We start from the raw sequence: 116,133 nt of genomic DNA, 5'->3' as shown, positions 1-116,133 counted from the left end.
AGTAGTAGTATTAGTATTATTATAAATATTATTATTATTATTATCATGTGAACAAGGAACTAAGGCATTGTTCAACCACCTCCATCTCCAAAAGGCTCCTGTAGCTGCTGACAGAACTGGGGAATGTACAACACATGGCCAACACCTAAGTGGGTTGTGCTCCCCTTTGGCTAGAGGAGCTTGGAGCTGGCCATGGAGCCATGAAGTGTGCTCTGAAATGCACTTCAGTTTTGTGCTCGGTGCTGTGACTGCAGGCACTGCCTCCCTGGGGAGTTGCCTCATGATGGGGCTCAGGAAGCAGCAATTACCTTGGCTGGTCAGGAGAGGAGCAACAGCGTGAACCAAAGTAGCAGGAAACAAAAATGAAAGTGCACCAGGTTGTCCCTGGGGCATATTTGACCAAGGAGGAGTGTATACATTCAGTATTGTCAGCTTTCTCTTTGCAGGGATGCAGGTGCCCTGCAGGCACTCTGGATGTGACCCTGACAGCTCTTGCAGATGCCAGGCCAATACATCAACTCCAAGAGTTAAAATTCATTTCTCAGTCCAAGCCACCTAGGTGGCAACCCATCCCACTTGGATACAACAGATGCAAAAACCTACGTTGTATTTTGGGGCATACCCCAGAGAGTTCTGTGACTTGCTCCTGTGAGGCTACAGAGTGCCAATACGCTTGCCAAAAGGCACCCACCTCTGCTGTTGCAGCAGAAATACAAATCCACTTCTGAGCTAGAGTTTGCCAGAGCAGAGAACTGGAAAAACAAACCAACAGGAAAAGTGCCTTTGACTCACTGCATTCCCGTTTCCTGGCTTCAGCCTGGCCCAGGCTGCCAGCAGGTCTCACTGGCAGAGCAGCAGGGTGAAAGGCATGGCCCAGGCAGCTCAGAGTCTTCTCCCTTCATGGGGGATGTTTGGGGGATGTTTCAATGAGTCCTGGAATGATGCATCCCCCAAAGCTGCTCCATGGCTCTGCACCAGAGCTGTTTCACCTGGAACCCCCAGCAGTGCACAGGGGGCTGTGACTCCTTCCTGCTCAGCAACCTGCCTGCAGCATGGCCATGGTGTGGAGTTACTGCACAGCTGGACACAGAGCAAGGCAGATGGACAGGCAGCCAAAAGCACACACACACAGTCCACACTCCTCCAGCATGGAGAGGGGGCTGTGCTCTAAGGCCTAAGGCAGGAAACCCCCAAGGCACAGGTACCATCATGAAGCAGACCCCAAACTCCCTGGTCTCTCCTAATATTTGACTGAAGAAAGACAAAGACAGGCCCAGATGTGTTTAGTTTATTTTCCCTGGATTTAGACACAGCTCTGGCTAACCACCACAGCAACAAACAAACCATGACCTGTGCCAGCCCCTGCACCTCCTTGCAGAACCGGCTGGTGGGAGCCCTGGGAGGGCTGGGGCTGCACAGAGGCTCTGCAGGATGCACCTGGGCAATGGCTCTTGGGGGATGGCAGCACAGACCACATGGAAGGTGCAGCATTCAGAGTCAAGCCTTGGATGCAGCAGCGTGGTACACGTGGAGGGGCAATGAAATGGGGGTCAGCTCTCCAAACTGAACAGCTGCCCTCCCCTTCTTCTCTCCAGCTTTTCCTTTCAAAAGAGGGATTGAATTATTTACAGAAGAGGCACTTAAGCAGGGAAGGCTCCTCAAAGGCAGAGACCTGTGGGCAGTTCTTTGGGGAGCCAACTTGATGAATCTTTTCAACAATCTACGAGGAAGGGACATAACAAAGGAATAAGAAATGCTGGTAGCTTAAAAATGCCCAGAGCCTTTTCCTCTGGAGATGCAGCATTGGAGAAGGTGCAGAAATGACTCTTCCAGCATTTTCTTGGTGGTAATAGTTCCCTCTTCACAGTCTGGGCATTTGTTTTTCCAAATGCACAGAGTTCCCCTTATCTTGCCCAGGACCAGCTTTTGAGGAGGTCTCTACAAAAGGACAGTCCTTGTTCACAGCCTTTGCAGCCAGTGTCTGGATGGGAAGAGGGGGCTTCTGAGCCTGGGAGGTTTGAACAGGCACAAGCTACAGGAGCAAAGAGAAAAGACAATTCTCTATTTCAGTCCTGGGAATGCCAAAACTGGCAGAGGGGAGCAGAAAAGGACTGACAAAAGGGCCAATGCAGCAGGGAGCTGAGCAAAGCAGCTCAAGGATGTGAATTCCAGCAAAGGTCCCGGCAGTGTTTTCTGGAGAGATGACAGCTTTGCAGTAATTTCAACAGTGAAGATTACTAAAACCTGCCTTTTAGGAGCTGAGTTCCAGCAGCAGAAGCAGCTGTTGGGTCAAAATAAAAGTTGTACTTAGATCTGGGACAGCAGTTCTGTGACTCAGTGCCTGTTCTGATTGAGATAGGGGCTGCTCTGATTCACACACAGGACTAAATTTAATGGTTGGGGAGGAATGATTTACTGGCTTAAGAACCAACTCAGCCAAGAGTTATTTGACTACTTGCTTTCACTTCAACATGCTCAGGCTGGGTCAGAACTACTCTGAGCAAACAGATACTACCACACCATGAACATCTGCTGCTTCTGCAGTGCCAGGATGGGAGGATGCAGCCAGGACATCCAGAGTACAGAGCTGCACCATGACCATCCAACACCATGGCACTGTAACTTCCTAAGCTGCTTTCCAACAGGGACATGGAAATGACTACAAACATGACTACAAACTTTGGGTTCTACCAGCAGCAGACTGGGCTGGAAGCTCAAAGGATGCAGTGTGAAGCAGCATCCTTCATGTTCCCAGGCCATCAGCAAGAGAAGGGACTGAACATGAGTGACAGACCCTGTTTCACCAGAGTCAGCTGCGTATCACATCCCTTCATGCCTGTGCACAGCTCATACCCCTGCTCAGCAGCTGATTTCCAGAAGCTCTGCTCAGAATTAATGCCCAAACACCAGTTTTGCATGGCTACAGAGGTATCTCCATTTTGCTAGAACTTGGGTTTTTATTTGTTTTTCCCTTAAAAGGCATACTTCAAATGGTAAGGGCTGTCAGAACTCCAGTTTTTGTGATCCAGCTTCCCCTAGCAGGAAGCAGGAGCAGGAAGGCTGGTGCATTAGGACACCTGAGACTTCTCTCCAGCAGATGCTAAAGAGAAGCAGCTGGTTTTGGTTGAGAAAGAAAAAAAGTAGGTTCTCCAAGGGGGTAGAATGGGCCTGAATGAGTCCTGAGAAGTGCTAGAGAAAAACAGGGAATGCTGGAAGCAGAGTCAGCCCCAGCAGGAGATGTTGGCACAGGGATAAGGGTTCCAGCAAAAGCTGTGCTAAACACAGAAGAGGCACTCCTGAAACTCCACAATCATATTAACCTGTTAATTTATACAGCATCTCTGTACAAAAATAGAAGGGTTCTAATAAGATTAACAATATTAAATAAATATTTAATAGAAAAAGTCTTTGGCCTAGTTCATAGCTCATCCTTTGGGTTGATGTTCATTTCACTGGGTCCTAGATGCTCCTGGTCCAACATTGCAATCACTTCATCTGCCTGGATTCGTTCCTGCAAGAGGGGAAGGGAAGAAATGGTAACAGCAGAGCTTCAGTGCCTGCTCCAGCTAATTCAGTGAGGCTCAGGCTGCTGGGAGAACACACAGCAAGGATTTCACCCCAGAACCAGCAGGTGAGAGGATGGGGGAGAGCCTGGGACTCGAGCTGGGGATTTGCTGGGCAAAATTCATCAAATCCCTTTCCACCTCAATACCTGATTCCCTCCTCCCTGCAGGGCTGCAGTGGTTGGGGCAGAGCTGATGATCTGTAGCTCCCTTATCACACTCCACTAGCAGCCACTGCCACAGCACACTCTCCTCCTGTCCCCTCTCTGCTTGTTGCTGCTTTCCAGCTCCCTGGGCAGGGCTGATCTCCTATCACACAGGCACCAAGCCTGGAGGAATTTCTGCTAGTGCAAAAAAACTGAGAGATGTTGAAGTACATGTCTGAAAAAAAGCTTTTCCCCAAACCTTGCAGCCCACCTCCATCACAAGGCAAAGGAATGAGGGTTTTGCATTCTCCCTGCATTTAGTTTTGCTCAATCTTATATCTTTTATTTTTACAGACCAGAACTGCTACCAAAAAGAGGCAGGGGCTGGTACAGCAGCTTTTTAAAACAGAATGTGGAGGGTGCCTGGTGAAAGGCATCACAACCCAGATCTTCCAAGGCATCTTGTGTGCCCAGAGCCATGGAGTTCAAGTTGCCTATGGGAGGACTCGGCAGCAGGACTCAGCACAGCACTCTGAGCTGCAGATGGCTCTGCAGGAGCTCCCCATCCATCAGGCTACCCCATCCATCTGCCACTAGGTGTCAGAAATGGCCAGCCCAGCCCTGCACAGAGCCCTTCCACACCCCACTCAGCACCCCAGCCTGGCACTGCACCCCAGGGGCCAAGGGCAGTGGGTGCCCAGGACCAGGACTGGCAGCCAAAACCTGTCCTAGGGCCACCAGCTGAGTGGGAGTGCTGCTGTGGGGGGTGCAATGGGAGGAAAACAGATGTACTGGGACTGGAGAAAATCAGATGGTTCTGGTTCCTGTGGGATGCTGGACATGCCCCAACTCTCCTCACATGATGATGGAGGGACTCACCAGCTCTCTGTACAGTGGGTCCAAGGTGAACCAGAGAGCCACAGCGCACCGCTGGCCTTTGGTGACCGCCTTCACCCCATGGGGGTTCTCACCACCCGATGAGAAGCTGATCATCCTCCCACACTTGGGCTTGATGGAGGCCTGCAGAGAAACAGCACAACCAGGCTGGCAGGGAGCACCATGGCTGCACACACTGGCTGTGGCTGGGCTCAGGACCTCACTGGGCATCCCTCTGCATCACCCCAGGGCCTGGTGAGCTGCAATGGGGGACACCTCTGGCATGGCTGGCAGAAGGTGTGGGGTAAATAGGGAGGTGTGAAGCTTGCTCCTGCTGTGCAGACATCATGCAGAAAGGACTCAATGGCATGGAGTCTCTGCAAAGCCTGCAGGTGACCACCTAGAGCAAAATGGGGCCATGGCATAACTCCAGGGAGGTCCAGGGTAAGCCTGGCATGGCTCTGAAACACCTTTCTTTCTTCTCTTGGGAGTCCGCAAGAGTCCTGCAGGACCTTGGGAGGAGAAGTGCCAGCCAAATCAACCCTCAAGCACTTTAGTAGACACAATCTACCCTCCAGCTTCTCCAGAGACCCCAGCATGGTGCCCAGACCTCTGTCCAACCACAGAGTGGGTGCCCAGCTTCCTTAACGGCCCCAAACAGAGGTGAGGGCTCATGTCTGAGCCACGTCCCTCTCAGGGTCTGATGTCCACCACTGTGACCCACTCTGGAACAAGAGACCTGGATCAGGCACTGTGTCTGTATGGAGACACCAGTTCATGTTTGACCATGAGATGGGGTGGCAGCTCAGCAGGGACAACTACCAGCCATCCATCTGCCCACACTGGGGGTGGGGAGAACCCCTATTCTGCAGGTTTACTGCTCAGCACGGGCTCTAGGGAGGGAGCAGATGGTCTGTGCACCTCTGCAGCAGGATTTTGTGTGGGCTGTTTCCAAGGTAGGAGCCACAGGCTGCCTGGGGAAGCCCAGAGCCCTGAGCATGGACTGCTGAGGAACAGCTTTTGGCCCACAGCACCAACTCACTGTCACAGTTTTGGCATCCATCTCGGTGAAAATGAACTCGCCACCTTCAAAATCTGCGTTCATGTACAGGAGGGCACTGGGAAAGGAAGGGGGAAACCCCAGTTAGGGGAGCACTGGGCAAGTCTCAAGGCTGACCCCCACCTCCTGGACAGATCCCACACTGCCCCACTAAGACATGGGTGGGGAACAGCCAGGAGGGACAGAAGTCCCTTGGGAGGTTTCTTCCCTTCCTCCCTACCTGTAATCCCGAAAGGTGTAGGCAGGAGGTTCCTTCCAGCACTCATTGGCCTCGGGGTCCAAGAGGCAGTTGTCAGCATGGATGGGATGGCTCAGATCGTTCCTTCGCTCCTGCTGGCCTAGGCAGGACCGTGTGGAGGAAGGGGGAAGGAGAAGGGGAGGATGAGATGGAAATGCCACGCTCTGTGGGGTCTCATCATGGGGTGGGAGCCTACCCTGACCCCACTCCAGGTGGTGTTCACAGGTGAGAGGAGGAAAGGAATGGCTGGGGAGAAAAGGCAACATCTGAGGACTCAGATCTGCATAGCTCTGCCTGTTCCTGACTGCAGGGAAGCGAGATGGAGAACTGGGGCTGGGATGGAAAGGAGAAGGGATAGACAAGAGGAGGCAAGAGAAAAGGGAGAAAACAGGAAGAGCTGCAGATATGAAAACCAAGAGTCATCCCAGAAATTATTATTTTGGGGACAGCAGTGCCCACTTTTTGCTGCTGTGGGATGCTGACTTTGCCCAGCCCTCGGCCACCAATTTAAGCATCAAACAAAAAAGGGCTACTCTGAGTTTGGGACCCTCACTCATAACCCCCCACGGAGGGCTGAGTCCCTCCCACCCTCCCTGCTCCACCACCAGCCCCACTCCTCACCGGAGAGGGCGGTGCGGCACACCAGGTGTGTGTAGGAGAAGTAGAGCGTGGAGTTGAGCAGGAAGTAGGACTCGACGATCCTGCGAGCCTTCTCACTGATGTCGTAGAACAGCCGGGCACTCTTCAGCGGGACACGGCCCTCGTAGCCATACTGGGCAAGGAGAGGGCAAAGAGAGGTCAGTGTCATGTGCAGACTGGGAGGGAGGGCACGGGGGAGGAGAAGGAGGAGGAAGCTGTACCTTGAGGGCTTTGAGGACAGTGGCTCCTTCAAATCTCTCATTTGGGGTGTGGGGGGAGGTTTTGCCTCTGTAACCATCTCCAGCTAACATGATCCCCTGGAGGACACGAATACAGGTGAGGGGTGAACTGGTTTGTCAGGAGAGAGGGATCTGCAATGGAAGTACACACACTCTCTTCCCCAAATCCCCCAGGGCTGCATTCACTGGGCCAGGTGAGTTGGGGTGGAAAGGTGTCACAGCTCTCTGTGAACACATGCCGGGAATCAACCACACACCTCCTCACTGGGGATGTTCAGGCACCCTCAGGACCTTCCCAAGCTCAGTTAATGGTGAATGAAGGAGGCTCAACCAGATTTGTGGATGAGCATCCTTTGGGGTTGTTATAGCAAGGGGAAAGAGCTCTTTCTGCACAGGCTCTGTCCTGCAGGGTGTTCACAAGAACAGCCCAGGATGGAGCAGCAGCTCCACGCTGAAGTTATGGGCGTGCATCGGGTACAGGCATCCACCTGCTCTCCACAGGCATCCTGCCATCAGCTGTAGCACTCAGCAAGGCACGAACCCAGCTCTCCAGAGGCTGATGACACATTCAGCTGTCACACTCAGCCCAGGGCCATTGCCCACTCACACTGGCCACCCTGTGCAGCTCCCGGCACTGCTCCTCTGAGATGACGTTATCCAGCAGCACTCGCTGGGTGCCGTTCAGCTGCTCAGAGTTGTAGACAAACTTCACGTCGCTGTAGAGAAGAGGGCCCCCTGAGGAGAGACATAAAACCATCCTGCTGAATATGCTCTGGCCTTGCTGACATCTTGTACAGTGGCTGGAGGCCAGCTGAAGTCCCCCAGGTGCGCTGACAGGCAAAGAGTTCCACAGCAGAGAGCAGAGTTTGGCCTCCCATCAGTAACAATCAAAACAGAAGCAATGGGAACACAAGGACATGAAATCAATTTGCTGCAGGAGCATCAGCATTTTCTACCTTCTCAACAGCTGCCTTGAAAATGCAGGGACCACAGCCTGGAAACACAGTGGGACACAGGGAGAGAACAGGGACAGTGGCTACCTTGGCTCTCCAGGCCAGCTGTCAACACCAATGTAGGTTCCTATTGCATTTGTGCTGTGTGGATGCTCCTGGCTTGGCATGCAAAGCCACTCTCTGCAACTGTCATCAGTGGTTTTTGTCTCCTATACACAGAGAAAACCTCAGATGGTGCTGAGCTTGCAGCAAGCATTGCTCTCCTCCAAGAAGGAGGGCAGGGAGCGGGTGAGCCAGAGGACTCTCAGGATAATCCTCCACCCCTGAGGCAAAGGAGCTGCCATAGCTGTCCCTGCCATCCCTCACATCCTGCCTCTGAGCTTCCTCCCTCTGCCTGCAAGCTTTTTACGAGAGGTTTCAATCCATCCTCAAGAAATGCGACCGATAAAAAAACAGAGCAAGGCCCCTACACCACCATATTTTGAAGCCTCTTCCACACATCTTCTCAAAGGAAAAAAAAGAAAATAAATGGTAACAATAAAAGCCTAAACCAGATGTTTCTCCAGGAGAAAAATGAAATACATCTAAACTGTGGAAAAAATTATTTCTTGTCACAGACAAGCAATGAAATAAACAGAGCCACAGAGTTCCTCTCACCATGTGGCACAAGGAAACTTCTCTGTGACAATGCTTTTGTAACTATTGCTTTTCCTGTCTATTGAGCCAGAACCGTGTTCTTGGCAGGTCCCCTTGAGGACAGAGGACGTGTAAGCCCCACAGAGCCCCATCATTACCCACAGCTTTATTTCTGAAGAGTTAGGTTTCTTGGAAATGGAAAAGATGCAACATTTCTGGTGTTCACTGTGCTGATTTTGTTGCTTGATAACCACACTTAATGCAAATGCAGCTAAATCAGAATCTGAATTCTCAAATCCAAACTCCTGGCATGCTCCAGATCAGGGCTGACTTTTCCAGCTCAGATACTGCTCTTGCCCAGCCACAGACACATGAGGGATGAACAAGGAAGGCATCACTCAACACTTCCAACATTTCCTTTTGCTCCTCCCTAGGGAACTAGTGGGGCAGCTCTGTGCCATGGACACTGAACCCTTGTCCCACACTGATAGTGTGCTCCCAGCTGCTTTCCTTGTCTCTGCCTGCTCCAAGCACCAGCAGAGAGACAGACCTGTTTCCTGTGTCTGTGCTCTGTGAAAAACACCCCAAAGAAACTGAGGAATTCTTTGGACTTTTGGGAGTGAAGGAATTGGCAGAAAGGAGGAAGTGGGGAAGGGTAGAAGTACAGAAGAGTACAAAATTAAAATAGACTTTTCTCTTTTGGCCTTTTCTTTTTCCAAGCAAAAAGAGAGAAAAAGACAACAGAGAAAAGGCAGCAGCTGGATGGACAAAAATAAAAGTTTCTTTTTGAATGGTTTCAGTTTTCTTTGTAAACAAAAACATTCTGCAAGTAAACCAGAATAAGAGCATAGAAAGAAATAAAACCAGAAAGAGGGACTCTGAAATTATTTGGTTATAAATGGCAAAGAGGCCAACAAATATAATTCAGCCAGCTCTTGGCTTAAGCAAGACCTTTGGGATCTTCCTGTGGTATTTGCCTATTTTATGTACCGCTAGAGAAGGGACAACAACAACACTGAACACAACACTGAGCAGCTGGACACAGCTTGGGCTGGGGAAAGCTGTGAAATTCCCCAAAAAGCGCTACCGCCCATTGCATTAGAGGGAGGTTTAATTGCCTGCTGCTGTGAACCTGGCTCACCAGAGACACAAGACACCTCCTGGCTCCAGACCCTGTTGTTTTGCAGCAAGGACTCTGCTTTGGTGCTTGGCTACAGTATTGTTTTTCAAAATTGTTAAGGGGAAAAATCCTGTCTTTTGTAGAAGATGTTACGGTATTTTCTGTGGTTGCCGAAAATGTGCTGAAATCAGTTGAAATGTCTGCTGACAGGCTTATAAACAAGTGATTTCATGTGAGCTAAGACACAAAATCATAACCCAGTCTGCAAAGAGAAGTGGTTGCTAGTATGGTGTGATCCAGCACATTTAGCAAGGCATCAGGACAGGATGCTTCCAGCATCCATCCTTCTCAGGCCTGGGCAGCAGGGAACATGCTGATCTTAAAAGCACCTGGAGGAAAGACTACTGTTTGCTGGTTTGCTTTCCCCATGGTGAGGAACACCCGGCCTCCCAGCTCCACATCTCAGGGCTCTGTACTGAGTAGCTCAGCAGGTGGGAAAAACAAGTCCAAGGGCACAGCAGTGCCCTGGAATCTACAGTCCCAGAAATGTTGTGGCAGCACTGAAGACTCCTCTGTCTCTCTTAAACAAAATTTGAACTCCCTTAAATAGGAATGGCCCTCATTGCTCAGTGGCCAGCCTTTGCAGTCTGCAGTCTCTAGCAATAGGAAAAAAAAATTTCCCTGTTTTTATTGAAATATCTTCATCATAAGCCTTACCCTCCTTCAGCTCTCGATCTGGCTTTGCCATGGGTTTCTTTGTCAGGGACAGCCGGGGCCCATCCTCTGGTTCACTGCTGATACTTGATGGGACACTGAGGAGCAAAAGAGAAGAGAACATCATGAGTTTGGCCACAAGCTCTTGGACTTGCATTTTTGCACCTTTTGGAAACTAATACACAAAACCCCCAAGGAAATCAGTACTTTGTACAAATGTCACAACCTTACAAGTTGAAGCCCTCACCCTGTCCTGTGGCAAACATTGCTTTTCTGGTAACAGGAGCAACAGTTTCCACCAACAAAGCACAGACACCAACAAATCTGACCAGCACTGCTTGCCTCGTTAATCAAATTCCCTCTCGACCACTGCTGGTTTTGAGGCACTCAGCTGAAGTTCTTGTGGGAATGTTTGCAATGGTCAGGGGCTGTAACTCAGCCAGGATGGTGTGCTGCGTGGATGGGCAGTACCCCTGTGTGGCAGGCTGGTAGCACACCCCCTTGATGCCACATGGGGAATGGTGAAGCTGCAGCTCTGCTGGGGTGACTGTGGCTCACCTGTGCTCATCCTGGCGGGCACCGTACCTGTTCCAGTAGTTCTGTGGGAAAAGAGAGGACAAACTTAATTTAATGCTCCAGCCAAAGCCAGGGCATTACCTGCTCTGCCTGACTCCCAGGGACATCAGCCAGCCTCTCTGGATCCATCCCACATTACTTTGGAAAATGGAATGAGGTCACCAGATTGAAAATGTGAACCCAAACTGGCACAGTATGACAAGTACCTTGGAAGCCCAGCTTGCCCAGGCACCTCTGTCTCACCCCATCACCATGGCAGTGGCTGAGGCTCAGACACCATGGCAAGAGAGCTGAATGAGGCTGTATGTGCCTCTCCTTCACCCCAGGAACGCCTTCTTTGCTTTGCCATCACTATTTTCCTATAGGGAACAAACCAGGCCGAGACCCAGCTCCTGAGTCACGTACACAGGACTGGATTTACAGGAGAGGGGCAGGGGGGAGCTGTTCCTACAGCTGTGAACTCCTAAAGGCCCTGGCACAGCACACCCAGGCGTTACCGGCTCTGTGTAGGCGTATCCCAGGCCGGCCGCAGCCACCTGCAAGAGGTGAGACTCCAGCTTGTGGCGCCGCAGCAGCGTTTTGGCTTCCTGAAAAGAGAAGGAAAACAGGAGCAGTTGCACGTGGCCAGCTTTTGCAAGACAGTGGCAATGCTCCTCTGCTTCAAGGGGTTTGGTTTTCATGCAGTGCTGCAGTGGGGTGGGGGATGCTTGGCACGAGCACAAGGCTGAGCCACTCAGTTCATGACAGAAGGTGTTCAGCAACTCATTTAGGAAGCCTGAATCCCCAAAACACGTCCATAGCTGGCAGAAATTCCTGAGCACCTTGGAGAGCCTCAAAATATCTGGGCAAAAGGCTGGCCAGAGAAACCCCAGCTGCAGAATGGGGGCAAGTTCAGGTTGTTGGAACAGGGACCCTGGTTGGGCTGTGCCTCAGTTCCCCACACAGAGCCCATGGCCTGGCCCTGGGATTCACTCAGAGTGCAGGGTGGGGGCTACAGAGCACAGCCAGCTGGAAATTGCCCATCAGAAAGCTTTATTTTGAATTTAAAAAATCTGAAAACAAAACACCGGTATTTCTCCTAGAAAACTACTGTGCAAAGCAAAAATCAATTAATTTCTTTACAGAAAACTTCAGAACACTGTAAACAATTAAATGTTTTTGTCAACTTCAGGTTTTATTCCTACATTCATTTTGTGAGGGAAAACAACAATTTTTCTTGTTTTCCTCTTTATTATTTTGCTTTTATTTTTTTTAGTACTTTACCAAATTCACCTTGATTTGCCTGGAAGTCAAGGAATTCCCAAAGGAATGGAAAAACCAGTTCCTGCCAACACTTTACTTACGGTGCAAGGGGAATGGGCAGGGCTGTGATGGGATGGGAGAAACTTCTGTAGGGTGAGGAAGGCAGCCCCAGGGCCACAAATAAAGGCTGCCCAGACTGGAGAGGAAGCCTGTCCTTCTGGGTGATGGAACACACACTTTTTGGTTGTCTGACCCCAGCCTAACCCTGTGATAGCAAAGCTACTCCATGCAGAATGGGCTGAGCCCTGAACTCCAAGCTAAAAGACTTTAGAGTAATGCTGAGATCCAGCTTCCCCTGGGAAAATATTTCTCAGCCCTCTCTGAAGAGATGCTGCCCTTTGCTCAGTGTTTCACTGCACTCCTCTGCGTGTCCGCTGGAGCATGGGGCAAGAGGAGAGTTTACACTCTCGGTCACTGCCCTCCCAGCCTTGCTCAGGCTTTACTAGGCTCAAGTCCCCATTTTAAGCAGATCCTGTCCATCAGCTTCTCCCACACACCACTGATTCTGAATTTGCACCCTGAAAACCACCACCTCAGCATCACCACCGAGCCCAGCACTTCCACTCCTCTTTTCAAAGTGGTCCCACTGGGGAAAAGCTGCCAAGATGCTTTTATTTCCAGCAGATCTTTCTGTTAAATGCTCCCAGCAAGAGCTCTCAGGTATCACTCTCACCTTTCTGGGTTTGATGGTGGCTGGATTCACTGTACCTTCCAAGAGACCCTCGTAATAACCTGCGTTCTCCAGGACATCTTCATCGTCCGGGTGGAAGAGCAGGTAGGACTTGGCACACTCCAGGGCTTTTACATAGTCACCAACTGGGGGGGAAAGACAACAGTGGTCAGGGGGGCATGGGGGGCTCACACAGAGCCCAGGAGGGGACTCTGCAGGGAGGGAAGCACATCATGCACAGTCCAGATGGTAGCCAAATTGGATCCAGCTGGATGGGCAAGATGTGGATACTGTCTGGCATCAAACTGCTTCTCATCTGTGCAGCATCTCTCAGGGCCCAGGGGGTTTACCCACCACACTAAACCTCTAACTGAGCAGAGGAATAAAGAAGCCTGTACACTATACATGAACTGACTCCTCCTGCTTTATTCTCGTTGTGTTGATGAATGAACAATCTTTATGTTTGAATAGAAATTTTGACCCCTGCACAGTCTGCCCTTTTCAGTAAAGAGTTATTAGCAAAAGCCTGAGAGAGCAGATTCCTGCAGATTTGTATTTTCTTTTACATAACAGAACATAATAAAATAGCACACAGAACCACACAACTGGCATTATTTTTTAGCACTGCCAACCCCTGACATTTTGCCATGCTGCCAACTCCTGCAACTTTACTGTGAATCTTAAAATATTTTTTAATTGGCAAAAATTGGCATCTTAGGGTAAGCTTGAGCTAATTCATATAACAGTTATATATTAATTTAGAAAATGTATCAGTTCATTTCAGAAAATGTGAAGCATATAAATCCCAAGAATTTTAATATCAAAAGGCAAATGAAAGGACCCTAAAAAAGCATGGTTTATTTAAAGAATAGTAATGTTTAAGCTAAACGTTGGACTTTTAAAACCTGACTGATGATCTAAAACACCTTCATGAAACTATTTAATTGTATTTCAGTCAACCTGACTTTTGAAGAGACAATTTCCAATGTCCTCTGCTTCACTTTCAGACCATACCTCTGCATCACTGTAATGTGGACATTTTGTGAAACAGCCTTACTCCCACATGGAACAACTGGAACTTGTAGAAAATGAACAGAGCTCAGCAGGTGCTCTGAGGAGCACTACCAGAGCCCTTACCTCTGTAATAGGCAAACTGCAAGTAGTCGTAATGGAGGGGAAGGAAGTTTTCGATGGGCGAGATCCTGCCCGAGCGCGTGGCGAGCTCTCGGACACAGTCGTGTTTGCAGGCCAGGACCTGCATGTAGTGATCTGCCAGGAGAAGAGGGAGAAAGTGGTCTGAGCTGAGAAGGATGCTGATGGTGCCGAGACAAGGACAGACAGAGGTTAAAACTCCTGAGCTGAAGGATGTACAACTCACACTGCTTTGGCCTAGCAGGTGAGTTCGGAGGCTCCACCCCAAAGCCAGTTTGACAGAGCTGCTATTACATTTTTTCCCCGTTGAAGAAACTCCTTCCTCCTTCTGTCAACTGCAGAGGGAGCTTGAGCATCTCTTTTGTGTGGCAGGAGCTGCTGCTCTGCCCGGGGAAGCCGGCGGTGTGCAGGGACTGCAGGTGGCAGGTGGCACTTCAAGCCCAAGAGACAAACCCACAAAGCAAGCAGAGATGTGAAGACAAGGTGGCCACGTGCTGCCACATGAAATCCAGCTCCAGACTCCCTTCCTTCAGCTCATCCTTAATCCTCTCCTTCCCTGCAGGAAGAAAGCTCCTGTGGGCAAGGGAGGTTTAGCTAAGAGGGGTTGGTGCAGATTCCCAGCACGGCCAAGCAAGACCAGTCTGAAAGGTCCGAGGTGCAAATCTATCTGAGCAGCAGAAATCCCCATGTTTGCTGCTTCTCAGAGATGATGTATCTCCCAGGGAATCACAAGCAAATGGTAAACATCGGCCATTAACAAAGTTTCTTAATTGCTGGGAGTCCACAGTACAGGCATTGTACCAGCTGTACAATTTCAAAGCCAACACTGACATCTGATTCCATTTTGGAGCCTTTGCTGCAATGTACTTATGAATCTACTTTGCTTGCTCTGTTTCTGCACACCATTAAAAACCTTAAGAAACAAACACAGGCTTGATAATTACCATGTGCTCAGCTAACAAAGCGTTTTTGAGACCTGCCATAAAAACCGCCTGAGGAATTTGCAATGGAATCAAGTGGAAACTCAGAACAGTGCCTATCTGCTCTTGACAGGTAGTCTGAGTAGTTATCTGACTTACCATACACATCCAGGGTATTACATTAAGAAAAGCAAGAAGGGAAAGAACATAAATCATACTGTTGTAATTTAAACCTGTTTAAGCATCCTAGATCTGAAATAATCAATCCATCACTGAGAAGCACTGCTTTTTCTTGGTACTGTCAGAGTGCCTTAGAAATAAGCCTTTTAGACTGGAATCCATTAACTGAAATGTATCTGTGCCTGGGGGAAAAGGTGAGAGTGTTTCAACCCCAAGCAGCAGCACAGCAAATCAGTTTGGGATTGAAAAGAGAAATGAGTTCTGTAGAAACGTAAACTCTCTTTTCTTGGTATATTACGTGTTCCCACTCCCTATTGAAACATCTGGGCCTGAGAGCCTTGGACCAGGGGTGAACTTTGGATTATGCTGTCCTGGAAGGAACCACCTAGTTTCCTACAGAAAAGCAGTTGCATCACAGATCTTATTTCCCTCCCTGAACTCCCTGTTTCTTTGGGTGCCTGAATGGCCCTGGTGTTTGGGTTGTTATGGCCAGGCACACCTGGCCAAGCCACAGCACTTGCAGGGATCATGTGGCTGTTGTCTCTCTCAGGGGATGTCCTGTCTCAAGATGGGCCAGCACAGAAACACCTCAGCTCACTGGGCCTGCACTCACACAGCACAGGAACAGTTTGTCCTGTTTGAAGAGCAGCAGCTTTCAGTGAGAAGGATGCTGGGTTTGCTTTGCACTGAAAGCTGCCCTTTTGATGTGGCCCCTGGTGTCCTGGTCAGGGCTCTAAAAGCAGGCCTGATCAGCTGACAGCCACACTGGTACCAAGTCAGCCCTTCCAACACTTCTGTTTTTTGCATGGATAAACAAACCCCACCAGGGCAGCTTCCCATCTGGTATGCTGGTGGTTTCTCCTCTTGGTTGTTTCAATTAGATTTCCTGTCTCAACACAAACAGAATTATGCAAACCCAAAAAGCAGTCTGCATCTGAGCAAAGTATTTTCCACAAAAGAAGCAAGATTTCAGGGCTTGATGCAACTCCAAGACCATAACCGAGTAAATAAGATTTCTGTCACCAAACAAACCTTAATTTATTGCTTTTCTTTCCCTTATGACTATGTAATCTCATTTCTATTGAGATTGAACTGTTTTAATCCTCTCTGGCTCAGAGCCACACATGCAAATCTGAAGATTACACAGCAACATTCAATTCTCTCCAGAGACTTCAGTCAAGATCATAATTAGGTGGGCCTCCACTAATGACAAATCCATCCTTTTGGATAGGGAGAAAATCCATGTTACGAGCCTTTTTGGCAACTTTCCTGGCCACTTGGAGCATGGCCAAGAGAACTCTGCTGCTCTCTTCACAGGCTCTCAGAAACAGAAAACATAAACAAAGGCCAGCAATGTCTAGATTCCAGGGAGGTATGCGAGACTGTGTACAGGGGAAATGGAAGCAGTTTATGATAAAGCACCTAAACTTCCAGCTCTAGGAAAGCTGCAAATGCTGCACACATCTGGAAATGCAATTCTTCTAGTCCAGCTTCTATTCAGGACCAAGCTCAGATGTTCTAGTTCACTGTCCTCTGAGTTTGCACTTTCTGGGCTTCCAGGTGCCTCCTGCAGCACCAGCAGCAGAGATGGAAGGGAAGACTATTCAACAAATCCAGCCAAAGGCCCAAACCCAATAATAGAAAACATTTCAGGGCCAAGGGTGAGAACTCTAAAAATGCAATAAGATCTCACCTGCAATAGCTTCGTAGAGACCACCTTTGTAATCCAGGTACTCATGCTCCTCAAACCTCTGTGGTCCCTCGCACATGATCTGGCAATCCTCATCCTCAGAGTAGTATCCTTTCAAGGCACGCTCCAAGAACTCAATGGCCAGCTCGTACTCCTCCTTGTCGTAGTGCCTCACTCCAGCACTGTAGTCCTCCTGCAAAGCAGGAAGGCAGAACACAAACCATGAGCAGGCTACGCTGCCTGGAGCACAGCATCCTGCCCTCACCACCTGCAGATGCTTCTCAAAATAAAGTACAATGGGACAGGGACAGGACAGTCTCCCCAGATATATCAGATATAACCAAACCATGTTTAAGACATTGATGGACTTTTGGACCAGTGGAACCTAATAAACCTGCCTAAATGCTCTTCTGAACTCCTCCATACTTAGGGAATCCTCAATGCCACTCCTAGATTATGTATTATATTTTTAAAAATCCTTTTTTTGATTGTTTTTACCCTCCCCCCAAATAACATTACTGAATAACAAGGGAACAGATTGGTCCCAACCTAGGAAGATCTCTCTTAGAATGGCCTCTAATGGGCACCTTCATTAATTACACCCAACAGCCACTCCTGCTCCCTTGAGTCTTGTGAAATTGGGAAGTTGGGGATGGCCCTGGCATTTGATTTGGGTTTTTGCTTTGTGGAGGTGAAAACAGCTGACACTCTCTTGCGTGCCACTCTGCACCCTCACCACCACAGCCACCAGTGTGCATGTACCCTATCCAGGTGGGAGAACTCAGGTCAAAAGAAACACACAGGAGCCAAAATCTGTCATGGAAGCTTCCATCAAAGCCTGTTGATGGTGTGCCATCAATCAAAGCCTGCTGGCATGTGTTCACGGCCATGGATGACCCCAGAGTTCCCTGAACAGAGGGGACCAGGTTGGGGATGTAGCAATCAAGCAAAGAGCAGAGTTCCTAGAGAAGGCAGAAGCAGGCTTGCCTTAAGTGAAAATGCTGAAAGGGAGAGTTTGTTGTGCTGTATTGGTAAGAATTTCCGCATTCATAGATTAATCTCTGTAAGATTCTAATCTCTCCTCTCCAGACTTCCTGACACTTTAGCTGGGCACCTCTTCAGCTCAGACTCACCATGTGCTGCCTGGCCTCCCGGTCAATCAAGCTGACCTTCCCTGACGTGGTCTTGTAGTTCTCGAGGTCCTGCTGTATCTCCATGTGCTCAGGGTTTGCCATGAAGAAGGTGTGAGCTGCATTTGCTGCTTCCTCCAGCTTGTTCAGCTGTAACAAAGTGAGAAAGACCAAGTGAGATTGTTGATATAGGCAGATGAACACAGCAGTTTATGCAGCATCCTCTGACATCCTTTTGACACCACTGGATTGGGAAATGATGGGATAACCAAGGAAAACCTGAATGCAGAGGCTAAAGAAAAAGAAGAAAGCCCCATGTAAGTGAAATGGAAAGAGCTGGAGTTCCTGAGAGCCAGACAAGTCACTGCAACATGGTCTGTTGGTGATGGGATCCAGCCTGTTTTCCAGCAGCACATCCTCTTAACTCAGCTACTCCAACCCCCTGCACAGTCCCAGGTGGAAAGATGCTCTCATGAGATACGAGATGGAGAGAGGAGGGGAAAGCAACTGCAAAGACTGCTCTCTCTGACTCAGAGGCTGAACTATGTCTAGGCTGAGGGCTTCTGCTTGGAGATGGGGACTGAGGACCATTTATTAAGCTCAGCTGTGTATAGCTGCAAAAGGCCAGACTCTGCTGATGGTGGTAGAGGTATAAAGAGAAGTTTATTTTGATACACCAAGTTATTTTGGGTTTAGAGATTCAGAACTGAGACCAGACATCAGATTCACCCTGGAGAAAGCCTCATAAACAAACAGAACTGTTAGTGCTAAACACATCCATGGCAGCTGCTGGGAGCATCAGGAGCAGAACAGATGTTCAGGTAAAACCTCTGCACGAGCTAGCAAGAGAGAAGTCACTAAAACACTTGCTTCTGAAAGAAAGCCAACACCACTTAGTACCAGCAAGCTGCAGTCAGGTCCCTGGGATACATCAGCAATCTGACCCAAACCTGTCAGCCAGGGCCAGGCTAATGCTAATCCAGGCTAGGCTGTGTCCAAACAGGTTGTTTTTGACAGCAAAACCCACACCAAGCCCTGTGCCACTGCTGCAAGGCTGCTTGTGAGGCACCAGAGCCAGCAAGCTCAGGCACATCCATGTGACATGGTACAGCAGCTCACCTGCACAGGCACCCACAGACAGACCCCACCAGCAGAATGAGAACCTGCAGGGAGGCATGAGCTGCACATCCTGTCATCCTGCAGCAGGGCAGATGGGCTCCAGGGCAGAGCTAGCCCAAGAAGCACACAGGAATATCCCCAAAAGGAAGGTGATAGCCATGGCATCCCAGCCCCGCTCCCCAGGTCTGCACACCAAAGCACAGCTGTGCTGCAGTGCCCACAGAAATGCAAAAAATTTGCCTTGTGTAAACTTCAGAAGTTTTTAAGGATTATCTCTGTACTGACAACATGTGAGGGGAAGCCAGATTTTACTGCAAAAACAACATCTATTCCAGTCCTTCATTTGGAGTTTTCCAAAGGACACCACTCTCCATAATAATCCCTTGGCTTTCCAGCAGGCATGAAAAATGACTGTAAGAAATTTTTAACCGGGACAGCACATAAAAAAAACAAAACCCCTTCAGAATAGAAGTTTTTGGTATTTTTAAAAAAGAAACAGTCCTATTCAGAAACATACGTTCCCTTTTGAAATAGATCATTTCAACATAGTCCCAGTCTGGAAAAGTTCACTGCAGCTGGACACCATCGGATGTGGGATAAAGGACTGACCAGAGCATCTCACAAAGGGAATTTTCAGGTCCTGCTGAGTGTCTGTGGGAATGCCACTGCAGCTGGTAATTAGAGACAGTCAAGATGGAACAAGAAGTTTGTTGGAGACATGAGATGCTGACCTGATCCAGAGGACTGCTAAGCCATTATTTGAGATGCCTGGGGGAATTGCATTCTTCCACGCCACAGGTTTCTATTCACAAACAGCACCCTGCCTGTGCAGATTTAAAAGGGACTGAAGACCTCTCAGAAGGAAAGTGATCCCTCAAGACACAACCTGCAATAGTCTGTTGTAGGATGTTAATTTTCCCTTTAGTTCTAGATCTGTTTCAGAAAGCTGTCAAAAACTGTCAGAGATCCCAGGATGGACTTAGCTCTTCTGGATAACATCCACCCCTGTGAAACAGGATGAGCCTGATTTCTAGACAACAGAAAGTCCCTTTCAAATGAGGCTCACACTGTGTCTAGTCCTGCTGGCTCTACACAGCAGAGATGACCTTTGGAGTTTGCTAAGTGGACTCGAAGCAGAACATTGCAACTCAATGCTTTTCAATTTATCATGTTCCATATTTGCCTTAGAAACATTCAAGTAACACAAAGAAGCCAACAGCTGCTAAGTTTGGGGGAGCTTTTAAGGGGGTGAGTGTATATAAAAGCAAAATTCCTAACTGGTAAGACACATTCAGAGCCTAGCTCTGACATTAGTTATGAAACACTCTGGGGAAACTTTTGCCAAAACACTGAATTCACAAAGAGCAGGATATTTTGGTGCTTAAAGGTCTGGGCTGGGACTCCGGACACCTGGACTCAGTTCCTGGCCTTGTCACAATCTCACTGTGCAGCCATTGGAAAAAAATAATTTTGTTTTCTTTGTGCCTGGTTTTCCACTGTTTTTTAACTAATAACAATAAAAATAATAGTATTTCTCCCACAGAATAGTAATTTTGTTTATTTGGATGGAAAGCAACTTGGGGGCCATAAGCATGTGCAAGCACGTAACACACGCAGATTTTGATCTTTGCACAACAACTGCTGAATGAAAATCAGCAAGGAAAAAATGACAAATGTAGACTCACAACCTCAGTATGTGCTCTAAAGTCTGCTTGCTCACCCCACTGGAATGAGATTGCTAGACCATTGCTGCAGCTTTGCACCAAACCCTATGTATTTCAGCCAGAGAAGACACAAGAAATCAGAGCATCAGCACTGAGAGAGCCCTGGGAACACCCTGCCCTGTCCATTTTGATCTTAACATGCCAACATCTAGAGCCAAGAAGGGGAAAACAACAACACGCAACTGCTGCTGGGTTCTGATGCTGAAAGATGTTTATTTTCCTCAATGAGATTCAGAAGTGGTGCATTTCACAGAAAAATAGGAAAAATTCTTGTAAGCAGCACAACCTCAGATGAAAGATATTGGCATTCCATGTCAAACTGTCCTGATCCAACCTGCTTCTATATTAAAGTTTCTTCATCACACAAAACATAGTTGCAATTAAAATTTCTTCTTTTGAGGAGAACAGAAGTAAGGTTTATGTACTGGAAAGTATGTCAGATTCCTCAGCATTTTTTGCCATGCCAGGACAGGACCTACCTGCACATAACCTCAGTTATTTGCAGAGCATGGAGCTTGTGATGAAAAATTTCAAACCATTCAGCTAACCTAGAAACCAAAGTCTCCAACCTCCCAGACAATCCCTGGTTTGCTGAACAGATGATGTTTTTCTAAACTTTTCCATAGCTCCACTGCTGCTGTGTTGTATTGAAGGCTTAGTGCACTGGGCTCTGCAGAGGAAGGAGGCTCTGGAGCCTGCAAGCACAAGGGAAATAAAAGGTTCAGTGTCACGAAGGATTAATCTCATTGTGTCTGTGCAGAGCTTACTGCCCAGGAGCCCAGGAGCAAGGAGATGGCTATAAATAGCATGTGACCTTGTCTCAACTATTTTATTATTGCAAATAAGAAGGAAGAAATTCTCCAGAGAAGTTAAACAGGAAATCTTCCCTCTGTTGATGGGTTACACATTTGCAGAATGATGCCTGAGCTGTTTGCAGCCCACTGGTACCAATTGGCTCCACAGAACCACCAAAATCGGATAGCAAGGCAAGCACACAGCAGAAAAGGACTTTAATCAAATGCAGGAAATAGGTACCCAGAGTCAAAGGTGTGAGGCCATCTCTAAGTTCAGTACCACACCATCTCCTGCTTTCCAAACCTTTTACCAGTTTGTCTTCCAACTCAAGATAAACAAGGCTGCCTCCTATCCCTACTACTGCTGTGACGGAGGGCAATAATGATACATTCCTGGAGGCTCAACATGTATCCTTTGAGAGGTTTTTTAATTTTCAAAATAAAGACAACCTCCAGCCTGCTTTGGACAGTTCCCCTTAGACCACCCCAGCTTCTGTGCTGCTGCCTACCAATCACTCTGGTAGACCCAAACCCAAAACAAAACAAATTTGCAGAATCAGCACAGGGAAAATCTCTCATGAGAACGGAAACTGAGAAACAACTTGGGTTTTTTTGGTATTCTAACAAGCAATTTTCAGGACACAAACATGTGTGGATACCGATATGTGGATTGGTAGGTACATGGTAAAATGAGCTGATGAACAGATGATGAATTAGTCTCCACAAAGTGGGAAATACTTGGAAGTCTAAAATCAAACACCAATATTCTTCATGGAAAAAAAAATCTTTCAATTAATAAAGACAGAAATCATATTTCTTAATGAATCTCTCACTTGAGTCATGCTGGCATTATTTTATGTGAGCATGAATCCATGCTGAGCAGACTGACTGGATAGCCCTGTCTGAAAGGGCCATCTAGCATTGAGAAAGCAAAATAGATTGACCCTTACATCCTCCCTGATATGCTCTTCTTGACCTGTTCCCAGGCATGTAAGAATGAAGATTTCCACACGTTTCTGGCTGTGAATTATACGCTTCAGTGCACACTTGTGTAATAAATCCTGCAGAAGGAGCAGGGCATTGACTCACAGCAAAACCACTTCCCAGCAGGAAGGACCCTTCCCATATAAATCTCCAACACACTGAAGCATTGCAGGATTCATCTGCAGAGCAAGCAGTGGGAAATGTGTTTGTATTTACTGAACCTTTGATCTGACTGATTGTGAAATACACTCTCAGACACATTTTGTCCTGTGTAGACACTCACTTCTGCCTAACAAACTCTGAGAGCAGTGAAGTTGTGTGTGTGAAACAGTGTTTTCAATGAGGAAAAGGTGGGATATATTCAGCCCTCAGGAATCTGTGCAGATGGTTACCCATGAAATTCCTACACCCCAGAGTTGTCCTTGGTGAGATAATTAACCAGCGCCCTTGGAGATGAGTACCATGGGAGAAGCAATACACACACTAATGGCAACAAGCAGTGCTTGATTCTAAAAGATGGACAGTATAAAACCAGCCAGGCTTTCCACAGCAGAATTTTTTCTTGCATGTTCTTCCTCCTGCTGTTCTAACATCCCTGTGGCGGCCTGAGCTGTTGCTCACCTGGAAAAGTATCAAAGGTTAGCCCAGGCTTTTTCAGCTAATGAAATTGAGCAGCTGGGAACAAGCAGGATGTGACTATCCCCTCCCCAGGGACCACCAGCACTCCTGTAGGCCACTGCCTGTTAGACAAATAATGAGCTTTCATCTGATATAATGACTGATAACTGAGAGGCAGGCAGTCCTCAGAGTCATGGAAATACCTGGGAGAGGAAAGGTGAATCTCACTGAATCTTACTCCTGGCAAGGAGTGAGGGAGGCCTTTGCTATCAAGGGAGGAGGGTCTCATGATTTTAGGGGAAAACCAGAAAAAAATAAACTTGGCAGGCAGTTAAAAGCATCTTTGCAGTTTAGATGTGAATTTTCTCCAGCTTCCTGCCTCCCTGGACACTGCAACTAATCAAGCTGCACTGATTGATAACTGGGTCAGACTCCTTACCCAGCTGTCTCCACACCGGTATCTCTATGGAAGTAATTACTGAAACACTTAAGAAAAACACAACAGAAAAATGTGAGACAAGCAGAAAAAAATCTTACAGCAGAAACTTTCCTCCCTTTCTTCAGTTTAGCAATGGCTCAGCACCTCTTAGAAGAGTCAGACATGATGAGCTGTTGAATGCCCTTTGGGAGCCAAAGTTTCCTGTGCAGATGCATATGCTTGTCTGCTGCTACTTAACAACATCCAAACAGCTACGTGTGTCCCTAGAATATGCCTTTCTCAGATCACACATGGTTTTCCATCACCATCCCAGAGCCAGGAAGACACAGTAACCTGGAGATAAATGATACTTGTTTTTTGCAGCCCTTTTATGCTGTAAATAGAATTCTGTCAACAGGCTTAAGGCCTGTGCCAGCCTGAGGACTGCCTCCCTACCTTTCCCTTGAGTAATGGAAAGGTCTTCTCCTGAAGAAGGTGCTGACTGACTCAGACACTGACCATGGTCAGTTTATGGTATTAACACCAGGGCTTCAGTTTGAAAAGCACAGTGCAGAGCCCTGAGGGTGGGCTGCAAACAGGACTGTGCTATCAGAGGAAGAGGTTATCTCTCCCTGCCCTGATCTGTGATGGGGCAGGAAAGGGAGAAGCAAAGAAACCATAAATTTCAACAAGAAAACAGACTCACAGCATATCTATGCATCATCCCCTCACCCAAAACCCTTGACAGTCTTCAAGGAAATGGTTTAAATTCACATTTTTTCCAGACACAATATTTCTTGAATACCTCTTCCAGGGCTCAAGTCATAAACCAGAAAATAATGACTGACAGCTGCTGAATTCATGGAAACCATCATGATGGTGATGGATATTAGGGAGCTGCAGATCTGATTAAATAAACCATTAGATTCCAATTCAAGCATTTTGGAATGTCTGTAGAAGATCTACAGATTGGGGGTGGGCTTTGCTCACCACAAGGGGAACCAACTGACACCAAGGGGAAGCAAACTCAGGTTATGCCTTAGGTTGGTTTGAAGAAAACTGCCATATTTGGAAAGAAATTTCTGTGCTGATTCACCACTACTGGACCAGCATGAAGGCACTGCACTGGAAACAGAGTTTGCAGAGAAAGGGAGGGAGTACAAGGAAGACGTGAAAATATATCCATAGCTCTGCAATTTAATCTTGGTTGGTCTGAAAAGCAAAGGAGAGGTCTTGCCAGGAACACTATCTGTATGGGCTGCCAAGTTCAGTCTAAAGGTTTCAAGTATCCCAGGAATCTTCCCCCAGCAGTGGCCAGGGGTGGACACTTGTGGGCAAGGCATGGGGACATGGCAGGCACACAGTGACCCTCACACACAAGGCATTGTCAGCAATGCCCAGCAGCTTCAGGCTTCCTGAACCAGGATTTGCCTCTGGACCACTGTGCTTAAAAGCCACCGATGGACCTGTCCTCCTGGGAGTTGTGTAATCCTTTCTGGAACTCATTTATACAGCCTGTAATAAAGAAGGGATTTGGGAGCTTTTAAGACATCAGTGTATTATTTTCACCAGAGTACACAAGTGTCTAAGGAAGACCTACCAGTAGGCTATGTCAGAGTTTTCAGAAAACGTGGAACTGCAAAGTACATGTTGACTCATTTGGAAGGCAAGAGGCATTGCAGCAGTGCTGCAAAACTCCTCAGGTTTCTCCAATGCTCAATGTTCATAAAACTCAAACACATCTGAATAAAACAGGGACAGGATTTCCCACCAGAATGCATCTTCTGAAATGAAGGGAGAAGAAACAGGGCAGGGGAAGGGCTCCACAAGCCACCTTCTCATCCAGAACACTGAGAGCACATCAGGTCTCAAGCACTGTTGGCAGGATGAGCATGCTGGCATGGGATGGACTGTGTTGACTTCACAACAGAGCAACCTCCAGAGACGTTCTCTGAAAAATCTGACCCTGAAATTTCTGGGGCAGAGGTTCCCTTTCATAAGGGTTGACACATAGAACAAGAGCATGCTGAAGAATCCATCTTCATGCATTGCCACATTCAGTTTATCCAACACCACTGAAGAAAAGTGTATTTCATTTGGAGAGGATGTAATTCTACCCTTGCAAATGTGCCTCTTACCCTCCTCCAGCTCCCCCAGCTTTGATGAGCACTGTTACTAATTTGAGAGAGGAATTGCTGGCTTTGAGAGCAGAGTAACACCAGTCCCCAGACTGACACCCCTGACAGCCCAGGGGCACTGTAAGAAGATGTGTGCTCTGCTGCTCAGGCTCTTGGTGCAGCTCCAGAGGCTCCTGTGGAGTTACACCAGGGCAAGTCTGGCTCCTGCTCCAGCCAGCAAGGCCACATACCACTTGGACAACTGCCTCCATACATGACACACACCACAAGTCTCAGCTGGATTTGCTGCTTCTGAAATGAAAACACTTTGCTTGCTTTCCCCAGCCATGGCTTGGTAATCATTACTAAACACTTATCAGCTAGACAGCCTTCATTTCCTGAGAGCCTGGACCTAATTACACCAGGAAACGTGCCACTTTTTCTTCAGACGCTGAGAAATGCTGGTTTCTGGGCACTTCTACTACAAAGTTTAACTTTGTTCTGATTAGTAGAGGGTAGGGGAGGGAAAAAACACAGCCAGATCTCAAGAGGAAAATGCAGTGATCATTCATAGAGATGCCCTGGCTTCACTCTACATCATTAATAGTAACAACAAAATGCCACAGATATTTAATCTCCCCTCCCTCCCTTATTAATCTTAGCTGAACCCTGCGAGGCCCCTCTAAGAGGTATCATTTTCCCTGAATTGCAGGTAAGGAGTCTGATGTCTCACAGCAAATCAGAACCAGACCTCGGGGCTGCTGGCTCTTAATGCCATTCCTCGAAGGAGTGAAGCAAGCCCTGCAGCTCCATCCCGTTATCAGGACATTCCATCCAGCGGCAGGACAAAAGGAGCCTTTGCCAAGTGTGCTGCACATGGACCAGCGCTTTCAAACCCCTCCTTTGTGCCATGGAGCCCACTGGGATGTTGAGTTACAATTGCCCACTTGTAATAGAGCCCAGAGTATCGCCATCAAATCAAACGGTTGGTTAATGAGTGTATAAACCCCCCCCTGTAAATGCACAGTAATGGAGTTATAGAGCCATTAGCACCAAATCACAAGATCTGCTGCTGCAGCAGCATCACTTTTACTCTGGGAGCTGCCCAGGAGCTGCTGCCCATCCTGGAGGGCTGCCAAACATCCACATCCAACGGGAGAGATCTGTGGCAAACCTGCTTGGAGTACAAAGGCAAGGAGACTTGAGCTAAGGGATTGTGCTTCCACTGACTGAGGTTTCCAGGCATTCTCATTAATCCTATAATCCTGGGTTGGTAAAGAACCTACAGAAATGCAGGGTGGTCCTACCAGTGCAGCAATTTTCCCTTCACAGGAATTAGCAGAATGCCATGGATGGGATACATCAACTCCCAGTTTAACCAGTCCACATGTGGCCAGAGGAATGAGCGACCCAAGGGAAGTGGGCACGTGTCTGTCCTTGAGAGCAGCCAAGAGATGTGCCCTCTGCAAAGGGCTGATCAGTGGCACATCCCACATTTCTGACTCTGGGTGCTCTCTTACAGGTATGTACCTTCACCTTGTTCCTCACAGCCACAAGTTGGAAATAAGACACAGACCACTACCCTGGGCAAGAGCAGTCCACAGACTGGGCACTTGGTCTGCACACATTCCTGTACTGGGGCAGACAGAGCTAGGTGGGATGCCAGCCACAGCCTGGATGAAGTTAATCACACACAGTGTTAGGCTCCATCTCCTGACACCCCTGTGGCTGGAAACCCTGTACAGACACACCCCTGCACAACCTTCTTCACATCAAGGGCTGAAAAGCATCCATGTTGATAGATGACCTTCACTGGTCACCTACCCAAGCACCAGCTCCTCAGTTTCTCAATTCTCAACAGACAACGGAAGCAGCATCCTAAAGGATGCACGTGTCACTTGAGGCACAACACAGGTGTTTATTCCATCACTGCTTGCACTGCTCTGCCTGCCTGAGATGGAGAAAGCAGCTGCTTGGTGCCACTCCAGGGAAGGATGGCAGCCCTCTGCAGAGGGAGCCCTGCCAGCTGCTGCAGGATGATCCACAGCCCAGAGCCCACGGGGAGCTGGACAGGAATGCAGCAGCATATCCAGGGTGTGGTGTGTCCCACAGGGATGCTGTGGGACCCCCCTGAGCACAGGCTGTTATCACTCACAGCACTGGCACGCTGTGTAACCCTGCTGCAGCCCAGCACTGATGTCACCCTGGCACCTGAGAGACAGTACCTGCTGTCTGGGGCAGAGCTGTGCTCAACTATGCAAAAAATGAGGAGCTGTCTGCCCTTGCTGAGGACACAGCTGAAGTCATACTCCTGTGAGAAGCCAGCGTTTTCCAAGCACTGGGGTTTTGCTTTCAATTCCTGGCTCTGATTCTGATTTACTGGTAATTCTTCTGCCAGGCACTAAGCACCCCCATGACTCAGTTTCCCTGTTAAACAGGAGCGCAAACCTTCTGGCCCTGACTGCTGGGAGGCTGAATGACAGCATTTAAATACTTCAGATGACATGTCAGGGCTTAAGACATTGCAAGATTTTTCTGTTGATCTGAAAATTATGCAGTGGACTCCTGTAAGAGCTCACTCCATCCTTATAAGTGGCTCTTTGTCACTGTTCCCATCCACACCCTGGTTCCTCTTTAAAAGGCAAATACCATAAAAAGCTGTTTATAGAGACCGAGATCTAGAAAAGAGAAGTCAAATAGGGTCAGGCTCTCCATGGCTTTGCTGCCCTGAGCTGTGGCCAGGGGCTGTCTTCCTGCTCCCCCCGTGACTGCAGGGAACACTGACCCATTTGTCTGAGGAGCCTCCGAAGTGGGTGGGTGGGTCCCTCCTGCCCCTCCGCAAAGAAACATTTCCTCTCCAGTGGAAATAGCTAAGACGGAAAACGTGGATGATGCCAAGATTAAGAAAGAGAATTAGGGAAACAGTAAGCATCCCTAATCAATCATGCTTGGACACTGAGGGTTTTATGTGCACAAAGACTTCACTTAAATCCTTTTTTGCATTTATCCACAAGAAAGAACAAAAAATATAGTGGCTGAGGAAGTTGCCAGATATTGATTCGTCATTTTGCTTTCTGCAAATGTTTCCATTTTGTTGAAAACCCAATCAGCAAACTCAGGAATCCTTAAAAAATTATTTATTTAGAAAATAAACCCTGCAAGCAGCTCCAATGGCAGCACATGACATGGGTGAGGGTAGAGGAACTCTGCCATCTAGCAGACTTCATACCACTAACTTTTTCCTGGCCTAGAGCAGCAGAACCTAACCAGTTTCTCTCTCACTGTTATCAAGGCTGGTTTTCCTTGCCACAGAAAAGAGTAAACTTAGAGAAACAGATATGTCAGTGCAGGGATTTTTAAAAGAAAGGGCTTCCCACCATGCTCAGATGCTCAAACCAGGGCTGCAAAGCAACTGCTGTTTCTCAAGTACCATATCACACTTTTTTGTCTCATGCTCAGCGGGTCAGCTGTCCTGCTGGCATTTCTGATCCCAGGTTGTTCAGGCAAAGAAGTCAGACTTAGGTACTCACTAACTGCACAGAATAGTCCTCGGTCAGCAGATGACAGCAGTCCAAAGAGATGGCTCAGAGCAGGGCCAGTGCAGCCTCAAACATGCACAAGAAGTGGGTAACTCCTCCTCTCACCTCACCCAAGAGAGTTCATGAGCGAGGTTCAGGAAAGACACCAGAGGCCACGTCTGGAAGAGGAGGACAATGAGGGGCAAGAGAGATACAATAAAGTTTCTCTTTGGAAAAACAGATGGGACCAAACTACGCAAAAAGGCTTTATGATCCCTCAAGCAGGAAATAAGCGATGACATTCTGTCATGTTGCTGTGTCAACAGCTGACACATCGCAGCAGAGTAATTTCACAGACTCCCACGTTAGTTTAAAAGCTCTCTTTGAAACCACAGAGCTAGGGCAGCGGCACTTCAAGTCTTGCACAGCAATGGTTCTGCAGCAGACCCACTGTTGAGGATTCAGTGCCTGAGGAACCAGCCCTGCAGAGGGAAGCCACAGCCAGCCCTGCCATCCACTAAAATCATGTGCGGCTCACCACAGACGGCTGCTGATACAAGACCAAAGTACCAGCCTCCCTTCCCTCTCTGCCTCCAAGGGAATGGTACTCTGGCCCAAAGTGTGTTCAAAGGGTTCATTGTTGTCTGGCCAACACACGAGATGCTTGAAGTTGGCCCAGAAGTCCTCAAGGTTGTGGACAAAGTTCTGCAGGTCTCAAGCAGGCTACAGCACTTCTGAGAGTCTCCTTTATCCCCAAGAGGGCTTCTTGTTTGCTTTGAACATTATACACCAGAAACAAAATATTGCTCCCTCCCTGTCTTTCTTATTAGAAGCTGGCACTGGCATTTTCACCAACAAAATTGCCAGGCAGTTTTTCTAAGGGTCTGCATATTCACTTTCTCTGGTTTTTTTTAGCAGTGGGGTGCAGAAGATGAATCCTTGAGGACTGGCCCACATGGTCCTGCCATTATGGAAACAAGGAGGGACATGTCCAGGAAACTCTGTATTTCATTTTGCTGACAACTGGAACAGCATTTCTTCTTCCAGCAATGGGTCCAGCACACGTCACACAGTCAGATACCAGTGGAGAAAACAAAACCCGTGTTCCCTACAATCCTGATGGAAAACCTACCCCTATTCAGCACAAATTCTGCAAAGCCCATTCAATCTCCAAGGAATATCTCCTTTTAGAATCCAGTTTCATTTCCCAGCCCGTGATATTAGAGCATATCTACACACACAGCCCGTGTGTAGATGCATCTCCCACTGACTTTTTCTTTTGAGAGTGATCCTGCCTTTGGGAGAAGTTTACTGAAGTTACCAAGTGAGTGCACACAACCCGTTCCTTGGAAAGCAACACATTAGGAAACTGGCTGGGCTCAGACATCAAGATAAGAGCTTTTGCTCATTAGCCAACTGATTGACCCTCTCCCCTGCTCCAGGTTAGTGCCTCCATGCCCTGCAGCAAGCAGGCACATGGAGCATCAGCAGCAGATGTGCTCTGCCCCAGCTGCAGTGCTGCTGGCCAAAGCAGGAGGCAGGATCCTGGGCCATGGCCGTGACTCACGCTCCCAGCCCTGCCAAAAAAGTAGTTTTGGAGCAAGGAAGTGACAGGCAGAGTCAAATTAGAAGGCTGGTGAAACAAAAATCTCTCCACGCTTAGATCCAGCGGGGAAACAGGGTGTACAAAGTGTGAGAGGTGTCAGGGCACAGTGGTGCTGCACTGACACACAGATGGGCTCTGGCCCTTCTTCTGCCAGAGGGAAACAGCCTTTCCAGCACTTCACCACCTGCTCCAGTGAAGTGATGGCCATGTCCACGTTTGGCACAGCAGGCAAGCCAGTGCCCTGCATGGGTGAGCCACCATGCTTCATAGGGTGCTGCCAACCACACTGGTGCTGAGAGGCTTTCCCTGCCTACCCTCTGCTGCAGAACATCAGCACAGGAAGCACATGCCCCAAGTATTTCCCCAACTACTGCATATCAGGCTGGGTGGTTCTGAGCTCACATACAGGTGCAGGAAAACATCAAAACTTAGAGCCAGGACAGTCAGTGGCAAATCTCCTAATGCTAATGGGAGTCCAAAATACAACCCCAGGTAAATTGGGCCAAAAAACAACTTAACTCACAGCTTTCTTGGATAGTAATATTAAATCTGCAGATGAGGTGAGGGGCACTTTTGAAATTAACCAGGGAGAAATCCATATTTCTATGACTGTATTTTGACCACTGTAATGAATGACCCTAACAAGACTCAATCATGTGTTTAGCTGACAAGGAGTCAGAGGCACAGCAGATCAGCATGAACCACAGCCCATAAATACCAGTAAAAGAAATCTGAACTAGGATGGGTGCCCTTCCCATAAATCACATTGCTGTGAAGAAATCTGAAGGCGTGGTGATGTAGACCCCTCTTGTTTATGTCCCTGACCAGGTGACTTCCTACAGGAAAATTCACTATATCCTGTCCCAAAACTTTTGCCAAGTTTCAGCCCACAGCTGAGATTTGATAGCCAAGTTAATGACTTCAGTATGTGTCAGTTCAGAGTGAGGAGGATGACAAAGTCAGGCTGACTCTTTCCCACAGCCCTCTGTGCCTGGTAAATAGGAAAAAAACATCAAGAAAGGGAGGAGGATGCTGTGCCACAGCCCTTGGGAAATCCTGCTGCATGACTGGCTGAGCAGGGTGGATCAGCTCTCAGGCAGGAAGGGTAGATATTGTCAAGGAAAGAAAAGGGCTGATTAGGCTTTCTACCACTAATAATATCAAAATAGCATATTGCTTTCATTGGCAGTGAAGCAGAAAATGAAATGGTGCAAAAAGGAGAAGCCTCAGGTGAAGTGGACTGGAATAATTTCAGGTCTGCAGGAATGACAGCCCTCAAGTGACCTTAATAACTTGAGTTTTTCTTTTGCACATCGGGAGGTCTGCGAGGTACAAGCTATCAACTCCTACTCACCATCCCATGGGAATCCTCCCACACTCCTGCCTCTGCACTGCTGGTAAATTGGCAAGTGTCTGCAGGCTAAAGCAAGCCCCTGGGAAACACGAGCCAGATGGTCCCATTGCCCACTCTGATGGCTGGGGGAAGAACATCCTCACTTGCTACCTCGGAGAACAATTCAAGTTCACTTTCTCCAGGGCAAAGGGGAGCAAAGATGCTTTTGCTGGCATTTAACTCCAATAATGAATTTTGGTTCATGAGTCTGACCCACAGGCTCTCATCTCTTAAATCAAAACCTGCAGAGGACATCTCCTTGCTGCTACACAGAAAGATAGCTTAGACCTTGCCAGGCTTTGGTGCCATGGCTCTCCCATGCTGCGTCCCTCACACTCCACCACCCCACAGCCGAGACAGAGTCTGGGCTCTCTGAGGCAGGAAGGTTTTGCTAACATGCCTGTACACTGATTAATAAACTAAAGCACTGACTTTTTGTGACTACCTACTGCTATAGCATTATAAAAAAAAGAAAGAAAATAAAAAGCAGGAATATCAAAGAATAATTGAAGCAGCTTACTGAAATTCTCCAGAAGTGTTCGTAAATTATCTAATAAACTTCTTATTTAGTTTTTTTTCTGTGCAGATCCTGTGCAAAATCTAGAGCACATGATGGGAGGGAAGCAGAATGTATATGAGAGCACATACCTACCCAGCAGGTACACCCACCCCACTGTGGGGCATAAAGGCACTGTAAATCTCCAGGATGTTCCCAGGCCAAAGCCTCCTTAAGCATTACAGCTCTTATCATCTAAACACACAGGCATGCCCACACACAGCAGCAGCATGTTGTGACAGTGTGCCAACTGCCTGCAGACCTGCATGCACTCATATATAATGCATATATTGTAACAAGGGCAAACTGTATGCCTGGAGTCAAAGCTAGGTGGAAAGGATCAGTTTAGATGTGGTACGATGCACCTCAGCCCCAGAATTCAAGCTGGACAAAGTTCAAAGGTATTTTTCCTTTTTTTTTTTCCTGTGTGCTGAGTGTCTTCTCCCCGACCACCGCTACCCCGAGAAAAAGCTGCATGCAGATTGTCTGTTAATTGACAAAAATAACCAAACAAGCTGGGCTGCAGCAGGGCTTAGCACACTTCCAGCTCAGCCGTCCTTTGACCCAAACTGGCACAGCAGAGCTCAAGAAAATGACTGGAGACAGCAGGGTGAGAGGCTCAAGCCTCGCCCAGCCCAGTGACTGACACAGGGCCCGGCAGGGGCACAGAGCCATGGGAACCTGTCAGCCTTGGCACAAAGGGCCCACAAAGGGTCAAAGGTAGGGACACTGGTGGCTGCATGTAAGCAGGGCATGGAGCTGGAAAACCCCTGCGCCCTCCCTTCTCTGGGAAGCTCAGACACAAGCTTTTGCTGCTCCCAATAGTCTGTGCGGAGAATAGATGCGTTTTCCATACACAAAATGAATTATTTCCTTGCTCTCAAGGGGGAGACACTTCCCTCCCACACATCCATCAGGTTAATGCACATTTACAGCTCTTCCAGGGGAGGGGAAGACCAGGGATCCCCACTGCACCTCAGATGTTCAGCACTTTGCTCCCAATAAGCAAGAAACCCCTTTGCTGCTGGAGGGCAGCCTGGCAGAACAGGGTCCCTGAGAGTGGCACTGCTGAGGGCCAGGATTTGGGTCTTTCTGGCTGCTGGAAGCACTTCAGCTGGCTGTGCCAGAGAGAGAAATATAAATTAAATCAGTTAAAAAAAAAAATAAATAGGAGGCTGGGGAGTTAATGTCATTAAGCATCTGACAGCTGGAGTATGCGAGCAGCCATTGTCTGCAACCCCCCACAGATCCTTTGGCCAAACCAGTTTGCTGAAAGCAGCAGCAATAAAGTATAAAAGCCAAGACTGGAAACACTGACTCCCCTCCCTGCCCTGCTGCCCTCACTGAGGGAACAGGACAGCTCAGAGGTCACTCTGCCCCAGTTCGTGGGTCCTTCCCTGCACCCCCTCCCCGACCTTGTGTCCCCTCACAGCTCTGAGGCAGCAGCTCTGGGATCGGCGCCAAGAGGCCTGAGGAGACCGTGGCAGGAGCTCTGTCATCTGTCACCCGCTCCAGGCAGCTGTGCTCCATCTCCACACACAGCACTGATGCTGCTGCTGGCACCGTGGGGGTGAGCAGACAGCTTCCAGCACAGCTCCTGTCCCCACTGAGCTGCCATGGGGAGGGAAGGAGCAGGCAGCTACACCCCACACCAACAAAACCTCAAAATCATTGCTGCTGCCCCTTCTCCTAGCTCCACTGATGGGACATGCTACACACCTTAGGACCTTGCAGCTGAAACAAAACTGGTCCTCTGCAGCCTGAGACATTATCTTTGCACTGTTTCCTCAGTGTGCATGAATGTCTTAGCATTGACTGCATGAAAAGAGAAAGAAATCCAGAGCTTCAGACACATGCAGCATCTTCCACCAGCCAGCAGTGGCCAACAACTGTAGGCTATCAACAGCTTCAGTATCCCTTAACCTTCAGGCTACCTTCCCTTCCAGCAGCTGACCCCAAGCCAATGCCACCTTCCCCAGGCACAGGCTGGCCACTGATCTGCTCCCAGCAGCACCCTGAGCCTCCCACAGCATCAAATGATCTGGTGTCAGCATGAGTGGGAGCATTCTGAGAACACCGCTGGGAGGAACCTTGTCCTGGGGAGAAGATTTGATAGTAAACTGTGGATTTTTCCTTTTAAAGCTTGCAGAGGATTTTCATCAAAAAAATCTTCATAGTTCTGAAAGTACTGAACTCAGGCACTGAAGCTACATCCCACTTCACCTCCCAGAACAATGGGCAAACAAAACCAAAGATTCAGTTCCAGGAGGTCCTTTTAAGAAACTCCAACTTATGGATAGATTTGTGGGACTCCTTTTCCTCAGTGCATGTAGCAAGCTTCAGGTTTTATCTGACCACAGGCAGGCATTGAGCTCTGCTGTCCCACCAGTCAAAGCACTTAAGGTAATTTCCACAGGTCCAGGTCAATCTACTCCACACTTCAACAAGAAATGAAGAATTGTTTTCATAGCAGTGTGAGAATTAAATCTGACCTGTGTTCATACCCAGATGCTCCCTTTCACATACACACACACTCTGAGGTCTCTCATAAGTTACTCTGGTGCACCAAATCCTGTGAAACACTGAAAGACACCAGTACCCCTTGGCCTGAAGAGCTCTTTTCTCAGCACCTCATCAGATGACACAGCTGCAACAGATCTACAGCAACAGCACAGCATGTTCACACTCCTACAGAGCAATAACTGAGATCCCAAAGACATTAATTTCCTCACCACTTCCCCTGATGAGTCCCACACACTTCTGCAACAAACAGGAGGATTCTGATCAAGGCAATTCACATGGGTATAAGCCACGTTTTCCCTGGCATCTCCCTCACTGGATGCTCATGAACTCCAAAAACCACATAAGAGCACCTCACAGCACCTTGTTCCAAAGGCTTTGTGCTCCCTTCCAGGCCATCTGCCTTCCTCTACCTTGCCTTCGTCCAACTGGGAAACACACATTTAATTGCATTCATTTATGCTCAAAAAGGCCTATTGAAAAGTAAGTGGATTAAAAGCTGGTCTGGAAAAACTATTGCATCACAGCACAGGCTGTGTATTTGGGCTGCCATGTAATGCAGGCAATGGGAATTCTCCTCTGCAAGAGGCATTGGGATTTTAATGTTGCAGCCCTGCCAATTGCAATGCACTTAGCAGATGTCAGAGACCCACAGCCTCATCCAGCTACCTTTGATCTTATGTTCCACTCCTTCCTTCCAAGTCTGAACAGCCATTTAACCACAGCAGAGGCTCAGGGCATTTCTGCCCTGATGGATCTAAACCCCTCTCTGAACTCCAAGGGCAGGAGCTGCACATATTCATCTGCAGGCAGCAAAAGATCACCCACTCATTCATACCTTCACCCATGTCACTGTCATCCAAGACCCACAGAGGAATATTCTGCTTGAACGTGGCCTTTCCATTGCAGCAGACAGTCAATGCTAAAAACAGGCTGGCTGGGAGCTGGTGACTGAGTCTGAACATCAACACCCTCCTGTTTGCACTTGCCACCACTGAGGGCAGCCAGGCCAGTGCTGCTCAGCCTCCAGCCCCCCAGGAGAGGACCCCTGCACAGGCAATGAAGAGGAGAAGATTATGCAAGCCTTTCCTACCTCTGTAAGTCCAAGTCCAGTAGTGCAAGGTAGTAAAATAGTACAAAAAACATATATAATAATCATGTGACATTAGAGCCAAAACGTCAGATGGGTGAAGCACCAGACTTGTCCACCCCATGGGGTGCAGAGACACATGAGTGCACAGCAGTAAGCAAACACAACCACTCTGCTTCCAGCCCCTCCTGGTAACTGTGCTGGTGATGCACTGCCCCACACTGACTGGCTGCCCCAGATGCCAGCAACCACAGGATACCCACTCTCCACACACTTGAAGCAAGCGTGGGGATAGCCAGAAACAAACCTCCAGGACAGGCCATTCACATAAGAGTTGGACTCAATGATCCTTGTGAGTCCCTTCCAACTCAGAATATTCTGTGATTCTGTGACATGTTAAGCCTAACACCTTCCCTTCCAATCTATACCGTACCAAGCTGCTGGATCTCAGAGCTGGCTCCATGTGGGGAAGAAGGGACAGGAGCGAGAAAAATCTGTAAAAGTTGTTTGCAGCCCAGTGAAAAAGTTCAGCAGCATTTGGCAGATCATTCAGACCTGCACAAACCCACTGCGCTCCAGGCTTCCTCTGAGCTCCCCCCTCCCAGTTTTTCTTGCCTCCCTTCCCTGGCACAGCCAGGACTCAGAGCTGGCATGCTCCTACCGTTAATTAAGCAACAGCAATTAGGCAACACATTTTTAAGCGGTTCCCTCACAGCCGAGCTTGGGAAAAGGCTGGCTTCAGCATTAAACCGGCAGCTGTGTACAAAGTGCCAAATCAGTGCATCACAACGAGGGAACTTGATATGTAAACAGCCTTGTCAGTAATTACCCCAATGCTTTCCAGTGAATTGCTGCCGCTTCGCTCCATTAGAGCCTCCACTTCCTCCCCTGAGCAAGCAGACAGGGATGCTGCACGAAGCAGGGGTTAGTCTGATGCTTAAACCAAAGCCCAGGACACTTAACAGGAACAAGCTTGCTGAATATTCCGTGTTGTACTAACAGAGCCATGGTGACGTGGAGTGCTCCCTCCCAGCACGGCCTTGGAGGATTTATCACTCTCTCCCATGGGCTCTGGCCTGATGTTCGTAACAGCAGAGTGCTTTGGAGAGAGGCTGGTTTTCCACAGCCCTTGGAGCTGAATTCAGATATTGCTGCTCCCTTCTCAGAAACTCCTTGGGAGAGGCCGAGCAGACAACAGGGATGGGCAGGTTTCCATCACACAGACAGGGAACTGGACCTAGCTTCCCTCTTCGCTCCAGCAGGAACCAGGGGCTTCATGTGATCCGCGTGGTGCCGCAATCCCGTTCCAAGATCCCTGAGAAAAACGCCGAGCGGCTCTCCCACAGCCAGCAGCAGCTGCAGGGTAAGCAGTGCCTGGAGGATGGTCCGAGGGGCCAGGCTCTGGCTGTGATCACCGGGAAGCAGCCACATGGAACAGCACTGCACAGCTCTGCTCTGCGCCTCCTTCGCCTCCTCTCCATGCCTTCGGCTTTCACTGGGACATAGGATCAAGGCCATCTTATCCATGTGTTCAGAGAAGCCTCGAGCAAAATTTAAAAATATTTCCTGGTGGTCTCTTTGGTGGTTTTTTTTTTTGTTTTGTTTTCGTTTTTGGGGTTTTGTGAGGGGTTTTTTTTGTTTGTTGTTTTTTAATAAGGGCTATTTCTGCTCTGCTGCAAAAAACAGGCGAAGGTTGCCAAGGACACCCAGTAAATCATACACATGCTCCGCCCCTCACAGCTGAATATTTACAAATTTCCGAAGTGCTGAACCTCTTCAAGCCATTCAGCTTCTGCTTTCATCTGTAATAGCCATCTCAGTGCTTCTGAGATTTTCCTGCAGCTCTCCCAAATTAACAAGGATCGGAAACCAGGCTTGATCTGTAACCCTAAAGGTCAATCACATCATTTTGCTTCAACATGCTGAACAGACAAGATGAAAACAAACATGAAGTTTCTCAAAGGAATATGAGTGAAGAGCCCTCTCCCAAAGGAAAGCAAAAGCTCTAAAGTAAGAAGAGTGATTTAAAGTAATTATTTCTATGTGTCTAGATAGTTGTGACACATGCAATACCTGGGTGCAAGACACTCCAAGCTATGTGGTTTTTCCTTCTATTCCCAAGAGATGATAAAAACATTCCTTGCTACTTTACAAGAGTGACACCACAAAAATGCTGCATTTAAATTTAAGTGTAGTTTCACACATCTGAGGGGAGTTTAGCAGCCCCAGGTCAGGCACAAGCAGTTTGTCCCTACTCAAGCTCACAGCACCCATGCTATGCTGCAAGTATGCAGGAATACCACTCCAGAAAAGGGAGCTCTTTACAGCCTGAAACCCCTGGGAACACCAAATTGCAAGTTCCAAATTAAAAGCCACCACACAGGATTGCCCTGATTTCACCAACATGGGCAACAGCGTCTCCTGAGCTCCACGGGTTGCTCCACCTGGTACCACTGCTTGGGCTCAGTTCCCAAGGAGTCAGTGGGCACTGGGAGCATGCCTTAGCTCTGAGAAGATGGCACACAGACTCCTAGCTATACAGGGATGGTGGGGTGTGCCCCACAACCTGCATTTCAAGGATCCAGAACCAGAAAGGTGAAAGCAATGCCATATCTCCAGCCAATGAGAGTGGCTGGTTCTGCCCCTGCTACTTGTGCTGCCCAACAGGCTTTCACATTCCAAGGTCTAAAGGTCAGGTGAAGAGAAAAATACTGTCACTAGCAGTTCTGAGCTATGGGGCTGGAGGTCCAAGCACGTCAAAATGATTCCTTCCAAGTCTGAACAGCCATTTAACCATGGCTGAAGGGACTGCACACAGCTGGAAGTTTGAGTTTTCTTGCTCCTGCCAAGGCAGAAGAAAATCCAGCATCCCCGAAGTAGCTTCAAAAATAGCCTCTTTCCCTAATGCCCCCATTTCCACCTCCATGAGACTGGTGGGGAGACGTGGCTGTGTGTCACCACTCATGGCCCACTCCTGAGCTCCAGACCCTGCGCAGGGACTCAGACCACAACTCCCACCAGCCCTGCTCTGGCTCAGTGCAAGAGAGGAAATCATACTCCAGGTAAACATGGACTATGGATTAAAATTCCATGTTTGCAAGCTGTGTTTTCTCAGTAGTCAAAAATAACCAAATATGAAGTATCATTAAACCTTTTCCAGGGACCTCACTTTCTAGTCAGTATTCAACTCTCAAAGTAACATCCCTTGTTTCTAATTCATGTACTGCTTCATTGCCTTTAATAGCACTTTACCCCAAATCTGCACTTTCTCTTCTGCCTAAAGCACTAATTTCCATTACCTAAAGAGGTATCAAATTCCAAATTTCTGCTGCAGCTTCAGGTTTTCACACTCAGGTTACAGACACCTCATTAGCCTCCCCACATCTGGTTCAGGCTACAAGGTGTTCATTCTGCGACACGCCAGAATCAGTCAACACGACTGTCTGGTTACGTACAGGCTCCAAAATGTCTCATGTATAAGAAAAAAAAAAAAAAATTAAATTAAGCAGATGGCCCACAGAGCACTGAGATTTGCAATTTTCTTCCTGGAAAACTTCTGGTAACCCCAGTTCCAAAAATAATACTAGGAATAGCCCTCTGTGTGGGAAGGAAGAATTTTCTAAAAACCTTTGATCTCTGTGTTCCCGAGAAGGGAACTGACACATTAATCAGAATATATTGCTGAATGGGGTTACTCTCTCACACCACAGGGCAAAACCAAAGTGGGTATTTAAACATTGGAGTCCAGCTCGTGAAAGAAATTTACTGTGTTGGGTTTTTTTTCTCCCCGGGATATTTTTTCAATTAACAAAGCAGAAACATATCAGTTCAGCTCTTCCATAATCCCTACTATCATCTCTCCCCTAAACCACTGCTTATCTCCTACTAAAGTTTCTTTCTAACTGTTCTCACACAGAGTTTTATGCAGGTTTGTATCTGCCCTTTTTTATTATGTATGTATGATGAAAATTTCCAAATATAATCAATTTATCCATGGCTACATGCCTCATTTCACAGGTGTGTGCTTGGTGAGAACTTTGGTGGTTACACTGAAGCGATAAATCCAGGGAAGTCAACACTCCAGAATAACCTTGGAGCATCCCAAAACTCAAGGATAAATGTCACACTCTCCTCTCCCACCTAGGTTTCAATGCAATAGAGAATTTACAGGAAGAACATTTTCCAGATTGGGCACCCTGCACGCATCCTCCTTTCCATAACTTATCACCACTCACAGAGATCACCTGTGGAGGACACCCACCTGTCCATCTCCTCCTTCACCTGACCACTGTGAAGGGTTCTTGTCATCTAATTCCTCCTTTTGAGGAAGCTTTCTCATTTTGGAAACAGCAACTACAAGCTCTCACTGGCCCTCCTCCCCATCCTCCAGCAGCAGCAGAGCCTAGTCCCCTGACACATGAGTATGGTGCCGAGCTCACGTCCCCTTCCCAAACTGCCTCTGTCTGTAGAGGCCACAAGCTCTTGTTTGGATTCCGTTTCTGGACAAAACCTTGCTTGAAACATTTGATTCTTCCACTTCCCTTCTGTAACATGAAGCGATATTTTTTCCCCTTTAAAAACTGAAATTTGGAGCATGCAACCTAAGTTTCAAGGTATTTATGATTTTTGGTCCATGCACTCTCAGCATTACCCTGCCAAGTACTACTTGCTGCTGGGAAGGGTGACAAAATGTGATCAGCCATTAGCAAGTGAACTTTAACTTCACTATAGGATGGAAAATAGAAAAAGGAAAAGGGAAAAAACAAATGGCATCAAACACTTGCCACTTTTGCAGTGGTGTAGGATGATAACCCTGCTCAGTGACAGCTCACTCACAGACTGCTCCTGCTATTGCCTATCAGCAGTTTATGGCAAGTAAAAAGCCAGGAGGAAGGGAAGACAGGTTATCAGCTCTCTTTGGAGATAACAGAGTGAGGGGGAAGGGTAGAAAACGCATCTCCAGTTTTCCAGGGACAACTTTAGCCCGAGGAGCATGCATTCTGTGTGGCTTTATCCATTAACATGATTGCAAGAGACACACATGTTGAGCTGCTTATTGATGCTTACATCATAGAGGATATGAAGGGATATAGGAAAGCAGAAAGTCTGCTACCCAGTTTGGATAGCTGGGATTTGGCACAGCTGTCTGACCTATATTAACTTTCCATCCACTGGAGTACTACTTGGAGGAGATTCTTAACCACTGTTTTTGTATCCTGTGCTTCGAGTTTGTAAAACAAGTTAATTCACAAAGAATCTGAGTTACCTCAGAGGAAGAGAATTATGAGAGACTTCCTCTGTCTGGATCTGATAATTCATTATCCAGTGCAGGGGAATTTGCTTATAAGTAAAACACTAAGGAACTATTGTCTTCACCAGTAGCTACAGTTTCATGGAGCTATGGAGCTGCTGTGGAGCAGGCTCAGATCCCCTGCTATGACCTTATCCTGTCCACCAGCTCCCAGCAGGGCAGGAGGCTCCCTGAATGCCAGCTGCTTCCAGAGCAATACCCTGCAGTTCTGCCCCCGCCCTCTCGACCCCTCCTCATGAATCTGGCAGTGTTTTCCAGCCTGACAGGCAGCAGCACCCACCATCTCACACTGGTGTGAAGAGCATGTGTGGCCATTGCACTGCACACGGTTCTGCAAGGGCTCAGCACCATGAACTCTCCTGCCCTGGGAACTGGAGAATCCCAGTGAACAACAGGAAGTATTAAATCAGCATCTCCTCTGGAAAAACACCGCAAGAAAGCCCCCACGGGACTCTTCTGCTCTTGCTCTTTTGGTCCTGAAAACAACTTCCTCAGCAAATGAACCTTCTCTGACAGGAAATGCTGCCTTTGTCCATCCCATTGTCTCCAAAACATCTGCGCATGCTGTCAGTGTTCTCGGGCAGGCAGCATCCCCCCAGCCTGTGCCTGTGACAGAAGGAAGAGCCCTTTCACAAGCACTCTCCTCTTTCCCTGCACAGTGTTAACTCAGCCTGGGACCTACAAACACGAAGGCCACACCTGATCTCTGCAGTGATCTGATTTCTGCAGAGACCTAAGGGCTAGAGTAACTTGAAGAATGCGGGCTGCTCCTGCTAACAGCCTGTCCCTCTTCCATCAGTCCTGGCATTCCCACTTCAGGACACCAGCAGCAAGAAATGCCAAGTCTGTGCTTTGGGGACAGTGGAACCAAGTTAAACACACATCCAGCAGATTTGGGGCAGGGACAAGAGGCAAGAGAAAATTGCTCTGGTCCAGGAGAGAGGACTGAAAGCATTCGGCTTTCTTAAGCTGGAATCAAAAACACAGAGGGGAGCTGAAAACACACTTTGGGTGCAGACTATCATATAAAAAGAAAGGTGATGAGGAACCAGAGTATAGCCACTGGCCTAGTTTGTACCATGTAAAAATGTTTATCTAGGTATCAGGAAAAAGAATGCCCAACTTCAAGGTCATTTTCCTTTGGGAATTCAGGATTCTCTCCAGGACAATTTTAGAAACACATATAATAATCTGGCATGTACCTATCTCAAGCAGATAGATGTACTACATATGTTTTTTAAGTATCTTTCAATGCAGCATTCACATGAATTGATGATCTTTGAGAATTAATTACAATTTCTGAAAGATCTTGAGCACTTTTAATTCAGAAAATTTGCCAGGCCAGATCATTTGCCCCAGTCCTTAATGAACCACTGCAATTGCTATCTGCCTTTTATACTGAATACAAGCATCCTGTTTGTGCTCTGAACATGTTTTTCTGTCCTTCCTTGAGTGCCCAGTGCTGGCCACTCTTGGGGACCTTTATTGTAACTGGATACAGCTGCTCTCTGTGTCAGCTGCTTAAAAACAAAAACCGAAAAACATAAACCTCCTCCTCCCCCAGTACCATTAATCATGTGTTTTCTAGTGCACACAAATGTTACTAAGAGTAACATCAGCAATAACAAAAAGCCAGGGACAAATAGGTTTTCTCACTAGAAAATCCAAATGTAGTTTTTGCACTGCACTGCCATGCCCATAACCTGTTACTTCGAGGTGCTTCAAAGGAGCAGAATGGCAGGCAATAGTTTGGGACACATCTGGTATTGGGCTCAGGTTTATCTGAGAGGGATCTTAATTGAAACAGAAAATTCGTAATTAAGATTGGAATCCCTAACAACCTTCCCAGCACCCAAACAGGAAATTCTAGGAAACTGTTTCCCATCCAACTCTGGCTTCTCCTGAAACCAAAAGTCAAAGGAACCCTGTGTGTTGGCCAGGCACATCTGATTTTGTGTTGCCCCTCGGCACCCAGTTGAACACAATGGTATAGACGTGGGAAGAGATGAAAAAGAGCTGCTGGACTGATATAACTGACATATTTGAAAACAGAGGAGAAGAAAATCAATCTATAGAGCAAGATCAGTGTGTCAGGGGCAGGCAGGCAGCCACTGGTGCACCACTGCCTCCATCAGCCCTCTCCTCAGTTGGTACCTCCAGCTTCTGCCTAATTTACTGCTCCCACCCAGGGCACTCCTGAGCCTCTGGTTGTTTCCTCATGCTGGGAATATGCCTCATTTCAACTGAAGCATCTATTGCTTGAGAAACATCAACAAGTCACTTGATGAAATTTACATAAGCACTTGACACCTTTTAGGATATAAATAGCCAAATGAAACTGGGATTCATCCCAAAACACACTAGACAGTCCACATTATTAAGTGGGTGATACACCTGCCTCATTCCCAGTCCTTCATCTCCTCAAGCAAGATAAATGGCAAAGAAAAAACCCAACACCCTCTAAACTTTCCTTCTCTGCAAGGACTGAGTTTCCATGAGACTAGTCTGCCTTGGCTGTGAGCTGGAAAATAATAAACCAGATCTCTGTTCTTTCTCAAGGGCCAAGATGAAGAAGCTGTGCACAACCAAGAATGAAAAAGCCCATGACTCTCTATATTTTCCTGGCTCTGCTCCAGGCTAGCTGCTTATAACTGAAGATGTGAAAGAAGAACAGCAATTCTCTTCCCAGAAACAGTTTTAGTCACATGTCACAATATAGGTATCTTCCAGCATCTTCCCCATCTGCCTTCCTGAATCAGCACCACAGCAAATTCCCAGCCCAGGAAGGGTTCCCATCTCTAAGTGCCACAGAAGCTAGCACACAGTCCAAAATATGACAGTCAGAAAGTGTCCTGAGTCCCCAAGAATGAAGCAGGAAGCCAGTCATCTCTCCAAGAAGCCAGCACCAATGCTTGCCTTTGGAACTTCAATTCCTGCATAGAAAATACATGAAAATCCAGGTAATTCCTCTGCTCTTTCCCTGAAGGATGAATCAAGTCCCTCAATTCTATTTTTAGCTGAAACCACAACTGGGGGGCTGCAAGGGTGGGAAAACCTGGGAAGTCTGAGATGCATCCTACATCACGCCTGGCCTGCACCTGTGTGACTCAGCAAGCTGTGAGGGGGTAAGATCAGCATCTGTGGTAACCATGAGCCTCCCCCTCTCCTTGCAAAAACATGCAGTTGTGGCACAGCCAGACTCTGAGCAGTGTTTTGGAGGTGAAATAAAAATACTTTCCTTATCTAGCAGATTAGAGCAAGGCTTTCTCAGCAAGGAGTGTGAAATGTCAGCTGTCTCAAGGAAGCAGCTCTAGTACCACAGCTTTTATGGTAAAATGGTTTCCTGCATATCAGCCAGAGAGGGATCCAGGTCAGCATCCACTCAAAGACACTGCAAACCTCTGGCTTGGAAACACTAAGAAAAGACCAAGAGTGTGTCTCTCGCTCTCACCTGTTCACAAGTGTGTATGCACCAGGAGTTGCTTCCCCCTCACACCCCACCTGTGGGTTTGGTTAGGTCTAACCAGAATTACAGGGTGGCCAAGAGTGGCTTTATTGATGAGCCTGACAGCATCTGGCATGGAAAGGACATGAATTCCGGGTGTCAATTCACAACAAGTTTAGAGTAAACATTCACAGCTCGCTGATGAAGAGATAATTCTTGTCCTCCTGCCAACACACAGAGCTCAGCTCACCTTGTGGTATGGTGAAGCCTCTTTCCTTCTGCAGTTACCTCAAATGAAAACGTGCAGAGCAAACCCTCCCACCTGCACAGGAGTTGGAACACACTACTGAAATTAAATAAAATTAAATTAAATATAAATTAAGAAATTGATGGTTTGCACATCACTGGAGAGGCTCACACTCTCCAGAAGAAGCCCTGCTGGTCCATTTCCCACTGCCACCCTTCTGGCATACATTGCTTTTTTTGGTTTCTTTTTTTGTCATTTCCTATGGAAGGCAACTTACTGGCTCTTTTAGTCTTCTAAACTGAGTCATTCTAACAAGACATGGTGTGATCTGTGGCAAAGCACATGATCTCACTTCTAGTGCCTTCATATCTTTTCATCTTACCAGGGTGGTTAGTGCCTGATGCCCAGAAGATTCTGACCACGGGCACAAACCAAGGGCAGGGAACTCTCGTTCCTGCTTTCACCTTGCTGAACATGTACACTCTCAGTAATTTATTTACCACATCAGTGCAAGCACTGCAGGCTCTATGAGATGAAAGAACTCCAGAAGTTTGTACACCTGTTACTGGCTCTGAGCATCCCATTCTCTAGCACAGAGCACAATTGCACACTGGCTCTGTGCAGATTACACATGAAAAAATCATTAGTTAGAGGGGGAGGGAAAAAAAAAAAAAGCCATAACCACCATGAAAGAGGAAAGCTGTTAGATGGGGATTCTGTGCTTATTCGCTCAGCTAAGGTAAACTTCTTGCCTTGGACTTCCCACAGCACAGCCAGAATTAACAGCTTTTCTTTCTCAGGACAGAGAAGTCTTCTCATCTTCTCTCCTTGCTTCAGCAGCTTTGGATTGGATATGAGCAAGTAACATGTATCATTTCTGCCTGATTGCTACCTTATTGCTAAAGCAACAAATAATGTTTCAGTTTTTTAATTAATGAAATTGCTTAATGAAATTTTGAGAGAGAAAACAAAGGCTTTACTAAACACAAAACATCGGCTAAGCACTGTGAACTTTTCTTAAATTCCCTAGAAATGAAGAGCAGCTGCCTGGCACCGATTCCCCCAGCAGCAGTAACTCCAGTATTTGGAGCAGCTCTGGGTGCTTCTGAAAATAGACATGATCTTGTGCCAAAGAAAATAATCCCTTAATTTTATAGGTGTCTGAATATGAAAAAGGCTGAAAATGAGGATGTCTGGGGAGGAACATATAATGCATTGCCTGGTGTCTAAAAAGGTCTTTCCTTTTTCTCTTCAAGCGTCAGCAAGTGAAAATTGACTTGATTTAAACTGGTAACTTGTGGGGTTCAGATAAAAAACAGTTTTACTTGATGTTCAGTTTGCCACTGACTTCAGCTGTTTGGGCTTAGGCCACTCAAAAAACAAGCAAACAAACAAACAAAAATAACCAAACAGTCAAAAATTAAAATCTTTCCCAAATTCTAGCAGTATCCCACAGCAAGGAAAAGTCCTCAGCAGTTTCATGTAGTGGCTGCTGGCAGAGGTTTGCCTCAAATTTTTAACAGGATATTTTAGCCTCTCTACATAGCAACGGCATACATTGTTGTTCTCTCCTTGGGTGAAACCAGATGAGATAAAAAATTGGCAAAAAAATACATTTTTTTTAATGCTGAGTAACTCTTCTGATCTATGTTATAAGTAGCAGGAGGAGTCAGGCTAGAAGCAACCTGGAAGGGGCATGGTAGTGAATGTGGGAAGGAGATATTTGTGCTGAGGACTTGTATTCTGGGGAGGGCTGAAGTTCCTCTGCCAGGAATCCTGCCCCAAAGAGAAGGAGCAACAGAGAAATCTTCTGACTGCTCACACCACAGTGCCCTGCTAAACCAATGGTGAATCAATGACTCAATATACAAGGCTCTGGAACAAATTTTAGCAAGTAGGGAAAAGTCTCACCAGAGCACACCACGAAACTCCAGAGTTATTTAAAGCACAGAAAATACCAAGAATGGCCCATGAAATGGCAGCTGTTTGAGACTGGTCTGTTATAAACTACTCTAAAGAAAGCACTGAATATCCTAATTATGCTGAAAATTATACAGGTCACCTTCCATATTTAGTAAGAGTGGCACAAAGAGAGCCAGGGAACAGGACACATTCTTACTGCTTTAGCATGATGCCAGCCAGATCCATATGCAGTCTTGGCCTTCTCCCCTGTTATTTAAAATACAGTAAGCTGTGCTTTGCATTCAAGGAAAAAGGGGTGTTAGGGAATGAATCCAGACCTTTGTGGGGAAGGTTTCAGTGAAAAGGCTGGCTGCTTTTCTGTGGTTACTGAGGTAATGAAACTTCAACGGGGCTTACACAATGTCAGAGTGGAAGAAATTCAAAGCATCTATAAGAAGGGTTTTAAGTTACTCAAAAGCCTTACTGATAGGATTTCAGAGCCAGCTACTCTGTTTGGACACCAATGTGCAAGTGAACACATCTTTCCAAACCACACGCAGCCAGGCTACTCATACTCCCAGTCTTGTCTCAGCCATTCATAAGCAGGAGTGTGAAGCAGCAGGGAAAATCAAATAAATTACTTCATTCCTCTGGGGATATGACCAAATGAGAACAAAGAAGCAAACAGTTACAAATTCAGGGTGCCATATTTTTGACAAGTTTTCTTCTATTGGGGAACTAGGAAAGATTCAAGAAATAGAGCTGTTACACTTGTTCCTAAAGCTCTGCACTCACGAGTGCAGGCGAGTGTGTATGCACAAGAAAGCTCCAAGATCTCCCTAATTTACAAGCCTCCCTGCCCAGCTCTGTGGAGGACAGCACACAGCAGTTTAACACACTGACACTTGTGGCATTGGATACAAAGATGCACGTCTGGGGCAAAGCAGAGTTGGGGGTACTGCATCCCATGCCAGAGAAGTGTGTTCTTTTTGCTAAGGCAAAGGCCAAAAGCTCTTGGAAAGCCTCACTTTATAGTAGAAAAGGTGTTTATGGCTACGACACTCACAATTGCTAACCTGGGACCCATCAAAACACCAATCATTGTGAATTTTCTTCTGCAGCAATCCGTGTGTCTGTAGTGCAGAAAAGAAATGTGTCTTTGCTTGCTGCTGAAGACCAACATCCTACTGACAAATCAATATGGAATCTTCTACAATGAACTAGGAAAAAAGTAGTAACAGATTTTGGGCATGTTTCAGTGATGTGAAAACCCACATTACCTGAGAATAACTCCAGTTAAACCTCTCTGCCTACCTGGTCTGGAGGATGAGTCCCTCCTGAGGAAGAACCAAATCCCCTGTGAGACAGTGCTGGCTCTTCCACACACCTGGCACACAGGCTTTAGGGAGTGAAAGCAAAGCTATGTGGCCTTCAAAACCTTCAAAAGTGACAAGCTGAGAGACATGAACAGCAGCTGTTTGCTTTGTGCAGGGTTGAGACCCTGTGAGGTATTACCATCAGCTCCCTCTTTCCCAGCCACAGTGAGCCTGCCTGGCTGCTTCAGCCCCAGCATGAACTCTTGTTCCAATTTTCTGCAGGAAGAAATTAAAATCCAACCTTTTGGCAAGTTCCTCCTTTGGAAACAAACCAAACCCATCACTACTCATCCTCCTCAAACCCTGGTACAGGCAAGTGCCCCTCAATACAACAGCATCCCCATGACCTCCTCCTCTAGTTTGGCACAGGAATCTGCCAAACATATTTGATGCTGTGACTCCTTTCCCTTGATCCCTTTTCCATTTCTCTTCCCTGCCCCACTTTTCTTGCTTACATTTCTCTTTCGACTCTCCCATGGGTGAAAGACAAACCAAAATACGCTCCAGAGCTGAAATTTCAGTTCACCTCATGGATTTGAAATCAAGCAGAGTATCAACTTTCCAAAGCAAATCTCAGTGGATGTTGAAATAATTATTTTTCCAGCAATGATTTTTTTTTTGTTTGTTTGTTTAAAGTAAAGCAATATGAAAAATAGATAAAGTTTTGCTGGAAAGGAAGAATGCCTGTCTGCAGCTCTCCTCAAGCAGTGCAGCTGAGACAGGATGAGCAGTCACCCCTGCTCAGCCCCACAGCTGATGGGTCTGACCCTCCTTGCAGCAGCTCATGCTGATTTTAAGGGTCCTGCTGGCGAGGTTCACCAGAAAGAAATAGGGGTGTGTGTAGAAGAGATTCACAGTAATTTATAGTGAGCGATAGAATGGGATTTATGGCATTCAGCAGTGGTGTGATAGAGGGATGGGACTGGATTTAGGACATTAGGACATTTAGGACACTTCACCCTTCATCCTCAGACAGATGTGTCCTGTGAAATGAAAGCTGCTGCCCTTGGACAAGGCAGCTGGCTTTCCACATTCAGTCCAGGTCCCAACCAGAAAATTCTTGTAAGTCGGGAACCACTCCAAAGAAAACCCCTGAGTCGCATTCCTTACAATGATCCTATCAGGCCTTCAAAGGCCCAAAACAAGGAGAACCATTATTCTGCAGCCTGGCAATGATTTTGGACTCCCACTCATCTGAAATTCTCAATTTCTCCAGATCCCAGGGATATTATCAGGTTTTGAAGGCCCTTTAAACAGCAGCAGAAGCAGGAGCAGCAGCTCAAAGAGAAACATCTGGAATATACATGCCAAAGGTACTGAAGTAAATGAGATCTCTGCAAAGGTAGTAAGGAACACCTGACTGCAAATGTCTGCTGTATGGAACACAGACGCTGCTCTGCTGCCTGTGAAGGAGCTTTAACAAGGGGCTGGAAGCTGACCTGGCCTGGACCTGCACGGCTGACATCCAGGTCTCCTCTTCTGCATGCAGGACAGTTGTGACAGTGAATTGTCACAGCTGTATGACTGCTCTCCTCTGAGGGGACAGTTAGCTCATGCCCTGCTAATAAGCCAGGCAGCACTACTGACTCTGAGCAAACTGCTCCATAATTGGCCTTTTGCAGAACAGGACATCTTTAATTAATCTGTTACTGTTTATGTGTGCTATTCCTGCTGGAGCTCACTCACAGAGCATGGACACCACGCAGCGCATCTGACATTCCCCAAATATGTGATGTCTGTCATGCCTCACAACACCGAGTGCCTGGTGTGTAATTGCTGCACATCAAACCCACTCCACAGAGTGCTGGGCTGGAGCAAACCCAGCCACTCCTGTCCTGCCTCCCAGACTGTTCTGGTGTCTGGGTCACACGCTCCCAAATCAAACACAGTTGGGACTATCAGGCGGTTGCTACGTCTAAGCCCAAGCTCTGCCAGATCCCATCTGAGCAGTGTGCAGAATGAAAACCCAACAGGCTGCATTCAACACACATGCTTCAATGCACAATGCAGCTGTGCTTTAGTAAGTCATCAGGCAGCAACCTAAGTCATTAGAACAGATGTAAGCCCACAGCAAATAGAGGCAGCGCTTCAGCTCTTTTTCTTTGTGAATAAGCTGCAGCACACTCCCTTCAGTTTATCCTAACAACCTCCATCTCAGTGCTTTCAGATTAAAGGACAGATACACCTATACCATTAGACATTTTGCATAGTTTTATTGCTAATATCAGCAGGTCTCAAATCCAGACACCTGTGAGGACTCTGCTAAATCCATCACCAACTTACAGTGCAGTCCATCAGTCAGTGCAGTTGTCCTCAGCGTGGACTAAGATCAAAGTGTGCAGCTCAGAAGGCTTCAAACCCTGCTATTTTCAGCAGCCTTTGGTACATATCTCTGTCTGAAATTCCCTAGCACTGACATCCTTCTGTTGTCACCCGTCACTGGTTGGACCAAGTCTCTGCACTCAGCAGCACCCTGGCTCTGAAACAAGAGATAGCCAAGTGCTGCTTTTTGGCTAAGCAAAGGCAGATCTAGTTTTCTGTGCCCAGGACTGCTAAAGCACTAAATGTAGATAAGAGCAGAGAGCCAAGCTTGCTTGCACATAAAAGGGTGAATATAGCACAGCCAAAATTCTACTGCGGTTTTGCAGCAGGGGAATCTACAAGGATAACTTCCAAAACGCCTGATGATCCTCCTGACACAGAATAAACACTATGAAAAGAAAAGCAGATTCTCCCTTGTCTTCCTAGAATCTTTATCCTTCCAACCCTAGGACTCTAGAGCAAACAGCAAAATTAAATATAGTTGAACTTTCAGCTGTCTGGGCTTAGCTCTCCTCCCTCAACAGCAGAGAATAACTTCCCAAACTGTCATTAAGTGGCTTAAATAAGATGGACAGTAAAGCGGTTCATATATATTGACCCACCTGTACCATTGACCAACTGGCACTTAAAAGCACTGATAGCAACGTCAGCACTCTGTTTCATTTGGCACAGTAACCCTGATCACTTCCCAAACACAATCCTTTCTAGGCTTGAGTACATTCTTACCCCAATAAAATAATCCCTCACTCAGGGGCTAAGCACTGCTGGCTCTTATACCTGAGTACTCCCTCCCGTCTCAGGTCAGGCAAACACCAGGAGGGTTTTCCTGTTCACCTCCCCAGCTCCACACCCATCTGTGCACACAGGAAGAGCCAGTGACACATATGTAGATCATGTAAGAGCTCAGCTGGGAATCCTACTTTGTTATTCAGCACAGGTTGGCTGCAACACCAAAACAACCCCAGAGAGCAGCACAGAAGATCCCGAAGGACCTGGAGCCCTTTCTGAGCTGGGCTCCACCACTTAGGAGCTGAGCTGTAACATCCACCATGTAAAACAGCAGCAAAGGGACAGGAATGTAAACAAAAAGCCTGAAACATGCAAACCTTCACTATCTAATACTTCTCAAAAGCATCAAGAAGGACACTATGGCTTCTACACTGTGCTTTTCAAGATAGCTGAGTGTAGTGATTGCTGGCAACTCAGTGACAGCTTTTAGTGCTGTAACTTTCAAAGAGGAAGTCCAGATGAATGGCTATTCAGGTCTGTCTACCTGGTTTGGTTGGATTCAAAAAGGATTAGCAGCTAAAAATAGTTTATTTAGGAATCTATCATCCAGTCAGATTTCACAGCAAGGATCCAAAAATATATTTGGAAAACAGAAGCACAGTGATTAAAGAAACAGTGATTTGGAGTTAAAAATGCCACTGTGCAAAGCCTTGTGCTACAGTGCAAAAGTCATTTTCTCGACTGTTTTGCTGAACTACCCAAACAGTAATCAGGTTGGAATGAGTCTCCCAAGATGGGAAAATCTCTTTTGTTAAGCTCAGATGTGAGTCTGGCAACATTCAAAGTACCGTAACCTACTCCAACTTCCAGAGCTTCAGCTATCACAGGGAAGAGTGCAGCTGCCAAAACTGAAACTGTCCTGCACATCCCAGGCCATCAGGGAGCTGTCTCCTCTCACAGCATCCAGGCCTGAACTGTGCCTGGGCACAGGGGAACAACCAGGCACTGATGTTGTGCTTTTGTTACACCAAAATCCTGAGGGTACAGGAATGAGACCTAAATCCAGCATTAAAGCACTGAGTGTGGGTAGGATCTGCCCCTTTAGAGCGTGTGAGTCTTGTCAAGGAATGCTCGGGTTACAGAGAGAAAAATTCAGCCAGTTTGGGTGGTGGAGAGCAAACTCCAGAAGCAGGAAGGGTGGCTGGGGAGCACACAAAGGTCATGCTGATGGCAGGCAGGAGTGCAGCTTCAGTTTCCCCTTGCAGGCAGAATTGCTGCATGAAGCCAGTCCAAGCCAGGCTTCAGCTGGAACTCAGCTGGAGACTACAACCCAGACATGGACATTACCTGGGGAAACAGCTCTGGGGCAGCCTGAGGATGTCCTTTGCATCCCCACAACACACAAGACACGCCTGCAGTGAGCTACCACAATCTTGCAACCCAGCCTAGGCTGCACAGAAGGGACGTGCAGGTGACAGCTGAGTGAACAAGCTGCTTCTGGAAGTGGCACATCTCTGGTTTATTTGCTATCTGCCTGCCCTGTAACAGGATCCAAACTGAAACCAAGTTTTACTGAGCAGCACCACAGTGAGCCAAGGTAGCTGGCTGGAGGAGTCTGTGACTGACCCTGGAGTGACAACCCTAGAGAAGCAGCAGAGCCACCTGGGTACCAGGGTGCAACACTTATGTTAAAGAAACTGGAGTAGGGCTGCCAACCAAGGAATCACCATCTGCCAAAAGACATTCATATTTAAAGCAAAGGGAGCAGTGGTGACCAGCTTCCCTAGCAGCCCACAATGGGATCTGAAGTTAGAGCAGCACCCTGCAGTGCCTACACACAGTGTGCTGAGTGCACCAGGCTAATTAGAGCACAAGATGCACCAGCACCACTCACTCAGCAAACCCTGTCCCAAGCACCTGCTCTCAGCAGCACAGATCAGGACTCTGCATCACCATGCAATAAAAGCATCTCCCAGAGCAGCATAAGTTTCATCTACAAAAGCAGCCTTTCCTCACCCAATTCTGGAGCTCAGTGCATCTCACAGCTCTTGGTTAACAGCCTGCAAACACATCCCCAAGACCAGTGCTGCCCACAGGTAATAAAACTCCTGTCCATTCTTAGCCTCTGCAACAGAGAGACCAGCAGCTCCAGAAACAGGAAAAATGGGCATAAGACGCAGTATCCTCCTCCCTTTCACTGAAATATTTTGCTTCATCCACAGATCCTTTGGATGAGGTTGGCAGCCCCAGATGGGGACGTGTTTTCCAGCAGCAGAACAGTTCAACATACCACAAGTCAGTGCTCTTCCTTTCAGACTATTTCAATGAAACTTTGCAGTTTCTAATCTGCTTCCAAAGACACAGAGTAACTCAGGTCATTCAGAGTAACTCAGAATATATATAAACCTTAGAACAGGCAGTACCTTGGCAAAAAAACACTTTAAAAGAACCAACAGACTGTGCTTCATTCAGTCCCCGGGCAGTCACAGAAACACCTTCAGCAAATATTTTGAAGGATATTTTCCAAGCTTTCTCTCTGTACCCCACTGATCTTTCCTGGGAAGGAATACAGCTAGCTCCATCTTCAAAAGCAGTTGCACCCGAATGCCCTGGGCAATGAATTTCAGCACATCTCCCCACTGCACCCTCAGGAGTCCAGCCCTGACCTCAAAGAGCTGTGGGTGTAGGCAGTGCCCTACCTGCAATAGTCTGAGGCACGATTTGCCCACCCTTTTTTTTCAAGCTGAAGTCTCTGCAGATTCATCTGCTCCCACTTCTAACTTTGACAGAACACAGCACAGTCTCAGGCTCCTATTTCTGCAGGGATATGATGCGAGATCAAGGCCACCACTGCAGCTGCTTTGGAAAACCCATGGTGAAAAGCAGCATGTTGGTGTCTAACAAGTATTTTTGTGATTTTTCTGATTTTCTTAATTTGGGTACACTGGGTACATTCTGGTGGTGCAGTCAATTTCTGACAATGTCCCTTCATTTTCCTCTCCTTCACAAATTTTCTGTGACCTCCCAGATGCTCCTATGATCCTTAATAAAACCTTTAGTGCTGCAAAGACAGAATTTTCTCCTGCCTATGGCTAACCCACATGTAAAACCTGCTGACTGCTCTGTGCCCCTGGTGCTGGTGACATTCTCCTGAGCAGCCTGTTTGCAAACTCTGCAGCCTGAGAAACAGCATTAGGGCAGGGAGCATGGGACAGTGGCCAGTGCCACCAGGCCACCTTTCAATGGCCAGCCTATCACCCCCATGGTATGAGAGGACATGTTCCGTGTCACGACAGCATGGTCAGTGTGCTGTCCCACACCCTATCTGCTTCCCATCCCAGCATGAGCACAGACTCAGCCTTTCATCCAACCCTGAAAGAACGTGAACGTGTTTTTCTCCTCTTTTTTTTTTTTTTAAGTGAACAAGAAGCTACAAGTGAGTATTTGGCTTTTACAACTTGTGGGCTGCAGCCAAACCCTGCCATATGTTCCAGCTAATACATGTGGGCTTTGCTTCTCATCCAAGAAAGAAAAAAAAGGACATTTATGAGTTGGGATTCAGCAGGATCATGTGGGAAGGAAGGGGTGGGGAAGTGCTGCTATTTCTGTTGCTATAATTATTTGGTGGCCAAATCCCTGACCCTTGACGTCAGCCCTGGAGGGTCTGTTTAACTGACCAGTTGTCATGGAAAGAAGGACTGGTTGGGAGGTACATGCTGATGAGGAACAACTCTTTGCTGCCTGAACCCACCCACAGGCAGACCCCCTGCCTTCATTAGTCATCACCAGCTCATGGCCAAGAAATAAAAATGTCAATACCTTATTGCTGATACATTGGCTGGACACAAAAGCATCCAGGGAAGCTCGCGCCCTCCTTCCTGCCATCCTTTACTGCTGGAACGCACGGGCCAAGTTCTGATCTCAGCCTCCCCAGTGAAGGCAGAGAAACTCCGTGGCCCTCAGCTGGGTCACTCCAGGTTCACATCGATTTATCCAAACTCAGCCTGGCCTCAGTCCAGACTACACACATGGAAATGTGCCCTGTGCAGAGTACAGGGGTTCCTACTCCTTGGGAACAAACCCAATCACAGTGACTAATTCATACCACCTCCAAAGGGAAAAACTAAGATAAATAACCCCTCAATTCCTTGCTCCAGATGTCCAGCAGTGCTTTGAGCCCAGAATCCTGCTAGCAAGGCTCCAGCAGTGCTCAGGAGGTTGGCAGTAAATGTATCAGCTACTGATGGAATGGTTTCTCACCACTGCTGGTGCCATCCACGATGAAGTCACTGGTTGTACAAGGAAATTGGAATAATCCTTGCTGAAAACTCAGACACAACTAGAGAGTACTGGGCAAAAGCTTGCTTAGCAGGGCTAAATTGCATTGCTCATTCACATGCAGTTCATCATCAGCTGCCGTTTGTTATTCCTGTGGCCAAGCACAACAAAAGGGCTCCGCAGAAGCCAGAGCAGAGCTCTCAGACGTATGGATGAGATTTAACAGGCAGCACAAAAAGCCACTTAACAAATCCCAGCACACCAAGGCACATGGACAGGGCAGTTCAGCAGCAAGGCTCTGCCAAGGAGCAGCCAGCGGGGGAAGGTTCAACAACCACGAGAAACTAAGGAGATGCAAGAAGAGGGAAGGGGCAGGTTCCTGGGTCCCATCCCAACAGCAGGAGTCTGGGTTCTCCTGCACTACTGGTGCAAAGTTTTGTTCCACTTGGGATATTAACCTGCACTGGGAGGCCTTTAGATCAAGATCTCAAAAAATCCACTCCAACCATGTGAGTCACCTGCCTCATCCATCATCCAAACCACGTCACCAGAGATTGCCAAGAAATAAGAAGGAATTCAGGGTTACCTTGTTTTCTCCAAAAGACTGAGAAATACTGCAGGCTGAAACCCATTGCAAGTATATTTTGAGGCCCTGGCATAAATGCATAGGCATGAAGTGAGAAAGGAATTTGGCAAGACAAAAAGAGCAGCCCTGGCTATCAAATGGATGTTTACTAGGTTGTATGAAATGAGCTTAGTGGGTCTAAGACTCACTCACTCATGTGTCTGCTGGTTATGTCCTGATTTGCTAGGCAGTGCTGTGCTAATTTATTACCAGTTGAAATGATGTGGCAAACTGCAAACACCTCAGTTTTGCTTTTGGATTTGCTCTATTTAAAAAAAAAAACTCAAAAAACAAAAACCAAAACATTCAAAAACCAAAATAAACCAGCAGAAAATCACTACAACCAGATAGTCTAATTTTTAGTAGTAATTTAATTTAGTAATTTTTTTTCACAAGCCCATAGTCAAGTCCAAAAGTCAAGACTGAGACTCCTGTGAAGACACAGACACCATCACAACAAAGATGTACCTAGTCTGCATTTGCTGGCAGCAAAATTGAACCACTGGGTCATCTCTTTCCCTCTCTGACAATACTTTCAACTCTTAATATTTTCAAAGCATTTAATTTGAAATGGTCAGCAAGAACAGAAGCAGTTGGGTCAGTGTCCTGGGCTTAGGGCAGGACTAAATATGCTGCTCTAAACCCAGGGCACTGACCCAGTCATCAAGACTTAGAGTTTTCCATCCCCATAAACTGGGTTTATTTTTGTCCTAAATAATTTTAACTTTCTGAGCACTAACATTTACCCTCTGCTGAGGAGTAGGAATGCTTTCTCAGAAAATCTAAATAAAGAGATGTTCCAAGAGATTAATTCTGGGATCTGTTTATTTATCCAGTATCTGACTAATACCAATTTTCAAGATTGAAGATAAATAAACACCACTAATAGTAAAAATCCAAATAATAATGATTATCTGACAGTTTTACTATAGGTCTTTGAGATGTCACATAAATCCTGCAAAAACAAGACCAACTGCACAGGCAGACCTTGCAGGACAGGTGGTGCCTGTGGTGAGAAACAGCTGCTCCCCCAAAGACTTTAAAGTAAGAAGTTTTACACATTATCCTGTGCCACTGCCCACGAGATGCTGCAAGTGAAACCACATTTTCCCAAAGGCTGTGGCTCACCCCAGGACAGAACCCAAGACAGGACTCCATTACCTGCTTAGGCCCATGCAGCCTTGTGGCATGAAGGAAAACTGAGCAAAATGCTCATGGAAAACAGCAGTCCTTGAGTGAAACAAACCAAATTCCCTTAGCAACTACATTGCTGTGAATCGAGAATTACTCCACAATCCCTAGGTAGGTGAACCACTTATCTGTCACACAGTGTCTCTGGCCCTGTGAAGCACACAGAGGTGGGCAGCAGTGAGTAGTTACTCGAGGTGCGAAGAATTTGGTGGAGGTGTCTCAACAACCATCCCGAGGGCTGGCACAGGCACTCAGATACCCAAATGTGGCTGGTGGAGAGATCACTTAAGCACTGGCAGAGGACAGAACAATCAGACTGGAGAGGTTATTAAAGGCCGAGGTTTACATACACCACTCTCCTCCCTTGGGTCTGGATCCTCATAAATAGGGAGTTTTCAAAGGCAGAACTGGAGTCAGGCAATAATCTGTATCACAAGTGTTTCTGAAGTTTGGGCTCACACCAGTCTCTTTTGTTTCTCTGCGGTCTTTTATCAAGTGATTATTGTGTCTGCTGCATTTCAGACATCTTGGTGGTGTGGGTGGGCAGGACAGCACAGTGTGACCCAAGGACACGTTCCCAGCAGTGCCTCCAGCACTGCCTCATCTGCTGCAGTGTGGAAAATCCGGCATTGAAGATAAAAGTGGAAGTTCTCCCCAAACAAGACCTTTTTTTTAAAAAAAAAAAGAAGCAGCTTTAAAGAACAAATAAACAGCCTCTCCTACAACATGGAAAACCTAAACATTATTGTTTTATGCTTGCAACACATGAAGTCATAATGGTAACAGAACTGAAGAACATCTCAGACATGGCAAGGGGGAACTCAAGCCAAAGACAGAGTAAGCCAGACATAGCCAGACTCTTGCCCCCTTTTGCTCCACCTACAATCTGGTATTACTAAGAGAGAAGCAATGTCCAACATGCTGGGGACTTGTTCTATTTATTGTTTTAAACCCAAGCACAGACTAAAAGGCTTTTTTTGTCATCTAGATCCAAGGCTGGTGGTTACAGACATACATACATACAATTCCTGCCATGCTTCACTGATGTGCATCGGGGCATTCAGGCAAGCAGGGAGACAAGACCACTGCAACTCAGTATTTACAAAGTGGGAAGAAGTGCTCAGCAACAGCACACCAACATCCAGGGAAGATTAAAGCAGGCTATAGCCATCAACCCAGCAAGCAGGCCAGGGAATGCTGTGGCTGGGAACAGGATGACGCAAAGGAAAGAGACCTCAAGGGAAGGGTCAGTAAGGTAGAAAAGAAACAAGATATGCTTTTGCCATTGACACAGTGATCAACTTCTCCAGGTTACTTTTTGTTTTTGGACCAAGCTGACTTGCAGGAGTTAGACTGGAACCTGGAAATAATGCTCTGCCACAGGGTTCATGGCAAACCATCCAGGGCAAGCTCCAACATGGCTCCTGAGTCAGCAGCTCACAGCAGCAAACGCTGTCGCAGTGTACATTGTGTAGATTTCCTCCTCCACTCGCTCTCAGAGCTAGAAAAACTCCAAAAAGCAGGGTTAGGAACATCATGGCCTGCAGGCTAGGTTTTTTACAGAAACAAGATGACTAAAGCGGGAAAGCAAGGAGGACATGACTAATAAAATATTTAAGAGGGCAAAGAGATCCCACCACACCCACCTGCCAAGCCCAGAGGGTATTTATTTGACAAAGACCAAGCAGCCAGCACAGAGCTGAAACTCACCAGCATTTGGCAAGCTGACCAGCCCATGGGACATGACAGCAGAAACTCACTGAAGAACCTTTTCACTGTGGGCTGGAGAGCCCTACACACATTGCATGTTTTCATCTCCTTCTGTTTCCACACCTTCTCAAACCCACCCCACCCCAACTGCCTCAACCAGATGTACCCACTGTATTTCCAAATTATCTGAAAACACCAGCTATCTTAAGAAAAGGAGTCTTCCTGCTTAAATGCATATCCATAAGTTGCAAAGAAGTCTTGCAAATACATTTGGACTTGGGCTACTTGTTCAATGCGATCTGTCTAGAGTCTGGAGAGATGCAGTCAACCTCAGGAGCCTGATCCCGAGCCCAAAGCAGGCAGAAACCTCCAGCTGAATCCACAAGCTGTCCCATTCCTGCAGTGCACCTCAGCCCCCTCTCACAATTATGCCAGAGTCACCAGAAATATTCAGATCACATCTATGAAACAGAAAAATGGTCTTCAGAAGACCACTGTTTCTAGTTCAGAAAAGGATGGATAAATTAGGAAATAATTGATAGGATGATGGAGATGATCACATCAGAAGCTGATAGAACATGTTTTTATAGAGGGATAGCACTGGTATTTTACCTACACACATCATCACCTCCCTGGCCCTTTACAGTGCTCTATTCAGGAATATCTTGAGCATCTTCTCCAAAGCAGGAGCAATGCAGCCCAGTGCAGCTGCTGCTATTGTCCAGTTTAAAAAGTCCCAAAAAAGAAAAAAAAAGGAGTTTTCCACCAATTCACTGCAGAGTCTCATTCACATCATCACAACTGGGCCAGGCTGTGTTGGTGCTTGCTATCCAGTGAGAGACCAGAGGCAGTGGGAGACCCCAACCTGTTCCCAGGGCACCAAAAGGCAGCAGGAAGCTCTGCCTGCTCCCGGGGCATCTGGGTGGCTCTGCTGCTCCCAAAACAGCAGAGGCACACAGTGGTGGCCAACGTTTGGCTGTGCATCTGTCCAGCAGGACTGAAAGCTTTTGCTTTTCCTACCCCACAGGAGTGTTGCAAGGATTAGTTCATGTATATTCAGCACCATTTTTCAAAGAACTGCACAAGAGCCAAACCCTTCGATTTTTTTCATCTGTTCCTTGCTCTGTCACTCCCTCCTGACAGGATGTGTTTCTCCCCTCCTGAGAAACAAACAAGCACGAGGTCAGCAAGAGTGGGAGGTGGGAAGCACATTCCAGGCTGCTCCTCTTCTCTCAAACCACAAATGGCACCAAACCCTGCCATCCTCCCAGTGCTCTGTACAAGTGCCCAGCATCCTGGCCTCACCATGCAGCCCAGGGAGGAGCTGGACAGGGTACACAGCAGGGTGTTTAACTTCATCTCATCTCCTCTTCGGTTTCAAGAAGCAGAACACAAAGGTGAAGTGGCCACCCCCAGAGCCATGCAGCCTGTCTGTGCACCCATGGCAAGGCAGGGGGGCTCTGCACAAGCCCTGTTTTGCAGCTCCCCTGTTCAAACAAAATGCTGAAATTGAGCAGATGCTGCAGCCAAAGGGCGCGGAGCTGATGCATCCCAACCCTCAGGGAACATGCCAAAGCCTTGGCATTCAGCCTTGGCACGAGGGGATGGTTCACATCCAAGTGTATGACATTAGACCTTGTGTTTGGTGCAAGTGCAGGCAAATCCCGTGTGGGGTATTTTCTCCTGTGCACAGACTTGTTGAGCCAGACCAAAAGGGCAATTTTGGGAGCAGAGCTCAGGCATGGGCAGCAGCAAGATGAGGACGTGGACAAATCACTGCAGAGTGCTGTGAGAGACAAGGTTGGTCAGACTGCTGCTTACAAAACCCAAGAGCATCAGAAAGGGTTAAAGAAAAAGCAAGTTAAAACAAGTCTAGTCAAAGAGCACCTTCCCTTGGCTCCAGTGCCCGACACCCAGACAGCCATGCAGATAACAAGAACATCCACTACTCCATCTGAGAGCAGTGAAATCAGCGTCAGCATGAACATAAAACCCACAGATGTTGCAAAAGTAAATTAAACTGAGTCACACATAAAATAAATTTTAAAAGGGTTGTTTTCAACACATTGCTTTGATAAGCTCAGAATGCCATTTTAAATGAAGAAAATAACCACAGTCTCAGTAGATGCACACATGCAAGAACAGCCCATACCCCAAAATCTTGTGGGGTTTTATAGATCAATTTTACTGAAGTGGGAGACAAAACCTTATTACTTAATTTAGAGGAAAGTTTTTCAGTGAGTTTAACATCAGTAAGTCTGAAAAAGGTTTTGAAATCAGATTAAGAAATCACTTAATTTTTCAGCATGACAAATTTTCTGTCACTTCCCACAGACGCTGACACTACACAGAGTATCTTTTATAGTAAGGATCATCAGCAGCACTGGCATTGCACACAAGCCAAATTGCAGTTCCACTTCACCCCCAGGATTTCCTTTGGAACTCCATGCATCACATGGCCACTAGAGTTTAAGCCAATGCAGTTCTAGTCCCTGAGTAGTAAAACTGACATTAAGGCAATGACAGAAGAGGAAGCATAGAAAAAGCAATGTTGCTATGATTTTCCACTAGGTTTCAGAGTGCTGATGGCTTGCCTCCTTGATGTTTCTGCATAAGCACTGCACCACAGGCACCAGCACTGCCTAGCAAAGATGTTTACTCCTCCACCTGGAAATGGATTTCAGCAGAATCACCCTCCAGGTGCTCTGCTATGCAGGTCTTCACCTATTAAGTTGCCTTTAGTGACTAAAAGGTTATGAATGTGCTCAAATAAAGCAGAAATCCATAGGGAGATTTAATCCACAGAAATGCCTTAAACATTCTGCTTGGCATGAAACAGAATTCCCAGGGTTTCTCTCCTTGGTAGTCACGAACAGAAAGCCTTACTACAGCTGGCTCAACAGAGCATAAGTCTTGAATGAGTATGAAAAATACCATTAACTATATGATGTGAGTTGGTGGAGGGGTTGGTTTTCTTTTTTTACTTCTCTGGGTTTTTTTCTTTTTGGCAAGGAAGTTCAAAGAGTAACACCATTTTTCTCAGGGATGGCGCCAGTTATAAGGCAGAAGTTACTGGGATAAGAGAATGATACTTAGGATGTCAGTGGCTGCTAAATACTGACTGCACACTGTTACTTTGCAGAAATACCACAAAGTACTTCACATCACATCAGTATAATGACCATTGGGCTCCTGGAACACAGTTATGTACCTTCCAGCTTCACTTACTCCCAGCTCCTGAAACATGGAATCAGTTCAGCTTGTCTGGAAGGGAAACACCTCTAGCAGAGGGCGTTGGGGGGATTACTGAGGGGTTTCTGGGGGTTTTCTCTGCAAACTGTAGGCAGACAATTTTCAGAATTATACTATGTTGCACTAAAACAAAAATAGCCTTTCCCCAAAGAAAATAGAAAAAACACCCAAAACAAGATAGGAAAAGCACAGGTGAAGCAAAGCTGGAGAGACTCTTCGTTGCCATCCAGGATTCTGTCTCTGGAACTGGCCATAACCACTGACGCACACACCAAGGAGAACCTTGTGGGGACCATACCTGGACGGCTTGGAAGACGGTAGAGGGGGCATACCTGGGATGTTCGGGAGGATGGAACAGTGGAGAGGAGAGGGCGGATAGGAGGGGGGCCGCGGCGGGCGGTGCCTACCTGGATGTATGCGCGCTGCAGGTAGCTGTAGGGTACCCTGCGCTGGAAGTCGGAGCGCACCTCCTCGGCGGCGCGGTGTCGGGACACGGCCCCCAGGAGCGGCTCCTCGCAGCGCCGCACGCAGTGTGCGCGCCGCAGCACCGAGCCGAAGAACGGCAGGTCCCCGCCCGGGCCCGGCGCCGCCAGCCGCACCTGCGCTCGGCACAGCCGCCGGCACCGCAGCCGCGCCGCCCGCAGCTCCCGCCGGCTGCGCAGCGCCCGCTCCAGGCACCGCGCCGCGCCCGCGAAGTCCCCGCCGTAGTACGCCCCCACCCCGCTGGCGTAGAGCGCATCGAAGGGCTCCAGCGGGCCGCCCTCCGCCGCGCACCCGCCGCCCGCCGCCGGCAGCCCCAGCAGCGGCAGCAGCAGCGGCAGCAGCAGGGCCCCCCCGGGCCGGCTCCCGGGTGCCATGCCCGCCGCTCCGCCGGGACGCGCCGCGGGCAGCGCGCTCCGGGCGCGCTCGGGGCGATGGGGTTCGGCGGCGGGATGCGGGAGGGTCCGGGGCTCGGCGCGCCGGAACTCGGTGTAGTGCGGTCCGTGCGAGCGGCGCCGTGCAGCGGATCCCGGCGCGGTGGGATGCGGAGGTCCGCGCCGCACAGCCCGGCCGGCGGGGTCCGGGGATCCGCGCGATGAGTCTCGGTAAAGTGGGACGGGGGGGCCCGTCAGCGGCAGCGGGGCTCGGGGCTCCGGGGGCCGTGCGCGGGCTCGGCTGCGGTAGCGGCGGGGCCGCGGCTCCATGCACGCCCGGCCTGGGCCGCCTCCCGCGCCGCCGGCACCTCTTAAAGGGCCCCGCGCCGCCGGCCCGCCCCGCCCGCACCGCCAGCCCGGCCCCGGCCCCCCCGCAGCGAGCTGGGGGCGCGACAGCAGCCGGGGCTGCTCCGAGCATCCCCGCTCCCCCGCGGCCGCAGGGGCTTGTGAGTGACGTCGGGAAATGTAAATCGTCCCGGGGTGATGTCAGCGGCAGCAGCGGCGGCAGCCTTTCCTCCCGCTTCTCCCTGCCGTAGCGCGCACCTCCTCCTGCCGCCCCGCATCCCCGCGCTGGCGGCCTAATTCAAAGGATGCTTGGTTTGTCTCCCTGCGAGACTACTGCTTGGAGCCGTTTTTCCACAAGTTCTCCACCCCCCCACCCCCCCACCCCCGCCTTTTCTTACCCCGGCACCCTCCTGCCTTCTGGAATTCTGCAAATAAATAATCTGGGATGGGCACAGTGAGTGGCTGGCGAAGCTTTTTCAGCTCCCAGCTGAGTGTTTGTCACGATTCCTCCAAGATTTCTCTCTTCCAATGCTTCAATGCCCTGCCCTGCCAAAAATGTTACTCATTTTTTTGCATGAATTTTAATGCTTTCTTCTGACGAGACGCTTGGCAATGCAGACTGGTGACACATGAAAAAAAACATTTTAGCTGGCATTTTAAATAATCTCAGTGTTGAACACCTGTTACAAAGAAGTTTTTCATAACAACACAGTTAATTTGGCTGAAATCAGCTGTTACTGAGTGAGAGGGAATGACCAAACTCTGGATTTGGCTAGGTGCTTTATTGTAAGATGTTCTGGGCTCTGCTACTCCAAAGTCTGTGCACACAGCACTGTTCTCAGTAGGGTCTCTCACAAGGCATTGTGGCCTTATTTCTTTCAGACATTTCAGGAATATCTCTACATTTATTGCCTATCTTCTTGCAGACTAAAATAGCTGCAAATGGGAGATGTTTGCAATCCACTTGGTTCAGATTTTGTTACTGCACCAAGCCAGATGTTCCTCACGGTCATGCTGTGCATCCCCCTCTGCTGCTCCAGTGACTTTGATCAAATCATGCCTTGTTTATACTGCTGTGTCCAGGATCAGAAACCGGGCTCAACAGCCTCTCATCAGGCAAGTGATCAGATTATGGAGTCAGTTTACAACAGTTTCACATAAAGGAAGTTTTTTTCCACATGACTAGAGATTACTAGGGTTCTTGGTGAAGATCTTTCCAATCTGGCAAAGATTTCAAAACAATTGTCCTTGTTGCTTTCTTGCATATTGGCAAAAAATGTTTTAAAGGTTTGGTTTTCCCTCCACCCTTCTGCCTGCCAGGCTGGCATGCTGGGGAGGGTATTCACAACAGGAGAGCCCAACACCCCGAAGGGGTACCTGGGTACCTGCAGTGGGAGGGGTATGTGCTGTAACCATCTGCCTGTGCAAAACAGAGGTCTCAGGTCCAGATAAAGCCTTTTGCAAAGAGAAGTTTTTTTTCTTTTGCTAAGAAAATCAACACTCCTCTGGGAGCAGAGACAACATTCTGAGAGGGCTACTTAAACCTTCTCAAGTGTCCCAGAGGTGCTGCTGGTGACTGCAGAAGTTTAGACTGGGGAGACCTCTGCCCAGAATCACAGGGATAAAATGCTTGGCCCCCTGGGTGCATTTTCTGAACGATGCATCTCAGATGATCTGTTTGCAGAAGTGCTGTACCTAATTCCACATTGCTTCCAAGTCAGCAACATCTCTGCACTTGCAGTGGTAACTGAGGCTCTAAACTACTACAGAAGGAATGCAGAAAGTACATGAGTGACTGGAAAGATAAGGAAGTTAAACAAAATATTTTATTTCACACTGCTGCATGTTCTGGACCAGACTTTTTTTTTCATTAATAGTCCTTTTTTAAACAGTGAAGACTGTTTAAAAGACTTTGTTCTGACACCCTGCATTCTGCTGCCCTTCTGTGTAGGCACCCACTCACTTTAGGACCAGACTGCCACCACCCCACTTTGCAGTCTCCCTGCCTGGAGTCACACTCTCATTGTTCACAACCATTTGGCTTTCCCTCACCTTGATGGTCTGTTGTTAGCTAATTGCAGCAAAGAGCTCAACAAGATTTGGCACATACAAGGTTCTTAATCCAGTGTATCTCTCTGACATTTGGTGCCCATGCTTGAACAACTACCTTTAGTTTGATAAGTCTGCTCACTGCCAGAGCAGCAAACAGATGACAAGAAGTTTGCTGCTCCCTTTATTGTGAGTCTTGTTCTTACAGCAGATCTGGACCATAGCATCCAGCAGTGCTGATGCTACAGCCTCAGCATCATATGCAGGGTGGGCTTGCCTCCATGGAGCTGGAAAGGAGCTGGGTTTGGAAGCACTGCATATATAAAGAGAGGGTTTCACCCAGCACTGCAATTACTGGTTTAGGATGCTACAACTCTGAAACAGGCCCCAAGATACCTGAGATATCCCTCATGCCTTTAATAAAAGGAATAATTTTAAAAATGTAACAACTCAGCCCGTGTTCAGATGTTGATCCTGGCCCCTGTGCAGTTGCTTTGAAAAACTTTTTCCTACATAAATAGGTTCATCTGAAGCCTTTTTTTTTCTTGAAAACTCTGATATGTGAGTCAAACCACTGATGATTTGGCAACAAGATAAGAGCAAAATTTAAAATGCCTTTCAAAATGGCTTTCCAACACACACTTTACAAGCAGACCTAGGTTTCAAGCCCTCTCTGTTTCATTTGTAGACTTGCTTTCATATTTAATCATGGACAAACTTTATAATTCCAAACCAAACACAGGTGACCTCTTCAGCCATGTACCTTGGTGAGATAGAGAGCTTTGAATCAGACGAAAAGGTACAACACACCCTTATTAAAGGGTTTTACCTCATGTACAAAAGTGCTAGTTAATTGAACAAATCACATCCATTAGTTAAGTACATCATGATTTAGACCCAAATCCATACCCAAATTCCATAGAATGCCTCCATCTATCCAATACCCTTTTTATTCAAGAAGGTGTGAGAGTGGTTGTGAATGTCAATGAATGTTAGGAAATCAATACCAAATAAAAAGACATGCTGCAATATTAATTGTGCACCATATTTTGAGACTCTCCTTTTAGGAAAAAGCCATCATCAGAGTTGTAAAATAAAACTAGTCTGGGTTTGTGCAGAGTGAAAGAATGAGTGACCAAGGAGGAATTTTCTCTGTAAATAATTAACCTTGGAAACGCAAGATGTAGCACATTGCAACAGTGTAGAATATGGATGAAGAGAACACAAGGTACCTGCTGGGGATGCCACTGCATCTTCTCCAGGTTTTACCTGTTGTTTATTTGCTGGTGGCTTACAAATCTGCTTCCCCACAGCTGTCCCACTGTATGTTTGGGCCTGTCTCTGATGCATTGCTCTGCATGGGTTGCTGACAACTTGAGCTTGGCACAGGTGAATAGGTCTTTAATTTTTCTTCCTAAGCATTTTAACTTTTACTTCCTTCTAGCAATATTTCTGTTGGCTCGGGACCTGGGAGCAGCTATCACTCTCCCAGACATCTGACCTGTGATCAAATACCAGCTGTTGTTATCTCGTAAACTACTATCTCAAGAACCTGGAATGCCCTCTGTTCTAGCAGCCCTCTATCCTGACATTTCTCCAACCTATGTCCATCTCATATCTTGCTGATGACAGCCTTGTTTTTCTTAATGACTTCCTCTTGCCATTACCTCTGCAGAAGCACAAAATGATTGCCAGCAAAGCTTTGCTTACAGCATTGCTCTAAGTGCATACTCTTGTATCCTCACACACATTGTCAAAGCCATCTCATATCCTCCTTTGCAGCATCCAGCAAAGTTGCCTTGGCATGGGCAGGTCATCTTCTCTCTCTGCTGCACATCATTATTAATAGCAGCCTTGACAGCTCATTCTTTTCTTTGTCCTTGTCTGTCCTGTCTCTCTGCTTGATTTCATGTGACTTACTGTACCTCTGCCTGTTTTGAACAGGGTTTTGTGTTCTAGAATTTGCCATTGCTTCTCTACTGCAGCACAAACCGAAACAAACTCCCCAAGGCCATCTCTGCAATCTTCCCTCCACTATGCCTCTTGAAGCTTTGGACATGTGTGCTTCAGTTTGCAAGTGATTTGTGATACACAGAAACCCCTGTGCAGCATCTGTTATAAAAACCTTAATACAAGAGCACAGACAAATACAACATAAGGTTTGCTGTTGGCACTCAGCAGAGAAATGCAATCCTATAAATAACATAAGCAGAAGATCTTGTCTTCCCATGTGTAGACAACAGTATAAACCTTATTGAATTCCAAGTGCCTTCGCACTTTGCTTACTTGGAAACCTGGACTTGACTGCTGTTGTAAATTAAAAAACAATAAAGTTCAAGAAGTATAAAATACAGAACCAAAGGCACACTGGTGTCTTGAAGGAGTTGGCTCCATGCCTGTCACATTTGAGCTTGGATTTAAAATACTTCCATGGCCTATATTATTTGAGATGACAACGATTAATAACACTAAAGAATTATTATATTGTGCTCTACATACCACTTTTCCTACACTGAAAGACAAAAAGTTGTACATAACTAGAGTTACTGTTACGAACAGGAAGGTACCTATAAATGATATAAACTGGGAAAATTTAATGGGAGACTCATATGACACAGTTATTTTCAATGCATAGTCCGGAGTTAATGAGACGTGTGAATGGCTTCATTGTGTGACTGTCTGAAGTTTAGCTGTAAGCTGTGGCAGTTTCAGAGCGTGAACAGGGTCCAATTCATGACTGCTGTAATTGGACCGAAGTCAGTGACATTGCCAAAATGATGGGTCAAGTGCAGAGCGTGTGCTCGCACAGCCGGAGCCTGGCTGCAGCTCTAGGAGGTCACACACATGGATGGATGGGGGTGACACGGGCTGGCTCAGGTGGCCTCTTTGAGTATGGTTTGAGGGACACAGAATTCGTGTAGGAGGAGCAGAGCCACAGGTGACACTTCTGTCTGACAAACTGCAGCTCTCTGTGGTGGTGTGTGAAGGGACAAGAAAGATGGGATGGCAGAGGGAGGCCACACAGAGCAAACCACCTCTTCTGTCCAAAATGAGGTTGATGGAGATGTGTGCATGCAGATGGAGTGGCCCAGGCTCCCATGCAGCTGGTGTGGATGTTTGCAGACTCACCACCTCTGCAGGGAAGAGCTTCCCATGAAAATCCTGCCCCTGAAAACCTTTGGGGTAAACACCCGGTGGATTTGATTCCCGGGTTTCCTTGTGCTGGCAGCTCTACTGCCTGCAATGGGGCTGTTTGTGCCAAAAGTGTGAGGACTGAGCTGCCGTTGAGGGACATGGAAGAATCAGAGTTTGTGAAAGTGAGATGTGGGCATTGAAGCTGGACAACAGGAAAATACTCAGGAGCCTCTCAAAAGCTATATGTAGCAGTCTGTGTCTTTTAGTGGAAATGTTAAATAAACCCTCATTAAAATCAATATACCTACCCCTAAATCCAGTGCGGCGATATATATATTTCCTCTCTATGACCTCATGCTTATTTTTCATATACATTAATTTATAATCTGAGCACCTTGATGCTTTTCTTTTTATTTTTTTTTCTTTGTAATTCCTCTTATCAGCTCTTGTCTGCTTTGAAAATATCATTCAGGACTCAGAAAACATTTTAAAATAAGATTATGCATAAGCCATGGGGCAGCTGAGCCACCATGCTGCATCCCATCCGAAGTATAATTCACAAACAGCAAGGTTTTATCCACAAACCTTTCTCCCTGCATTGCCCAGAAATGAGAAACTCTGACTCCAAGAGTAAATATTTGTCTTCCCCACAGAGCCCTCCACTTGAGCCAGACCCCAACTTACTGAAGAAAGAAGGAAATGTCAGGCAGGGGGAGGAGGCCCACAAGGAGGGCAACCCAACAGGAGAGAATGGGGAGTTGTTGCAGTGGGAAACCCAACATCCTGTCTGTGAAATCAGAGGGGTGAAGAGAGCAGCAGTGGAAGCCCAAAAGGCAAAGTCCACTGAGGGAATGAGAAAACAATCTGGAAATGGTAGGACACACTGACAGAGAGGAGCTCCCTGGTTAAGCATCAGCAGTGGTAACTGTGATCCATCCCCCAGGACCACAGCAGATACCAGAGGCTCTCGCCAACAATGGGATGGCAGAGGTGTAGAGGGGACTCCTGTGTTGTTAGCCTTTCCCAGTTTTAATTTCACGATTCAGTGAAAAAGTGGAGAGAGTCTCTCTCACTGAGAGACTATGAAAGACATTAAGCTGGCTTCTTCCACAAGCACTGTGGCTCCTCTTTCACAGTCCATCTTTTCTGTACATTAATGCAGTTCTGACTGAGCTGACCAAGAGGTGGAAATAACATCTACAGCCCTATCAGCTGCAGCACAAGGGAAAACAGAAGAAATTATGTGCATTTAAGTATAAATTTGAATAGCTTTTGATCTCCTTGTAGACCTGCCCTGGTTAAAAGTCACAAGTCTTCATGAGGGTGAAGTGCAGTTGGGGCAGATCACAGACACACTGTATGCAGAGAGAGAGGCCCAGGGGTGATTAAAACTACACTCCAGAGCACATTTGGCTGAATCATTTTTACTGGAAGGTGTTAGGTTTATATGGCCATAGTTTTCATCCTAGAGAATCCTAAAATGTTCTGCTAATGCTATACACATAAAACTCACTTCACTACAGCTGCTAGGCAGACAGATTGCTGGCACACTGCTTCCCACCCAGATGTGGGAAGGGAATAACCAATCCAGGACATCTCAGCAAAATCCTGTCTTAAGGGAAATTACTCCTGGGAAAGGAAGCAGAACTGGAATTCTTAACATTTTGTGTAATAGAGTCCTCTGTGGAGTCTTGGTCACTCTTTACAAATGTAATACTGGAGTCAGAGTGCTGGAGCCAAATGTGTGGCCCTGGGGCAAATGTGAGAAAACATTCAGATTTCAGAGTTGTGCTGGGAGCCTGCGATGGACCATGCCCAGATTCCCCTGGTGCTGGGTCTGTAACACCTACACTGCCATGCTTGGTGACAGCTTGGGAACACTCAGCAGCAGGGGTACCTCCTGCTCCCCCAATCCACGAGAAACCTCCTAACACCTGGTCAGCTCCAGCTGAAAGGAATAAGGCAACTGAGGTTCTGTAGCCAGCTAAAGTGTGCAGGAGATTGCACCATCATTCCACCTCTCATCTCATCCCTTGTACCTTTGTCAATAACTGGGGAGAGCTGGATGCTGCACAGATACTCTGTAGGGCCATTCCTGCTGGAGAAAGGGATGGAAGGGGTGAATGGAGGAAGAAGACTTGGAAGGAGTGGATTAATGTCATTATTTGTTGAACTACTGCAGGCCAGTGGGAAACATTCAGTTTGGAAAAGATTGTGCCAATCCATGCAATATTCCCTCATTCTCTCTCTTTCCTTCTCTTTCCCCGTGGATAATATTTAGGCTTCATTAAAGCTGAAGCAAAGCTGGACAAACTCACCTGCAGCAGCAAATTTTCTCTGGTTTCACAGGGGTGTAAATTACAGAAAGACTGGATATGGAAACCATGGGATATGGTGGAGCAGTGGTGTAAGGATACAGAGTGACTCCAGTGTGTTCTAGAACAACACTGGGAGATCAGTATCTACCTCAAGCTCCCCGTCCCACCCTCTTCTACCCTTCTAAGTGATGCCAAGCTCCAGGGCAAACAACTGCACACCAGCCGGCTGTAGAAGCACAGAGGGTGACTGTAACATCAGCTGTGGGACATATGGCAAAAGCAGCAAATCCAGATGGTGATAGTGGAGAGGAGCAAACACCCTGGCTCATTGAAGTGTTCCCTGTAATTATAGAAATTGCAGAATAGAAACACTCTTGAAGAATGGGAAGGTAAATGGCCCCTGTGTTCCCTGTGGTATAGCACCCTGTGAAAGCTGATGTTTCTCTGATTAGTGGCTGTTTCTCTGAGAGGAACAGAAGAAGGCTGTGGAGGGAGCAGATTCTCAGCATACCACGTGCCATGCACCCAGGCAGGGAAGGAAGCAGCTGAAATCACCCAGGACAGAGGTACCAGCTCTCCTGACTCTCCTTGCAGAGGACACCCATTGCTGGCTCAGGCAGGGAAGGTGAGCACCCCAGCAGAGAGGATATCACTGGCACAGCCTGTTCAGTACAGCTTCAGCAGTTTCTCTGGGGCCTTTTTTTGGCTGAGGATGGACTGGGGGGAGGAAACAGATTTTAGCCTTACTGCAATCACTAAAAATAGACCCTAGTGTGCATTCACTCCCTCTCGCCTACATTGCATTACCTCTGGGACTTGTCCAAAAAAAGATTTTTGGAGGGTAGCCAAGAGGAGATGATGTCTAAACACAGTAGCAAGGACTCAGTTTTCCTTAATTTTCTGGTTTCTGTTTCAGCTTTTAGTGGAAAATAAGTAAGGCACAGACAGTGCTGCTTTTGTATCAGCTCCTTGCATCGAAGGTCTCAGCTGTTAGAAATTAGACTGTGGTTACTTCTTTGACCCCTGTTATTTCTGCAGAGAGCAGTGATCTGGTCTCACAAGCATCCCCCTGGCCAAGCCTTCAGGACTAGGAGTGAAATTTGCTCTGTGTGCCAGGTCAAGGGTAGTTCTTGAAGTATATGTCCAGAGAAGGATAGCTAAAAGCTTCAGCAACCTTTTGCTGGATAAATCCATCACACATTGACAAGCTGATGGCTCAAATGAGCTGTATCCTTTATGGAAGGAGAAAAACTTCACGAGAAGTGGGATTTTAATGGCAAAAGAGATATGTGAAAGCTTTAATCTTAGTACAAGTGTCTGTTTCTATTTCAGGAGATTCTGACCCTTTTTGTCAGGAAAGATTTCTGTGAACCTGACTTTGCAATGGGCCAGATTGTATATTTATTTCTTTAAAAAGCCTCCATTGTTGTAAGCCAGGAGTCACTCAGAGAAGCAGCTGCTGAAGAGGCTGGCTGGCTCCCCAAAGCAAAGGTCACCAGAACACTTCCAGAGGATTAGCAGCCGGTTGGGTGGAGATGCAGGCCTAAAAAGCATCTCAGAAGGTCCTTGGCCACAGCTGGATGCTGCTCTGGGGGTGCCTCATGCCAGCAGGGATAATGCTGTTGTGCATGACTCCAAGCTTTTAACCAGCACATGCTTGGATATGCTGGGCTGGATGGGTCTTGAGGGGGGATTCACTGGGGAACGTGGGGAGTGTGCTCCTTCCTGGCTCCCAGCTGGAATCTAGGGCAGTATTACTGTGAGTCTCCACCATCCTTTTTGCCATCCTGTGCTGCAGAGCCTCAGTTTGCTTGGCATTTGCAAAGGCAAAATTGAGCCTTTATTTATAGGTGGTGCCCCTGCTGCACTACCAACAGCAACACTTATAGTACAAATTGCTGCAGAGAGGAAAGCGCAAAGCTCAGTTTTGTTGGGGCATTTCCCACTGGAACAGACAGCAGAAACCCTTTTCTGCTGAGGAGTAAAGTGCTGTGTGAGAGTAAGAAGGGGGTTCTACTCCACCTTGGGCTCAGACCTCTTCTTGCCACTTTAGTCACAACAGAGCTTGAAACCTCTCCTCTAAGGCAGTCCCTGAGGGGACAGGCCAGAGCATCCTTGTGCCCAGGAGGTCTTTCAGATGGAGCCCCAGGCCAGCTTTTGAAGCTCAAAACTCAAATTGAGATAAGACACATGGCAAGACACTTCTAAAGGAACAGGGCTCTTACTTCCCTGCTACGATGGGCATCCATGGGACTCCAAAATTCTCCTTTGCCACTACAGAAAAAGCAGGCAAGGCAACAAGAGCCCACCCTGAGGGCTCGAGGATGCTCTCAGCCTTGAACAGAGATGACAGAGTTGTTCAGAGGGCAAAAGGTCAGCACAGCCTTCAAAATTTTCTGAATTCCAGTGTGTAAAATGCCCTCAAATGCCTGAGCCCTGCAGCAGAGTGTGAAAAGAGGTAAATCCTTACATCAGAGGGGGTTCTTCAATGTTCCACACAACCAGGCAGGGCTTGAAAGAGTGACAGAGCCCAAAGAGAAAAGAAGTAAGGGATTGATGGAGTATTTGATCAAACCTACACCCCTTTGGAAGTCTTAATGAGTAGTCAGCCTGTTGTTTCACAGACAGCAATGTATCTTGGGACAAATTATGCTGATATGTTATAGGATTTTCAAACACATCTTGTCCTAATTTTCCAAACTTCTGGAAAAGCAGACCGTATGGAGGATTTTGTACCTATTTAATTTTATGGAGTGCATTGAGTAAGGGTGGATTTATTTTCTGAGCTAGACATGGTTTCAAGCATGGCTTTGTGTTTCTTCATTGAGGAGGCAGGGTACCATTTTATTGCCTTGTGTAAATTGCTTGTTGTTTTATTAAAGCGTAAAAACACTTGGCAAGGCTACAGCGTCCCATTATCTTTCAATTGGGTGGGCAATAATTCCTTAAACAAACACAAAACCTTATTAAACCTCAAATACCTGGAAATCAAAACAACAGAAGAACAGGGACATCCACTATGCTGCGGGTAACAAAGAAACTTTGCTTTTTAATGAACTTGCTTTTTAACTGCTGAACACAATAAGATCTGAAAAACCACCTTGAAAGCTGAAATAAAAGCATGTCTGATGTTAGTACTGAAGTGTTTCCTTGTGTTTCTTTCTGCTTCCGTGTCTGCCTCTAAGCCTGCTATAATGCTGCTTATAAGCACTGACCAAATCCCAAGGAGCTGCTGATATTCTGCTTCCAGATGAGTTTGCAGACACTAATCCCATAGGGAGAGGTGGCAAAGGGGAGGCTGGCAGAGATCCTTGTGTTTGCTCAGCCACTGGAGAGAGACGTGTGCCAGTACTGGACTCTACACCAGGGCTGTTATAGTGTTTCTTTGAACACACACAGGACAGAGATCAAGCCACCAGCTCACCGCCTTCTGCAGCAGTCCTGCTTCTGAGAGAGCTGACCTCATCTCAGAAAAACCTCAGCACATTCAGCACATTCAGGAATTTGTGAGTCATCCCTGGGAAACTTTTCTCCCTCTGCACTAACATCTGAGCAGAATAGCTCACACTGCACTGGTCAGAGCTTTCTTACCTGGTAAGGCTTTGGGGAATTTTCCCCAACTTCATGAAAGCAGCTTGGAGTCAGGATCCTGCATGTCAGTGCAACTGGAGTGGCTGTGCCCACAGTTTTTTTCCTTCAACTCCTCCCTCCCCAAAGATCAGTATCCTGGTGGAGATGCAAGGGACAGTCCCTAGGCCAGGGGGATGGTTCATGGACAAGACAGCAGCCAGAGACAGAACCTGAGGAGAGAAGACAGCAAAATCCAGCTGTGATGACAGTACTGAGGGTTAATATTGACATCAGGGTCAGTACCAGGTAGCAGCAACCAAGGGCACCTCCCAGGGCTGTGGGTTTGATGACCCAGCCTCAACCCCCAGCTGCTTTAAAACTGTCATTCCTTTTGGATCCTATCCTCAGCATGGCACATCTCCAGCCAGAGGTCACCTGGGGGCAAAGAAGTGGGCTTTGAGCATTGATCTCTGAATATGAGGGATCAGCAAGGCTTGTTAGGAGCACTGTTTCAGTGGAAGTGTTTCAAAGGCTGCAGTGATTTTTCAAGCTCATAATGGCCAGGTTGACAGGAACACCAAAAGACTGTGACCTTTTTCCTCCCTCAGCTGTCATGGCAGGTCTCTGCAGGACATAAAATGTGGCTTTGCAGAGGTCCCAGAGGATCCTGCCCTAACACCTGAAGATGGTAAGTGAAGACTGGAGAAGGACACATGTAAAAGCATTCTTTAGCTCTGGGACAAATTTGACAGGAAGAAATAACAAACAAGTAGAGAACACAAAGTAAAACCACTCTGTCCTTTTTATACCAGGGAGCTACCAAACTGCCCATCAGCTGGTGCTAGATTTTCCCTAACTGGTGCTATATCCATTCCACACAGACTTTCCATGAGGGGAAATGATGCTTGCTAAAGGAGCCCAAGGGAGGTGTTTGGTTTTCCAGGGGAGCTGGAGCTAGCATGTTTATGTTAAGAGAAACCCTTCAATATCTGAAGCCATTCCCATCTGCAGAGAGGACCTGCTCAGTCAGATGTCTTCCCCAAATGTAGCATTTAGGAAAAAGGAGGCTAATTCCTGCTCTCTGATAGGAGGATGGTGTGGAAGGAGTTCGGACAGCTGGAGGAAATGGCAGTAAAGGCATGAGGAATTCTCATAAATCATCTGTGACCGTTTGGATGCTTCATTTTATGCTTATGCCAACATGCTCACTCTCTGGGCCAAACATCACTGATTTTCTTGGAGTTTCCCCAATAAGGCTTGGCTGGGATAAAATGGGACCTTTTTTCTTGAACTGTGTGTCCACTTCTTCGTCACAAAGCATCACAGGATCTCGTTCTTTCCCGTGTTGCACCCCTAGCTTTGCAAGTACACAAACATTCCTGTGCAAATAGAATGAGCTTCTGTGCTCAAAAAAGCAATACTTGAGGTTTTTGTGTGTCCAGCCCAAAAGCTGTGTCAAGGCTGGATTTCTTCTGCCCTGAACAATGAGCAGGGTCAACACAGAAGTGGGCAAAGTTAGCCCAAAAACAAGAGAAACATCAGCTGCCAGCTGATGCCAGGAGCACTCCATCTCTGGAGTGGAGATTTCTTCTGCACATAGCACAGAAAACCTGAAGTCTGAGGCACTTCAGTGACATTCAGCAATGTGATACCCAGACAGTAAATTCTTGCATTTGTGATCTGCCTCTCAGCATGTCAGGGAGAAAGTGCCAGGCAAGCACCCAACCTCTTCTCCCCCAGGCCTCCAACCATCCTGGCTGTCTTATTTTTGTCTTAGCTATATTTTCTCACCTTTATCCAAACAGCTAGGAGAGAAAAGACCAAGATATCCCTCCCTTAAACATGTTTTGAGCTGTATTTTTGTCATATATCAGTGCTACCCATTTATTTCAGAAAGTTCTGCTGATTTCCAGCACAGACTGTGAGGTCAGCAAAACACAGAGCCAAGATCAGCCCTCTGGAGCAACTACTTCCCTCTGAAGGGCTGAGATAACTAACACTGCCCTGCACCAAAGTGATCTCTCACTGTGACATGTGCATGAGAGAAAATCAGACACAAGTCTCTCCACACATGGAGTATTGCAGTGGCTGTCAGGTTAAAATCTGCTACCACAGGGCAAGAAACAGGCAACTGTGTTGGTTTACACCAGTTATGGAGCTGGTCCAAGCATTAGATGAAAGGTTAATTAGGCACCTTATCATGAGACCAGGAAACAACATAACCTATTATATACACAGGAATTTTTACAATATTTATCTGTTACGACAGCACTCAGGGTTTGTGCAAAGTGCTGTAAAAATCCAGAATTAAAAAAAAACTCAGTCCCCCTCTCTCAATATAAAGGATCTCACAATATAAAAACAGAAAGCAGGGAGACACAGAATAATGAATAAAATAGAAACTAATCATGCCTAAGTTCATGACAAAAAACAAACCCAGGTAAGCTTCCCCTTCCCTCACCCCATTCAGTCTGCAGTTATGGGAGAAGGTTCCCAGCCTTCTGCTGCCTTCCCTGCCCTCAGTCCCAACCTGTAGCTTCAGTGCAAGTGTTTAAATGCTGCTCTGAGGAACCAGCTTCACTCTCAGAGTTTCTCTGACTGCTTTATGCTGTCTCTAAATGCTGCTCTGACATTCATTAATTTATTTGTGCAAGAAATAACTACTACTAGCTCCATGACAGCTGTATAAAATTGATCCACACAAAATGAGAATGAAATATAGCAACAAATTTTGGTGTGCCTGCTGGGGCATCAGTGTGCTGATTTTTCAGAGTGTGTTGTGTTTGTTCTGTCTATAACACAATTCAATATTAACATCAGCCATATCAGTGAGCATCTACAAGCCCCATCACACAGAACAAGTGCTACAAGCTATTTTTCAGACACCTGTAACTTATCCAGTTTGGGGAAAGCAGAAAACCTCCCACTCAAAGTGGGCACTCCCTATCAAACCTCCAGGCTTGGGCAGCGCTTTGTTTTTCAAACAAACCAGAGGCAAGAATGCACAAAGCTACATATCTGTCCCAAATCTTGGCCACAGAGAATAGGACAATTATAGCTGAAACATTCCAAAACCAAGGAAATGCCTGAGATGGACAGACCACACGGAAACCTTTAGCTCAGAGTACTTCACAGAGTCACAGAAGAAGGTCGGAGACTGCACCAGAAGTGCAGGTAGGCCCCCAGCCCCTGCTCAGTGCCTATAGGGACAACCCTGCAGCAGTCACCAGGGCTGACCCTGCTGATGGACAAGGTCCTGCATCAAACTCTGGTATCTCTCCCAAGCCAGATGTCCCTGTGCTGCTGGCCCTCTCTGGGACAGTGCCTTGAGGAGCATGGCTAAGCCTCATTAAAAGCAGCATGAGTAGGAGATGGCAGTGGAGGCAGTGTGCAGCCTCTGCATTCTCCTCCTCTGAGGCTGAACAGAAGCCCAGATGGATTATTTTCAATATCAACAACTATTTACTGGTCTGGGAAGGACTCTGCAGGATTGTGGCACAAGCTTTGTTGTCACAGCAGCCGGTCCCTCCTCCAGCGAATAATTAAAGAGTAACTGCTGGAAAGAGGGAGAAAAACATGCAGAGTGGCAGAAGGTGGTGTGCAGCACACTGAGCTGGGGCCAAGCTCCTGGCAGGGGCACTGTGAGGGTGGCCCTGTGCCCAGACAGTGCTCGATAGGAGATGCACAAACAACTGTGCTGCACTGAGGCCTTGGCATGGATGTAGAGGGACTGTAGGACCGGACATGCCATTTTCCCCTGAACTGTAAAACCACTTCTGGCCACTCTGGCTCATTTGAAATAGCAAGTGTTTGAGTGCTGGGCAAAATCCAGGTTGGATAGCTTCATTATGCCTAGTTAAATGGTCAGGGTGGGTTTTAATTAAGCTCATAATTCTTTTTGATTGCCTGCTCTAGGCATTTCTGCAACATCACCAGACACTAATAGACAAGTGTGAGATGGAATATAGGGAGCTCTGAGCTCCCTATGGCCATACTGTAATTGTCATTGTTACGGCACCTTTCACAGCCAGGTAAACTGTCACTACATCACTTGCACAGCAGATGTTTGCTATTCTGACTGCAAGCAGGTGCATCTGCCAGGATGGTTAACTTTCCCCAGTGAAATCTGAAGGATAATGGTTCCAGAGCAAGCTGTTGGGAATCCTGCTTGGATTGTCCTTGCTCTGGCTTGCCTAGAAGTAGAAAGAAAAAACAGCAAAAATTAAAGTAGTGGGCAGGTACATGTTTGACTCAGGTCCTTTGGTAGCAACTTGAGTCCAGCAAGACAGAGGTTCAGCAATTTCCTGCACAGTCTGTGTCCTCCTTGCCCAGTGTCAGTGCTGGGCTGGGTGGGCTGATCTCCTGAGTCACTGGTTGGTTTTACTGCTGGGACTGCCTGACACAGCCACACTGGCCATTCCCTGGGCAAGGGGAGCTGCTGCATGGCACCAGGGGGAAGGCATCACGCTCACTTTGCAGAGCAAGCACGGCTCCTTCCTGATGGTCTTGGTTCCCATGGAGATCCTAAGAACATCAGCACAACCAGGGCTTTAGATAACCCTTCCTCCTCCCCATCCTGGACAGACTACAAATAATACAAGTAATGCCCAGCCGCTGTGGGGCTCACGGCCCCACTTTCTAAAAGAAGCCTGTTTGTTGCATGATACATTTGGGGTTGTGGAAAAATTTATGAAGTGTGCTTGTACTTGACAGCTTTTTCCAGGAGGGCTTTGAGTTGTTTTTCTTCCAAGAGTCTGCATTCAGTTACAGCCTGGAATATGTGATCTCACAGTGTTTGTATTTATACCTCTCACTAAACCATTTTTACAGCACCGGTATCTATAGGTTACTGTGAGGCACTGAGTGAAGTCACTGCAGGGTCACCTCAGGGTCACCTGCCTCCTACGTGCAGCACATCAGCTTGGCTGCAGGACAGCTACAGCTGAAGCTACTTTCTGTAGCAGTGAACTGAAGAAATACAAGCAGGGGATATTAAACTGATTAAATAACACTATGTGAAGGGAAAATACACTAGAGGGAAAACACTCTCCTGGCTGGGGTCATTCATGAGCATTTGATAATGGGAGGGGGCTTTTCCATCACCTTTTCCCACATAAGGAGAACATGCAGTTCCCTGAGCAACAAGTTCAGAGGGCTGTGGCTTTCATGATTTCTCTAAACAGCCTCCGATGCTTCATGATTTAAAATTTTCCATAGTGAGATACTTTTGTATCTAATCCAAGATTCCTCAGCTCTCCCAGGAATATTCTCCCCACCAGACAGGTGGCACTCTTGTTACCTATCCGTGTAACAGGAGGTTGTCAATTGTCACTACACCATACAAGAGATTTGGCTCTTGCATGGAGGGCTCTTTTTGCCTCTGCTGAACCTCCTTTCAGAGAGAAAAAAACAACCTCCCTACTGGAGGAAGGGAAAACATGGCATAATAGAACAGAAGAGGTGCAGCAAGTTTGAATCCCAGCCTTCGACTCCGACCTTGCAGCCTTCCCTGAGTAGCTGAGAAGGACGAGACACAGCCTTTGTGAGCTGCGTGCATGGAGCATCCATCATGTGGGAAAAAAGCAGCCCATGGACACTGTGGAACTCCTGGAAATTAGCATCTCAAAGGTCCTCCTGACATGAGCTTGGACCTTGTAATGTCATAGAAATGGGATAAACACAGGCATTTTGGGTAATTTGGCTCATTTGCCAGATAAGATCTTTGCTCTGAACGGAAATACCAGGCTGCATATTCCCACAATGAACTGGGGTAAAGAAACACCCTCATTTTCAAACTGATCACTCCACTAAGATGATTCCCAGTGCTTTTTCAAAAAAAAAATGTTTCCTTTTTCCCTCATTCAGGACTTCGTTGGTGTTGCTGGATTTGGTCTGTTTTTATGAGAGACATAAGTGATAACACAGCCATTTCCAGAGCTCACTGCTGCTGATTGTTTTATCCTGTGGAAAACCTAAGCTCTCCTTTACTCATTAAGGCAATCAAATTTATTCTGCCAAATAGCTCAGAGGCATTCCAGCACCCACTGGAAGTGGTGGTAGCTTTCCCACTGACTTCAGTGGGCACAAAATATTCCAAGACTGGAAATCCCAAATTACCTGCATCTGTTCTGCACATTTCTGAAGCCTTCCAGCTACTAACAAGACAATTGTGTTGGAAGAAAAAGTACAGCTATACGAAACATTAGTGAGAATGTGTGTCTCAGTCTAAATCCTGGTCTACTCCAGTTGATTGGAAAACTGCCATAAATAAATCAAACTTTGGCCTCAAAAGTGTGCTGAAAATCAAGGCCAGCTTCAGCATGCTGCATGTGCAAGGAGCAGCCCTTGGCTTGGGCTTCATGGGAGGGAATTATTCAATGTTATGGTTTCTCTGGCTGCCCCAGGAGTCTGAATGTTTGTCCACAGCCCCTTGCCCACAGCCAATTGGCTAGGATGAGTACAGGGGAGAGAAAGAGGATACAGTGCCCTGTAAACTAAACAGTGAGAGTGGCTTCCCTTCTCTCTTTGGAATGGGAAGCAGGACAAGAAGGGGACCATAGGAGTGTTAGGGAGGAACTGCAGGACTGTATAGGCTGTATTTTGGGAGCTGAAGGGTAGCAAGGAAGCAAGGGGTCTGTATTGCAGAAGAAATTTGGGATGCAGTGCGATGCAGTGAGATTGTGGGGGGCTTGTGAAGAGAATGAACCACTGTATAGGAGTTATGGCCACCCTGGTCTTTCTGTAACTCCTACCCCAGCTCCTTGTCTCATTCTGCTGCCCTCCTCCCACCTCTTCCTTTGGGGCTGGAATGCAGGGAGGATAGCTGAAAACTGAAGCAAGAGCAGAGGTGGGACAAAGATGGCCAAGTGGAAGGTCTGAGGGTCATGCCTAGGTGCAGGCAAGCCCAAGGAGACAGAAAACCCACAGGAGATGACCACGAGGGAGCCTTCCCTGCTCCTAGGCATGGGGATGCTTGCCCAGGCTCTCATCCTGGGAGAGTTTATGTTCTAAAATACAAGATCAGAAAATATCAACCCATGGTGTTATTTCCTCTCTTTCCCTTGCCATGCACTGCCCTGTCCTTGCAGAGGGCTGATAACCTGTCCAGGTGACATGCTGCTCCCCCTCCATCCCCCTGCTCTCTGTTATCCCATCCACTCCCACCAAAACACAGCAGTGCCTCAGCCCTCGATTCATCCCCTCTTGCAGGAATGAGTCCTTGCCACCTGAAAAGCATCTCCCTTTAACAGGGAAAGATACAAAGGAAATTTAATTTGGCAGAAGTATAAGGATTACGTTCACACGGTTCTTGCTAAGAGAGTTAAGATGTACAAGGCAAAGAAAAGAGGAGCGATAGCACAGGCGAGGCGCAGAGCGGTTCTGCCATCCTGTTTCGACGTCTGAAGTTATAGCTGACAGCCTCTTGAAAGGAACGCTCAGCATTTTAGGGACAAAGTTGCCTGGCTGTACTGGGGAGGCAGCAAACATGCTTTGGGAACAAAGTCACTTATTTTAGTGACATGTGTGGGCTCGAGGGGATTAGCAGGGCACAATGCCTTCCTTCTGATCCCCCCCTCGGCCCTTCATTCCCCGCGAGGCGGGCGAGCAGACACCCCCGCATTCAAGCAGAGAAGAAAGGGGCAATGGTAGGAAGATCAGAGCCAGGCGGCTCCTGGGCGAATTCCTGCCTCCATCCTGGGCGAATTCCTGCCTCCATCCTGGGCGAATTCCTGCCTCCATCCTGGGCGAACTCCCTCCTCCATCCTCCGCACTGTCCCTCGGCCGAGCCCGGGTAGCAAACGCCGGTATGGAGCGGCACGAGTGAGCAGCACACCCGGGGCCGGGTGTGATACGGTGCAGTTTCGGGGCGCGGTGCTCGGCAGGGCAGGATTTGGGGCGGAATCCCGGGATCCGGGATGGGCCCGGCTCCCTCAGGCCTCAGCGCGCCCGGGCCCGCAGCGCCCCCTGCCGGCCGCCGCCGCTCCCGGCGGGAATGCCGCGGCTCCCGGGAACCCCGGGCCGAGCCCAGCCGAACCCCACAAACAGGATCGGATCCTCCTCGCCTTGCCGCCTTCCCCGGCTCTCTGCTGTCTGCCCATCGCACGCTTCTTCCTCACTGCCCCCACAGAGCTCTGAAACGCTCCAGGCACGCTCTGCTCCAGACGGGGCTGTCGGGGTTTTCCGCGTGGGAATGCGTAGAGTGGATTGATGCTATTTATGTGTTTCTTGCCAATTTACTCAGGATGGAGAGCTTGTAAACCTGCAGGTGAAGCCAGTCGAACACCAGACTTGGTCCAGGGACCTGACACCCCAGGCGCTGGTCTCTGCATCAGGCAAATGAGCTGACGAAAGAACCACGCTTGCCTGCTAGAAAAATGAATGGGATCACAACAGCTCATTTCACACAGACTGGTCATGTCAGTCCTGACAAGGTCACATACGCAAGAGGTTGCAAAAACTCTTCTGGAAGTCTTAATGAGAGCAGTCTGCTTTAAGTTCTCACATGAAACAAACACCGTTTGCCTGTGTGAAACCATCACCTAGATGATGATTAGATACCTAGAGTATTTTGCAGGGATTAACTAGTTAACCCCCATAACCACACTAAGCAACTTTTGCTGAGGTATCATTCCCCCCCTTTTTATATATCACATGTAGCAGAATTTCTCTGAGCCCAAAATTCAGAGCCAGCAGTTCTCAGACTCTAGGCCACTGGTCAGTCTAACTTCCCTTGCTGCCATCTTCTCCAGATAGATGGATGAGCAATGCCTATGCTTGTAGGCACAAGAGAGTGCCAAAGTACTCATCTGGCTGACAGGAGAGACTGTGTTCATGATTTCTTAGGTTAGAGGAACAACACACATCCCATGAGTAGCCCAGGCTGAACATTTTGCCTTAAACAGAGCTGGAAACCAGAGACTGACCACCTCCAGCTCATTTTGTTCTCATGTACCAAGGAAAAATTGTTGAGTTAAAATTCTTGTAGGCTGGTGTTTCTTTTTATTTTATAGTCTTGTACAACAGCCTCCTGAAATCCTTCTTGACAGTGAGTCAGCCTTGGGCAGGGGATCCTTTTACTTCCTGGAAAGTAAACCCAGAGTCTGCTCCAGTATCTCAACGTTCCCACTTGTGAAGAGTTTGCCAAGCTCTGCCCACAGACATCTCAGAGCAGGTGTTTCACAAAACAGGACATGAATTGCCTGTGTAAACCCCACACCAGGTTTTGTAGGATTTATGCTATTAGTAATGCAAGACCAGAAGGCCACTCCTCAATCATGACTGCTCCTGAGGTATCAGTTCAGTCTGGAGAATTTTTTTGTGTTTAAGGCCTTTTCAGCCCTCATATCCTCTCCTTGTAGAGGCTAATCTGGCTGTCCACCACCTGGATTGATGCAGAAACCCTGTGGTTTCAAAGGTGTGCAAGAGCATCCATCACAACTGCTGCAGCCACCAAAGGAGCAGCAAGAGGCGCTGGCCACAGCCCTGCACAAAGCTGGGACAGGCTGCCACAGTGCCCTGAGGAGAACTGAGTGAAGAGGGGCACTGGGATGATAAAATGTTGTTACAGGCTCTGCTTTAACTGCTGCTGAACTTTGCACTGAGGCCAAATACAATCCTGCCTCGTCCAGGAACAGCTGCCTGTGACACAGGGTAACACAGGCAGATGGGTACAGGAGCCTTGCACACTGCTTGGGCCATCTTCCCAGGACTCGCTGCCCGTGGCTTTGTGATCCTGTTCTCCAGAGACTGTTCTCACCCAGCAGTGAGCAGAACAACTGCTGGACAGCTTGAAAAGGTGGTTGTCAGCAAATGGGTCACATTACATCAGGAGCCAATGTCCCAGCAGAGATGGGAGATAAAGATTCCACCCCACACCCTTCCTCTCCTCATAGCTAGACAATGAATTTCTCATCATTGTCCTAGAGAAATCCTCTCAGGGAAGATCTGGAGGAGGATAAGAAGGATCTTACAGACTGGTTCAAAGGGTTTAGAGGCAAAGCATGAGAACACACCGTGCGGAGAGGCAGACAGTGGGGCAGCCAGGAGGAGCGGCACCCCGGTGTCGCAACCAAGGGCAGGAACCCGATGGAAAGGGACAGACAGCAACAGACTGTGCAAGCCCAGCATGAGCAATGTAGTCCGGTTGGAAATCCACGCTCCGGGGAGCGGCTCAGTGCAGGCACAGCCTGGGTTCACACCTGCAGATGGAGCTGCAAGAGCAGGTCCTGAGGAGCAGCAGCATCCCCTGCCTGCAAAGCCCAGTGTGTGGTGGGTGAGGCAGGCGGCCAGGCAGGGCTGGAGAGGGACACAGAGACTCTACCTGGCCACAGACTTTGTCTCAGGAAGGTGCAGGCTCACCAGGCTAGGAAACAGTCATGTTTAGATGAATCTATGGTGCTCTGTAACCGGTTTCCTAACTAGGGTGAGAAATCGGAGATGGGCGATTGGACAAAAGTGCCCTGCCAACAGCAGAAGCACCCAAACTTTGTCAGGGCATTTGCCGGGAAAAGATGAAAATGGTGTTCAGCACAGTTTAAGACAGGAAGTGGGACTACCATACCATGAACCTGTAGAGCCAGCCTTCACCTTGCCAGGCTTTTCAATTAGCATAAATATTCAATATTCACTGACCCAGAAAGACTGACCCTGTCCCCAGGGCCTGGCTATAGGAAATCCTGCTAGACCTTACTCAGATTTCTGTCTTTTCCTGCAAGAACTCCTCCCAGAGGAAAAGCCTGCAAGTCACCTGTTGTCACTCAAAACACTCTGTGACCTCATCCAGTTTTGTGGAAAACTATGAGCCTTCCTCACACACAGCCTCCCACAGCAGCCAGAGCCATGTCCCCCAGCTCCCCGCAGCTGTATGTTGCCCAGGGGGGACACGGGGCTCCCTGCACATCTCCCTTTTGTGTCCCGTGCCCCTTCCCTGTGCAAGGCCAGCTGCTCTGGGCACTGCAGGGTGCTCAGTGCCTCTGCCAAGTGCTTCCCTGGCATGCTGCAGTTCTCCGGCAGCTCGGCTGGCTGCAGTCTCAGCTCCTCTGGAAACTCATCTCAGAGCCATCCAGGAGCAGCAGGTTCCTGCATTCTTGGTAAAAAACCCAACAAACCAGCAAGTGAGCAGAGCTGGGGGAGCTCATCTGCAGCTACGTTTGTGTCAGTCCATGGTGGGGGGGGGGTAACACTGGGGTGCTACAGCCCCTGCAGAATGCTCAGGTGGATGGTAAAGCAGTTTCTCTAAGCCATTGCACTTTGAAAACAAAGTCCATGCCTACGTACTCTGCCTGGGTCCCTATTTTACCTGTTATTTGGTGTGAGGGCAGCCCGGAAGGGTGGGGATGTACAAAGAGATGGTCAGCTGGCAAAAGATAAATGCTCAGTAATACAGAACAATGTCTGCAGCTTGGTTCATTTCTCTGCCGAGCTACCTACAGCCCTCCGAGCCCACCTCCTTGTCCCAGCAGCAGGATGCTGCCCCCGGCGAGATGGGAGCCCTACCCATGGGTTCATTTCCCCAGCTCAGCTGCTCTGAAGTGACCCTGCTCCCTGGGAAGGGGCTGCTCGATCCAACTATCTGGGAGGCCAAACAAGGAAAGTCTTTCTTGGCAAGGGAGGCCCCCTCGGCTCAGGTGACCCACCCGACCCCCATCGCAAAGAGCTATAAATCCTCCCACTTCCCCGCCGCAGCATTCCCGGGCACTCCCCCTCTCACTGGAGCTGGGCTTGGCTCTGCAAAGCATCAGTGCTGGCCAGCCTTGGAGGATAACTATGCAGCTGGCTGACTTACACTTATCAGAGGGTTTTTCTGGTTGAGAATGGAGCTGCCTTTAACCAGTGCATAGCAGAGCTGGGCATAAGCTGTCAGGTGGGATTTGCCGGGCTCCCTGCAGGACCAGTTCTCCCACATCCCTTTATCCAGCTTCATCAAAGGCTCAGTGTGGCCCCTGCCGGAGAGCCGGGGGTGTGATGGTGGCACGGGGCACTCTCAGCCCCCAGCCATCAGCCGGGACTCATTCAGGCTCTGCAGGTGCTACGTTAGTGGTAAGCAGTGCATTTCCATGGGCACGGGAGGATAAGGATCAGGACTGGTACCGGTATCCCCCATGGATGGACTGTCTGCTCAGCAAGTCCTTAAAGAATGGTTAATTTGATAGAGATTAGCTGAATCTCCCTATCTGCCCCCAGAGCCTCTCCCACCTCTGTTCATTTGCAGCAGAAAGCTGGAAAACAATTATTGCCCTTCCTCCACTGGTTTTCTTCCAGCTCCATCCCATCACTCCAGCAAGGCTGCTCTCAGAGTCCCCACATTCCACTGTCACCTTCTCACTTACACCTCCACCAGCCTCTCCTCCCCAGCCAAGCATCCAAGCACTTCCCCCTCTCCAAACCAACCCCCCCTTCCAGGATCACCCCGCTCTACCTCCGCCTCCTCACCCCAGCCTCTTTCTTGCTAGCTTTTTCTCCCTCCATCTAAGCCTGCCAGGGAGATTTGGGTATCTGCTCCCCGTGCGGAGGAAAGCCCTCTGGCAGGGCTTTTGCCTTGGCTCCCCGCCACGCAGCATCACACTTTCGGCTAGCCCGGGGCAGGGGGGAGCCCATGGGTGCCCCTGCCAAAGACCAGAAAGGTCCAGAAGCTTCCCGAACACTCTGCCTACGGTTTAACATAGTTCACAGGGGCTCAGTACCCTGGAAACCCGGTTTATATAAGTGATTGCCAATCGCCACCACGGGGCTTCCCCATGGTAATGGCACATGAATCACACCCGGCGGAGGTTTCAGCTCCTCCTCTGGCACACAGAGAAATGAAACGCACAGCTGGAATCACGCAGATAAGGAGGACACAAACTTGTTCCTGCTCCCAAGTGGCAGCGAGGGGTGACCCGTGCAGGAGGCGGGGTGCGGCTTTGGGGGTGCTGCTCCGCACCGCGGCTTGGCTCACACGCAGCACTCACGGCACAAGCTGCCAGCAGAGGATGGCAGCGTCCTGCCCGGCCTCGGGGGCCACCGGCAGGGGACACACGGCCGTGCGGCTGCCAGGGAGCCGGCAGGGCGCTTCCCAGGCAGAAGGGCTGCGAGCCGTGGGGAGCCGGGGTGGAGTGTCAGACAGGTGGGATGAATCACGCTTTCCTCCCGGTTTCTCCCCATCGATTATGGAAGGAGCCGAGATGACTGCTACAGATACCGGTGTGTGTGTCCTGTCCCTCGGCTGCACAGAGACCCAGGCCACTGAGGATTTGTAGCCCCTGACACAGAAACCCAGGATTTCTAAGATGGTTTTAATATGTTTTTGGTAGTTTGGTTAGGCAACACCACTACCTGTTCAGCATAGTTTGCAATGCAAACACCACAGAGGGACCCAGGACCTGCTAAAACCCAACATTGCTTTTTTTTCCCCCAGTTCCAAGTCCTTAAGGCTTGACCGCACATGCCTTTCTGATGCCCACCCAGCTTTCTGAGATTCAAGAATATTATCCCTGGGAGTTTTAAACTCAAATACATAAAAGAGTCACATACAGTTAACCTAAATAACACACTCAGGGTTTCCAAGAAACAGTCTTTCACCAGCCCAGCCTGGCTACCCAAGGTGTGTGTGCCTCTGAATGATCACACCGGGGAGCATCTGGATATTGGCCATCAGCACCAAACCTTTCTATTAAACCATTTTCTAGAGCCGCAATGGTTCATCATGGTCCTTTGTTTTAAATGTCTGGAAAGAGTCACGGCTCCTGTACAGGGGAGTATTCCAGTCAGGCACATATCCTTTGCCTCTTTACCCTTGTGCAGTGCCTGCATTGGAGCTGGAGCATCCCTGTGCTCAGACATCCTCTCTCTCTGATTTTTTTCCTGCTTCAAAACAGTTTCCAGGGGCAGAATATCCCCCTGATTTTAGGCAAGATCTGTGCTGAGAGTTATTGCTTAGAGGGTGCCAGTTCTCAATTGCTCCACACTTCAGTCAGGAATGCCCTTCTTTCTTCCTTTCTTTTTTTTTTTTTTTTTTTTCCTGTTTCAGGAATGTTGTAAGTAAATTCACAGCTGAACAACAGTGGGAATGGAAGCCCTCAGAGCTGAGGGCTGCCTACATTACAGGTACGGTAATTCCAAACTGATCCTCCTTTGTGCTGATAACAGGGCTGGCTATTGTTTTCCTGAAGTCCACATGTCTGAAAACACCGCAGGCGTAGATAATTGCAGTGAGCATGTGCTTTTGAATCTGTTTCTAAAACTCGCCTGGGATTTAAGCTTTTTAAAAATCATGACCCTGATTCTGCTTTTTTCAAACTCAAAAGCAAAAATTCCCTTGGCTCGAAATGAAGAAGGGTCTAGCTTTCAAATACAACTTACAAAGGGGAAAACGTGCCCGTCTTCTCTTTTTTACTTTCTTTGTGATGAAAGAACAAAGCCTGAAAGCTTTCAGCACTTCCCCGGCTTCTTTCTGGCCCCCCCTCCCTTTAATTTTACTTCCATTTTTACGTGTAGAAAGTCAGATCTTATCTGAAGTGACAGGACAATTTGAAACTCTCCAGCTTTCATATTTTTCTCTGTTGATGATGCTCATTAGGTTAAGCTTTGTCTTCAGTTATAACTGTTTTCTTTCAGCTTCTTGTTGGGCACTTGGCTCCAAAGGGCCACCCTTTCACCCTTTTATGTTGTGTCACTGGACAACTGAGACTGGAAACATCACACAGCTAAAGAAAGAAAATTAGTTAGGGATAGCTGAAGGAGCAGGATGTTCCCATAGGCTATTTTCTGGGGATAACCAAGGTACCTTTTGGCTTCTTTATTATCTAACAGGGTAGTAGAGGTTTGGAGACAATTTGCTTGGGCTCTGAACTTTCATTTTACTGTTGTTGGACGTGAGCTATTGCTCTGCGGTTCCTCCATCATGAACACACCAGCAAAGCACATGACACACAATAGAAAACAGGGGGGAAATCCTGAATAAATTATTCTTCAGTTAAATATTTCCAGGATAGGACATAGGAAAGAAAAAAATAAAATTTTACCTATGTACCTGTGTGCCTCTTCCCTATCTCCTCTTACACCCCAAAAAATTTTGGCCTGGCCAAGGTATAAGGTGCTCAGTTACATCATTGTGGGGCTGGCTCAGGCAGGAGGAATGTGAAGCTGTAAACAAGTTGTTACCCAGGCCTAGTTCCACCCCCCTCGGTGTAGCAGGGCTGCATGGCTGATGTTTGTGTCCTGGGTCCTTCGGCTCCTCCTAGTGTCCCACCTCAGAGGGATTATAATTACATCTCACCGATCTTTTTTGGCTTGCCTGGATTGCTTCCACAGACCTGCTCGACTTGTTTGGCTGCTGCTTATTATTCAGCACAAGCCCCCACCCACTGCCCTTTCGTGTACATTCATGTTTGTGTCTAAAAGCCACAGAGGGACATTTTTTGAAGGGGAAGGTGATGAGTGTTTGCTGCTTCCTGGACCCCAAACTCCCCAGAATTCTGGGGCCAGTCATGAGGCAGGGGTGAGTCCTGTGCTTGTCTCAGTGCACAGAGCAAGGACAAAACAGCGGCTGGTTTGGTGACAGTGACTCACTCCATTTCAAAATACGGAAAATTTAATGAGACACTTCCTGAAACCTGAGTTTTGCTCCCACAAGGCACAGGAGAAAATGCAAACCAGGATACAGCAAGAAGCTAAGGTGAGGGTGTAGATACAGGCTTGATTGTAAGTGGGTCCCTTCCTGCTCCCACTTCAGAGTGGGTATCAGACAGGCAGATGCAGGCAGTGCTGATGGAAACAGCCTCTCCAGGTAAAACCTTGCTCTCTCCAGTGATTCCAGCTCCCAACTTCTCACTGGCCCTTTGAGCAGCATGGCTTGGACACTACCAGTGAGAATCCCTCACTGAACATGGGGCTGCCTTTTCACTCTAGGCTTGATCCTACCTGTTGCAATTATGTGTAGAGGAACCTGATAAGGGTTAAGGATGACACAGGAGATTTCAGACTGCTCTTATTCTGCATGAAGAAATGGCTCCATGAGCAGCAATGAAATGGAGGGCGGTTCTTGCAGCAGGCAATTGCAGGGCAATTTTGATGTTGCCCTTTAGACAATGACCTCGGTCTATGGCCACAGTTAAGTTTGCACTCAAATCCATAAATCCTAGAGTGACTCTTGATCAAGTGTCTGATTCACCTGACTCTGAAGTCACACCATGATTTAGAAGCTGTTCCTCAGTAAGGTCAACTGGGAGATCTGGGCTGAGTCAGCCACCAGGACTGCTGACCCACTGGTCTCAGCTGGTGGGAATGGGATGGGCTCCTAGCCAATAGCTCCTCACTCAAGAGTGTCCTTGTACCCATCAGGATCCCAAGCTTTCACCAAGCTGTGTCAAGATGTCCAAGAGCTGAGTTCCTTAAATGGAACTCAGTCTGGGCTCCCTGAAGTGATGATGTGCATTTCTCCGTCCTCTGCCCTAGACATGCTCCAAGCCAAAAACAGGGCCTCCTTGAACAAAGGCAGCCTGTGCTGGTGCTGACCTCCGGGATATCCATATGAAAGATTTAATTCATGTTCCTGCTCTGGTCAGTTTGGAGGCTGCAGATGTCCTCCCAAGGCAGTGGCCTAACCTTGAGCTGGTGGCTTCTCTGGGTGGCTTCCTGTCCTCTGCTCCAGCTGAGTTGTGTCTGGGTGTGACAACACTCATCAGGGACTCAGGACAAGCCTCACGTGCTCCTGGTGAGTCAACCACCACTCTGGACATCTGAGTGACTCAGTATCTGTACCCAAAGGCTGGGCTCCAGCAGGTGCCATCCCTCCATTCCTGCTCCTCGTGCACTGCTGCTGGGCCAACACTGCTGCAGGAAATGGCTCCTGGCTTCCATTTGGGTGGCTGGACACAGGTACACAGGGAGAAGGGATCATTCAGGTTTCATCAGGCTTCTGAGACACTGCTGGCATTGGAACAAGCCTGAGCATGACTTGAGTGAGGCAGTTGGGACAGCAAATTCCAGGGGAGGAGAAACTGCACCAGAACAAAGGAAGTTTGTTTGAGGACAGAAACACAAAGAAAAGTCCTCATTGTTGCAGCTCTAAGAGAGAGATTAAACTGTTTCTAAAGTTAGGTGACTGCTCCCTGCCCCTAAGCCATTCCTCATTTGTCACCCAAATTATGTTTAGACCTGGGGCAGCACCTACCTGTATTAAACTGAATTATTTGCATCCGAAAAGAGTTGTTAAAAAAGAAGGTCCAGGCAATGCAACTTATCTTGCTTATCTGACCTCCTCTGAGTTACGGTTCAAGGTGTTTTATCTGTGGCAGAGGAAGAAGCAGAAAATCTTCCTCCACCTGGACAGTGCTGCTGGTGCTGCCAGCTCAGCCTGGAGCTATGACCAGGCACATGCAGCTAAAGCTGCTGCTGACCTTAATGGAAAAGGGGAGAGCCTTTTTTGGTGACTCACAGCATTGAGTATCATGTTGGGAAGAGAGCAGTTGAGATCAGTAAATTAGCTTGCTTTCAATTACAAGAGTAAGTGTTGTGTTGGATGGGGAACAGGGAGGCAAAGGGTGGTTTGTTCATCAAAACCAAGAAACAACTTAAACTAAGTTTTGGTGGATGCTGGAAGTCCAGAGTCAATAGCCAAAGATTGCCTCAGGGCACTTCCAGGTCAGAAAATCTGATGGCATTTTCAAATAGTACCAGTCTACAGAGATTGTGATCATTTCTGAATCGGAACTGATGTGAGCACCCTATCGCAGCAAGGGCTCACCCCTGGTTTTGTCAGAAGCTTGTCAGACACACTTAGGATGTTTTAACTCAAAGGCTTCCTATTCGATCAGCTGCAGTCACAAGCTTCTGTGATCAGAAGGGAGACCCTTTCCTAGTGGGGTCCAATCCATCCCTTCCTGCTCTAGCAAAAGGAAAGGTGAACATGTTACATCTTTGATCTGCTGCCTGCTTAATTCAATCTAGATAAAAGCTGGCTGTAGCTTGTTACTGTTTACTGAATGGTAGCTATGGACAAGCTCTGTTGATTTGAATATGGATCTCAACCAGATGAGAAAAGGGGATGTGATGCCAAAGGTAGCTGTTCTAGCCAGATAAAAGGAAGCCTCTTCCTTTCCTGTGTTGTTACAACAAACAAACGGACTTAACCTTTTTCCCAGTAGGATCCCCACACAAAAATAACAGAAATTGCCCCACAAATGGCAGCAGTTCCAAGCTTTCATTACTCTTACAATACTGCTAGAATTATTTTTCAAGCAGATGCTGGAATCACCTCTAATGTTCTGGCATTGGTCTTTGCAAACAGTCCAGTGTGTGTGTGTGTGTGTGTGTGTGTGTGTCACCTACAGATGCGCATGCTTGCATGAACACACTTTTTCTCCTGTTGGTCCTAGTCAGAACAGATCCCCATTCTCCACTCTACTGACCCTAAACTTCACCCTTCTGGAAGGCTCCCTGTGCTGGGCTGGGTTGTGTTACACTGACATACACACACACACACACAATGTTTCCAAAAGACAGAATTACCTTGAGAGAATTACCCTAACTTCACCAGTCAGCTTCAAATTTGACTGCTCATCTGTAACAGAATCTCACTAGCTGGTTTTCACAAATGAGCAAGAACAGCTAGTGCTGCTTTTTTTAATTGCTTCCATCAAGCTTTAATGGGATGTTGGAGCTGAATGAGTGTAAATATACAGAGGCGGGTGTGGGAATGTGTCCCAGGTTGCACCCACCAAATTCTTCTGGTCTTCTCTGCCAGAAGATAGCATCACTACAGTAACAATTCTGAGCCATCCCACAGGTTTTGGGACAGAGAGAGCCCACATCCTCCCTTCCCCACCTGCCCTAGTCAACCAGAGATAAGTTGTGGGAAGCTGACTCTACGCCCAGCCCGTTCCTCTGATCTGTGCATGCAGCTGCCTCCACAAACAGAATTGAAGCCACATGAGAAACATCCAGCAGGGAAAAATAAATCTCTGACATGGAAGAGATTTCACTGCCAACAGGAGCCCCAAGGATCACAGGGATGAAGAGTTACTGATGTTAGGAGCAGACCCATGCTTGTGGAGAGGGACACTTCCCATCCCAGGCTGGGTGTTATGGCACATCCATTAGCAAGTGCACTGGTGGTCTCCACAAATATGTGCAGCCACCTATCCTGAGAAGAAAAACACTGCTACTGGCACTGGGCAGAAACAGGCTTTCATAGGAAATCGCCTCAATTGCTCTTGACAGGAAAAGATATGACTCTCAGAGGAAATTTTCCATTTTTTATTAGCTACATTGTAAGTTGTTTTGCAGTTGAATTCCATGGAAAGAAGGAAGAGTGTGTGTTTAGGTTTTATCAGCATTTTTTTTTAACTTCTTTTAGTTCTGCTAAAAGATAAAAACTCAAATGTCCTGAAAGAATCTCCTGTGGGAAGTCATGAATGTGGTAATCACTGCTTTTAGCTCCGATTTGTCCAAGAGATGTGAATCAAAATCACCCATGTCACAGGGGAGTCCCAGACAAGCCTTTATCTAAATCTCATCACAGAAGAGATTAACAGATCCACTGCTTTACTTGCACATCTCTGCTCTAGCAGGATGGGAGCAAAGCTTGCCCTGCACTTAATGTGCCATCTGCAGCTCTTCTGTAAGAAATGCTTAAATGAACTAAACAAGGACAAGACTATGGTCAGTTCCAGAACCCTCTGTGCTGCATTTGTCCTATCATTTCCATAGGTATGCCTTCTTTAAAATTAGTAGGAAGAGCCAAGTTATGCCCCAAAAGGGAGTCCAGGTGCTGCAGGCTCAGGGACACTGAGCTCAACACTGGCTGCTTCACTGGAGCTGTTACTGTGCTCCAGTCATGCATGGACAAGTTGATTTAAGTGTATATATTTGGGTCTGTCCCACCCTTAATATATTATGTATTTTTTGAGGCTCTGAGCTGTTTGTATGGCAGCTGGCACAGCTTAGCTGAAGCCACTGCTCAGAGGGGCTGAGGGCCAACACCATTTAAATAACACTGAAATAATTTGGGTAGAGGTGCACCAATGGAAACCTCTGCAAGTTTGTGTGCACTGTGTGTCACTGCCCCTTTCGTACAGCACGGATTTCATTATCCAGGTGAATAATAGGAGGAAAGGGAGGGCTAAGTTCTGAACACCAGGACATAGATAAGCAAGTTTGCCCATATTAGAAGGGGTAAACTGGCTTAGAGTAGGTACTTTACAAAACACTTTGAATCCCCTCCAAAGCCCTTGTATTTTTGGGTCCAAGTAGACAAAGCAATGCAATCCTTTAAGTGTTTTTGGTGTTGACACACACTGCTGAGCTCTGTGTATGCCAAGATAAAGAGGGAGCCTCCAGTAGTCCATTATTCAGTGCTAGACAACTTGATTATGATGGAAACAAACTACTCTTTTGCAATATTGACATTGTGACCTATGGCAGCAAGTTCTAAAATATCTGTCACATTCTGAACTACTGCTACAGCTGTAATTAATGTTTTTAACTTATTTCGAAACACCTGATATGTCTTCTTTGGAAAAAGGTTCATGCCAAGTGTAATTCTGTAAGAACAGTCTTCATCTGCTCCTAACTTTAGTCTTGATGTCACCATCTTTCAAAGCTGGCCTGAGCCTGGCTCTGGGAGCTTGTAAGGAAATTTCTATTAAAATATTGTCTTGCAGTGATAAGAGCTGTTCTACATCAGGTCTAACTCTTGCCTTCAGTAGAATTAGGTGTTTACAAGGAAAATTCCATAATTTCTTTGAAACACAGGCAGACTCTTACTTAATGTTCCAGATTCTGAGGAATTCTGTGGAAAGCCTGGGCGCTTTGCTGACCTGCGTTGCCCAAGGAGTCATTGGTGCCAGAAGTGTGGTCCTACCCCATCACTCTGCTTTTCTCCTTTGCCTCTGAGCTGCAGGGTCTCAACCCAGCTCCCTGCCTTCTGCTGGCCCCACCACCCACTGCAAACCCAGCAGAGAACTCTTCACTCAGCTCAATGTGTTCCAGAGATGGCAAAAATGACTCAAGAACATATGGCTGTCGAGGATGGAGCAAGGGAGACTTCTCCCTTCCAACACACACAGAGCTCCCTGGGGGTGTGGTGCATTTGTGGAGAAGGAGAAGCACCAGCACAGATGACAGAAGACCCAAATCCAAAGCCTCCTGGATCTGTAGGCACTTGACTTGATTTCAGGCATTTAAGGTTCAGGGCTATAGTTTGTCTGCTGCCCATCTGTAAGCAGAGTGAACACGCTGTCCTAACTCACCTGGCTGCTCTGAGGATGATGGAAGAATTTAGGTGTAAAGAGACATGTAAGTCTTATGGAAAGGAATACTTGCTCTGGAGTTAGCTTGAATTTCAAACAAGTATTTTCTGTATCTGCAGGGCTTAGTCCTGCAGTCTCACCCTGAAAGATGCAGCACAGCCTGGAGCAGCCCCATGAGCTCAAGCGCTGCACAAGTGTAAGGAATTACTACTAAGAAATCCACCAGGCAAACAGAGAGGTGTGTTTGAGCCACAAAAATGTATCCCAAAGCAGGACCTGATCACAGAGCAGTAATTATTTGCTGTCTGTCTGTCTAGTATTACCCTGGCACCCCAGTCTATGTCTTGAGATCATTTGTGGTATTTCTGCTATCACTGTTGGTACTGACAACAATATCCTCACCTTCATTGCTTGGACTCAAAAAAGCACCAGCTAGAGGAAAAGTCACAGATGGGAGAATGGAGCTGTGTTTTCTGACACTGCAATCAGTTTTTGGGGCCAGTTCAAAAGCATTAGGGAAATCCTGCTTGGTCCTGTGCTGACACTTGAAGTCTAATTAACCTCAGCAGTAGTTTTTAAAGAAGAGTGAGTGTCAGCAGGTGCTGGGCTGTCACATCCTACCTGGAGGGTTCAGGGGGCTGCTCCCTCCCACAAAAGCCCTGACAGCTCAGGCCCAGCTGAGCTACTGCCCGTTATTTTCACGAGGATGGCCAAGCCCCAGCCCTGTGTGGCATTGTTTTCCAGAGCTGGATGTGAGTGAACATGCTAACATCAACACAGCCTTCTCCCCAAGCTAAACATATTATGGCATCAGCAAATTACAGGGCACTGTAAATTAGACTCCCTCTTGTGCAGACTCTGCTTGCTGGGCCAAGGCCACATCCCTCCCTGAAGAAAGGCTGTGGCCGAGGGTTTCATTACTCCTTATCTCCCCTGCTCTGTGCACAGGGCTGCCTGGCCATGGTCACATTTCTGCTCATGCTCCCAGAGCATCCATCCCATGCATACTTCCCAAAGGATGCTTTTGTCATGTTACAATATGACAGTGAGCAGTAAATCTCAACAAAAGTGACTACCCATAGGTCTGAGTCAGTTCTGAGGCATTTTTAACTCATTGGGGAAAAAAAACCAACAAAAATCACATAGGAAGGGACTGGTTTCCCCTTTCTGTCCTCAGTTTCTGAGGACCTGAAGTCAGGAAAAGTTCAGAGAAGACCTCAGAGCAAGCACCTGTGTTGAAATCCTGGCATCAGGTAAACAAGCTGACCTGGCTCTCTGACAGATGTGTTTTGGCCAATGTGTTTTTACCAGACCTTTTCTAGAGAATGCAGCATGGAGAAATGTTACTGTGGCTCTGGGAAAACAATAATTAAAAGGAACCGTTGAGCTCTTTTTCCTGGAAAAACAACAAATGCAGCCCACACCATCCCATCCCCCTTAGCGCAGCTGGCAGCCTCGCTCGCTCGCAGGAGTAACCCGGGGCTCCAGCCCTGGCTGCGGGGCACACAGCTCTGCCAGCCCCGGGGCTGAGGCTCTGCCACGCACACCTCAGGGCAGCCACCCCTCTGGGAGCTGCATTTAACAAGAAAAGCAGCGAAAGAGGAGCAGACACAGGTAAATGATTATTTACAGCTGCTGCGTGGGGAGTGTTACACAAGGGGAGGGTGGAGCGCGTTCCACCGCCCTTCCACGGCTTGTGGGCAGAAAAGCCGATCACCGCCGTGATGTTTCTACTCCCCCAAGACGGAGTTAATACTGTTTACCTTGTAATAAGAATGCTATTTCTTGCTTTTTTTTCTCTTGGCTGAGCTTGTTTTCAGTCTCCCCGGCTGCTGTCCTGCTGGGGCAGCTGGCTCCGAGGGCAGCCAGGAGTGCTGGGCTGGGAGCAGCAGCATCCCATGCCTCCCACCTGCTGAACCTTGCTGTGTGGTTCCCAAACTGAAAGCCAAAGCCCTTGGCTGCAGTGGGAAGTGAATCCGTGGCAGGGGAGAACACTGTTACTAGCACTGAGCAGCTTTCGTATAGCTGGGACTTCTCTAGGAGCTTGGGAAGAAAGAAAGCTTGGCATTAGCTAGTTCATATTGTTCTTCCCTCACTTTCTCCTTTTTTTCCATTAAAACCCACCCGCAAGCTATAGGACATTGGCAAAGGCTGTCTTTGCACCCCTCAGTCCTGGGAATCCTCTGCCCTGAAGTGAAAATGCAGTTTTTTTATGTCAGTCACATCCTTCACCTTCCTGGACAAGAGGCAGTGATGTAGCTTTTGCAGGTATGGACTTTTATGTTGTGGTAGGTGAAGTACAAAAACACCATGGTAAGAATGCAGACTTGTGCAATGTCCCAGAATCTGCCACCCAGCCTGGCTGTAACAGCCTGGTATGGTCAGATGGACCTGCCTGGTGAAGGAAACATTTTTCCAAATAGTCCTTCTAGCAGAAGGGAGGACCTGCACAACTATACTGAATCAGGACACAATGGAAGCAGAGCCATTCTAGAGCAAGGCAAAAATATGGGAAACTTAACATCAAAATTCACGTTTCTCCCATGAAACCTGCTCCTGGGCCTGGCTGATGAACCAGATAGGAGTGGAGGTGGCTTCTGTGCCTCAAGGCAAACCCAGCAGATGTGTTACCCAGGTGGGCTGCCCAGGGCTTGGCCCCCAGCCCTGGCAGGACCCACCAGCTGAAGGCTCCTTGTGGCCCCTGTGGCAGCAAAGCAGGAACACCCACAGGCTCCATAGCTCCAGGGGCTCCTGGTATCCACAGCAGGTCCCTGTAGGAAATGTAGACCCCAGGAACACCAAGTCCCTGATGCAGTATGTTAGGAATCCAGGCAGGGCTTTTCTGGAAAAGCTGTAGGAGTTGGGAAGTTTTCCAATCAAGCACGAGGCTCAACAAAGGAGTGTTTTTCCCTTTCTGCTCAGTGATGCAGATGCCTGAGCACAGGACTTCAGGAGCTGCAGAAAGAGTCAAAAGCAGTATGCTATAGAAGAACAAGCTCCTTGTGCAGGCTAGACTTCTAGAAGCAGGGAAATAGCAACAAGGCAAATTGAAGAACCAGTGGGAGTGGAGGAATGAAGAGTCTAATGAAGGGGGACGGGGAGGACACCCTTGCAATACTGTTTGTGTTGCAATCCAAAGGCCAGTTTGGAAAGCTCAGATCAGCTGGATGCAAAGCCCCAACACTGAAACATGTGGTTACCATGAACCTGTGCTCCTCTGCTCTGTGTGACACCAGCCATCTCCTCTGCCAGCTGGTAGGTGCTAAGGTAGTGGGCAAACATTGTGGGCGAGTAATCCTGACGGTACACACACTAGCTGCCAGGGCTTTGGCCACTGGTGAGGTCTGACATTGCAAGACTTTTGGAAGATGTCCCCACCCATTGCAAGGGCATGGACAGGGTGAGATTTAAAGGTTCCTTCCAGCCCAGGCTGTCGTGTGATTTGCAGTGCTGACACAGCAAAGAGCTGACCACAAAACAACTTTTCAGGTAGACTTAGGTGTAAGACCCTGGAAGATGCTGGCAGCTTTTAGCTGTCCTTTGGGAAAACACCAAGACAATTTTACATCACTGTCACTTCACTGACTGCCCCAAAGTCACTCCAAGTGTCTCCATGCTCAGGACAAAGGCTCGAGCTCTTTCAGTCTGGTTACTCATCTAGATTTGTAAATCTGCTGCTTTTGAGCAACTTCAGTTTACTGACAGTTCTGGGGTTTTCTCTTAAGAAGTCCTTCATTAACTTCTGTCTCTCAGTAATGCCATTATTTCTGCTTCTGCTTTCATATTTCTTATATTAAAAGGATTCTGAGCTTGTATAAATGTTTCACAAGGAGCTGTCAACAGGTCTCTTGGCTATTTCTGTGATCTTAATTGTCAGTTTTCAGTGCTTTAATATTCTTTAGCTATATGTTCAGAGCAACACAGAAAACAAAGCCAAATTTATTACAAGAAGCTGATGTGCAAATCAGAAACTGAATCTGAAAAAGGCATTGGGCATGGATGATTTCTTAGAATTATTGAGTTGGAGAAGCCAAGAAATCCAACAGGCCGAGTCTATTCCAAAAACATCTTGAGGTCTCTTACTCCTTTGAAATATCTAAGCAATATAAATGAGCATGTAATTCCCACTGACAGTGAAGTTCCCTGCATAGTATACAGAGCTCTGGCACCATGTGAATAATAAATATGATATGGAAGATGCCAAGAAGCAGTCAAAGTTCCTATTGTCTGCAGAGACAAATGCCATCATTTCATTGCAAGATGGCTTTAGCAGCAGGAATGTCAGTCACGTGCACAGACTGAAATCCCGTGAGAAACTCCCCCAGCTTTCAACCCATGCAACTCCTTTTTTATGCAGCCTACAGCAGAGATGACCAAAGGGTTGTAGAAAACAGCCAAATAGAACTGCATGATCATGGCAGAAGGGGAGAGGAAATGAAAGGTTGGCTTTGAACTTTGTCCAGTTAAAAGTATAGCAAAAAAACAAGGTAGCCTCTGGCTCCTGCCTCTGTGTCAGTCTCACACACAGATCTGCATCTCCTGCAGTGGGGTCTATCTTTGCCAGCTGCTGAGAAGTCTTACTGACCATTTTATAGGTGGGATTGTTTTCCATTTTCTCTTCTGCCCAGGAAACTTCAGAGTAGAAACTGCAGAAATCCTTGGAGAGGGAGTGAGAATGAAAACATGGGAAAAAAATTAATCTCAATGGAAATCCTTGACTAATTGACAGGTTGGAATAAGAATGACCATAGACCCAAAACTATGCCAGGCAACCAGCCTGCTCCAGGCACTGCAACCTCACTCAGCCAACCACATGCCTGGCTGTTTTGCTCTGCCAGCTTTAAAAGGCCTAATTAGCTTTTTTCCTATTGTTTGTAATTACAAAAGCAAACAGCCCTTGGAGAGTGAGGGACTAGAGGAGGCAGCTCCTCCACTGAGCTTGAGAAAGTGTTTTAAATACAGTTTGTCTCTCATCACAAGTACTCAAAAATATGAAGGGGATGAACTCAAACCCCCAATGCACAGAAAAAGGCTTCCAGGGCAGGGGGAAGCAGGGAGTCTTGCTATCCTGGGGAGATATCAGTGCAGTTTAGAAGACCCCCTGCCCAACAGGAACCATTCTCTACCTAGCCTGCAGAAAAGGTCGTGCTGTCACAATAGGAGAAGCACAGTACAGTCCCCTAAAGGGCTTTAGAGTGAGACGGAAGGAATCCCACAAGGATCAGCAGAACTGTCGCTGCTCTGAAGGCAGATCGCCTCTCCTGGGAACACCTTGGCTCTGTGCCCCATCCCTTCCCCATTCCTGCAGCTCCCACCCCCTTCAAGGGAGCAGTCTGCCCTCCCTCTGCCCCTTCCTGCTCCACCCAGGGTGCAGCCTGCCCTGCCGAGGAGCAGAGCAGACCTTCTGGTTCCCGGGCTGCAATCAGAGCAATTACTGGGTGAGTTTCTTCCAGAGGCCACAATTGCCTGACTCACTGCAGAAGATCTGTCCCCACCTATGTCTGCTGTAGATACACACAGCTAAACAAGCTCCATCCTGGCAGGCAGGCTCCCAAAAGCCAAAGTCCCACTCTTCACTTCCATGTGCACCGTTCCAAGTTCTGCTCAAAAACAAGAAATGAAGTAATAGTCTAATTTTCCTTAAAAAAGTCCATTTATTGAAATTGTTTAAACACTTTGTACAAGTTCCCAATACAAGCATCTGCTCCCTGGCTCAGGGTTAATGCAAATACAAAAGCACAGACTTCAACAGCTCTTTAATGTGACCTGAGCTGCCACCTCCCAAGACAAGAGGTCTACTGAGGCAGCTGCTGTGCACAGGCAATTCCCCACAGAGAAGGGGAAGCCACATGGCCCAGCTCCAAGTACAGGCCAACATCAACTCAAGCCTGAAGCAAATGCTCTGGTTGGTTTTTTTTTAGTAACTTTATGCTGCAGAAGTCAGGTAAAACAGAGGTACAGGGCTTGTGCAGACCACCAATGTGGCAGGTACATAGCTCAGCCAGAGGCTCTCCCTGTCTACAGAAGGAAATCAAGAGATCCGATGCCTCTGAACATATACACAATTATAAAAAGCCTGGTCAGAAGCACCAGTTTCCTTCTATACAAAAAGGCTGAGCTTTGGAGAAGTGGCACCAGCCCTCTAGGAATCATAAGAATTAACTCCCAGTGTCAGCCAACACCAAGTGACTGACTGGGTGTTTCAGGGGAAGGGGTGGGAACTTCTGAAGAACAGCATTCTTTTTTCAGATATGACTCTATGCAAGGATGGCTATATCTTTAAAATGTTTGTTTCTTCCTCTTTGGTGAGCTTGGATTACAAGCAAATGCCATAACCTTTGGGTCAGTTTTCTTGGAATTTGCCTTCATATCATCACTGAAAGTGTTTACAAGAAATAGACAGGATGGAATGGCAGCGTGTGAGGTATCTTTGGGGAAACATCAGGGAGTGGCAGTGCAGTCAGTTTGGTTTAACACAGCTAGCTGCATCAGGCAGATGGAGTTTGGGAAACTACGCCCAAATCAGAAAGCCTTGAGGAAAGAGGAGAGTGTTAAAAGGTGAGCTGTAACACACACAGGGGGATAAAGCTTCAAGCTCAGCTGCCAGAGTGGGAACATGGAGAAATAACCACTGGCAGTGCTTGGTGTCTAGTGAACAGCCTCAGAGACACACAGTGAAAACAGAAGGCAATCCCTTTCCTTGAGCTCTTCCCTGGCACCAGGGAAACCTGCAGATGCTTTGGGAGTCTGGTAACTTCTGTGGTCTCTACCTTACACTGCATCTTCCATTAGCCAACAGCATGTGCACAGACAATGTGGATTTCCACTTAAGTCACAGCAATTTGTTTGTGACCCTTTGTCTGCATGGAAAGGAGGGTGCTGAAGATGATGCCAATAAGACAGTACAAGAGCATTTTACATCTCTTCAAACATTCCTACATGTAAGTTCTTTTCCCCAAAATTATGTTTCCCCTTAAGCTATTGGTTTCATCATTTTGTATATAATATATGTTCCTTTAATTTCTACACACACCACACTGGGCTCTAAAACTTAATGGGATATGGGACTGAATTGTTACCATCTATTTAAAAAAAACAAAAAAAAACCCTACTAAAAAAAAAGCACCAACATCCGTCTATAAAAACAGTATCATTTTCCCTTTTACTCCCAAATACTAAACTTAACCCAAGCTTGGAGGTTTCATCTTTCCAGTGGCAATACCTATGAATCTAGGCTAGCCTTCCTCCACGGGCTGGGAGAGAAAGGAGAAGTTACGTCCTGTAGCAAAGAGGATTACAAAAATATACACATTTTTGGGAAAAGAGGAAGGCAGAACCTAGAGCCTGGACTCTGCTCAGGACAGTGGCATTGTAGTGTCCTCTCCAAAATGCTTTCACTACCAGTGCTGGTGGCTCCTCTTCTTTGTTTCATTATACATAATCCTTCCCTGTGGAGGAGGCATTTTTTGGGTAGCCTCGGGTGGGTGGATATGAGGTTTCTCTCCGTGGACAGGAGCAGCAGAGGAAGGATCCCCCCAGTATGGCCAGAGATGAAGCTGCCCAGCCAATGAAGAGAGCTGACCCAAACTCAAATCTGAAGAAGAAAGGGAGAAAGTGAGAATCACTGTAATCCAGAGGTATTACTTGCAGTAATACATTCACACAGACCAGAAGGAAGCAGAAATTGGGATGGATGTGGCTTCCTACAAGGCAGCAGCTTGGAGCAGTCAAGCTTTGCTGACCCTTAAAGCTCAGAGCTAGGTTTTTCCAGTGTTTTAGGTCACCCTCACCACCCTGCACCAGAGCTGCAGGCCATGCTCTGTGCCTCTATATCCTGTAGTGGGACAAAAATCACAGCAGTCCCACCAGTGAGGTCTCTGGCAGTGATGTTACCTTAAAGCCAAGAACTAAGAGCCACATGGATAATGAGATCTGCTCCCAGCTCTTTCTGCACAGCCTGAAGCCAGCCCAGCTAGTTCAGAAAATTCCTTTCTTTGAGTGACTGAAAGCCCTGTGTGTATTTGTCATGCTAAACTAGTGTTATCCCAAGTGGGTCAGTACCTGGTGTTGACGGGGGTGAAAGGGTCATAAAAGGCCCGAGCCACTCTGTTGCCATACCACGATGTGGCCACCAGCGCTGCCAGACCTGCACATAAAGAAAACATAATGTCATGGCTTAAGAAAAAACAATCAGCAAAATCACTGCAAAAATAAGGATGCAGCAGAATCAGCATCTGGAGTAAAGCTGAGCTGCTGCTACCCTGGAAGTTCTGAGCTGTTCCATTTAGTGCTGGTTGGGAGAGAAGAACAAATTTGTGGTTTCCCACAATTACACTGCAGCAAAGGCAGGACTGCTCTGCTGACAGCCTTTTTTCCACTGAAGCAGGGTCAAACTCAGCTCTGCCAACAGATATGGAAAGCATAAAGTCCATATAGAGATTGTAATGCCGGTGCCAAGGTGCCCCAGGTAGCCTGAACCAAAGTCCTCTAAGGACTTCCCAGATCAAAATGCTCTTGGAGCAGCACATCAAGCCCTCCCACATCCTCCTCCACAGGATATATACCACCTAGGAAACAGCACATTCAACACTCAACACATCTGTGTGTTACCAACCTGAAATGATGAAGATCACCCCACCGAGGACAGCCATCCTCATCTTCTTCACCTGGTCATCTTCCATGCACTTCATGCATTTCATGCCAACACATGCAACAAACATGCCAACGAGCCCCACGACTATTGAAGCCACCATCAGAGCCCTTGTGGCCTGCAGACCGCCTGGAAGACAACAGCATTTCAGTTACCCACTGAGTCAAGTCAAGATACAAATCGAAATTCAAATTACTGGGCTCGGTAATCTTGTAGCTAAATATTCCTGCTCCCTGATACACAGGATACATCCAAGCAAGACATTCCTTCTCGGCTTTAGTCTCAAGACTGTCATGCATCAGGATCAGAGGACTCTCAGCCTCTTCTAAAATGCATGGCAAACAAGGGCATGCAGCAGCTTTTTGCAGGAAATGACCTGGGAATTGCCCTCAGACATCTTTTGTTCCTTGATCATTTGAATCCCAATTGGAAGGACATATCTGTTTATCAAAAGAAGTATTCAGATTTAGGCTCTACCTTGACAAAGTACTTAAGCACACGTTTTAATATGAATAGTGACATACATATGAATAGTGCCACAGCAGACACCAAGGCCCATTTACTGCTCAACACTTCCAAAATCTTTTATACAAATAACTCAGTGCTGATTTAGTTTTTTTTTCTTTTGGTGCTACATTCTCAGTTTGAGTCCCAGAGGGTACAAAAATACAATTGCAAAAGAAATAGGGCTTTCCCAGCCAATTGAAAAATACCTTGTTTTCTTCTCTACATAAAATATTTAGCTTAATTGACTCAAAGATACTCAAATGCTTGAAGAGCCTCTTGTGCTTTTGAAGAGTTGGAGCATGGGGTGATGCCTCCCATAGGCAAGCATTGAATTTGGCTGAATTCTCAGCAGACAGACTTGATGGACATTAGGATTTGGTTTTTATATGGACTCATCTGAAGGCATGAAGACACACTAAGCCTGTGAATGTGAGCTACTGAATTTAGATTTTCTTGATACCAAAGGAAAAAGTAATGTAAATTAAGTCATTACTAAAAAGACCCTCAGGTGACAAAACACCTGACTAGCAGTGAAATAAGAGCCTGAGCTTTATTGTCTGGCAAATCAGGTTTGTTTGAACAGAATGAATTTTCATATACAGCCCTGTAAAGCCCTGAGAACAAACAAGGCTGGCTAATAAAATGAGTAAGCTCCAAGGAACATGCTGTAACCAAGGCACAAGTGTCCCTGACACAGTCTCAGGTCTAGAGTTCACCCCTCAAAACACCCTGATTGCATCCTGGTAGAGCTCTGCAAAGCATTTCAGGCTTGAACTGCAAGGTTTAAGCCTTTAACAGGGCACCTGCCCACTCAGTCAGGGCTGGCATGGTGAACCCATCTGAGTGCCTGCCTCAACCACGGGCTCTGTGGCCCAGTCTGAAACTCAGAGCTCAGACCTGGCACTGGCCAGAAGGAGAGCAAAGCCACACAGCCATCCTCTGCAGCTTCTTTACCACACATAGTCCCATAGAACTGCTTGTGCAGGAGAATTCCTGTGACCCACACCAACACCAGGCTCTAATTCTGCTCTAAAGCAGATCTCCATCTGCCCCTTTCACACACAACCTTATTGTTCTGTAAATAGATTATGAAACCAGTTACAAACAACACAATAAAAAGACAATAATCAGAGCAACAGGAAGGAACACACTTCCATAAGATGACGGTTGGCTTTCTTGGGAAAAATTCCTCAATCAGCTTGGCTAATATCATCTCTCACTTCCTTCAAAGGTGAAGCTGACACACCTCCGCACCACCCGTGTTGATCAAAACCCATCTGCTGCACCGAGTACAGAAACCCACTAACAAAGCCATCTGTCACTTTAGCATAAATCACCACTGCAGTACCCAAACTCATTTTTAATTGATTTACCTACAATGTCAGAGATTACACTCCAAAAGTAATTTCTGCCTTACAAAAGCCATGCCAATGTTCAGAAGGACCTCAGCTGACAGGTTGCCACCCAGGTAACCAATTCAGCTGCCATACACTTAAGGCTAAATTGTGCCCTACAGCAGAAGCTCTGGAGAAGCCCCTGGCTGAATACCAGTTTGCACTAGGCATGGGAAACCGTATTTTCTGCAGAGGTACCAAACCTGTTTTATCAAGGCTACAGAAAGTTTGGCTCAGTCTTGCTCCAGCAGAAATTACTTTGCAGGAGAGGGTTTTGAAAGAGGTCTTTCATGAATCTCAAAATAGGCAATGCTATCTCTAAAAACTAGAAAAACAGTTATAAGGGTGGGAAGAAACATTTCACCTTCACACACAGTGCCAAGGGACAAACACAGGAAAATGCTGGAAAAAGTTTCTATGACCTCTAAAAACCCAGCTATGAAATGCACTAAAATCTCAAGATGTATAAGCATTAACCAGATGCATGCCATGACAGCTTTGCAGAAGCAGCTGAACAAAATACAGCATTGTGAGCATTCCCCAGGGCTGCCCACTCCCAGCAGACACTGGTGGGATAACTGGTGCCCTCGCCCCCTCCTCATGCATGGCTCCATGGCACAAGGGGACAGAAGCATGTAGCAAACTTGCAGTGGGACAGCAGAACAGGTTGGAGCCTTTGCAGAACATTCTGTTCCTTTGTCCCAAGAAGCTGTTATGTGACATGACTGTGCCAGCCAACCATCCTCCACCCGCCCTGTGCTCCCAGCACAGCCTGGGAGCAGCGCTTTTGTGCTCCTACCACTTTTGCAATGTGTGCAGTGCACTGGCCGCAGTTAATCATCATACAAGCTACCAGTTATTAACTACACATTAACAGACACGCTGTCAATGCAAGCTGCACATCCAGGGGCTGGGAAAGCTACTTTAATAATTGTTCTGTTGTTCACATGGGCCTTTCCAGATGCTTTAAAAGTCCAAAATTATACAAGTACAGTATTGTCTCAACCTGCTAAACAGGACGGGCTGCCCATAGCAAGTGGAAGTAATCCACAGCAATATAACTTTACAACTTTTACCATATTAGAGGGAAAACAGGATTTCCCCCACACTCCTTGCTGCTGCAACTGTCTCACCAACAGGAACAGGAAAGCCCAGGCAGTCCTGAGAGCCCTTGGGGGAAAATACAGTCCTAGACAAGGTGAGACAAACTGGTCTGGCACCAAACAACAGCTGTCAGATGGCAACAGTATTTTGTCAATACAAACCAGTACTGACTCTGAAGCCAAGCCTTTTGATTGCTGGTTAGCAATGAGAGACACAGCCTGAAAACTCTATAGCAACAAAACAGCAAGAACTGAAGAACAGAGGCTTAAAACTCTTGATGACAATTAAGAACAAATGTGCATTCTGCAAGGCATAAAATGCCACCAAAGTCCACAGACATGCAGCTGCAGCTCACACCTGTTTAACAAAATAAACCCCACTTTTTTAAAAAACATTAACAAACCATTCAGAATTATTGTTACCAGTTTTAGACACAAACAACTTTATTCAGTTTATCTGAAGCCTAAGTAATAAGCTTTCCTTCCCACAATTCTCATTAACTGAGACAGAAGTAATTGCTGGTAACTGCTCAGTTACATAAAAAATACTTCAGTACTTCACCTGCAGATGTTTGAGGGTATTCTCTATCATCCCATTTCCTTATTCAATCTGTTTATGTCATTTATATTACAGAAAAGCTGTTGGGAAAGTGCCATGGGATTTCTGTAATGCCTGTTTGTAAAGCAAAATTACTGTAATGGCTCTGTGTGCAGATTATTCTCTGATAGGGATGCTCATCAACTGCCTTAATTTAAAATAAGGACTTTTCCTTCCCTTCCCATGGGCCTTCATCCAACTAACTGATGACAGAACACAGGTGAAACAGATGCTGTGCAGTTCCCTCTAATCCTTACGCAGGAAGTTCCCCAAGAGTTGCAAGCACCCCTGCAGTACAGGAAGCATGTTCCACTGTCCACCTCCGAGAGAAGCCAGCAAAGCCTTCCCACCGGGGTTTCATCAAAGCTGGATTCCCTGCAAGGAGCGAGATCTGAGATCCTGCTGGGCTGCCCTGCCAGCATGTGAAAGTTACTTTTGAGCAGTAGACAGGGGACTGAAGATCTGAGCGAGCAGTAACAGCTTCAGAGCTGGCCAGTAAACATTTCTCACGCTTTACAGATGTTCTCACTGTACCCAAAAGCTGATAATGGCTTGGAGGCAGCTCAACCCCCTTACCAGACCCTGCAAAGGCCCACCTTGCATACCCATCAGCATCAGATTCCAGCCTGGATGCTTTCAAAGCACCTCCCGACAAGTCTAAAGCACTGTTCAAAGGTATCGAGGCAGGACAGGGACTCCGGGTCTTGTTTTTTTACAAAATGGGAAGGTTAGGAACTCCCTACTGCATTTCCAGTGCAAAAGCAGCAAGTTCAGTAGGTAACAGTGGCCTTGTACTCTGCATATCTGAAAGCAATTAAGGTTCAATGCCCTCCTACCCTCACTGACAAATAAAGATTAGTAGCAAGACAAGCATGATACCACCATTTCCAGATTCCTGGTCAGAGGAGACCTGGGCAGCCTGTTTTCCCACAGAGCATGGAAATTCCCTTACCAAGAGATTTAGTAACACATAGTAACACCAGCTACTAAAAGCTGCTTAGAAGCTGCTTGTAGAGCAATAAAGCCAGTGTATTGCAACAGACTCCCATCCCCTCTTGCAGACACACCAGAGCACTGCACAGGAACAGCCTCGGTGGCATTCCAAGTAACCCTCTACCTTCTCAAAGCCAGCACAAGTGAGACTATCACTCAATCGAGATTTTTCATCAGGAAGGAACAGGGATTGAGAAACACTAGCAAATTAACCCTTAACCCACATGAAAGCACAGATACCAGCAGGTTCTACCTGTTTAATCAAGATCTAAAGATGGAGAATGGGACACATGTCCCTCATACTTTGTCTTCTCCCTGGGCCACCGTCCCAACTCCCCTACCACCAGAATTGGGCAGCAGTAACCTGAGCATGAACCTTTCCTTCCCCCCCACCCATTCTTTTCCTCAGCTCCTGGAACAGGCTCAGCCAAAGTGGTAAAGGCGTAGGAGGGAAGATGCCACATTTCAGCCATGTTGCTTGACCCAGAGGGTATTCAAAACCTTGTTTATTTTCTGGGCTAGGGCACAAAGGCTCATTGTGGATGTACTAGGTTTGGTGATGAAGTGATAGATGAGTCTCAGCTTGTCTCAAGCACAGAACCTCTCCCAGCAAAACCAAACAGGTCGATGAGTATCTTCAGCTAAAACAGCCTTGACAGGATCCAGAAAAACATCTGCCCTGAACAGGAGAATGTGGTTAGGTGGGGCTCAAAATTTTCAGAGGCAGGTACCAGGAGCCCTACTCCCCCCTGTCCAAGACCATCCCTCTGAGATCCCGAGGAGCACAAAGCTGTGCTAAGCTCCATGGACCATGCTGGAGGGCCACAAGAACAATGCTGAGGCTGTGCAACAAAGCCTTGTTGCAGGGGTGGCATTTGTTGCCTCTATGTCTGCGTGTGGCCACGCACTGCTTTTCACGTAAGCCAGCAAAACGCAGCCTTTCTGTTGCCTGAATAGGAGCAGTGACATAAGCCCTCAGCTGAACACAGCTGTGGGAGAAGTGCCAGCACGGGTGCACTCCAGCAGTGTGCCCACACGGGAAACTGGAGGCCGTCGGTTGGCTGATGGTGCTCATCAGCTTGTGCCAAACCCATCTCTGCCTTGCAGCCAAACACTGACACATCCAGAGCAATGGCAACAGCTACCAGATATTCCAAAACTTGCTGGCAAAGCCTTCCAGCATTCCCACAAACACGAGTTACTGCAGATGCAGGAAGGTTCAGTCCTTTCTACAGGGACAAAGTAATTACAGAGTTGAGCCTCTCCCATCAGGGCATGAGGCTCTGCCATGTGGCTCAGAGCACCTGGGGCATATGAAGGCCTAGCAGGAAAGCGTGGCCAGGCAAAGTTCTGCCCACACAGCTGTGCTACCTTCACCAGGATACACATGAATGCAGTAAGGGAGCTCTCCACTGCACCTGTCCCGGGGTGTTGCTGTTGAACTGGGTAGAAATGGTTTGGGGGTTTGGTTTGTTGGGTTTTTTTTGCACCTCCACCCAAACCAGCACTGCTGGTCCCTGCCCATGCCTATGTGGCTGCAAAACCTTGAAGGGACACCAGGAGGGAAAGCGACAGATAAGGTGTATGTCCCCAGGCATGATCTGCTTAAAAGCGGGAAAGGCACAGCCTAGGCAAGCTGAGAGACCGCAAGAACGAGGAGTCCTTTTGCCAGCCCTCACGGATTTTCCCCATGAGAATAACACACTGTGATCTCCTGTTATTTGAGAATTCTCAGGCATGCTGTCCTGCAGAGCTCGGCGAGAAGTAGAAAAGGCCACCACAAGCTCAGCCTCGGCCCCTGTCACGTCCCTCCCCTGTAGCCCTGGGAGAGAAGAGCCGTATTGCTGGCTGGACAAAGGTGAGGGGACCAGCCGGTTTCGGCCTCAGCCGTGAATGGGCCAGGTCTGGAGGGCCCGGGGCACGTTTTGGGGAACCGTTTCAAGGCGGGCTCCGCAGGCGGGTCTCATTTACGGCACAATGGGCTGCACACAGCCCCCGAGGCAAGGTTACCTTTCGCAAACCATCCAGGGGGTGGATAGAGATTCCTCAGCCACTGCTGGCATCTTCGCCCCCCACCCCCAGGGAGAGATAAGAGGCTCGAAGCTGAGCTGACACGTAATTAGCCCTCCAAGCACTCCGGACCCAGCCCTGCCCCATCAGCACAGCCCCGCACCCTGCGAGTGCCAAGCGGGTGCGCAGCGCTCCCGACGGGCACAAGCCGCTCCTCCGCCGGCTGCAGGGCCTTTGGGACAAGGGAACGAGGGACAGACGTGGGCTGGCCGCGCACGTGGGCCCGGCTTCACCGGAGTGACACACACAGGAAGGGCTGGTGGCAATCGGACTCGGGGACACTCCCCGGGGACCTCGGTTTACGTGAAACTGCCTGCTCATTCCTTTAGGAAAGAGAAGGTGACCAAGGTGACAATTATTATTTTATTAATTAGGGAGGGATGAGGGTGTTCCAGGACTCGAGATGAGACCAGGGGTATTGAGAAAATAGTACGGTTTCTTTTCAGCCCTTTGCGTGTCAGCATGTTATCTGCCCCAGCGCTCTAGAAACAGCCCTCTGTGAGGCTCCAGCTCCGCTTGAACACCCGAATGACAACCAGCCAGCCAGGCCGATACCCCAGTGACACCCCAGCGACACCCCAGGCAGCCAGGCTGCAGCTCCTGCCTGCATGACATGGCTTTGCCGTCCCAGGACATAAGAGACTCAAAGATTATCTTGGCATAATGGCCTGTCTAAAAACTCCAGGCAGTGCTACCTGGGCAGGAGGCCAGTTCACCTGCCAGCCCTCAGCTTAAAAGCCCCACGGGAGCAGCAGCAACTTTCCTAGAGAACAAAAGACCAAAGCAGTCAAAGACAAACAGGACCCGTACTGCAAAAGCCCACTCTGGCCACTCTGCTTGCTGAGTTCTGCTCCCGCTCAGCCGTGTCCAGCGAGGGTAGCCAGTCCGTGGCTGGACCTCCACAGCCAAAAGCTCCTGCTCGCAAACACAGCGCTTTCCGGAACGCACGGAGAGAATCTAACCCTTCCTCCCCACGGGACATTTTGGGTGGGGACGAGCAGGGGGATGAGGGGCGGCTCCGGTCCCCGCTCCCCTCCTGGGGAGGCGGCACTGCCGAGGGTGCCCCAAAGGACAGCCACTCTGGAGCGACCCTCAGCTCCGGCGGGGAGCCCCAGGAGACACGCATCCGACAGGATGAGGACTCATAAAAGAGATGGGGGACCCTGAGCGCTGCATCTTCAACCCTGAAGGGACAGGCTGAGCAAATCCAATGGGACAGAGACCGTGAGACCCGACAGCAGCGACACCCCTAACGCGACAGGCACTCGTGGGGAGGAGGCGAAGGGTGTGGGGACGACACGGACGACCGCGGGGATAGGACATCGGAAGTGCAATAGGGCCGGCAAACTCAGTCTAAATATTTCAGCCTGAGTTTCGATGCGACCGACACCGAAGCGGGGTAATTAATGACCCTGCGGGCCCGGTACCTCCGCCCCGAACTTAGCAAGAGGCGCTGGGGCGGAGGAGACGGGCCCGACGGGGCGGACACCCCATCACCCTCACCAGCTCCCAGCCCCAACTTACTGTCCAGCTTGAGCAGCGAGTCGTACACCTTGCACTGGATCTGCCCCGTGCTCTGCATGGCGCACGACATCCACAGCCCCTCGTAGAGCGCTTGGGCCGTGACGATGTTGTCCCCCGCGTAGGATGCCATCTTCCACTGGGGCATGGCGGTGCTGATGATGATGCCGACCCAGCCGAGGAAGGCCATGACGAAGCCCAGCAGCTGCAGCCCTCCGCTGGCCATGTCTGCGGCCCGGGGCGCGGTGGCAGCGAGGGGACGGAGGGCGCGCGCCGCACTGTCGCCCGCGCGCCGCCCCGCGCGCCACTTAAACCCGCGCCGGGCGCGCCCCCTGCCGGCCGCGCCCCGGCCCCGCCCCGCGGGGCTCCGCGCGCACGGGGGGGACCCGCAGCGACCCCGACAGCGACCCCTCCCTCGGGGTCCCGCCCTAGTGAACCCCGCCCCGCACTGCCCCTCCCTGCGGAGAAAGCCCCCGGGGGATGATCTCTTCTGTTCCCCACGGGAGAGCTGCGCTGGCACCCCCGGATGTTTTGGCTCCTCGAAAGGCTGCCCTGGTTGTGCTCGTGGGTCTGCCCCTTCCTCGAGCTGGGGGTGCTGACAGCGGGAACCCCCGCTCGCCTTCCCTGGGAGAGCAGCCTGCTGCTGTCCTTCACCTGCTGGAGCTGTGAACTTGGCTCTCCGGCTCTCCTTCCCCCCCGGAGCCAGCACAGTAGGCAGGGGAGTGGGGACGGGGCCGTGCCGGCTCCACCTGTCCAGCTGCTGTGTGTGTGACCACCTTCCCCAGCCCACCTCAGTGCCGCCAGGCAAGGCAGGGGGGCATTTTCCCCCTGGCACATTTACTGCCTGGCTCCTGGACATGCAGCGCACGTGGGACAACCAGCTACGGAGGGGGCAGTAGATCAGTCATGGGAATTAGGAGTACTCTGGTTTTGAAGGGCTTTCAGAGAGGCAGCTGTGCAAACACTCATCATCCATGTACAAATCCAAACTTTTGAACCTACCGTTTTAAAAAGTGCAGTGTTCTGTACACCTCTGAATTACTGGGAGAAATTTCACCTCAGCGATTTGCTAAGGTTTATTGGACCAGGGGATTAGAGACCAGGAAGGAGTCTCCTCTCTCTTGGGTGTGTGTTTGTCCAGTTACTGTAGTTTCCCTTTCTCCTGAGTGGATATTTGAATATTGACACATCCGGACTCAGAACAGGCAAAGTGACGAAATGCTGTCTCCTTCAGAGGGCATGGCCTGGGCTGGGTGGTGCTGCCTGCCCTCACCACAGGCTGGATGGAGGGGTCCTTCAGCCTGGACCTGCTGTAATCCCAAACTCTGAGATAAACAGGTGATAATTCCTGATAAAGGTCCTGCTGGAGGTAGGGATGGGGTTGCATTGTTTTGACACCATGTTTTGCTGCATTCTGATGACTTAGGAGATTTTGCTGGAGCTGCTTCCTGAGATTTACAAACAGACAAACAGACTCGTGATTACCTGACCTGTCCTGTGCAATGCCAGGGGGGGTCAAAGGGGAGAAAAGCCACTGCAATCTTGCTCCACCAGCCAGAGACAAAGCAAGGCTGGTTTGCTCTGAAAACTCTTGTGGCTGCAGGTCTTCAGTGCCCAGGCAGCAGTGCTGGTGTGATGAAATCGACCCCAGTTGCCTGGTAGTAAACTTTTCTAGTTATATATTTTTTCACTTTTGAAGGATTAGAGAGCTGTGATTCTGCGTGTGAAGAAATGGTGTTTCCCTATGTCTCTGTGGACCAGTTCTGTGAGAGAAGAAGAAGAAAGCAGCAAAGTTTTATTTGGCAATTCAGAGATAACAAAGTAGATGCATTTATCTTGTATTCATGAAGAACTGATACAGGGAGCAGGGAAACCAGCATGGTGCTGGCTGTTGGAGCTGGCTTCTGTGAGGAGGCAGGGCAGAAACTCATGTGAATCTGAGGAGAGCCGAGTTAGGAGTGTCTGGATTTGGTCATTGAGATGTGCATAGTCATTTCAGTCCAACAGTGTCCATCTGCAAAGGAATGTGCAGTGTTCCTGGTGCTTCAGAGCACTCAACTGACTCACCCCTTTCCTGACCCTCCTGCCAGCCCCCACCCCAGCAGATTGGGCAGCTCCTCACTGACTCCTGCAGTGCAAGGTCAGCTCTGGACAGGGTTAACAGTTACCAAGACACTTTTAGCAGGTTTAGATCCTTTGTCTACAGGCTCTGAACAGCCAGGAGGAGGAACAGAACTATTCTGTATGGGAAGGTCTTGGACTTTATACTGAACCATCTAGGAAAGTACAGGGAGGAGTCCTGGGTATCAATGATCTAATTGCACTGGTACTGGGAGGGACAGTGATCTTAGGGAAATGAATTCACCAGCATGTGATGCATGTTCTAGCACCCTGACCATGCTGCTAGCTCTTGGATGGACTGAAATTCATGGCCAGTCTGTTCTTGGGAATATTTGGTTTAGGATTTATCTTAGAATTTATTCTGGTGGCACTCTGGGGACAGTTTGTGCCAAAATTGCCTGTAGTGTGAGTCTGACTGCTTGCTTATACAGCAGAACAGCATCTGTGCTCAGTTTTCTTCCCCTTCCAGGAGGACATGGAACTTAGACTGGAGACAGCAATATTGTGTGAGGACTACTGTGGGACTGCAGCCTGCACCTGCCTGGAGATGGATGCTGGGCTCCTGAGGGGCTGTACAACCATCCCGTTGCTCCTCCGTCCCTGATGGTGCTGCCCTGGCAGTGCTACTGGATGTCAGAGTGGTCTTGGGTTAAACAAAGCCAATGAAAGGCAATAAAGGCACACATCCATGTGCTCTCAGACCTCCTGCAGTCCTCATAGGCTGCAGCACAAGTTGCCAGTGTCTCTTTGACCGCTGAACATCCCTGACAATCTGTACACAGAGTTTACACAGAACCCTCACACACACTGCCGGCCTTGTGAACACCCAATTTTATTTTGCTTTCTAGAGACAATTTGAGGTAGATACTTTTTATTCATGTTTCGTAAAAGATTTCAAACCCCAGGAAAAAAAATTCTGTGGAATCAATCACAAGGAATTTACATAGCAAGATAAACACTGAAACTCCACTTTTCCCCTTCATCACTCATCAATGTTCTCAGTGCTCTGGAATTTGCAGTGGATTT

General features: G+C 47.9%; 2 protein-coding genes across 3 annotated transcripts; both read right to left on the bottom strand.

Annotated features, from left to right (window-relative positions):
• Positions 1–1,287: 1,287 nt before the first annotated feature.
• Positions 1,288–64,261, bottom strand: P3H2 (prolyl 3-hydroxylase 2). Of its 2 annotated transcripts, none has more exons than XM_088061221.1 (15): positions 64,247–64,261; positions 17,808–17,954; positions 16,678–16,867; positions 13,870–14,001; positions 12,736–12,878; positions 11,258–11,347; positions 10,743–10,783; positions 10,188–10,282; positions 7,369–7,496; positions 6,744–6,839; positions 6,505–6,655; positions 5,866–5,983; positions 5,628–5,703; positions 4,589–4,729; positions 1,288–3,511 (listed from the first exon to the last, which is right to left on the bottom strand). In XM_088061221.1, exons 2-15 carry the CDS (start codon positions 17,907–17,909, stop codon positions 3,419–3,421), a joined length of 1,596 nt encoding a protein of 531 aa, XP_087917347.1. In that variant the 5' UTR covers positions 17,910–17,954; positions 64,247–64,261; the 3' UTR covers positions 1,288–3,418. The 2 variants fall into 2 exon arrangements, with proteins under 2 accessions (XP_087917347.1, XP_005525041.2); XM_005524984.3 differs by lacking the exon at positions 64,247–64,261 and adding an exon at positions 63,057–63,542.
• Positions 64,262–101,784: 37,523 nt separating this feature from the next.
• CLDN1 (claudin 1) lies at positions 101,785–113,274 on the bottom strand. Its single transcript, XM_005524983.3, has 4 exons — positions 112,990–113,274; positions 104,765–104,929; positions 104,212–104,296; positions 101,785–103,744 (listed from the first exon to the last, which is right to left on the bottom strand). Exons 1-4 carry the CDS (start codon positions 113,210–113,212, stop codon positions 103,582–103,584), a joined length of 636 nt encoding a protein of 211 aa, XP_005525040.1. The 5' UTR covers positions 113,213–113,274; the 3' UTR covers positions 101,785–103,581.
• Positions 113,275–116,133: the final 2,859 nt, after the last annotated feature.

Source organism: Pseudopodoces humilis, chromosome 11 (assembly GCF_049639895.1).
Source record: "Pseudopodoces humilis isolate 2021_Gansu_Grassland_sample_001 chromosome 11, ASM4963989v1, whole genome shotgun sequence".
In the NCBI taxonomy this organism is placed as follows: domain Eukaryota; kingdom Metazoa; phylum Chordata; class Aves; order Passeriformes; family Paridae; genus Pseudopodoces; species Pseudopodoces humilis.
This window is presented reverse-complemented; position numbering and strand designations above follow the sequence as displayed.

Bases quoted from the DNA above. Each gene is read 5' to 3' on its own strand.
- P3H2 (XM_005524984.3), bottom strand. From the start codon at position 63,506: ATGGCACCCGGGAGCCGGCCCGGGGGGGCCCTGCTGCTGCCGCTGCTG. The intron at 17,955-63,056 runs GTAGGCACCGCC...ACTTTGTTACAG, and splicing joins TGCAGCGCGCATACATCCAG to CTGAACAAGCTGGAGGAAGC. The intron at 12,879-13,869 runs GTAAGGGCTCTG...TTTCCCCCCCAG, and splicing joins GCAGTTTGCCTATTACAGAG to TTGGTGACTATGTAAAAGCC.
- CLDN1 (XM_005524983.3), bottom strand. From the start codon at position 113,212: ATGGCCAGCGGAGGGCTGCAGCTGCTGGGCTTCGTCATGGCCTTCCTC. The intron at 104,297-104,764 runs GTTGGTAACACA...CTTTATGTGCAG, and splicing joins GGTGATCTTCATCATTTCAG to GTCTGGCAGCGCTGGTGGCC. The intron at 103,745-104,211 runs GTACTGACCCAC...TTTCTTCTTCAG, and splicing joins TTCACCCCCGTCAACACCAG to ATTTGAGTTTGGGTCAGCTC.